This window comes from Parasteatoda tepidariorum, chromosome 6 (genome assembly GCF_982258835.1).
Source record: "Parasteatoda tepidariorum strain Cologne lab strain chromosome 6, Ptep-v5.0, whole genome shotgun sequence".
Classification (NCBI taxonomy): domain Eukaryota; kingdom Metazoa; phylum Arthropoda; class Arachnida; order Araneae; family Theridiidae; genus Parasteatoda; species Parasteatoda tepidariorum.
Window position 1 is genome coordinate 24159460 of NC_141760.1, and position 122893 is coordinate 24282352.

Below are 122893 nucleotides of genomic sequence, written 5' to 3' on the forward strand. Positions count from 1 at the left end.
ATTGGTTGGCTTTAAATCTTGGCTTAGACTGAGAAAAAAAGTATGGTCAAAACTACCAGAATATGATATAAATTAAACATGTTTTTGCCTCGATGTGGATACCAATGAATTTGGTATTTTTACCAAACCACTTTGGTAATGATTTTGATAAAATGAACAATAAAATATGGTTTTATCATGTGTAATAAAATTTGGGAAATGTGGCAAAATTTGATATTTTTATCATGATACCTTAAAACATGGCGTAAAAACCATTTATTCGATAAAATTTACTTTTCAGTTTTGAATTTTTATTAAATGTGTGGTAATAAGAACTATAGTTTTGAAAGCCAGTAATGCTAGTAAACCTTTACTATATGAACAGAAAAATTACCAAATGAATGTTTCAAATACCGTATATTTTGGTTTTCATTGACGTTTCTTTTTTTTTTTTTTTTAACCAGAAATGTCATCACCATACAGTACGGAAATATTACTAGAATTTTTTTCTCCGTGTGAATATAGATTCCCAGCACCTCAATTAACTGTTCATTTCCGCTCGCTTAAGAGAAAATAAAATAAAATTACAAAATCAAATGCCTTTAAATTATTGATAATAGCTTTCTACTCTTTTAATTTTTTTATTTATTTATTTAAATGATTTAGGTAACTAACTCTACAAAAGTAATAAAATTATTAATGCGTAGTTTGGATATTTCACACCCTTCACTATGATTCCTAAAATCTTGTACATTTTACATTTCAAATACTTATAAATCTCGTACATAGTGATGTATCTAATGACACTTGTCTTTTATTTTACTTATCTTCACAAATTTTTCATTCATCTTCAGCTAACACAACGAAATGTTCTAAATAAATATAAAACTGAGATTAATTAACAATATCCTTTGACTTTTATGAACAACAAGCATCAATTTAAACAAATTAAATCTTCAAAAAATTGTTTACCCAGTTTGAAAGTTAAATAAATTTACTCAAGTTAATTTGCATTCGACAAATAAAAATGTTTCTCAGGAGTGAAATTATTGACAAAAAGCAGAAATGACAATAAGTTTAAAAATTTAATTTTTCTTTTTGACTTAAAAATCTATTGTTCGCGTTTATTTGTATTTTTATACTTTTAAAATATTAAGAAGAATGATTTATAAAGTTTCATCACATCAAATAAAAGCAAAAATAAAAATTTCTCATTTCATACCTGAATTTAATTTTAATAACCTAATGCAAATTTGTCTCTTGAGAGTTTTGAGAGTCAGGCAAAAAATGGTGGTCGATAAAAAATTTTACTTTAATTTACTTTGCAATATTTTGAATTTCATTTTTGCTATGAAAACAAAAGCTCAAAACAATATCTTTTAACTTTTTGAAGAAAACAAAAACATTTATTTTACAAAAATTTTAATTTAATCTCAAAATTTAATTTCCAGATACAATGCACTTTCTGTGAAATTTAATAATAAGTGGAAGTAAGTTTATTAAGTATAAAATAATAATTTAATAATAAGTATGAGAAATAGAAAATAATAACTTCGTAATGAGTTTAATTGATGAAAATAATTATAATAAGTAGAAAATAATAATTTAATTGCAAGTTTAATTAATGGAAATAAGTATAATGTATAGAAAATAATAATTTAATAACAGGTTTGATAAGTGGAAATTTCCAATTATTGTTACGTTTAATTGTATGCAATATAAAAGATGTTTTTGAATAAAATCACTTACGAGTTGAAAGTGCAGCAGAATTGGTCTTATGGAACAATTGGCATTACATATTTATTTCCTATATTTTTAAATATCTTTAATTACTTAAGCTTATTTTTATTAATCGAATTATATATTTAAAATAAATTAAAGAGTTAATCTTTTAATGCGAATGTAAAATATTTATTTTTTTTTATCCATCAATGTAACGGATACTTTTTATTTCATTACTAATGCAGATTATTAATTTACTGACAAATCAAAGAGTTAATCTCTTAAAGCGAATATAAAATATTTTTTTTTATCCATCAGTGTAACGGATACTTTTTATTTCATAACTAATGCAGATTATTAATTTACTGACAAATCAAAGAGTTAATCTTTTAAAGCGAATATAAAATATTTATTATTTTTTATCCATCAATGTAACGGATACTTTTTATTTCATTACTAATGCAGAAAATGTCACACTTAAAAATGTCACAGTTGCATGGTTGTAATAACTCCCATAAATTTGTTGGCGACTCGTGATCGCCAAGGTACTTTTAAACTCAATATTTCTTATATTTCTTTCAATATTCTAATTTCAAATACTGCTAAGTAAAAATATAATTAGTTATTATCCGGTTCAACTGTTATTTTCATCATCCTGTTTTCATCGCTATCTTCAATTGGTCAAATGTACAATACAACTTCCTACCACACCGAATATTCCATCTCGACATGCAATATAAGAGATGTTTTTTAATATAGTCACTTAAGAGTTGAAAATTCAGCAGAATTGGTCATAAAATCAGCTCAATCCCTTTTCCAAAAAATAAATTGTAGTAACAAAAATCATATACCTGCACTACATGGCCAAAACTATCCGATCATCCACCCAAAGAAAGGGATTTGACCATTGGCGCATCATGCACTGAGGGAAAAAAATATGGCCAAAACTACCAGAATATGGTAAAGTTGGCCGTGTTTCTGGCTCTATGGGAAAACCAAAAAGCTCAGCAGCTTTTACCAAAGCACTTTGATAGATAACAACTATAACAGTAAAATATTAATTTCTAAATTGTGCAAAAAATTTGGAAAATGTGGTAAAGTTTGATAATTTGGTGATTTTATTATGGTATATTTGAGCATGGCATAAAAATAATTTATTCCGTTAAATATAACTTTGAGTTTTTTACTTTTACTAAATATGTGTTAATAAGAACTATGATTTTGAAAACCAGAATTTCCAGTAAACAGTTACCACATGAACGGAAAAATTACCAAATAAATGGTTTATATACCGGATACTTAGGTTTTATTAACCAGAATTACTTTATTTTTTATCAAAAATGTCCTTACCATACAGTACAGTAATTTTGCCTCAATTTTTTTTTTTTTTTTTTGCCGTATAAAAATGGGGAAGAATTTTGTGACACCAAGTTCTGTGTGTAGTACATTTAGAGGGTAACGAGAAAAAAACTTTTGATTATTTTAATTATTATTAATAATATGTACAGGGAATCCGCGCACCTGGAAAGTCATGATTTTCGGTGTGGAACAAAATTTGTCATGAAATGTCATGATTTTAACTATTTTTTTTAAGAAAATGATTGAAAGTCATGGATTTAGGTCGCTGAAAAATCTAACTTTTAAAATGGAATTTAAAAATACCCCCCCCCATTTCATGGTGTTCCGAACATCTGAATTTGTAATAAAATCCCCACTCACAGTCATATTTTATTAAAATATAAATTGTTTTTATCATCTTTCCAAAAATGAAAGAAAAATCATCATTTCTAAAGCGAATCTTTTAAACTTCTGTGATTTCAGAATTTTTGTTATTATATTATTTTTTTTTCATTTTATCAATTTAAAATTCTAGCTGAAGCAGGCCAGTCATTGGCGAATATTTTTTAATTCCGAAATGAGAACAGAAAAATCAGGAGTATTTCTTTCTTTTCGGGTGAAGAAGAAAAGTATCTTCAGAATATAATTCTGCAGAAAAAAAATTTTTGCTTTCGCATTTTTTTTCCAGCTATTTTATAGCTTCAACACTTTCTTTACTCTGTTTTCTTAAATTTAAAATCTTTAAATATGACGATTCAGAGTATAACAGTTTTGGTTATACCTATCACTTCAATTCATGTTATTATAATGCTTTTTTAAATTTCTTGTTGTGTTTTTGTCGGGAAAATAGTAACTTCATTGGGTCATGAAAAATTCTAGGAATTAGTCATGAAAAGACATGAATTTTAAAATCTAAAATGTAGCAGATGCTCTGTATATATTAATAATATTAATATATATTAATTATATATATCATTAATAATACTTTTTCACAATAATTATGATTAGTAATAAGAAATAATTAATAACAGTTAATATTATTATTAATAGTTATAAATATTATTAATGATAATTAATCATTATTTATTAAATACTAAAAATTATTATTAAAACAACACAATCTAACTTTTAGATAAATGTAAAAACTTTACTACCAGTTGCTTGTTGACAAATTTTCCATATCACGACGTTATGCCTTAATGCAGAGGTATAAACGTGTCACAAAGTTTTCCAATATGAGTCTCCACTCATCTATCTTTATTTGAACCATTTTTTACGCATACATTTTACTGATAATAAGGTTTTATGAAATTTAGAACATACTCTTGTCTTCAAGGTGGACTACACAGAAGTTCCAATGAATTCAAGTTTGATGAATACGATGGTGATTCACTTTCTGTAAGAAAATCAGAAACATGGGTCAATTGGTAGCTCTGTGACACACTGCGAAGTCCTGTTGGAAAGTCCATTTTTAGTTTTCAAACGATTTTTATAACCAAGGAAGAGCATAGCTTCTTTAAAAAAGAATTTCCGATATCTTGCAAAGCTATTGTTGAGCTTTAACATTTGCTTTTTTCTCATTTAGTTTTCAAATGTATTTAAATACAATAACTACACTGATATTTTAAGTATATATTTTAAGAAAGCTGCGGGGGAGCAGAATATATAGGAAGCGCCTCCCATTGAAGTAAACCACCTTCAAATCCCTGCAGGGACTGATTGATACGAATTCTGTTCCAGGCTCACACAGACCACAGTGCTGACGTAAAATATCCTCTGTGTTAGACGAATCAAGGGTTTGATTCCCTTTGCCATCGCGCTAACCTTGGAAGTTTTTCGTGGTTTTTCTCTCCATGCAACGCTAATGAGAGTTAGTACCTTCAAAAAGTGCTCCACGAGTGGTAGTTTGTTCCATTGCTTGATCCAGAGCTCTCTTGTCCTGTGGGGTTCAAAGTTGCAATGCTATGGAGTTGAACATTAATAATTGTGCACTCAGAATCGGGGCAACTGCTCAGCGCCGGTTATGAAATAAAATAAAAATATGAAAATATGAAAATAATATCTTTAATTTTTAGATTCACTGTTTAAAAAAATTATACAAGGACGTTTTTTTCAGAACAAGTAAAAGTTATACCTATTGCACTTAAAAAACTGAATTTGAAAAATGTAATAATTCTGGCTACTTTTTTGATGATATTTTATTTGTTTTCATCTTTTTAGAAAATTAAATAAACTCTTTTACAACAAGCGATCTCAGAAGAAATAAAGGAAAACCCATAAAATATCGGTTTTGCTGGAGGAAAAAAGAAGTTTATTTTGAGTTCATTTGCATAACCAAATAATAGAAACAAAAACTTCTGAGTAAATCAAATAGTGGTAAAAAAACTACCTTAAACCTTTGGTTCGAAACAAAATTCTCAAGAAAAAATGCTTGTAATGCTGACATCGATTTTTTGAATTAAATGTAAAGTTTGATGCTTTTTCCAATTTTATTTCTTTTGGTTATTTAAGGCCCTTTAAGATAGAGAAAAATACGCACTATTGAAAGTACTTGTTTATTTTTTTGTTTGAAGTAGATATTTATTTGTTTGTTTTTTTCAAGAAATATAACATTTGTCATTTTTTTTTTCATAAAAAACAACAATCATATATAAGCGTGAGTTAAATTTGCAAATTTGAAATAAATGTTTAAAGCATGGCTATGCATAATAAAACCGTGTTTAAACATATTTGCACTCCACCAAAAAATATGAAACACGAATGTCTCATACTTTATGAACTTCATATATTTAATATATATATATATATATATATATATATATATATATATTATTTATAACACACACTGGCTATGAAGCTATGAATAAGCTTTATTTATATATTTTTAGGCTCCTTCTAAACTTTTAATGCGGTTTGTAAATAATATCAGATAAACACTTCAAATTTTTAATAACTACAGTTATTTGTTTGGCAATAAGTTCCCGCTAGTTTTTATATTTAATTTTAACATTCATCATGCTATTAAATGCTTTGGCATTATTCGACACTGGCTGTTTCGTTGTACTAAAAGGAATTTATTTATTTTGATATTCACAAATAAAGCGCAGAAAATTCATCACGTAACGCTTCGAGAAAGGAGTAAATCATAGAATAAATAAAATGTTCAAGAACACATCTTCATTATATTAAGGCCTTATAAACGTTTACTTCTAACTTAAAAATAATATTTTTGTTATAATATTATAATATTAAAAATGTATAAAAAATAATATTTTTGTTTAATACGTTTTAGTCTGAGCCACGGTGGCTCAAGCGATAGAGCCTTCAAATAAGGTGAACCGGGTTCGAATCCCAGCGATGGCTGATCGACATCAATTCCGCACCCGGCTAGCACAGACCACAATGCTGACGTAAAATATCCTCAGTGATAGACGGATCACAGATTTGAGTCCCCTTTCCATCAGACTAGCCGCTCGAATAATTTTTCGTGGTTTTCCTCTGAATTTAACGCAAATGAGGGTTAGTTCCATCAAAAAGTCCTGACAAAAGCAAATTTCTCCCATTGCTTGATCCAGGAGTTCCCTTGTCTTCTCTATTGTGTTCAAAACTAGAAGGCTACGGAATTGAACATTAGTAGTCGTAAACCTAAAATTGGGTTGGCTGCTCACCAACTGTTATAAAATTATAAAAATAAAACATTTCAGTCTCAATTTAAATGCAAAATTTCTGTAATTTTATAAATATTTCAAATTCTCCATCAGAAATATTTTATTTTTATCTTCTAGAGGAACAAATCCAATGACTATCATTTTTAACACATTTACTACTTTTGGCATATTTTTAATATCTTTTTTATAACTCTATAATATCAGTTACAATCCAATAATCCTAACTTATTAATATTCAAGCTAAAAACTTAGTTTTCGAAAAAAAACAAACGGTATAATATTTGCGTTCTTTAATGACATTAACATTGACTAAAATAATCTATTCATCTAAAATAATGAAAAAATTTACGGGTAAAACACAAAAAATATATTTTAAAAAAATTAACTATAAGATGTTAGCCTGTCTCAAAGGCATATCGGAAGTATCTTTTCAATTAATTTTTGTGAATTGCATACTCAGTTTTAAATTGCTTGAAAAGTAAATTTAATATTGTTCTAAGTTTATTAATTACTTCACTCTTTCGTCTCATATTTCTCTAAACAAAAATCAAATATACAAATTATTAAATAATAGACAATTGTTGTCGTTATTGTTGTTCATTTACGTTGCCCTAGAGCTGCACAATGAGCTATTGGCGACGGTCTGGGAAACATCCCAATAATAGACAAAGTCAAATCATAGTAAACTTAGTGCAATGGGGTAAGAACGTCCTTTTTAAATTGTAATTTTTTAACAATAAATCTATTTCTTCCGGAAAGAAACAAAATTCAATACATTTGTTAATATTTTATTTATTAAATAATATCTTGAAGCGTTTCAGACCTGTAAACTCAAAAAGTAAGAAAAAAAAATCTTTCATTAAAGTGATTTATAAAGAAATTTTCCCAGCACAAAAAAGAAAATACGTTTTTAGAGTTTTTTTAATTATAAAAAACTAACACGAGCTTCTTTTTATTAAGGTGCAATGCACTTAAACTGCAGTTTAACAAGACCCGTAAGAAATTTTCTATTACCTAACTTCGAAAAAAAAATTTGGAACCTTTAGTAGAGGAAAGTACAACTGAAAATAAAACTATACCACTAAATTTTCTTACAAGAACTCTGGCATTTAGGATTTTTATACCTCGCATTATGAGAAAACTTTAGGCAATTAAAACATTTAAGAGTCGTAAAAATCTCATAATTAATACAGTCTTGTTATATTTATAACATTATTACTCTTTCTCAAGGGAGATAACTTATCATAAAAGGCATTTTTATGAAGGAAGTATTCTAATAATTCACTTGAAATAATTATTTAAAAAAAGGTTTTTATTTTTGTTACTGCATAGATAAATATACAAAAATCAATGTTGGTTTAAGCGTATTACCAAAGGTTTAAAGTAAAGATTTTTTAAACTTTTTCTGTGAATATATTTCATGGGAGAATAAATAAACATTTTTAAAATATTTAGTACAAAATGAATTTCGTCTAGTAATGCCGTATTTTTTTAGATGTATCTAATATTATTTAAGCAATTCAAAAAAGATTAATTGTTTTTTTTAAAAAAACAGCGAATGATTAATAAATTATATAATTTAACATTTAATTTCTTTCTGACGCAAAGAAGTAACAAAATTTGTAGTAAATTATTTGTAGAAATTAGTAATGCCGTATTTTTTTAGATGTATCTAATATTATTTAAGCAATTCAAAAAAGATTAATTGTTTTTTTTAAAAAACAGCGAATGATTAATAAATTATATAATTTAAAATTTAATTTCTTTTTGACGCAAAGAAGTAACAAAATTTGTAGTAAATTATTTGTAGAAATTAGTAATGCCGTATTTTTTTAGATGTATCTAATATTATTTAAGCAATTCAAAAAAGATTAATTGTTTTTTTAAAAAAAACAGCGAATGATTAATAAATTATATAATTTAAAATTTAATTTCTTTTTGACGCAAAGAAGTAACAAAATTTGTAGTAAATTATTTGTAGAAATTAGTAATGCCGTATTTTTTTAGATGTATCTAATATTATTTAAGCAATTCAAAAAAGATTAATTGTTTTTTTTAAAAAAACAGCGAATGATTAATAAATTATATAATTTAAAATTTAATTTCTTTTTGACGCAAAGAAGTAACAAAATTTGTAGTAAATTATTTGTAGAAATTAGTAATGCCGTATTTTTTTAGATGTATCTAATATTATTTAAGCAATTCAAAAAAGATTAATTGTTTTTTTTAAAAAAACAGCGAATGATTAATAAATTATATAATTTAAAATTTAATTTCTTTTTGACGCAAAGAAGTAACAAAATTTGTAGTAAATTATTCTAAAGAGATTACAAATTTTTCTCAAAAGAAAAATTTAGCTACTAATAAATTTTATGCATCTAATAATTTGATTATCATAAACTCTCTGCCTCATAAAATGTTTATCTTGACTGTAAGAACTTATTTATGATATGAACTTATATTATAAAATAATATGAACCATTTATTAATGGACAATATATATCATATGGACATATAATATAGTTCATTAATACAAGTATATAGACTATATACTTGTATTAATGAACTATATGAACTACTAAATAATATGTATTATATTTTTTGAATGGAGCCAGCCGGGTGCGGGATTCGAACCAGGTTCACCTCATCGAAGGTGAATGCTCTATCCCCTGAGCCACAACTGCGCAATTTTTCATATTTGATGCAATTGAACTGCAAAAAAATCTTTATGTCTCTAAAGATTCTAATTATTACTTTTCTTTATGTCTCTAAAGATATTGTTTTAGAAGAATTTCGCTTCTGACGCTCTTAGATAAGCAAAACACCACCTATGCTAAATGTTTAGGAATTTCCAGAAAAATTCAAATTTTCATAATTGCCCTTACATGGTGAAGTAACTTTTAACTAAACCTAAGCAGGAAAAATATATAACAAATGCATAATGTAGAACAGTAAATAAAGTTCAAAAATAGGTCGAATCCGTTAAAAAATTTCAAACCTGTGACAATTCGTTTAGTACCCTCCTCATAGTAACTGGTAAGAAGTTGAATAACCTCGAGCAATGGTTTTTCAAGAGTGGAGGGAAAATTGAAAGGAAAACTTATATATTACCATTTAGGGACATGAGTTATTTTTCGATGATGTTTTATACATTTAATTGAAAGAAACCAATCCCTTGACGCACGTTGTCCAATAACTTTTTACCATTGACTTTGAGTAAGGTACTTAATATTTTACCTCAAGTAAGAGCTTGTTTTCTACGTGCCTATGTAAAACTCTATTTATAATGTACTATAATAAACTTAAGTACTTAGAAAATAAATACTTCCCGAAAAAAATATTCCTTTTAATTCGGGGAATACAATTAAATTATCTTCGAATTTTAATCGATTTAATTAATAATTTTCAGCAAATTAAAAAATATTCAGCTTTTAGCAAAAAAATTTCTTGATTAGAGTAAAATGTATTTTTCAAAGCTTTGAATCACATCCAAAAAACTACGCTTTTATCACGAAGAATAAAAGATAAGAATAAAACAAGATAACTACCGAATGATGCTCAAAGCATAGTGAAAGTGCCAAGACAAGCTCTGAAGTGCATATTTTTGGAATACGCTTAGTTAAGTTTTTCACGAAATCGAAATATTTGCGTTAAACATAAAAAGCAGCATTGACTATAGGTTCACAAAATAAGAAAATAGCAAAAGATATCTTCAGACAAAAGTTTGGTAACAAAGCAAAAAGTGTTTCTCTCTCCGGTAATAGACCAAGGTCATTACGATGGGCGAGAATGGTTTTCCTTTTGTCATCTTCGTTTTATGTACCAAAGATGCAATCTCAATAACTATTCACTGAAAAGATGGAACAAATACAGAAAGTAAGATAACATTGCAGTGGTTTGCAAATATAGTTTATCAGAGATATTTATAAATACTGAGGTTGTTCCGTTTACATAAATAGCTATAATAAAAAAAAAACAATGAAAAGATTCAGCATTTTATCAGGAAATTTATTTCTTCATTTCTGGTAAAAATAACCTTAAAATATTTCCTCACGAAAGCGCAATTGAAGTTAACTAAGCAATTGGTGGGGTTAATCAAGTTTATAAATACAGGATGTAAATGAAATAACGAATTAAAGTATTTATATTTTTAAAACTGTTACACATATTTCAAGATGTAATGCATGAATTTAAAGAAAAAATAAATTTTTTTAGTTTCAAATGTTCAAAACGAGATCCTTTTTGTCGGATGACAAAGGTCTAATCTGTAATAAAGTTCGTCGTATGTTTCACATTATTAATGATTCTTTTTGCCTCAGAAATACATTCCTGTGGTTTTTGTAGTGCTTTTGGTGTCAGAGGTTCGTGAACTAATTATGTAACCCCATAATCAGAAATTACATAGCTTAAGGTCTGGAGATCATGGTGGGTAAATCATTTATCTCTCACTGTCTCAGTACACTGTGAACATCCAGCGTGTATAAAAGGATTTTGCCAGTAAAATCACTGATGCGCTACCGTTATGTACTAATAACGTAAATTTACATGAGGTTATCGTTTTACTTTAAAAATGGGCCTTGTTCATAAACTTATACTGCAAAAGACCGTTAAATTACATATTATTTGGCATTGTAGTATGGGAAAATCCGATCATTTGATCAAACGTTATTCACGATGTCCACTTCCTTTTTTGCACTTTGTACATTCTAGGAATAGGTTTTAATTTAGTTTATTTCAGTTCAACTATTCGGTTACAGTTCATTTCAGTTTGAACTTATTTAGTTTTGTAAAAAATATTACCTATATGATATTTATTTTTTTCTGATGAAAAATACGCTTTACTTAGTTTAAAGTTCTAATATTGTTAAATTGTAATTGTTCTGCTAAATTGTAAAGTCACGTTTTTTTCTTCATGAACCATTTTTATTTTATTTTATATTTTATAACCGTCGTTGAACAGCCGACCCAAGTTCATGAGTTTACGACTACTAACGTTCAACTCCGTAGCCTTGTAATTTTGAACCAATCCAGAAGACAAGGAAACTCCTGGATCAGTACCCCCAGAGGTATTGATTTGTTGTGGGAACATGGAGGACTTTGAGACTCGACAGATTTAACGTGCATCAGTCACCATTTACTACACGGGGAGTCTTAGGCCGGCGAGGATCGAACCCATGACCTCCTGCATATGGGCCCATCATGAACCATTATCTCAACCATATATCAATCCCCACTTTGATTATTTTGATATAGGTAATCTATCCCTGACAGCGAAGCGATATGAAAAGAACTGCGCCAGCATTAACGGGGGGTGATGAGCTATACCGAGCTTATAGCGTTGCTTCTATTATAATTATTATAAAATAAAGTATATGAAGTTTAAAATTTGTGATTTCAAACAAACACCAAGGTGGTAAGAACAAATGAATATAAGTTTAGAGTATAACAGTTCAGGGGCTTGATAAGCGACAGCGATCATGAATGAAAACATATAATGAAGAGCATTTGCGCAATCGCACTAAATTTTTTTGCACTAACTTCTCAACTATTATAAGAATGTTTTTCTATTTAAGGTTAAAATTCCGAGAGAAGATTTGAAGTGACATTATTTTATCTTCTCATATTTAAAATATTTTTTTAAAGTATTAGAATTAGATCAAATTAATTAAATTTGCCTTTTATTTTACTGTGAAATAAGCATTTGAATGTTTAATTTTCTTTTTCTGCTCTAATTTATATCAGACAAATCAGGAAATATCAGACTAAGAGATGTCTTCATTTGCTTGCAAAAAGATATGATATTTTTAAAGCTAAAAACAACTATCATATTTCAGTTTAAAATATATTTATATTGGTTGGTGGTTGTAAATCCATTGTTACTACTCCAAACAAAATAGAAATAAATGAACAATTTATTAATTCATTTATGTGCAAGTCATCTATGTGCAAGTCATTATGTGCAGGTCATTTATGTGCAAGTAAATATCGTAAAGTAAACACGAAAATTGCTAAAAATAACTCTATTCTAAAAAGATTTGTTTAATTTTAAAAAGTCAGAAAGCACTGGAAGTTTTAGGTTGCAATAACGAACATTAAAAATCCAACAAAATCTTAAAAATAAAAAACTACTTCTCGATTAAGACTTGAAAATAAAAAGGTTATATTATCAACCAAATCTAGATCCATGGATAAATAATAAAAAAATAGAACAACTAAAATAAAATGTCGAATTTATGTCGAAAGAATATATTTTTCACTGAGCTCATATTGTATTTTTAACGTCGTTGGTATAAATGAGTTGAGCCGGATTTGTGTAGTAATTTCCAGGGTATAAAAAATCATCTTAATTATCTTTTCCCTTTTAATGCTTTATTTTAATTATAAATTTATATACCAGCAGGTGGAAATTCGTACTCTCTAATTAGAAAAATCGCCAAATTTGTTAAAGAAACATTAGAATATATTTAATAGGAAAAGTTTATCAGTGCCATTCTTAAGAACTAATTGCTTCGCTAGCTTCTCAGGACTCCTGCTGGGGAAATCTTGGCGCCATGCTAAGCAGCAAGAAATAAGATTCCAATTTTTTTTTTTTTAACGTAATGTGTGAAGAAAGATTAAAATAAAAAAAATGATTGAATTAAGGTTCCTCTCACTCTAATTAATTGTCTGCATAATTACAAAAAACGATAAAACATAAAATTTTTATTTAATTCACGTTAAGTATCGATAAGAATTAAGCGTTCTCTCATGACGTCACGACAATCTTATATTTGAAGATATTTGGCAATGAAAATACAGCTTAGTTGCAGATTTGAACATCCTTCGTGTATAAATGGACTCTATCCATAGAAACACACGCTACTGTTATATACTAATAACGTAGATTTACACAATTTTACCGTTTAGTTTGAAAAGCAGGCCTTGTGAGTAAAACTATACGGTAAATGTACACTAAATTGCATATTTGTTTGACAGTATCATTAAATAAAGTTATTCGGGGCGTTCACTTTTTTTGCATACTGTATACTCTAGGAAAATATTTTAAAATAAATGAATGAAATGAGTGAATTAAGGTTCCTGTCGGTCTATTTAATTGTCCACATAATTACAAAAAATAGTGAGACATAGAATGTCGCTTAAAGTATTGTATAGAATAATAAATCATGCGAATTATCAAGATCTTTCAAACTCCGGGGAATTATACTAAACAAATTTAACTATTTCCATGATAAAATGCATAGAGGCAAATAAGATTATTGATAAAACGCGCTTTTTTCCCATTTACAATCAATTTGAATTCCAAGGGAATGAGAAATTCGTGTTTTTCCATTAGCAAAATTTCTTTTTAAAACGTTTTACATGTTTAGTAGTGGTTCTTAAGTAAAAAGAAATGAATATTTTAGCAGCTATTACGTTACTTCTCTAATGTTAAATTATGGGATTCGCAATGCAAATAAGCATTTGAAAAGTCATTAGCCATTATAAAAATATAAAAAAATTACATTATAAACTAATTTGATATCACAATGATTAATGCAAACAAAGAATGAATGATACAAACAATGATAAAATAATTTTACAGATCAATAATTATGTTAGGATTGTATTTTTACCAAGCCAGAAAATGAAAACAGTTGTTTTTAAAAATTAATTTTGTCTGTAATGTCATATTCACGAGCAATCGAAGCAAAATAGCTTTTTTTTTACTTTAATAAACTCATTCCTTTAATTAGTAAAGAAAAAAAACTTGAACACTCAGCTAAAAAATTTTTAATGAAAATTAAGATTGTACTAACCCTTTGCCTACAGCTGGTACAATAGGTGAACCAGAATGGGTTCATCATGCTACGCGCCGTAAGCAAAAGATCAAGACATTTTCAGGACCGGTGGCTAAGTAGTGGTGCTTCGTACTCTCGCCCCTCAGGACCGGGATTCCATCCTAGGACTGAGCAAGGTAGGCTCAGCCTTTCATCTCTGCAGGGGGTCAACTAAATGAGTACCAAGGGAACTAAACAGAGGGGGTTCTGCGTTCGACTGCTCACCCATCCGAAACATCTGCTCCTGTACCCCCAGAGCACAAGGTCAAGAAAACTGTGATGGCCGTAGTAGGCCTTGGCCCTATATGAGCTGTCGCACCCCTGAGTTTAGTTTTATTAAAGTGTTAAGAATTTTTTTCAAAAAATACATATCAACCGCAAATTTTCAATTGGTTTTCTCCTTATCAAAATTCATAAAAATCAGTCCGGTTGGTATCAAAGCTAGTTCATTCCAAAATATATTAAAAACTAAAATATTTTTGAAAACGTTTCATGAGCAGCAGTTTTTGAAGCAAGGTTCAAAAAAATTTTTGAATGCCCAAATGATAGATTGCGTTTAATATCTTTCGCAATAAAAAAGTATAAAAAGGATTTTGCTGTTGGATTTAAACCCCTCGCTGCATCTAGGAATAATTACAATAATCCAAATCGTAAATAAGGAAGTACAATGAACAATTCCAAACTAACTGGCAATATTAATAAAAAAATATGGCTCTTCATATGTTTAAAAAAACAGATTTTATAAATATATCGTTTTACAGTCTCGGAAAACGTTCTCCTGTGTTTTCTCCCAGGGTTAGCAAACATTTCTTTTTTTTTTTCTTTTTTTTCTTCTTTTTTTTTGCAAATAAATTTACGAAAATTATTATATAATATTAAAAACAGGAAATTCCAAATTACGAAGGACTGTTTTCGCAATTTTTCATCTTAAAAAAAACCTTGATGGGTATTTTTTTCTTTTAATTACGTTAAGAGTATCATTAAATTTTGGACTAATTTAATGTCAAGAATTAGTGTTTAGAATAATTTTAGCGAGATTCATAGATCTACTTTCAGTTAAATTTAATAACTCTGTAATATTGCGAAACGAAAAGAAAATGAGTGTACTTCCCTAAAGTCTTGAGGTTAAAATACATTTGTATTTTTTTTCGATTAAAAGTTTAAAAAATTTTATTAACATAACATTATTTTTTTTATAACCCTCGTTGAACAGCCGACCCAAATTTGAGTTTACGACGACATATGTTCAGCTCCATAACCTTGTAATTTTAAAAACCAATTCAGAAGACAAGAAAACTCTCAGATCAAGTATTGGGAGAAATTTTGCCTTCGTGTAGGACATTTTAGTGGATGTAACCCGCATGGTGAGGAAAACCATGAGGACCTCTTAAGGTTAGACTGTTATTAGGACTCTAACCCATGATCCTTCTATCACTGAGACATGTCAGCAAGTGAGGTGCCATATTTTACGTCACCATTGTGGTCGGTGCAAACCGGGTGAGGAATTCCCATCGATCAGCCATCGGTTGGATTCAAACCCGGTTCACCTCATTGGAAGGCAAGCACTCTATCCCCTGAGCCAGCGCAGCTCATATAGTATTATTTGTGAAATGTTTAACGTAGACAAAATATTCTTTGTGAATCGCTATAAGCTATCACCCACTTCCAGAAACTTCTGACTAATATTCTCCTTGCATTAAAACTTGTGAATGTTGATTACGAAGGCTGAGAGGAAAGGACAAAAGCAAACAATGCCAATACAAGCTCTTGACACCATGATACACCTAAACTAATTAGCCCTAGCTTTAAATATGAACAGCTTTAAATATGATGAATATTGCATGTGAATACAATGATATCTACTTGGAGATATCTACTTAATTGCTGGAACCTAATGAATTTCAGTTTTAGCATCAATTAAGAAAACTGTAAGCAATACACAAAAATGTTTTCGTTTTTTTTTTATTTTTTAGCTGCAACACTTGATGTGTATATCATTCGCTGGAGTGTAAAAACACTCCGAACAGACCCATAAGGAATAACAACAAAAACAATTTAAAAACACTTGCCAAAAAAGGAAGGGGGACAAAAATATTTTCCCTCCCTTCTTTTGTTTCTTTTATTTCCTTTTTTTTTTTTTCTGTGAGTATTAGATGTTACTTCCTACATTATCATTTGCTTTTAATCATGTAAAGTTATATCTCTGATTAAAATAAGCAATTGGTATCCAAGCCGATGTCTGAAATTTAATGTTAAGTAGATAACTGTAAATTCATGCACAACTGTCAGACTTTTCCCCTTTTTAAAATACATTTCGTACTCACGAAGGTTCAGTAAAATTATTATCTCTCTCTCTGCAAGTTAGGTCATGAATGATGAGTAAACCTTAAATCATTGCCAAAAGTCCATCAGTGTTAGTCTATTACGACGTAAACGACCAAACCAAACTGTAAGTTTGGTTTACTTTTTTCCTTCTTAAAATGCACTTATTAGTTAAGAAAAGTTCGTATATTCAGGTGAAGCATACTAAGAATAAAATAAATATATTACTCATGTACAAAGTTTGCTTTTTAATGCATTGAAAAAAAGTATGGCCAAAAGTACCAGAATATGGTAAAATTAACCATGTTTCTGGCTCTACACAAACATCAAAAAGCTCATTAATGTTTACCAAAATGGTTTGTCAATTAACACCAAAATATGTTTTTATAATGTGTGATAAAACTTGGCATTGTGATTAAGTTTGGTAATTTTATCATGATGATTTAGAGCATGACATAAAAACAAATTATATTAAACTTATTTTTCAGATTTTTTTTTCTTTTTTTACTTAATGTGTGGTAATAAGAACTAAAATTCTTAAAACCAGAATTTCCAGTGAATTGTTACCATATGAACAGAAAAATTACCTACTAAATGGTTTAAATTTCGTATATTTTAATTTTATGAATCAGAATTATGATTTTTTTTTACTAGAAATGTCTTAACTATACAGTACGGTAATTTTACCAGAATTCTCCGCGTGTTATAGTAACTAAAAGCTAACTTATGCCCCCAATAGCATAAGTTCCTATTCGTATGACCTTCTTTGAAGTTAGAAAAGTGATCATGAAGAATTTATTCACGGAGAAACCTGGCACGTCATTATATGACAGACATTATTGATTGGGATATCAATCTTCTATTTGATAAGGCTATAAATTTCCACAGTTAAGCTCTTAATACTTTTCTATCGAAATTCTGGTAATCTATTTTATTTAGCAAAAATTATTATTAACAAATATCAAATGTTTAAAAATGCATAATTAGTAAGAGTTTTGAAAAATATATTCAACACATATTATTCTTTATGTAAACTAAATTACTATAATCTTAAGGAATCCATCCGTAGTCTATCTTAATAATTTTTTTTTTTTTTTGGAAATATGCTTTGAAGCTATGAAGTCACAAAAGAGAAATATTTCGCGAAGTTGCTTTGGTTTGGTAATATTGTTTTTTGAAACCTAAGATTTAACGAAAAGAAATTGAAAACAGTGACTACGCGAGTGATTAAAAAAACTGTTTTTTTTTTATAATGTTGAAAATATTTAAATGCACGCAATCAACGATGAACAATTTGTTTTTTTAAAGTGGAATATATAATTATATTTTTATCAACTAAAATTACTAGTTACGTAAATAACACGCTTCATATTATTTTAAAAAATCATACATATTTCTTACAGTCAACTGACAGCAAATTCTTTACAGTAACTGAAAAAGTTTCAAACCAAAAGATTATAAAATGATAAGTTCACTCATATATTCATGTGAGAGAGCTTATATAAACCATTTATATAAGCTATCTCTTCTTCGATGAAGTTAAAAATAAAGAAAAGAATATGTTGCCATAATATTGCCAAGTTTTTTTCAATTCTAATTTCTAACAAATTTAACCGAGAAATAAATCATAAACTATACTCCGAACTGATTCAAATATTTTGAGGTTGTTACTAAGTTAGGCTGTTTTTTACAAAATAGAGAAACTGTGCATGAATAACAGTAAAGAAAATACCAAGAATAGAAAATAGTTGCATTCAAGTACGTATCTGAGCTTTTTCCTTTAATTAGAACGGAATTGTGTGCTACCATAAGAAAAAAAACATTTAGCTTGGCTAAACCCATACAGTCCTAAAAACAATTTCCAGTAGTAGTTAAATTGAAGGTTGGAATTCTGTTGCGTTTAAGAAAAGATCCGAGGAAATTTTCATGGTTTACTACTCGTATCAGCGAATTGTCACCGACGAGTCACCGAAGATGAGGTTGTCTAAATACATTGGTGAAATAAATTAAAAGAATTTGCATACTTAATAAAATTTGATGAAAAGAGAACTTAATGTAAAACCACTGCATGACAAAAATTCAAATCTTGTACATCAAATACGTAAGCGTACACGTGTGTGTAGATGGAGCCAGTAGAGAAACAGGCTTCATAAGTTCACGTAAGTTAATATGCATTTTGGTCGATAGCACACCTCTGTGAATTTATTGGTGTTATTTTGCAACAATGGGTTAAATTCAAATTGTAACAGTAAAAATGAGTAACCACCAACGTTTAGATGATGGAATGAGGGGGCGAATTGTGGAGAAGGTAGAAGCAGACCAATCTCCGATCCAGATTTGTAGAAAGTTCAGTTTAACTCCCAGCGAGCGTAGTGTGTAACTTATGGAAGCAGTTGCAGGATACCGGATCCATCGAGAGAAAGCCTGGGAAAGGTCGTCCAAGAGTCACGACGACCAGAGAAGAATACCATTTATCCATTATAGCGAAACGTAACAGAGGTGCTACAGCTTCTCAGTTATCTCGTGACTTCTTTACAGTCACAGGAGCCCGTGTATCAAAGGTGACTGTTTCCAAACGACTTCATGGGAGAGAGTTGTTTGCAAGAAGACCTGCTGTTTCCGGCCGGGATAGCCTGGTCGAGTTCGTGGGTTCCTACCCCGCGGGCCGAAGACTCCCCGTGTAATAAAGTGACTGATGCACGTTAAATCTGTCGAGTCGCAAAAGTCCTCCATGCTCCCATAACAAATCAAAACCTCTGGGGGTACTGGATTGGAGATCGATCGTTCTCTGATTCAGGTCAAAATTACGATCAGTGGATGAATGAATGGATCCGCCCTATAAACGGGTGTGACGTGTGGTGTGGCAGAAATCGATTTCTTGGCCATAGATGGCGCCACTGAAAAGCAAGAACAATCACATCCCTTCTGTCTAAATAGGCATACGTCAACAACAACAACCTGCTGTTTGCGTCCCGCTCACTTCTACGACCGGGAGAGTTGGTTCAGCGTGATGCAGAGATCATAGAGATATGGATCATTGATGACTCCCGGTTAAGCCTAAACACCGATTCTCGCCGGATGCTCATTTGGAGAAAACCAGGGACCCCCTACCTACCCTCCGATGTCCACGAAATCGACCACTATGGAGGATCAGGTTTAATGGTCTGGGGAAGCATCATGTGTTGGACTGCCGCACAACTCTCCGTGTCTTTGAAAGAGGCTCTGTGACTGGTGTGAAATATAAGGATGAAGTCTTGGGGCCTATATTTGCTTTTTCAGGGGTGCAGTTAGCCCATGAGTTCATTTGGATTGACGATAACGAAAGGCCTTTTGGTGGACGAATTTCTTGAGAGTGAGGATATTCACCGGCTGGATTGGCCAGCCTGATCTCCAGATCTCAACCCTATAGAGCATGTCTGTCACGCTCTGGGGAGGGCAATTGTAACTCTCTACCCTACTCCGAGAAACATCCAGCGAATGAAAACAGCGTTGCTGAACTAGTGGGATCAATTGCCACAGCAAATGATAAACTACCTCATTTCAAGTATGAAATCACGCTGCACGTATGCAAGTATGAAATCACGCTTGTATATTTGTAAGAGGGAACCATACCCTATTATTCCATTTTTTTTTTGTTTATTCTGAAACAGCTACTTCATACACACGATCTAGCGTGTATATTACAATTGTTGAATGGTTATTAGTTTTTTATTATACCGATGTATATACATATCCAATTTCATTAAAATCGTTCCCGTAGTTCTATAGATAATCGACCAAGTCCGCCAGTTCTCTTCATTTCTTACATCAGCGTATTTATTTTTGTAATTGTTTTCAAAACTGCATAAAAGATGAGATGTAACAAACAAAAAAGAATTACATTAAATAAACTTGGAATTTGAAGTATATTATGAAGATTTTTATTAACGAAATGATTTTTTCTTGATAAATATATTTTATTATAAGAACTGTTCCCCAGAGCCCAAGGTCAAGAAAACTGAGAGGGGCACAGTAGGCCTTGGCCCTCTATGAGCTGTAGCGCCGCTGAGTTCAGTTTAGCATAAGAGATACGACACTTAAGCAAAAGCAAGGAAAAGAGCTGGCTGACCAGAGTAAAAACATAGCCAACGCGCCAATTACCTGGCCTTGAAAACTAATTCAGCGCCAAACGAAACTTCTTTGTACATTCGCTTTACTGACAAGGTATTTATAAGTTAAATACATTTTAAACATGAAACACTTCTAATACATGTTTCAAGATAAACTTTTCTCATTATACAACATTTATTTATATTTGTAAGCTCATTTAAGCTGCAATTAATTGCAAAATAGCGAAGAACTACTTTTCAAAGGCGGAGTATTACATTTCCTACCTTTCCCTGCAGTGCCAACTTAAGGTGAAACGAAGTATAACAAAATTTTCTTTGCTTAATATTTATTCTGAATTAACAAAAATGTATTCATTTTTCGTAAAAAATATTAACAATTAAGAGAAAAACAATGATGAATGTGAAATAATAATGCACCGAGAAAAAAGTATGACCAAAACTACCAGGATATGGTAAAACTTACCGTGTTTCTGGCTCTATGGGAGCACTAAAAATCACAGTAGTCTTTTGTCGGAGCACTTTGGTTATAATTTTTGGTGAAATTAACAATAAAATGTAGTTTTATAATATGTGATAAAATTTGGTAATTTTATCATGATACATTAGAGCATGGCATAATAACCATTTATTCGGTTAGATTAGCCTTTCAATTTCGTATTTCTTACTAATTGCATGATTATAAGAACTATGATTTTGAAAACCCAGAATTTATGGTAAACCGTTACTATATAAGCATGAAGATTACCAAATGAATGGTTTAATCACTTTAATCACTTTTTTAATTTATTAACCAGAATTTTGTTCACTTGCTTTTTTTACCACAAATGTCATCATAGGGTGGAATTCAACTGCAACATCGACTGTCTTAAGACGGGTGAAATCGTAACTTTCGCAATGCATGATGGGAAATCTCGTAAGTTTCAATTCAACTGAAACACTTACGTTGAAAATGACAAATCGGTCTTAAGACGGGTGGTTCGACTGACTTAAGACGCTCTAATCCAATATGGCGTTTGTGTTGTTTTGTTATGATGATCCGTTGGTGATCATGAAACAAAACTTACTTGTTAATTCTTAAATATTATTGATTTAATCCTTCTCATTTATCAGTCTGCACTTGTTATTAGTAATAATGTCTACAAAATTTGTTTTAAAAAGATAAATAAGTACGAACCTAACACCTTATTTTTACTCTTATTCCTGTAAACAAAAAAGTATGTTTAATTTTATTTTTCCTGAACTGAAGTAAAACGTAAGAGTTCTATTGTTTAATGTGTGCATATTAAACTCTTTTGTATGCAAATTTTATTTGACTATTTTTATATCTTCATCAAAGTTGTTTGCTGTATGTTTTGAACTAAAACTATTATCGAATATAAATTTTTCTTAAAAGTACACGTTTCATACGTAAGTAATTTATTTGGTTACAAAGCGAGTAATCTTACGAAATTTAGTTAAAATTGTATCGATACACATTATGTTATCTTTATTATTGTACAGTTATAAATTATGCTTATTTTTTATTGATATGCTTACGGATAATCTATTTGAGTTCTTAGGTTTATAAAATTTTAAACCCTTTAATGATTCTTGGTTTATAATAATTATTATTCATTTTAATTGTTAATAACTTTTAACTCTTTATCTTTTTAGATTTAACTGTTGCTAACATTTAATACTACAAAATGCACTAAATTTTTACCTTTTGAACTAGGAATAACTTTTTTCATTGTTTTTTTTAAACTATTTATTTTTGTAGAAAAGTTGCTTTTGTATAAAGATATATTTATTGAAATCCTATCATAAAACATGTTTAACAATTTTAGAAATACAATTACTGATTTTTTAAACTTATATGTTCATTAAAAATATGGGATTATTTCTGTATCATGATTTGTCATGCCAACTACAATTGCTGAAGTCCCAAATAGTTTTTAAACTTGCAAATTTTTGTAAGAAAAAAAACGATGTAGATGTTTGCCCGGGGGTGGCTACGAGTTATTCTTTTTGTGATGTTTTTGTTTCTTGTAGGCCGTTGCCCAGAAACTGCTGAGACTTGGCAATAAATTACGATCCGAAAATCTCCCAATGAATATTGGCTGTGTGAACTTATTTTATTACAGACATAACTGCTGTTTATGGATGTAAACTTTACAGAAATTAGGAAGTGAAATGCTTACAAGCTTGGTAATTTATGCTTTTGTGATGGTGTAATAAAAAATTGCCATACACTCTAGCAGAAATTTGTTGGCTTGTTTTAAAACATCCAGGAGTGATTGAAGATCAGGATACAATTATTACCTGTTTCTGAAGTTGAATAGACTGTCTTTTATTGTTAGGTAAGAGTGCTTATAATTGATTCAAACAATTATTTAAATTTTTTAATTAAATCCCAATTAATAAAAACTAATTGCAGATTTGTAATTAGTTTTTATTAGTTAGGATTTATAGGTCTCTTTATTGGGTTATATTAGATGAATAGTATTTAGTTGATGACTTGTTTTATATGTGTATCAAAAATTTTAAAAATACTGTGATCAAATTTTAAATTGCCTTATCACATTTAGTATGCAAAATATATGTATTGTATTCTCTGTTACGAAGAGCATACTAATTTCCATAAATAAGTGCTGTTATGTATGAGTACTTGAAACAAATCTTGGATAATATACCAAAGGCGTTTCTCAACAGATATTTTTTTATACAGATTTCATTATTTATGTTACCTATTGGTAAAATTATAAAATAAAAATAATCTTAATAATTTTTTAATGGTGATTTTTAACTCTAATGCTGAACTCTTAATGTTGAATAATAACACAAAATTTTTAAAAACGAAAAACAACGTTAATATTCTAAACTCAAAATCATGGAAAAATTTAATGAGCACTTTCAAGCACATTTACTGTTTCATGGTATTTAATTTAAAAGATGAGACTTGAAAATTTTTAACAGAATTATTTCCATATTTTGATAGCTATTCCTCTTTGATTTTACTTGAATAAATTTGGGTTAAGAAATTAGCTCTTGTAATTCTGTTGCTTAATGTTTTGTTTTTTCTTTTAAAAAATGACAAGTGGTGAAAACCCTAATTAATATTTAAAATTACTATTAGTATTAATATTTGTAATGAAAATTTCACTAATTGAGAAAAAATTTAAAGTTATATTATGTAAATAAGATTCAGAAGTAGTCTATCCTTTACTGTTAGGTACATGTTAATAGTAAATTGAAATTTATAATTTTTAAAATTTTTCAGTTCTTGCAGATTAGCATAAAGTAGTTATCAAATATGGTTTTTAAGTCAGTTTGTTTAGATACATAAAATAACTTGTATATAGCACTTAGGCTATCGAAATACATTTTTCTCACAAAAAAGATCAATAATATTTAACCGATTTTAAAATCTATTGAGTACTGACCTACTGATTCAAAGTCTATCATAATATGATTAAATCTAAGTTTGACTAACTTCAAAATATCTGTTAAATGCAGTTTTATTCTAAACTAAAAATCAAGTTTAGAAAATAACATAAATTAAGTCAGAGTTAATTAGTTAGAAATTTTACTTTTCTGAATAATGATTAGTAGTATTGAATTATAGTCGTTTTCAATTTTATATTTATTTTCATAGTTATTTTCAATTATTTTTAATTTATTATCTAAAAAGTTAAAGTGGTCTAAAGTTTGTTTTTTATTTAAAAAGAAGCAAGAAGCACTGATAGCAACTTTAGAAATAAACTATAACATGGATTTTACTAAATTAAATTCCAGCTTTTTTGTTCAATTTATAATGGTATTCATTTGAGAATAAAGTGCTTTGAATCATGTTAAAAGATAAGTTTTTTTCTTCCAAAAATTATTCCCCTTGAAGTGCATTTCTGCTAAAAGAGGGACAGGTTAACTTAATGTGATAGAAATCGATATATAAAAGGCACAAGATAAATTAAAGCATACTGATAAGCTTATACTCATGAATGTCATTCTTAATAGTAAGAATTTGTTCAAATAAACAATTTCACACTCAACTAACATATATCTCATATTTACTTTTGGCTAATGTAGGATTCAGTCTTACAATTTAATCTCATTAAAAGTGGCATACAACAATGCATTTATTAAAATATTAATAGTCATTAGCTTCATTGTTTTTCTTTTTTAAAGTGATTAACAACAATTAATTCAAAAGTACACTCAACAACAAACAGCACCGCATAGATAATTAAATTATTATTTGTAATTGAGTTGTTTAAAAATATTGTTTTTATACATATAAAATGTGCTATGAGAAATTATTATTCTCATGTCTAGCAAAATAGTTAAATATTTTATAAAGCCTTTCTACCTTAGAATAAGCATCAGTAATTTTTGAAGTTAATATTAATATTGATAATTATTTGAAATATGTCACTTTTCATTTATAAGACTATGCATTAACCAATAGGAAACTAAAAATTAATTCAATGCACAAAATAAAGGTTCTTTTTAATTTATTTTATAAATAAATGTTTTTTCTTTCTCTTTTACTACCATCATTAAATTTATTTATTAAAATTTTTAAACACCTTAGAACTAAAACTATTAATAATAAAAATAACAATTGTTATTAGATATGTGTATGATTTTATTCAAATCTTAATTATTTTTCTTTCGTTGGATCACATTGAAAATTTCTGCAATCACTATTGTTTTTTGTAAACATTTTTCGAATTTATATTTTTATTTTCAAATAAATTTAAAGCATCAACGATTAATAAACGGAAACTAATCATGGAGCTTTTAAAGAAGCTTTATTACGCGATATGCGATATATGCTTGTAGCTTTCTTTCCTTGTTTATTCACTGTGCAAAAGAATCTGATTGGACAAAAATATTTTGACGTCACTGCTGATCGTAGGGAGAAACAGGTAACAAAATCCCCGTCTTAAGCCAGGGTACATTTAAGATACGACGCAAGTGTTTCACTTGAATAGCTATTTAAGACGATAGGCGTAACTTCCCGAACTTAAGACCGTCGCATACGTCGAGTGGCGTGTCTTAAGACTGTTTCAGTTGAATCCCAGCCATAGTTATTGCCAGAATTTTTTTCTCCATCAGGCGTTTGATAGGCGGAACCTCCTACCTTTTTTTTTATAAAAGAAAATACATAGCTAAATTAATGATCTAATTTCAATTGAAAGCTAAGAAAATAATTTCTGTCAATTTAAAAAAATGTACTAATGGGATTTTTCGCTATAGACTAAAATAAATAAAAAAGGATATAGTTTAAGAAATGGATAGTTATTAATTAACATTGCTCATAAAAACGTCAAAAACGTGGATATTGTCAAATTAAAAAGAGTTAAAACTGTCCACTTATTGTAAAATGTGTTTAAGGGTTCATTATTAAGCACAAAAGATTTAAACACCTTAGCTAATCAAGCTATTACATTTTAATGAGAGAAAAGCAAATATTTATGCATTCTGCATATTTTTGTTCATTGTTTCGTGGATAGTTGCTTGAGGGTAAATTTCTAGTACCACTCTGAATAAATTTTTAACCATATCTCTCATTTTTATGACTGCATATTTAATGATAAAAAATAAAGCACTTTATAATAAATTAGTTCTTTAACTCATATTTTTCAACTAAATAAAAGACAATGGTAAGTTTAAATTTTTACGCGATTATTTATTTAAGAAAACACACAGAAAGAAACACCACTGTCATTAAGAAAACGGAGAAAATTTAAGTATTAATTAGTTTTTAGATAATATCTTATTGTAGAAATGTATCTTATGTTGTATTGTTTCATGTGTAGTATTGTATTGTATATGTTTTTTGTATTACATATGTAGTATGGTATATTATTGTATTATATTATTGCTTGAAGATTTACGAAGAAAACTAAAAGTTAAAATTTAAGCCCATATTATAACAAAAACGTCAACAAACATTAAGTTTCATATCTATTGAAGATGAATGATTTTACAAAATTCTTTAGTTTGAACCTGGCTGCCTTCAGAGACCACATTTTTGGATAACGTCACGCATTATTTTCAGCGTAAATTTTCACCAGAATCCTGTGAAGGACAAATTGAGTTCCTTTTCGAAAATTTTCCCGAAATCAGTCTTTAAGTATTTTAACGTGGCAACACCTCTCTATGTTTACAACACCTCTCAAAACCTCTCTACCGTGGCAACACCTCTCTAAACCTTTCTATGTTTAGGCTATATTTTTGTAATAATTATCATAAATTAAAAATAAGGGCCGGGATGGACTGGTTGGTAAGGCTTTGGACTCATGTTCGTGAGAACGGGAGTTCGAATCGTGCCGGCCAAAGAATCCCCTTGCATTAAATGGTGAGCACTACTGCACGTTAAATTTGTTGGGGTCACAAAGTCTTCCAAGTTCCTATAGCAAATCATTACCACTCGGAGTACTGGTCCAGGAGTTCCATTGTCGTCTGGATTGGGTTTAAAATTACAAAGCTACGGAGTTAAACATAGACAGTCGCAAATTCAAAATTGAGATTAACGACGGTTACAAAATTTAAAAAAATTAAAAATATCTATCATATTAACTTTGAAGAATGAATTTTATATTACGTTTTCATACATTATTTAAACAATGGATATTAAGGTTAGTTCGTTTGTTAATTGTTTTTCTGTATTCTGTGATGAAGACTCATGAAGCCAGTTAGCTCCTTCAAAATGTTAACACACATTGTGTATGGGTCACTTGTGCACATTATTTATATGTCACTTGCATGTGTCGTAAGCAAGTTTGAAAATCAGTCATTTTGCAAATTGCTGACGTCATTTGTTAGCATGATTTCAGTGAGCCTTGTCGGCGTATTGTAAAGTGATTTCAGCAGTTTGTAAGGATCAAGATCTTCCAATCAGTCTGAGACATATACATGAGAAGTTTCTCCTTCATATATTTCTCAATCGATGCACCTGGATTGCAAGAATGTATAACTCCTTCAAGCAGACTTAAATAGCAGTACCTGAGTTCAACTCATTACCATTCGACTTACTGAATGACAAACTCTAACACTATCCATCATTTACGCTAGATAGCACTAGATCAACTGACTAAACCACATTCAACTGTTAAATACAATTTGAATTCACACAGCCCGAATCTCCAAGTTAATTTCTGAAAGATTACTTTTAGTGTTAAGTTTACCGTATTCTTCAGAAAGGTTCCTGATTCAATCCAGGAAAGTTACTAACTTTGCGTTGGAAGGTTCCTGAATTCTGAATTTTTTTTTAACCAGAAATGTTAGCAATATAATTTAGAAACATTAGTTGCCGTTATTTTCCTGGAAACTTTCTTGGATTCATGCCATGTGTATAATAGAAGATATGAAAGGATATTATACCCTTTCATATCATCTGGTAGCTACAAACAGCATTGCTATGACAAGGGCACACTTTGTGGTGATCAGGTGAAATTTTGGCATATAACCCATTTTTCAAAAGAAATTGCGTTTACTTCCTCTCTATTACCGGGCAACTGAAAAGAGTCCATGGTTTCTAAGATACGAACTTCTTGAAATTTACCCTTACACTGCAGAGTGTTCTCATGTGAATACATTGCACATAAATGCCAAAAATGCCTCCCTTGAAAAATGAAAATGCTAGATTATTTATTTAGAAACATCTATCCATTCAAAACGAAATTGAAACATAAAAGCCAGAAATTCAAGAACGCTAATTTGTATATATCCTCTGAAGCATTGGATGCTTCTCCAATTCAAGGAAATTAAGGCGAATAAATTCTTTTACATAATTTTAAACTTCTTAGGGCAGGTTCTCTAAAATTTTATTTAAAATTTTTAAAGTACACTTTTTAAGTTTTATAAAAACTCCCAGAAATGCTTTAAGCTTAAAGAAATTTTGAAAAAATTATATTTATTAAAACTAAAAAGGGAAGAACATACAAATCCCGATGCTATCATCGTAAGTATCCCTTAAAAAATTACAAGCAGAAGATTTAAATTAAACGCATGTCAATATTTTTCAATTCAGATTTTTATATTTAGCTTTTCATCTTTTTTATTTCTTAAACTTAAATAATTCTTCAAATTTTTACTTTTTAAAGCACTTTATATTCGAAAGATGTTTTACTTATGTACCAGTGCACAAAATAAATGGACCACCCTGAATAACTTTTCATCTAATAATCTGATCTTTACCTTTTAGGACTCAGTCTTAATGAATCAAGGGGGTGACTTCAAATATCCTAAAACAAGTACAGGAGATATTTTAAATTACAAAATCAGACACAAAAACATACTTTCTCTGAATAAGCATACCTTTTTTCAATGTATTCAGATATTTGATCCCAAAAATATAGGGGGTAGCCGCTGCGAAATATGGGCCCCATAGTTTGTTCAGGAGAGTTCTCCAAAGTTTGGATCACTTAATGTTAATTTTATTTTTGCGTACTTCGCTATATCTCGAGAACTTTTACAGCGAATTAAAAACAATTTGTCCACAATTGTAAAATTCATTTATCCATAGCTAATTTCATACGAAAAATAAATTTTACTAAATGTTTATTATTTTCTATTATTTTATTTAATAAGTGTGGAAAAAAAATTTGAATTGTAAGGTACACAATTTTTCTCATATTTCAAATATATATAATTTTAAATGGTAAAATACAAAATTTAAGTTAAATCGGTCGAATAGTTCCTGAGAAATTGAATTTTAAAAAAGTCAGATATTTAAAATTTGATTTTTCAAGAGCTATTCAACCGATTTTGCTTGAATTTTGTATTTTGCCATGTAAAGTTATATTCTTTAATACAACGTAAAAAAATTGTGTGCCTTACAATTCAAATTTGTTTCGACCATTATTAAACAAAAAAAATAATAAATATTTACTAAAAGTTATTTTTTTGGATACAAGAAATTTTTGACTGTGAGCAAAAATTTTTAAATTCGCTAAAAAAGTTCTCGAAATATGACGAAGTACGCAAAACGTAATATTAACATAAAGGGGTACAAACTTTGGAGTACTCTCCTGATTAAACTGTTGGGACAATATTTCCCAGATTTCGGCTACCCCCTATACGAGGGTTGCTATTTACATTTCTGGCCTAATAATGAAAAAACAAATATGTAGGATCGAAATTGGTTTTATTGGTTTTCAAAATATTCTCCATAATGATCAATACACTTTTACATGCGTTTGAACCAATTTTCAAAGCACTTTTTCCAGTCCGATTGAGGTAACTTCAAAACATACGTTTTGAATGCATCAACCGCTTCTTCGGGGGTCGAAAATCGTTGTCCACGTAATTTATTTTTGATGTGTGGGAATAAGAAGAAGTCATTGGGTGCCAAATGAGGGCTGTACGGCGGATGACCCATCAGTTCGATCTTTCGCTCCGTCAGAAATGCCTTTGTTTGAGTCGATGTATGAGAGCTCGCATTGTCATGATGAAGAATGATTCGCCTGTTCTTCTGCTTTTTTCGAATTTCTCCGATGACTTCTGGCAAACAAATGGTCGTGTACCATTCAGAATTGACCCGTCCTGCGTTGCTCTAACGCCACTGTTGCCACATGACCGTTAATGCCGAAGAAACAGGCAATCATTTGTTTCGATGTGCTTCTTCCTCGAGCAACTTTTGTTGGTTTTGCCTCGTCTTGGAAGACCCATACAGTTGATTGCTGTTTTGTTTCCGGCTCATCTGCATAGATCCATAATTCGTCACTTGTGTAGATGTTATACACAGCCTTTGATGTACCTTGAACGTATTTTTCCAACATTTCCTTGCACCAATCGACACGAGCTTTTTTTGAGCGTTTGTCAGATTATGCGGGATCCAACGCGAACAAATTTTTTTTACGCTCAAATGTTCATGCAATATTTTATTGATGCTAGTCATACTAATGTCCAAAGACGCCTCTATCTCACGGTATGTCACATGACGATCTTGCTTTATAGTTCACGCACAGCATCGATCTTTTCTGGCACAACAACGGATTTTGGACGACCTGCACGGGATTCGTTCTGGATCGAACATCGACCACGATTAAATTCGTTATACTAATTTTTTACAGTGTTGTAGGATGACGCTTTATCGCTAAATAAAGAATTAAGTTCATCGAAGCACTCTTGTCTTGACAATCCACGTCGAAAGTTATGAAAAATAATGGCACGAAAATGTTCACGATTCAATTCCATTTTTTGAAAGAGAAGAACTTCTCAATTTACTGTCAACAACACAAATGAAGCTATAATGGTAAATCGTTTGCTGAATTTATGTTTGAAAATATCAAACTTTCGATTAAAATCGTCTGCGGTCGCCTAGCAACACTTACTGTTGCCAAGGCCAGAAATATAAATAGCAACCCTCGTATTTTGGGAGTCAGAAATCCATATCTATCGAAAAAAAGTTAATGTTATTCAGACAAAGTGCGTTTTGTGTCTAATTTCGATATAACGATATAAATATTATCTGCACTTATTAATCAGCAAATTTGAGGTCACCCCCTCGAAAAGTAAAGATTGAGTCCTAGAACGTTAAGCTCCGATCATTAGATCGAAAGTTATTCAGGGTGGTCATTTTTTTGGCGCACTGTACTTAAAAAGGATTAAACTGACAAAGTTATTTTGATTAGTTTTAAAATTAAAATTAACATAATTATCACATTAATGCCTGAAAAATTTCTTTTATTCATTTTAAAACTAAACATTTATGCAAAGGTCACATTCTATACTAATATTAAAATTAAATTATATGCTTTAAATTGATTTGCATAGAACTTTTAAAATCGTTGCAAGTTGTAAGGGATAGTTCAGAAATATTGCTATAAATTTATACTGCAATCATAAACTTTTATAACTAACATTTTTAGTTTTGCTAATAAAATTTAGTTATAAATAAAATGATGAATAAAATGATTAATGAGTTCAAAGAAATAAAATATTAAAGGAAAAATAGAAAACATTCAATTTGTGATAAAGGTACTTTTCTTTTCATTATTTTTGGCTTGGTATGTTTTAATTTCACAGTCCGATGAAGTTTTGAAATATAAAATAAAATGTTCTATCGTAAATTACATTTTCATTTTAAAACTTTTGCCTCAAAAAACATAAAATTATTCGTGTTTTCTGATATTTAAATTTTTTTTTTACTTCAGACAAAAGACATATTTTCTACCTTTTAAAAAAATGCTAAGTAAATTTCTTAAAAGTTATGTTTTAAGAAAAAAGTTAACTTTAAGTTTAAACTATTTCCAAATTTAATAAGAAATGCAAACTCTAAAAGTTTAAACATTTAAAGAAAGGACCTAATTTTATTTTATTTTATACAATTAATTTTAATCATTTGCATTTTACCAATTATGTTTTTCTCATACATGTTTTAATCTATAGTTTTTGTTAAATTTAGGACATTGGCAGTTGTTTAATTGTTCTTAAAATATCCAATGCCTTGTCATTAGTAAGTATTACAATTTTCGTACTTTTCAGTATGATTTATTTCTAAAATTAGTATTTAATTCTCGAATTCTTTTCCTAGATTTTTTTTTTCGAGAGGAAGTGGGGAGTAATTGAAAGACAATTATAATTATTAAAAACACCTTTAAGTATCACTCTCCTATTAAACCTGTTTTGATGTTTATTGCATCTGCTTTCCTCTATTGTGATTCGTCAGATTCTGGTTTTTCCTCGGTTAAATAATAATTCACGGCTCCAAATGTGTGTATTTTTTTTCATCACATATTTTCATTTTTTTTCATATATATATATATATATATATATATATATATATATATATATATATATATATATATATATATATATATATATATATATATATATATATATATATATATATATATATATACACTGAAGAGCCAAAAAATTTGGTATACCTGCCTAATATCGTGTAGGGTACCCGCGAGTACGCAGAAGCGCCGCAACACGACGTGGCATGGATTCGATCAATGTGTGAAGTAGTGCTGGAGATAATTGACACCATGAATCCTGCAGGGCTGTCCATAAACCAGTGGAAGCAAGAGGGGGTGGGGATATCTTCTGAACATCACGTTGGAAGGCATCCCAAATATATTCAATAATGTTCATGTCTGGGGATTTTGGTGGCCAGCGGCACTCATCTGAATTTAGACACTTCCGCTGGCCACCAAAATCCCCAGACATGAACTTTATACATAGTTATATATATATACATACTCAAACATAGTTTTCTTAGGTCAAAAAGAAATAAATAATAAAAATTAATAAAAACGACATTTTTAATAAAATTATTAAAGTACAGAAATATTTAAATACATAATTTTAGGCATATTTCAAACTAATTAAATTGTATCGCTTCTGAATTATAAATAATTACAATCAAATCAAGTATGTATTTTATGAATTTTAATTATTATGAATATAGATAGTGTACCTTATTTCCGTTATCAATATATATGTATGTTTAGAATTTTTACCTAATTGTAAGAAATTAATATATAATCAAAAAGAAAAAAAAGAAAAAAACATTATAAAATTTGTATATACCAGCCAGGAAAGCAAGATTGAAGACATCAAACTCTTTCAATTTTACAACAATGCAAAGTAACTGCAGTTTTTCTGCAGATTCATCAGAAAGTTTATTTCTGAAACAATGACTGCATAATTACTTCAAATTTACTGCAGAATGACTACGGATTTAAAGTTTCAGTTTTTTCTAAATTTATGATTTTAAAGTGACCTCACTTAAACTGCAGTAATTTTGTAGACAATTGCTAAAAAATTTTTCTAAGTAAATTACTGAAAAATTACTTCGCATTAGCTGCAAAATAACTGCAATGTTTTTACAGTTAAGATTGCACTACAGAAAATTTGCAGTTAATTCTAGAAAAACCACGAAATTACTTCAGTTCTGTAGAAAAACTACAGTTTATTTTCAGCTGGGATATAGGTATACAAATTCAAATTGAACTATATCTCATAATAAATATTATTTTTAATTTAAATTTAAATTAAATTATTTAAAAAATTTAAATTAATTTAAATTTTTACTATTAATCTATAACAGGGGTTTCCAACTTACATGAGGCCGGGGGCCACAATTCAAAACGCAAATCAAATGGCGGGCCGCAACTTTATCAAAATTTTATATAGGACTCTTTAATGTTTGAAGGAACATAAAATATTACTGTCAGATTTTTACCAAGTTGTACAAAACAAAAGTATTGAATTACAAATTAAAATAAGTAGATTTTTAAATATTATTTAATTGTTAATAATAATATTTTTAAAAATATTAAATAAATAATAAAAATTTGGGCTACAGTAACTTTTAATGTGCACCTATGTATTAAACAATTAATGTGCAACAGATATCTAATTATTAAGATATAAAACTTTAAAAAGGTTGTTATTAAAACTTACAAACAAACTTACACAAAATGTTCAATGAGAGAATTGAGGTTTGTCTGCTGCAACCACCAGAGAATAGATATTTACGTTTTAAATTTACAAATGTGTGTGAAATTATTTTCGTTCAAAATGAGTGGTTTCACAAAGTTAAATAGGAGAATTTCTTCCAGAAAATTTCTGATACGCACATGCTAAATTATATTCACAAAATACAAAAAGAGCAACAAACACGATTATTTTTGTATTTGAATAAATATTTCCTTGGCTGCAAAACATGAGAAATAAATTTTTTTGCACCGTTGGTATGTTAAATTTCACAGAAACGAAGAAATAAGGTCTTTATTAACGAGAAAAGTATTTTAAATCCACGTAGAATTTTTACGAAAATTGTCCGTAAAAAAATGACAACTAACATATTCTAGGTCGCGGGACACAAATAAAGGCTTCGCGGGCCGGATGCGGCCCCCGGGCCGCCAGTTGGAAACCCCTGATCTATAACTATTGTAGAATTCTAATTTATTTGCATTTTCAAATACTTTAATTAGCATTGTACTTTTAATTAAATATTAATTCTGCATTTTCAATTTTGCCTCGAAAATTGAACTTGAAGAAAAGTGGTAAGAAATTTTATGCTAGCAACAAAGGAAAAATAGTTTGTATAATGTGATAAATACTTTATGAAATACGAAGATAATATTAATTCTGAATTCCAATTAAATAAAAGCTAAAAACAGGATAAAAACAGAAAAATTCAAAATACTGCTCAATTTTTTTAAATATAATATTTTCCACTTTTTCTTTGAATGATATATTTATAATAAAATGCATAGAACATCTGAATATACAGATTTGAATGAATGGATCTTGCAAATGTGAGTTTTCATAAATTAAAGACAGTCAACTTTATTAATAGAACGCAATTTAAATAACAGCAATTATAAACTGTATGAACAATAATTTCGTAAATATGTTTTATAAAAGAAGTATAGAATGATATGAAATTAAGTATACAGAAATGTTTTGTACCAAAATTATACATCACAAAAACTAAAACATGGATATAAATTTATTATATTGAAATAAAATGTTAAAACTTTAATATGAAATCTGAAAAAATTCTAAAACTCTTATCAGATATAATATATTCCCACATGCTTTGACAAAGATTCTAGCATGGAATTAGATTTTTTAAATATTCCATAATCATGCACATTTAACACTTTCAATTTTAATAAATTTTTTTGACAAATAATTTAAATGAATAGTATTTTATTGAAAAACGCTGAAAAACAGCTAATTTAATTGGAATGTGCATATAACACATTCAAAATGAAAGTATTTTCAAAATAAAAGCAACAAGGTATATCTACTTACTAAAAAGTAAAACAGCGTCTTCTTCAGAAATACCACTGTGAACTAAAAGTTGTTTTAATTCTTCTTAATTTAAAATATTAAATGACACATTCTCCAGAAAAAAAATTTAACGTAAAATAAAAACGAAGACATAATCTATTTAGATCACAGAACAAAACAATTTTATTTAGATTTATTATCGTTTGCTTTTAAAAATAAAACGATAGAAATTCCCGCTTATAAGCTCGCACACAATTAAATAATAAATAAATCACTCAAGTTTGAGCTAAAAGCACTCAAATATTGCTTAATAAATACCACTCAAGCTTGAGTAAACTTAAAGCAAGAATTTCGCTCAAATAAGAATGTATTTCACTCAAGTTGAGTTAAAAAAATTTAACTCTTTTTTGAGTAGGGGAAATAATTCTTTCATTTTAAGAGAGTATATATATATATATATACATATAGCTGGGGATATTTATCAGAAATTATTGGAATTACTTTAGATAATTAATGATGTGTCTTTATTTCTCTCTGTTAAGTGCTAAAGTTTATTTTTAAGCATTTTTAAAAGTATAGTAAAGAAAAATTTAAAATATAAGCCTAAAATTTATTTCATTAAGAAAAAAAAAGAAAATTGCTATTCCCGAAAGTATTTTTTCAAACGGAATTTATATTCAATCCATGAGCATAAATAACAAACTGAAAAAAATTGTTTTCCATATTTCTATCAAAATCAAATTTTAAAGCACCCAAAATATATTTTTTTTTGAAACTCAATATGAAAAAGTTGCATTTACTGTAAGAGGAAATGAATTTAAGAAACATTGTTTCGATTTCCAGAATGGGTAAGGAAGAAAACACTTGATAACAAATTGCTCTCGCCAACAAAAGAGTTCCCTTTTTTCCTAAAAGATAAAAGTATAAATTTATATTTGTATTTTTACTTGCTAAAGTATTGGTACACTTATTAAAGTGCCAAAATAAACACCATTAACTTGAACAGTTTTAATATGTAATAAAATAAAAACATCACGTTGTCTTTTGAAAGCAATATATTATTTATTAATTTTAGCTATAAAAACAGTTTCAAAATTCATTTTTCTTGAAAAGGCATTCCACAACGTAAAAGATTGTCTTTTTTTAGATTTTTTTTTTTCTTCGCCGAAAGATATGCAGACGTTCTGTAAGTCAAAACGATATAAAATTCGAACAACAGGTTCGACTTATTTAATAAAAAAAGTACGAAAAATCGTCAATATATGGCAATGCAAAGCATTATAGGTCATTGTTTGGATAATTATGACATTGAATTAGGACAGCAGATACTTCTAAATTAATGCTGGAAGCCGGTGTGGCAAAGAGATACCTGATCTGAACTTCTGTTACATCTTGCGATGAGTATTTTAAAAGGACAAAGATTAACCCACAAGCCCTGAGAGCAAAGAACCTTAGTTAACCGACAATCTTACACTGTAACAAATTAAAATTCCGAATTAAATTACGGTAAAAAATACCGGTACTCAGTACTTCCGGTTGCCAGTACTTTTTACCGTAAAATCCATTTATATCAGAACATGCACATATTTATACCAGAACTAAAAATCTGATAAATCATAAAATTATGGTATAATATTTTATGGTAAAAATAGATTTTACTGTAAAATGGTACTTTATATCGCAATTTGATTAGGAATTTTTTACAGAGCAAGAATAAAAATTCAGCATGCTAGTGAAATTTAATACTCTTTATTTGATAAGTGTTTTTATTGAAAAGTGGCCAAAATAACCTCGGAGAAGGCAATTTTACCATTAACAAGATTACTTGCTAAACTTGTATTTTCACTTGTTTAAGTACTGACACTTTTTGAAGTATCAAATAGAAATTTTTTTACCCCTAAAAAATTATAAGGTGAATTTGGAAGCAGAAATAATACGACAATTACGAATGTTTTATGAAACAAAAATTGCAGATCCGAACTGAAATATTGTGTTCTAAGAGATACTTAAATTAACTTCTGTAACATTTTTACCAGAAAATAAAAGGAATTCTAATTGAAAATTAAGTAAACAAATTATGGCGATTAAATCGGGTATTCCAAATTACTGTTCCAATCATAATCACAAATCATCTTGACAAAGAAAGTCCAATTTTCATCCAAAGGTTATTGAACAAAACTTTCTCTCTTTTTTTTAATTAAATTAGAAATACGATTTTTTTTTTAAATTACATTACATTCCAGTCATGAAAAAGTGTTTTTGTTCCCCTTTGAAAATAATTTTTCGATTTAACTTTCACAGAGATTTAACCTTTTGAAAAATAACGCGACAACTTTTATATCATTATTTCTTTTAAAAAAATTTTCAAGCTGGAAGTAGCAACTTTCTTCATTATAGAAATTAAAAAATTTTATGAATATTTCTTTGAATAATAAATATACTTTAAATTTCTTTTACCTTATGTTTTACCCACTAAGATTAAGTGGAAATTGAAATTCAATTTCTCTATTTTAAATTAGTTTGGGTTTTCAATTGAAAGTATATTTCATAACGCAACGTTTTCATAAAGTATATTTACACAGTGTAAAACATTCTGGTTAAATTATCGTGCCATATAGTAACTACATTTCTGGTTAAAAAAATAAATAAATAAGTAAAAAATATAATTCTATCTATAAATTCTCATATTTACTTATATTTCAAGAAATAAATAAGTAAAAAACATAATTCTACCTATAAATTCCCATATTCATTTATATTTTTCAACAGCATAAATTTCGGCTATTTAATTTTCAAAAAAATATTTCTAAAGTATTTTACATTTTTTTTTAAATATTTCCAATATTTTTTGAGATAACAATATTTTTTTAGCGAGAAAGATGCGTAATTTTCCATTAAAAAAACTAAAGTCTTAAATAATTTTAAAAAGAATTTATAAAATAATATGTGAAGCAAAAATACTATATATGTCAAACTTTATGTCGGAAATCAATGTTTCATGTGTCATATTATAATAATACTATATACGTCAAATAATCATACTAATGTCAAGTAATAAACAGTTAAATTTGAAAACATTACACAGATAAAAAAATCTGATAAAATTATTGTACTAATTATTAATTACTAATCATTACAATAATTAAAATTATTGCAATAACATTTCTGGTAAAGAAAAAATTGGCTGTAGTGCCCAAGAAGAAGAATCACTACAAGAATTAAAATTATTGTAATGACATTTCGGGTAAAGAAAAAATAGACTTCTGGTTAATAAAACTAAAATATAAGCTATTTTGACCATTAGTTTGATAATTTTTTCATTCGCATGGTAACGGTTTATTGGAAATACTGGTCTTCAAAATTATAGTTCTTATTACTACAGATTTGGTGAGAAATACAAAAATGAAAAGTAAATTTTACCTAAAAGTTGGTTTTTATGCCATACTCTGAGGTTTCATGATGAAATTACTAAATTTCACAACTTTTAGTAAATTTTATCACACATTATAAAACCATATTTTATTGTTAATCTTACCAAATTCATTTCATAAACGTTCCGGTAAAAATTATCTAGCTTTTTGGTGTTTCCATCGAACCAAAAGCCCCGTAAATTTTCCCATTTTCTGGTAGTTTTGACCATACTTTTTTTTTCAGTATAATTTATTATTTTCATTTATTTAAGTGTAGGGGTGATTAAACCGTTTCAAATAAAATTTAAAAATCAAAGAATTAAATAATAAAAAAACAGAAATTTTGCTACTATCTCTCTGATAATGAAAATACAATCTATTCGAAATTCCATAAAAGCTTACAACTGCGAATAATGTATCTTGCATATGTATGGCTGCCTCAAAAAAATTAGGCTTCTAGTATCAAAGTCAAAATTAATTCATTTTTAAGTTCCATCGTCATCTTTAGTTTTTGATGCATAAATATTGTTTAAATCACTTCTTGACGAATCCTTTATTTTTAATTTAAGCTTTCATGTGTGAGACAATTAACCGCCTTAAAAGATTCTAAACTTGTTTTAATTGTCTGCAAAAGAATTTTTGGACTTTAAATTATCGTGACCTTGTCAATATTTTTTTGCCACCATTGTATGAGCTAGAAAGAATTTTCTCTCCTTAGCATTTATTTTCCTATCTCTTACCAAAAAAATATTTTATTATCATAGTGAGTCAAAAAATATTTTAATCCAAAATATAAATAACAGTTTGTATGGTAAACTGTCAACTTGCATCAAGGAAGTGGCTACAATTTGAGTTAGATACTAGTTTATTTGTCTGAAACAGTATTTTAAATAAAAAAAAAAACTGTTTTACCATAATGAAAAAAGTTACATAGTCTATTATTAATCAATTGTATAAGAATATATAACGGCACCAAGCACATCTTGTCTGGAAAACCTGAGAAAATTCTCGTTCCATTATAAGAACTCACAAAATCTTAACTAATTGAGATAGCTCCACAATATTTTGTATGCATATTTATAGTGCAAATTAAAGCGTAATACTACACTACAAAAAATTAATCATTGAATACATTTGCAAGGCAATTAGGACTCGACGTTTTGTAAGGCAATTAAATTATATAATTTATATTTTGTAAGGCAATTAAAGCTAGATCACACTGTAACTTTTATTTGAGGAAGAGAATCACACTTAGGTTTTTTTTAACAAGCATTTGAAGTTGCCCAACTGAACTTAGATTTTTAAAATGGGCGATTTGTTCTTTAAAATAGACAAAAGTTTTAGATAAAAAATATATATATATTGATATTTCTAAGGTTTTAATGTTTAATACTTCAATAAAATTCATGAACCAAACTTACTATACATCAAATGCATTAGAAAAATGTTCTATGTCGAATTAAAGCAAAAAATTATTTTTGAAAATATAGTAGATACTTTGAGCTGAGTACCCTCAACATATTGCATCCAAATTATATCACCCAATTTCTATATCGCACAAATTGCAGTTCTAATTTCTTTTATGTTCTGGTATTTATGTAGAGACATATGTCCTGGTATTGTCCAAAAGAAAGAATCCCTATGAAATGATTGGTGCATTAGGACTAGACCTCGATATTGAATTATCTATTTAAAGGGGTAGCAGAGCCTTAGAAAGGTTGGACTTCTGCCTGTTGGTCCGTGATAGGTATTTTATTTCCTTCCTACCACCCATCTGAGTAATGGAGGCTTTCCCATTTCCGCCACCTTGGGACACCCAACCTTATGACGCGCCCTCTAGGGATTACAACTAACACTCTAATTACTCTAATTAAATAAATATTACAGTAAAAATTGCGATAGACAAGTTTGCGGTAAAATTTATTTTACGGATAGTGCAAGCAAAAATGCCTGTACTTTAGACCGTAATTTGATCCGGAATTTTCAACAGTGTAGTTACAATTTTTTCCTAAATGTTGAAGGAAAAATTTTTCTATTTTATCACATATCAATATTTCGACCACTTTCCAAGATAAACAAACAAATGCAAATCTATAACGAAAAATAAATAAAGAAAGAAAAAAAATTGGAATTTATATTTTTAAAAGGCACTATAAAAGAGAAAATAATTATATTTTTACCAAAATTGAGGAATAAGGCAAATGAATTTCGTATAAAACTTCTATCACTCCTGAAAATTTTTCTCACCTTATTCAAAATTATGAGCCCTACGATTTTTGCTTTATCTGTGGATACATATTTCAAATGTGAGTGGCAAAAATAAAATTACTTTCTTCCTTTTGGTTCCCTTGAAAAATCTATCTTGAAATTTTTTCTTTGTTTTATTGAATAATTTATGGCTCTTTTTAATTTAACTAATTTTTATAATAATCTAATTCAGGCATTTATTTTATTATTTAATTCATTTGAATACTTTTTAATATTTTAAATGTTTCTTTAAAAATTTCTCGTTATTAACCTTATTTAGATTTTATTTAAGCAAAAAATGAGAAAAAGTATAAGTTAAAGCGATTTTTTTATAGACAACGTTTCTTTTAGCTTTTCAAATGATCTAAGATGACACCACATTTGATGTAAAAATTGTGTAAATGAACCATTCTAGACGTACACAGGCCTAATCCCCGCCCAAACCATAAAAAAGTTTCAGGAATGAATAATATCAAAACGGTACTTCAAACCCATAAATTCATATTAAATTTATATCTTTTACGTCACTCGAACTCAATTTATCACTGGACGTTTTTATACTCTGGTCAGAAAATAGCCTGAAAAGTTTATTTTCTTTAGAGTTCCACTTGGAAAAAACTATTTGTAATTTACTTTCTCAAATAAATACTTACCATTTTATTTTATTGCAATTTCATTCAAAGCATAATTTTTTTTTCTTAATTGTTGATATTTTATGCCCGCAAATGAATATAAATCTTATACTTTCTGCTTTAGTTTCGTCTGAAAAGGTTAGGAACAATGAATTCAATAAAAGCAATGTTGACTTTAACTATTCTACAAAATCCATTAACTTTTTTAAAGAGTGTTTTTTAAGCACAAAAACTTCGTACATTATACATTCTGCTTTGATTTCTAATTCTCTTTTTACCTTCCTACTTAATTTGAAGTCCTTTTTAATTTATTTTTATTTCTTGTTTTTACTTGAAATTTCCTTTCATGTTTAGTTATTTCTTTTTTTTCTCTGAAAAATTGAAGAAAACATTAAGTAATCATTAAGTAATCATCAGCCGTCTTTGAAGTAGTAGTAGTTCTTTAGAAAGTACAATGAATTCAGCACATCAAAATAGCACATAGTGACTTATTTTTAACATAAAATTAAGACATTATTTTGGCTAAGTTTTCTATTGATAAAGGGGACTTGTTAACTTTTTACTCACGCTGCATAAATCATCAAAAAAAAATTTCAAAAGAATTGAAGTTATCTTCATACTGGAAGTAATATAATCAACAAATGTAATATCGACACAACATATAAATTATAGATAAACAAGTTTGAAACTGGATGTTCGTTTCAGTCTTATAAACAAATATAAAACCATCAGTATAGAAAGATAAAATGAGGTCAAGACTTTTGCATTTTATTATGATACGACTTCCATATAGTGCATAAAAAATAAGTCTTAAATTGTGCAGTGCGACAAAAAAAATGGACCATCCTGAATAAATTTTTAACTAATTATTGGATCTTCGCGTTCTCGAGGTAATTCTTAATGGTTTGCAGGGGGTGACCTCAAATATGCTAATTAGTTGTTGCAGCGATAGTTTAGTTGCGAAATCAGACACAAAAACGTACTTTCTCAGAATAAACATACCTTCTTTTCAACGGATTATGATTTCTGACTTCCAAAATATAGGGTATAGCCACAATCTGGGAAATATGGTTACCTTAGTTTCGGCAGAAGAACGATCCTAAGTTTGGAGTTAATGTTAATTTTATCGTTTGCATATTTTGCCATATCTCGAGAACTTTTTAAGCGAATTGAAGCATTTTTGCACACAATTATAAAATTTGTTTATCCAAAGATAATTCCAAGCAAAAAATTAAATTTTAGTAAGTATTTATTATTTTTTATTATTTTATTTATAATAGCCGAAAAATTTTTGAATTGTAATGTATACATTTTTACGTCCTTTTAAATTTTGCAATTTTACATGGCAGAAAAACACAAAATTTGAGCTTAATCGGATGAGTAGTTCCCAAGAAATCGAATTTTAAATGTACAAACTTCTCTAAAATTCGATTTCTTACGAATTATTTAACCGGTTTCGCTCAATTTTTTTTTTATTTTACCATGCAGAAATACATACTTCCAAATGAAGGTAAAAAACATGCCTTACAATTCAAAAATTTTTCGACTATCATTTAATAAAATAATAAAAAATAGTAAATAATTATTAAAATTTATTTTTTGTGTGGAATCATCTTTGGATAAACCAGTTCTATGATTGCGTGTAAAAAATTTTAAATTCGCTTAAAAAGTTCTCAAGATACGGCAAAATGCGCAAAAAAATAAAATTTACATTAAGGGGTTCAAACTTTGGATCGCTCTCTTGAACAAACAATGGAGACCATATTTCCCAGATTGCCTCTACCCCCTATATTTTGGGGGTCAGAAATCCAAATCTGTTGGGGGAAAAAGTATGTTAATTCAAGGAATGGAGGTTTTTATGTCCGATTTCGCTACACTGTAAAAATTCTGGGTAAATGTTTAATCAATACTTGGTGCTAAGTTTCTAATTGCACCATAAATTGGTTAAATGAAAAATTGTTCTATTTAGGTTGCTCCATAAATTGGTAAATATGAAATCGAGAAATACGTTCATGGCGTAATCGATTGCACCAAACTTTCGTACTATGAGAGGCACAAACTTTAACTGTGATCGATAACTTATTTTGTAATTGTTAACTGATGGACTATTTTGTTGTTGAAGCTTGCTATCATCTCGTGCAAGTTGTCTTTGAAATTGTAAGCAGGTAAGTAACAGTTCATTCCTTTTATATCTTCTTTAAAGATTTTGTTGTCTGTTCTGAAAGAGTTAGTTTCATATTTCTTCTAGGAAACTATATTCATTGCATGAATAATTAAGTATTTTAAAAGCTATATTAGCTCTTTTCCAGCAAATAAGGAGATACATCAATTTTATGCTCACAGAAAGTGCAATACCAGTGACAAATAAACGGTAAATACATTAATCTTAAGTAGCATAGCTTTAACCTAAATTTACTGCTGGTGAAAATTTTATAGGTCCGTGTTTTAATTGTTTAATTGCATTCTACCGAACAACAAAAAATCTTATGTACTTTCTGCTAGGATTAAAACTTTTTATTAACATCTATGCTTATGTTTTGATTTTCATGCTTTATATTGCTCATTTTCGTTTGCAATGTCACATAATTACACGAATTTTTGTCTATACATTCTTAAATGCCTTTGATGTAAAATTTTCAAAGCGAATTATACTTCCGTTCAAATTTCAAATTAGCAGTAGAGAGAAAGGCAGCCGTTGTCATGGAAACTGGGTTTCTCTTTGGCGCACGAGGTAGGGGAAAAAAACAACAAAAAAAGGGGTCAATATTGGCGCTAAAGAGAACAATTTTTTACAATTTTAAAGAGAACAGCGCAAATTTTTTTTTTTTTTTTTATTCACCAAGAATCTTACTGAAATTTTGAACAAAATACCGACCAGAACAAGATTTGTTTTAGAGCATTTAGAAATAAGCGGATTTCTTATAATTTTTTTTAAATAGATTTTCTTATTAATTTTTTTTAATTAAACGAAACAAATTTTAAGTGAAACAAAATATCGTATTTAAAAAAATTACAAAAAAATTTTTTTTTATTAAATCTGTATTAAAAATAATATTTAGATGCTCATAGATACTTAAATGCTTATTTTTTCATGAATTATTTTTTTCTTGTAGATTTATGTATATTAATTAATCCCACATTTGCATTTTGTAACATAACCATAAGACAACATAAAATCGGACGTTATAACTGATCATGACAAAGGTCATATGTATTCTATATAATATTTACATTTTTTTAAAGTTCTATTTTAATTATAATAGTAATTTTTTTCATTCTGAAATATATTTGCTTCTATGAAACAAAAGAACTTTAGTTAATAAGACAATCCTCACAAACATGTGGAGTTTTAATACCATCCACATGAATACTGCTTGTGTCTTTATCAACAGCCATATCCCGCCCTCTTAGATTCAACAGGAACTCTTTCATCTAGCCAAGCGATGATCATATTATTCATTTAATATTTTAACAGTTGACAGTTCCTTCTGCAAATTTCTTGCGGGGTCGCCCTGCATGTAATTCAATTCCAAATTTCTCATGAGGGGAAATTCCACTTGGGTGTATTGGCGCATTTTAACAACAACAAAAAAATTATAATATTTTAAAATATCAAAACTTTCCTTTCCAGGATCTTTATGGGTAAAAGGAGTCTTAAGATAAAAATACCCCCCTCCCCTATAAATAGTTGGTCTCGAAAAAATGTTTCAGATGGTGAAATGTTAAAACATTTTTCTACATAAGAACGACAATTTCTCAATGTTTTTTTAATATTGTATTTTAAAAATAGTAATTAAAATATGACTTGCTTTGATTGATCTTTCAATGTTTTAAAAATGTAAGGGTTCAAATTTTGCTTCTTCTGTAAAATTATTTTAATTCCTATACATTTTATTACCATAAATTACATTATTTTTAATCTTCTTTCATCAGGAAAAAGGAACCAACAACTTCAGTGCTTTTAATCAAGAAAGAAGCTCAAGAAAAAATATTGTTATAACCAGTGCAAAGCCTATTAATAAAGATATTTATTCAGCCGAAATTACCAGAATTCTAGAAGGTTATAAGCAGTTTTTTCAAACCTCAAAAGTCCTAGTTTCAAGAACATCTTACAAACAAGGAATGTGGATAGTTTCAAGTTTTGAGAATGAAGAACCTGTGCTTGGAAAAACAATTATTATTTTGTTGAAAGACTCCCAAAGTTTTATTTGTATGTAATCTCTTTAAATCTTGTTATGTTTTTTACAATCAACTGAAAAATGTGATGTACTTAAAGTAATATCACCTGAAAAATCTATAATAATGAATATATAATAGTGAATATTTAAAAAAATTTTAATTTTTCTCAAATACTCACCACCAGTTACTAATTTGTAAAAAAATGACAGTAATTTTTTTCCAAACTGAGTTAAATTTTAATCTTTTTATCAAGGAGTAAACTACGTTCTTAAAAAAGTAACTAAGTTATATAGTAAATTTTAATTCAGATGAGGCAGAATATATCTAGAAATTTAGTACTTTATTAAAATATTGAAAATTATTTTTAGATGATCCCAAATTATAAAACTGTAAACATTGAGGCATATGCTAACATAATTCTCATTTTAAATTACTGAAAATTAGAAATAAGTTTGAATTGAATGCACTCTCTTAGTAACAAAAACATACTATCTATCATATTTTGAGTGAATAACTTGTATTTTTTAATGAATAGTGTGATATGTATAAAAAGTATAATACATTTAAATTTTAAAATTTTGCAAGAAAATTATTATATTCTGTCTATGTATAGAAATATTAAAGTGATTGTAAATGAACAAATTATGTTTGAATATCGATCTGCATCTGTATTTTTTGTTCATATTTCTTAGTTATGTTATTATTTTTACATTTCTTAATTTACTTCAAATATAATATTTACATATGCCAATGTAATTAATATTGGAATATTTCCTTAATTAGAGATTGGGGATTGATCAATTCGATATTTGCCTACTCTTTTATATAAATTTTCATTCGTGAAAGTAATATTTTCACGGTTAAATAATAAGATAATTTCAAAATACATAGTAATAAGAATTTGCTTCAGCCTAAAACTAAAATTCTCCTTAAAACATTAGTGGTACTAACTCTATAGCATCTGTTGGTTCTTTAACGAATGAATAGTAAAAAAAAAATTTATTTCACATACATCAACCTGAAGAAAGAAAAAAAATTCATAAGAAAGAAAATAGTGCCAAAAGGTAGAGAATAGCCAAAATAATTATATAATTAAGTCAATTTCATATAAATCAAATTATAATTTAATAACTTAAATCTATAAAAAATATAAAAAATATTTTTATTTTAGATGTGTTACGTAATATACATATGTATGTATTTTATATACTTAACACATCTAAAAAAAAAATAGTTTTTTCAATTTTTATAGAAATTAAAATATTTTATATGTGTTATGTAATATATATATATATATATATATATATATATATATATATATATATATATATATATATATATATATATATATATATATATATATATATATAACACATCTAAAATAAAAATAGTTTTTTAAATTTTTATAGATTTAAATAATTAAATTATAATTTGATTTATATAAATTTGATTTAAGTTATATTTTCTCTTTTTTATAAATATTTAATAATGATGCTAACTTTCTCTGCTTTTGGGCGCTTTAAAAATACTTAAAAATGCTGCAACCTTACCCTGCTTTTCAGTTTTTTAAAAATACCCCATAAAGGTGCAATCTTCCTCACTTTCAGTTCCCTTAAAAAATAAATGGTGCAACCTTCCTCGGCTTTTAGTTCCCTTTAAAACACTGATTTTTGGTGTAACCTCTTGCTACTTTTAGGTTCTTTCAAAATATCTATTTTTGGTGCAACCTTCTCTCGTTGTTCGGAGCTAGTGAAAGCACCAATATATAGTAAAACTGAACACCAATTTATGTAGCCAGCAACTGAATACCAATGTTTGGCGTAACATAGCTCGAAATTTTTTACAGTGTACTTAAAATATCGCCTGCACTAATTAATTAATATATTTGTGGTCAACCCCTCGAGCAATCAAGATTGGGAGAGCTTGCCGGGATAGCCTGGTCGGTAGGGCGCTGGGCCCATATCCAAGAGGACGTGGGTTCGATCCTCGCCGGCCGAAGACTCCCCGTGTAGTAAATGGTGACTGATGCACGTTAAATCTGTCGAGTCTCGGAGTCCTCCATGTTCCTACAACAAATCAAGACCTCTGGGGGTACTGATCCAGGAGTTTCCTTGTCTTCTGGATTGGTTCAAAATTACAAGACTACGGAGTTGAACGTAAGTAGTCGTAAACCCATGAAATTGGGTCGGCTGTTCAACGACGGTTATAAAATAAAATAAAATCAAGATTGAGACCTAAAACGTGAAGATCCGATCATTAGATCGAAAATTATTCAGGGTGGTTCACTTTTTTGCGCACTGTGCAATGTAATAAAGACAGATAAAAATTTGGAAATTGGGATGCCAGACTTGGGGGGAGGTCAAAATCTATGGCAGAAATAATTAGCGTCCTAATTGCTTTTAAAATTGCTTTATGATGCGTTGTAGCAATGTATTGATATGATATCGTTAAATTAACTAATCTCGAATCATTCTTATTTTCGTAAAACATATTTTCAAATATTTGGGAGCATATTTCAGTTTGTTATGTTTTTTTTTAATTATCCATTTTTTTAATGTAAGATCCAGTGCTATTTTTATTCCTCCCACTCTCTATTTTTATTCCCCCTTGAAATTGAATGGGGATAAAATTTAGTGCTTTGCTTAGGAAACTATAGTTTGTCTAAAGTTAGAACTCTCCCAACCATTCGTCTGGACCCCTGGCGGTGACTATGGTATCGAGGAAGCACTATTTCAAGTAGGTATGTGGGGTCACTGTTTAGGATAGGTTTTGGCTCTGATAGGTAAGAGAAATTAAATCTTTTTCTTCGATCTATTGTGTTCGCCCTAGAGTGAAGAGATGCTACCTTCTCTGAAATGCGCCGTACCGTATACAAACTATAGAAAATTATTATCCCTAGGATTCGTAGTTAGTTACAAAGTCCGTATACAGTCCACACTGCCAACTAAAAGAAATATATAAATTAATGCTTCCAAAATAATCACCATTTGCAGCAACAATGTGGAACAGTCAGAGATCAAACTTAACCGGCATTAATTTGCAAATAATTTAGTGTGAACTGTTTTTTATAGAGCAGAAAGCATTATTTTATAGTTTTTTCAGTCATCAGAACCATGTTTTGACGAACTTGATGACTAATTTAGAAATTCTTGGAGAATAAATTAACTGGTTTACTAAGCAGTAGTTCCATTTTTTTAATATATTATTCAGATCGTCGGTCAGAATTTAATAATACAGATTTTTTACCATCTTCCAATTTAAAAAAAAAAAAAAAAGCTCGAGGTTTCTTCTAAATTGCATAGTTAATCTTTTGTGGGCGCATGTCTACTCTCAACTTACACAGAAAAGAACCATACTAATCTTGCAGTTTTGAAGAACTTTTTTCCAATAAGTGAATGAGCATCGGAATGGGGAGTGACGTAGTGGGGATATCTCAATCCTGATTGGTTATTGAAACGTGACATTTGTTTACATCAGCATCTGTTCTTTCCATTCTATTTCGAGTAAGCCAAGACCGTCAAGTATCAATTCCCTATGGTAACACATTCTATATTCTTTGACAAAGATTTCAATTCTGCCACTATATATTTCTTACTTAACACAAAGGCAGGCAAGAAGCCACGCAGAGCATAAACAAACTAATCATGCATCGAAGTTGCTAGGTACACAAAAAAAAATATATAATTTTTACAATAAAATATATAAGCAAATAATTCGTCAAAGTTAAGTAAAAGACGTCATCGAGAGAGAATTATATTTCATCAAATTCGATGAGTGATACTACGATGTATTTAATTAACTTCACGTTAATTAGCATTCGACCTTATGTGGAGAAGCGTAGCTTAAGTTTAACACGCCATTTTGCTTATCAACGATAAGCTGTCGCTGACGTCGTAGGTCGCATGAGTGGGTATCTGGGATCTTCTTCTTTTTTAAAGTGCAAGTACCCTATTATATAATATTCAAAACAATATATTACAAATTGAGTTTAAGACTTCGAGTTTTACATTCATAGAAAAGAGCTTTTTATTCTTCCTAATCCAGCATATTATATTCGTTCAACAAAAATCGATTCTGATTACACTGTAAAAAATTCCGGATCAAATTACAGTATAAAGTATCGGCACTGCATCATATGCATCATCCGTAAAATCAATTTTTTACCGTGAAATATTATACATTATATTTTACAGTATTGTTTATTTAGCTAAAGTGATACAGGTTCTTTACGGTAATTATTACAGTAAAAATTACGGCATATCGATTTTTTTTCTTAACATATTCCAGTAAAAATGGATTTTACGGTAAAAAGTACCGGCACCCTAAGTGCCTGTACTTTTCACCGTATTTAATCCAGAGTTTTTTACATTGAAGTGTGCCTACTATCTATATAAACTTAATACAATCACTAAAAGTTAGTTTAAAAAATGACAAAAATATATTTAGATTGAAAATTGTAAAGCAAAATTATATTAGGCTTTAATTCAAATATTAGGCTTTAATTCATAAATATTTTTAGCCATGCTAAAATGTCCCTTTCTTCTTATAATCTAAATTTAACATTTTTGGTAAAATAAGATCATTAATATAAATAAGATACATACGTAATTAATAATTTTAAGTAATATGAGATAAAAGAAATGTATCGTTAAATGTTATAAAAGAAACATTTTATAAATAATGTAATAGAAATGTTAAATGCTATAAAAACATTATTCATAAATTTAAAAAAACTACTTTGCAAAAAACTTGAGACTATATGGTAAAAAAGCAATACTTAAAAAATTCTATTGAAATATCAGATAAATAATACAGAAATTCCATTGATGAAAAATGAATTTCATTTCCGTTACTTATTTTCCGTCGTATACCAGAAAATTATTAATAAGGTTAGAAAAAACCAGTTGAAATATAATTACATGATTATGCTTTTTATATATAAATCTTAAATTCATTAAATTATAAGTATATAATTTGAATACTTAATTGAATTAGTTCAATAGAAAAGGACGAGAAATTAAATATTTCATTCGATTTATAAAAAATTCCATGTAAAGATACGAAAATACGATTAATTCAAGTTCATTTTTTATAACAGGATTTTTATGTTATAAATTCGAATGCCAATATAATTCCTTAGGGAATACTGTCTGCAAATAATCATAAAAAACTGAATATAATAAATGTCTAATGTAATATTTTTTCCAATAAAAAATAATAAAATTTGCAGAATCTGAATTATATTTTTTTTATAGTTGAAGTGAAATTAATTACAATGTTATTAAAGACATAATGATATGAAAAAATGTGAAGAAGAGAGAGAAAAATTAAAACAAAAGAAAGAATTTTTTTAATCTAAAAATACACTTAACACAGGAGCAATTGATAAAGTGCATGCTAATGATTTATTTTTTGGGATCCGTTCTTATGTCCAATCAAATACTACTGCATACTATTAAGACCTAAATACATACTATTACGATCATAATTTTGTTTTACATTCACATGATACTGGATTCAGATTTCTTAATTTTTTTAAGCCTCAAGCAAAAGATAAGTAATGAAACAAAAGGCAGTATAACAAAGAAAATGTTTTTAATATTATAATCTGAAGAATAGTAATTTATCTTGAGAATTTTATACTACTAGTGGGCTGCGCCCCCTGCTCTCTAACGCTCGCCAACCCCCAAAAATTGCTACGCAATCTTGTATGGTTTGCTTCGCAAACCAAGCTCACTTCGCTCGCTACTAACTTAGGTACATTGCAAATGCACAAAATTCTAAGAATTCAAATCCATATAACAACTTTTTTTTAAAAAAAAATTACATCTTTTTCGTAAATACTAAGTCATTAAAATAAATTTTAATTCAAATAAATGACATGTAATTCGTTAAACCTATTAGAAATGTGCTATAGTATAAAATCTTAAAGCGTAACAGCACGACTGAGACTCATTTTTCAATGAATAACTAATAGCAATAATAAAACAAATAAATTCATGATATAAATCAAAAATCGTCAAATATATTCGTAATATATAAATTCGTGAAAAAAAGCGCTTTCGACAAAATACTAAAATAGAGATCTATCGACGAAGACTACTCACTTCTACCTAGCTTAATAGTATGAGATTGCCGCAGCTGAATTGTTATTTCAGTTTCCGTTTTTAAAAGCGCTATATGTTGAGCCACCTCAGCTAGATTTGGCATGTGACATTTTTAGCGGCAATCATTGGTCGATTTTCTAGCGTTGCCATTCAGGGAATTGTAATGAGACTTTTTTTGTCGCCGTGTAAGAGAAATATATATATAGATTTCAATATTTCGTCTCTTGAAACTAGCTCTTCTTCAATATTGAATAAAATTTCACAAGATTTATGCATTTGGAGATGCTTCTAAGGTGTTTCGTAATACCCGCCTTTTATAGATAATTCGTGAACCCTCGCCAAGAATCTTATGAACCCTCGCCAAGTTAAAAAAAACTTAAACACTAATTATCAAGAATCAGCATTAATGGAAATATAAAACAAAAACGTAATCGAAATCTGACTAATCGCGAGAAGGTAGATGGGATTAAAAATACCAAGACCTCTTTGTCATCAAGACCCTCCTTGAAAACAGAGAGGAGTGGAAAGTCAATTATTAAAAACACCTTCAATTTTCATAAAACAAGCAAACTTATCTTGAAAAGTTTATAATACCACCTCCCTCACGATCGATTTAACATATTTCGATTTTTAAACCTTTCCTACTTCATTTTTTACTTGGATTCGTAAAATATACATTACGAGTGGCTTTCAAAACATCTTTCTCATACAGAAATATAAAATATTTTACGATTATATTTAGATTTTATTAATTTAATTGTCTAATATGGTAGATTTTCGACCATGCAATTTCATTGTCTTGATAATTTCATGTATATTGTAACACATTAAAACAACTAAAGAATTGTTTAAAATCATATAGTCAACATCATTTTACAATATTTATTCTAAATTGGTGTCATAAAATTATTTATTTCTAACACTATTCTAGACTATGAGCACAGTTACGAACAAAACAATAGCAAAAGTTCGAAAATTTGCTGCAGCCTTAATAACAATCTAAGTTGAACCATAATAATGCTCAAATTCAACCCTATTAAACTTGATCATACCATACTATGGTTCAACAGGGACGAAAAGAATGGTAAAATTTAGCATTATTTTAAGATTGAACCGAATTTACATGATATTATTGTTCCAGGCCCCAATGTTGTGGTTTCATGTTATACACATTTTTCGTGGAATACAGGCTATGAATTAAGTAGATTTTCTTCAAATTTCAATTTTTGAAACTACTTTAGTTGTCATAAAAGTTGCATGCAAAAAATTAACAGAATCAGAACGATAAAAGGTGAAAATAAGGATATAAATCAAAGTTTTAAAAATTATATTCATTCGCTGCCTGAAAAGAAAAAATCATTTTATTTTTGCCTGACATAAAACGTGAATACTAAGATGCATCACTTTCGTGTTGACCTTCTATCACTTCCAAAAATCCCCCACAACATATTTTAGAAAATGATGCATCGAACGTTTTCAGATTTTTTTTTCTTTGACAAATACAAAGATAACTTTTTTTTATTTCATTAAATAACTTCAAATACAAATATTATTAAATTAATCCATCTAAATATTACACAGTATTAAAAAGATTGTACAAAAAATTTAAAATAATTACTATTTGGTCTGATAAATATATCTATATAAAATGTATTTATCTTTATCAAAACTATTTATCTGAAAAAACATAAATATAATTTAAATATAAAAGTCAAATTATGATTTTTAGTTGAAAAGTAATTTGCTTAAAAAGCTGAAAAGCTGTAAATGTTCAGCCCATATAACTAGAAAGTACACATATTAAATTCACTCTTCCCTTTCAAAATTTTTCTAGAATGCAATGATTAATGACTTCTAAGCAGTTTACCCAAAAGAATAATTTGTTCCACCAAAGATAAGAAGTTTTTAGAATGAAAAATCGAATTTAAGGTTGATGCAATGAAATCTTTTCCTTTATTAATTCTTGAAGATTTCTCAAAAAGCGGATCATTTTTAAGAATGTTTCATTTTTTACTGTTTAAATAAATAATTGATAAATATTATTTTCAAAAAATAAAAATATTTTGTGTTTTTTAATATGATTTTGCGTCAATTCGGAAAAAAATTATATCGAGTTACAATATTGCATTACTCATTTTTGTCACATACTTTTCAATAAATAATCTTTATGCTGCTGAAAAGTTGACTTACAGCAACAGCAAAAATTTTCAGCTTTAAAAAACTGTTTGTAAATTCTTTTTATTTCCATTTTTCAAGCTATTGATAGAGTATAAAATAATGTTTTCCAGCAAAACACTATTTAATTCTACTGCAAAATGTATTATAATAGCTCTTCTCTAAATTAAGTAATCATTAATTATTTACAATTTTACCACCGTTATTTTAGATGATCAACTTTATAGTCTTTGCTTAACTGTTTTTTTACACATATTTTGTTTTAATTTCATTAACTTGTAGCCAATGATTAATTGGATACTTGCACTTCATGAAGAAGACGATCACAAATACCCATACATGTTACCTATGACGTCAGTGCCAGCCGATAGTTTTATAACTGTCGTTGAACCACCAACAAAATTTTTGGGTTCACGACTACTAATGTTCAACGCTGTAGCGTAGTCTTGTAATTTTGAAAACGATATAAAAACGGTTTTACGGTAAAAAAATTAATTTATAACCTGAAATTTTATACCGTATCTGTTATAGTAATAATTACTTAACTATAGTGATTGTACAATAAACATTAATGTAAAAATTATGGTATATCATATTTTTTGTTCCATAAAATTTCAACAGTATAAAGTACTGGTGCCGGTGCATTTTACCAGAATTTTTTACAGTGCAGCAGGATTTTATTTCGAGAGTGATCTACATATTTCCGACCATGAAAATGTAAACAAAAGAAAGAGTCGTAAAGTTTAACATTCTTAGAAAAGCATACTTCATGGTATACAAATTTAAGTATTACTACTATTTTTGATAAGGTAGAGTCATATTTTATTACAAGCATTTTAATGTGGTTTTTCTTTGAGAACGCAGGTTCATTATGACATGTTGGTTATGGTTATGAAAATTATCATGTCTTCCTTATTGGTTAAGAAATGAGCAAAGAATAAGTTATCAATTTTGTATTTTATCAAATTACGTAGTAATTTATATGGTAAAAAGGGATTTTACGGTAAGTACCGACATCATGGGTGCCGGTACATTTTACCATAATTTGATCCTGATTTTTTTACAGTGTACATAATGTTCACAGATATTCTTTACGGATAACTTTATCTTTTTATTTTGTCAGTGACAAAAATGTTTTTAGTATGCGTGACATGTAGCCTGTAAAAATTAATTTACTAGGAATAGAATGCTTTTGCAAGGAATAGAATGTGATCATAATTATAGATTTTATAAATCATCACACCACTATTTCAAAAAAAAATTTTTTTTGCTTATTTAAAAGCGATGCATGATATCGTTTCGTCAGCCTTACGTCATATGAAAAGTTACGTCATATTGACCTTATCCTCTCTCATGTATTAGAAATTTCTCAGAAAAAAGGTTAAATAACAATTTATTTAATTGATATCTTACCATATTAAAAATTAGTATTTCAATTGTGAGAATAACCGTTTATTAACTGCTTTAGCTTAATGCGCACCAACTATGCCCACCTAATGAAACCACTTTTCCCTGTAGGTGAAACGTATTATAAATTCTAACAGTGTACTTATTTTTTACTTTGCTCACATTCATCAACATTTTCACAATTCATTGCCTAATAGCTTCGAAATTTAATCTCTTAAAGCGAACATAACTAAAAACTTAATTTGCATCAATTGTACAATAAATCTCCTTGAAATCTTGTAAATAAAATTAAACCTGAAATTTTCTGTTCATGAAATATAACTTCGAATAGAAAATAAAACCTCATCCATATCTTTTATTACTCTACTGAAACTCTTTCTATAAAATCACGCTATAAAATTTAAGAAAACCTAAGCACCAAATAAAACTTTATTTTATCGTAGTTGTGACAGAGGAAAATCATAGAAATATTCTTTAAAGCAGCTAAGTTGAGTGCATTTGAAAGGCAAATTATGAATCTTAAATTTTAATATCTAAAGTTTCTCTCTCAGAACTGAATTTAATCAATAAAGTTTTATAGGAAATGGAGATGTTTGGATTAAGTTCTTTGACAGATGGCGATGAACATTAATTGGCTTCATCGATTAAGCTGTAAGAATCAATTTCATGGCGTTAAAAATATCGCTCCAAGTAATTCATATTTTATAAAGTGTGGCTCCAGAGCAACATAATATTTTTATATTTTATATCCATTTCCACATTTTTAGCATTGTTGGATAAATATATCTTGAAGATCACCCCCAAAAACATATAGTTTAAGAAAGGGATAATTACTACAATCGATTCTTTAAAGCTTTTTCAAAAAATCGATAAACATTTTTCGATTATTCACTGGAAATTGAAAAGTTGTTTCCTGTTGCAAGCTATAATCGAAAAAACTGTATTGATCAAATTCTTTATGACTGTTTGAATACAGAACGACAACATCAAAACAGGAAGAAAAAATCTCATTTTTGTTCAACATTCTAAAACAACAATATAGAATTTTTATAGCGTTCGAAATCTGGTCACAAAACATAGCAATTTATTTTCTTCATCTAATAGTAATTTTGTTAAAACGGGTTTTATTCTACTGACCTAATTTTTCATCTAATAGTTAAGTATTTCTACCATATTACAGTTTCAAAAATGTTTTGATAAATTTTTTATAACATATCACACATCAAAAATCTGGTCACAAAGCATAGTAATTTATTTTCTTTATCTAATAGTAATTTTGTTAAAACGGATTTTATTCTGTTGACCTAATTTTGCATCTAATAGTTAAGTATTTTTACCATATTACAGTTTCAAAAATATTTTGATAAATTTTTTATAACATATCACACACACACAAATCTGGTCACAAAGCATAGCAATTTATTTTCTTTATCTAATAGTAATTTTGTTAAAACGGATTTTATTCTGTTGACCTAATTTTGCATCTAATAGTTAAGTATTTTTACCATATTACAGTTTCAAAAATATTTTGATAAATTTTTTATAACATATCACACACACACAAATCTGGTCACAAAGCATAGCAATTTATTTTCTTTATCTAATAGTGATTTTGTTAAAACGGGTTTTATTCTGCTGACCTAATTTTGCATCTAATAGTTAAGTATTTTTACCATATTACAGTTTCAAAAATGTTTTGATAAATTTTTTATAACATATCACACATACAAAAATCTGGTCACAAAGCATAGCAATTTATTTTCTTTATCTAATAGTAATTTTGTTAAAACGGGTTTTATTCTGCTGACCTAATTTTTCATCTAATAGTTAAGTATTTTTACCATATTACAGTTTCAAAAATGGTTTGATAAATTTTTTATAACATATCACACATACAAAAACACTATCAAAACTGAAAGGGCACTTTTAATTGACATGATGTTTGATTGATGTTTGGCACAACTCGAGTTTGAAACCTAATTCCATAACAGAGTGATTCTTCTTTTCCATCTAATAGTGTATTTTGCCAGAACTAATCTCCATTTGATAGACCTCCACCTATAGCTGGAGATTAGATATTTAATTTTTAAAAACTGTTTGGACAAATTTATAAGAGATCACATACGCAACAACACTATCAAAACTATAAAGAAATTCCTGTTCAACTTTTAAAATAACAAAGCACAAATCGCATAATTTCCACGATCTGATCACATAACATGTTTTTCTTTGTCTTCATCAGGTAATAAGTTTTACATTTTAGCCATCAAATGGCCTGAAGGTAATTTGTTGACGATTTCAAGTCATCTTTGAAGAAAAGAATTACTATCCAATTGTCCATATTTAACTCTCCAGAGGGATGAATACAATTAAATGTATTCCAATTGTTAACAACACTGCTGGACAATTGCCATGGACGGACTGCAAACGGCTGCATAGTGCATGAAAAATTAAGCATGATTAAAGTCCAAGTGAAATAAAAGAATGCCAGCAGAACATTAAAAATCATCAATACATTAGAACAATAAAGACATTAGAACATTAAAAAAAAGGATAATTTATTGTGCTCTGTAATCCAGAAGGTTTGAAATACGTTCAAGGAACAAAATTCAAAATTATTATTTCGTGCTGAAAACGTGAAAATAAAAATAAAAACGCAAATACCAATTGTACTCATCCTGGAGTTAAGATTTAATAAAAGATGTGCCCACCATGGAGGGCGATACAAGTTTGCAGACATCGTGGCATGCTTCAAACAGCAGTATTCAGTAGCTCTGAACTCTGAAAGCAAAGATCGCTATTTAAAGCAATTATTAGCTTAAGTTGATCGCTTTAGTAATGATTCTAATAGTTTTATTTAAACTAAGGTTTTTTTAATATTAATGTTCCCTTTGCATGCCACCTATTTCATCCTACGCACCAATAGTAGTAAGTAAGTATACCTCCTTTTAATTTTTCATTATTATTTTAAGCTTTCACTTAATCTTTAGCTCCACACTAAGACTAAGTCCGAGTCAGAAATAATCCTGTTTCAAACTTAAATTGTTTGATAAATTAACACGTAAATTGACGATTCCAATGAAACACTATTTATAGAGTCATTTTATCGAAATGTTTTGATCCTTTTCGTTTTCTTACTCTAAAGTATAAAATTTTTATGAAATGGTAAGTATCAAAATGGATATTAGGTTGAAAATTATTTTACTGCTGTACTCTCTTAAAATGAAAGAGCGATTTCCCCTACTCAAAAAAGAGTGACATTATTTTAACTCAACTTGAGAGAAATAGGCCTTTATTTGAGCGAGATTCTTGCTTTGCGTTCACTCAAACTTGAGTGGTATTTATTTAAGCAATATTTGAGTGCTTTTCGCTCAAACTTGAGTGATTTATTGATTATTTAATTGTGTGCGAGCTCTAAGCTGGAATTTCTATCGTTTTATTTTGAAAAGCAAACGATAATAAATCTAAATAAAATTGTTATGTTCTGTGATCTAAATATAATTATGTCTTCGCTTTTATTTTTACGTTTAATTTTTTTCTGGAGAATATGACACTTAGTATTTTGAATGAAGAAGAATTAAAACAACTTTCAGTTTACAGCGGTATTTCTGAAGAAGACGCTGTTTTACCTTTTGGTAAGTAGATATAACTTGTTGTTTTTATTTTTTAAATACTTTTAGTTAGAATGTGCTTTATACACATTCCATTTAAATTAGCTGTTTTTCAGCATTTTTAAATAAAATACTATTAATTTAAATTATTTGTCACAAAAATTTGTTAAAATTAAAACTGTTAAATGTGGATGATTATGGAAAATTAAAAAAATCTGATTCCATGCTAGAATCTTTGTCAAAGCATGCGGTGATATATTATATCTGTAAAGAGTCTTAGAATTTTTTCAGATCTCATATTAAAGTTTTAACATTTTATTCATATAAAGTTTTAAATTTATATCCATGTTTCAGTTTTTTTGAAGTATAATTTTGGTGCAAAACATTTGTGGATAACTAATTTCATATCATTCTATGCTTCTTTTTTAAAAGATATTTACGAAATAATTTATTGTTCATACAGTCTATAATTGCTGTTGCTTAAATTGCTTTCTATTAATAAAATTGACTGTCTTTAATTTATGAAAGCTCACATTTGCAAGATCCATTCATTCAAATATGTATATTCAGATGTTCTATCAAGGGCGCCGGCAGAATAATATAAAGGGGGGTGCAACCCTCTAACAAACTACCCTCCCCTCCCCCGAAAAAAAATTAAAATATTCAGCAATTACATTTTGTTTTGTTATTACATATATTTTCATCTGTTCATTTTTTCAAGATACATTTCTTCATTGTTAGCAAGATATTTAAAAAAAATGTACGAATTTCTTGTACTTGCAAATTTCGCCCAGAGGCGATCGCGCTGGCATAGCTACTGACTTTGAAACACAAATAACTACAAACAGTAGTTTCGTATACTAACGTGTTTGTGCACGCTTAACATTGGTATTTATTGTGTTGATGAAGTTTTACAGCTGCGAGAAGTCAGTTTGTGTTATACACCTTTGTTAAACTGAATAACTAATAGAAAATAAAATATTATTTACATTTTATTAAATGAAATTTAAAAATATAGCTTAGATATCTGCCAAGTTTGTGAATGCTCAGTGTACATAAGAAAAGAATCAAAGATGACTCAGAATTCATTGAAAAAGTTATAAACAGATTTGGACAGCAAACGAGACGATTACAATTCTTGTTTGATTAAATAATTTTTTAATTGTTATTTATCAATAATTACTTAATTATTTGCTTCTCCACAAAAATAAGTTTAATAAAAAAAATTTATAACAAAATTTTTCTGCATCTCTTTAATTGTTTTTTTAAAAAAAAGCCAGGGGGGTGCAAGTGCACCCCCTTGCACCCCGCTGCCGGCGCCCTTGTGTTCTATGCATTATATTATAAACATATGATTACAAAAAAAGTAGAAAATATTATTCTTAAATAATTAAATAGTATTTTGAATTTTTCTGGTTTTATCCTGTTTTTAGCTTTTATTTAATTGGAATTCAGAACTAATACTAATGTGGCGTAACTACCACTACAAAAGTTGAACATCATTCACTAGTATATAGAGCATGCTAACTTGATTCGATCACGAGGTACCTTTTGATAGATGAAGGTTGACATAGTCGATTTGTAATTCCCCCCACATTGGCGACCTCCGGACGTGATTTGAACACACAGTAACGCCCACTTTGCAAAATTCCTAACAGTAACGCCTACTTCGATAAATAGTCCACAATGATAGTTGACTAGCTATTTGGGACAGCATCATCACCCTCCTGCGCTGTTGCTACTCAGTCTCGTCTCGAACATACAACGTCATACACTCTCAACTCCTGCATTCACTCGATTGCTACGGAGCGACTACCACTGTGAAGTTAATACACATCTCACATTCAGCACTCAAAATTCCGGTGACCGCTCTCCCGGTCTGTCACAAGTACAGCAACTAGTGGTATCTATACAACGAATTCTATCCCTGATAGATTTCTGGTGGGGGAGTAATATGGCGTAACTACCACTACAAAAGTTGAACATCATTCACTAGTATATAGAGCATGCTAATTCGATTCTATCTCGAGGTACCTTTTGATAGATGAAGGGTGACATAGTCGATTTGTAATTCCCCCCACATTGGCGGCCTCCGGACGTGATTTGAACACACAGTAACGCCCACTTTGCAAAATTCCTAACAGTAACGCCTACTTCGATGAATAGTCCACATTGAAAGTTGACCAGCAATTTGTGACAGCACCATCACCCTCCTGCGCTGTTGCTACTCAGTCTCGTCTCGAACATACACTCTCAACTCCTGCATTCACTCGATTGCTAACGGCAACACAGGAGCGACTACCACTGTGAAGTTAATACACCTCTCACATTCAGCACTCAAAATTCCGGTGACCGCTCTCGTCTGTCACAAGTACAGCAACTAGTGGTATCTATACAACGAATTCTATTCCTGATAGAATTCTGGTGGGGGAGTAATATGGCGTAACTACCACTACAAAAGTTGAGCATCATTCACTAGTATATAAAGCATGCTAACTTGATTTTATCACGAGGTACCTTTTGATAGATGAAGGTTGACATAGTCGATTTGTAATCCCCCCACACTATTTTCGTATTTCATAAAGTATTTATCACATTATACAAACTATTTTTCTTTTGTTGCTATCATAAAATTTCTTACCACTTCTCTTTAAGTTCAATTTTCGAGGCAAAATTGAAATTGCAGAATTAATATTTAATTAAAAGTAGAAAGCTAATTAAAGTATTTTAAAATACAAATAAATTAGAATTTCACAATAGTCATAGATTAATAGTAAAAAAAAGGGGAGCAGTATTAAAAGTAATATTTATTACGAGATGGAGTTCAATTTGAATTTATATATAGGGGAGAGTGGACAATTTTTATTTTCATTTTTTTTAATTTTTTATTCTGATCAATTATTGTCAAAACTTTACCTGGTATTCTTGTAACATTTGAAAAAAATTTTAACTAGGTTTTTATTTTGTATCTGTCACAGAAAAAACTTTAAAAATTTTTTAGTTACCGTGTTGTTTGCCCCAAGGTGTACCTCCTAGTGGGGCACCTTGGGACAGTTAAAAAGATGTGAAAAGTTAAGTAGAAATTTTACAAAATAAGTAAATAAATTTACATTTTTTAATTTTGTTAATAAAGTTTTATTTTGTTGGTTTCAACTTCTTGTATGCAAATCCATTTGTTCAGAATCAAATACCAAACCTAAAGAACGTTCGAAGCTTTACTCTGCTTAAGTTTTAACGAAATGTCATTTGAATCTTTGTATGATTTGTCTTCTTTTTCGGAATAAATGTTGCAGATTGATTCTCTCTTCTCAAAACTGTCTTACTCATCTCCATAAACTCTTTCAACGCAACCTACAAAGGCAAAAACAGATCTTTTACCAGCAAATTTGATACAGTGAAACCTTGCCAAGTTGACCACCCTTGTAAGTTGGGCACCTGCATAAGTTGACCTCAATTATCAAGAACGGAATTTCTCCTATATAATATAAAGAAGCAAAACCTTTGTAACTTGACCACCTGTCTATCTTGTATGTTGACCACTGAAATAAGTCAATTTTGTCTAGGAGTATTATGAAATTCTATTCTAAAAACCTCATAAGTTGACCAGAAAAAAAATTCAGAAAATTTTCTGTCATTTTGGCAATGTATGTTAAAATTTCACTTGTTTGGTGAAATAGTGTAAAAAGCTAATCTAAACCCTTTTGTGAGTTGACCAGCAGGGGAAACTGTAAGGGGTCAACTTTTTACCATTTCTTTCATCCGTTCATTGAAAACAGGTGTGTTAGTTGAAAAGTTGCTCTTCCTGTTACAATAGTGAGCATTTGAATAAATGAATCCTCTGAATCTTTGATCTTTAAGTGTAGTAAATAAATTTTAAAGTGTCCAAATAATTTTATTTTGTGAAAGTTTTCAAATTACATGTTTTCGTGTTCTGATATTTTAAGAAATTATATTTATTAAGCAATTCACATGCATAACTAACCAAATAATTTTTTTAAAAAAAAATTAGTTAAATATTAGAATTATATGTATCAAATTGAAGTTCATTCAGGTTTAAACACATTTCTTAACATATTCATGGGCATATTTTCTGAATAAAATTTTTAAGTCAAGTAAAAAAAAAAAAAATTCTATATATAGCAACATTATATAGGAAAAGAAAAAGTAAACAATGACCCTACCCCTCTATAAGTTGACCACTTGTCTAAGTTGACCACTAAAACAATGCACCGCAAGTGGTCAACTTATACAAGCTTTACTGTATGAGCAAAATCTCCAATATGTAATCTTGTTTCACTACTTTTTTCTAGATGTACTTTCTTCTTATCGTCAAATATTTTGTTGTCACTTTCACTGTTCATTTCATTTAAGCTGCAAGCATCATCATCACTGTTATCATCGCATAAATCACTAATTACTTTACTGTTTTTCTTCTGGGTGTATTTCTCACTAATTCTGAGAGCATTAAATCCTCTTCTTCCAATATTTTTTTTTTATATTCTCCCAGTTTGCAAGAGTGTTCATTTGGTTTGACAAAGCACACTTATGTGTAAGTGCACATGCATCACATATTATTAATCCTTAATGGTACTTGGAGGCTTGAAACATATAGTGTACCAAATTTGCTTCTTCCTAACCTGTGAATATATTGCGTTTTTGCATATTTAAAATATATTTAAAGATAGAATTTGGCTGTTTTCTTTTTTTAAAGGAAATAAAATTGCAGTTCAGAGTGGTCTTATTAATACTGTAGAATTCAGCAGCTTTCTTACAAGTTATTTCCCCAGATAAAATTTGCAGCTGCTTTTTCAACATTGTCAGCACGAATTCCTGCATTATTTTTATACTTTTTGCTTTCAATTCTTGTGATTAGTTAAGTCTAATGAGTTCCTAAAATAAGAAATAATAACTATTAATAGACCCCGAGTACATAAATTAAAAAATACTTTGCAGGGATGTGATTCTTCCGCGGATTCGCGGATTTCCGCTTTTTTTTCAGAATTATCCATTTTTCCCCCTAATTTCCGCGGAATTTTTTTTTCTTTGCTCATGTTAAAATATTTTATGAGGAATTTAATTTTCCGCGGAGCATAAGTATTGAAGTCCTCATTTCCCCCTCTGAAGTTTCTCTAAAAATCATTTCCTTGGGATAAAACTGGTTGACCTTTTACAAGGATGAGATTTTTCCGCTTTTTAGCGGATTTCAGCTTTTTTCGCTTTTGTCTCTCGAATTTCAGCCTTTTTTTTTATCAAAAACTCCGATTCTCTAAAAGTTTCGGTTCTTTTTATAAATATCCCACTTTTTTTAAAAAAAAATCAGTCGTTAAAATAAAATATTTTTATTTATTAACGATTTTCAAAGATAAACAGAAAATTCAAACTACGTCCTAGCCGCGAACCCTTCCGTATGTTTACAACAACAACAGGAAATTGACTTACAAATGGAAGAATTGTTAAAAAATAACATTATAAAAGAAAGTTCATCCCCTTATGCTGCCCCTATCACCTTAGTTTTTAAAAAAGATGAAAATAAAAAAAGTCGTTTATGTGTTGACTTTAGGAAATTCAATCAAATTACAAAAACAGATTCTGAACCTCTACCTTTAATACAGTCTTTAATTGAAAAATTGTCTAACAATAGTTATTATTCTAAAATAGATTTATCACAGGGATATCATCATGTTCGTATTCATTCTGATGACCCTGAGAAATTAGCATTCGCTACTCACAATGGTCTATTTGAATACTTAAGATTACCTTTTGGCTGGAAGAATGCACCAAGCATCTTTCAACGTACAATTCGTTGAATTTTGAATAAACATTAAATTAAATTTGCTACAAACTATTTCGATGATATCATTATATTTTCTAATTCTTATGGGGAACATTTAACCCATCTTAAAAACATTTTTGATATTTGTAAACAGGAAAACGTAAAATTAAAACTTTCAAAATGTTCATTTTTGCAAAAACAAATAGAATTTTTAGGATATGAAATAAACAATGGGATTGTATCACCAGATAACCATAATATTGAAGTGATTAAAAAATTAATGCCCCCTAAAAAAGTGAAATCATTGCCAAGATTTCCTGGATCAATAAATGTTTACAGTAAATTTATTGATAGTTATGCAAATATTCGACTTCCTTTAAATAACTTGTTAAAGAAAGATGTAAAATGGGTGTGGTCAGAAAAGTGTCAACAATCTTTTGAACTCTTAAAAAATGCTATTATTTGTAAACCAATTTTGAAAATTTTTAATCCTTATCATGACTGTCATCTTTTTGTTGATGCATCGTTAGTTGGAATTGGTGCTGTGTTAAAACAGACACATGAATGTGGTGTATTGCATCCTGTAGTTTTTGACTCTCGTTCCTTAAGGGACTATGAAGAAAACTACTATGCAATTATAGAACTTGAATGTCTTGCTATAGTAGATTCTTTAAATAAATTCCATCATTACCTTTTTGGTCAAAAAATCACCATACATACTGACCATGCTGCGTTAGTTTGGCTGGCCAAAAAAAAAATTTTTTTTTTGGGGGGGGGGAGGATGTTATACAAAAATTATAGATACTTTTGTATTAATAAAAGCATTAAAACTCTTTTCATAAAATGTCTTTGGTAAAGAATAGGTGTAGAGATATTCTATTTTGGGACTTCAAGGCTGAAAACACAGCAATGAATAATAATTAGATTTACATTTCAAAGGAGTTATTTTTAGAATCTTTCCCTCTCTCACTTCCATATTAGGAAGCATTAAATGATCTTCCTTAATGCGTAGAGTTACAAAGTATGTACGAATTGAGCCTTTTCACCTCCTTTTCTATTAGTATATAATCCAGGAGAGATTGTTTTTCCATGAAAGATGTGCCCACCCCCTCCCTTGTGGAGAGTGGATGTGAAATGTTATAGCCACCAGCCTACCCGTAAATAAAACTAATGAAGGAATAATTGGTTCACGACTGATTTATTTGAGCTAATTGTAACCATTGATAACAGAGATGTAGTCCTGTTATTACTACATATATATATATATATATATATATATATATATATATATATATATATATATATATATATATATATATATATATATATATATATATATATATATATATATATATATATATATATATATATATATATATATATATATATATATATATATCACATAAATGAGAACATATTTCTCAGATAATATGTTTCGCATTTATGTGAATTTTCGCCTAAATTTTGAGGGATAATGTTCTTACATGTATAAAGCGTATAATATAAGTAAAATCCCTCCGAAGAACTTTTATTTTAAAGATTAGATTTTCACGACCAATCATATTGATACATAGAGGCGAAAAACATGAAACATGACATAAATATTTAAATATTTGTCCAATGGTGATCAATGATTAGGAAATTCAAGTAGTTAGACAATAAATTTCAAAGAAAATTAAGCGTCCCATTACTGTTAAACCGACATGGAAGAGTTTCATAGTTTCCCTCTCTATAAAACGCAAACTCAGTTCTTAAAGGTCTTTCACAAAAAAAATTGTTCCAGGGCTTAAATTAAAGGTTTCCTTGTGTTCTGAGTTGGCTTCTATGATAAAATAGCAATCACGTGGTATATCTTTTCCCTAATCTACATGATTTTCATTACTTTTTAAAGAATGCATTAAACTCTTAGTCACCTGTTTAATATATAATAAATATATAAAAATGTTATATGGATAAAAATGTTAAATATACAAAAAATTGCTAAAATTATTACGCGCATGCATAGAGTGAAAAAACTACTTTAAAGGCTCATATCTTGAGAAATTTTTAACAAATTTTCAATATAAACTTTAAAATAACAGTTTTAATATTGATTGAAAATAGTTCCGAAAATTGGGCTATTGGCGACGGTCTGGGAAACATCCCGGAAACATTTTCACATCTCCATAAGTATGTAAGGGTTTGCAAATAACAACCAAAGTAATCAAGGCAAATTAAAATATTTTATTTCATCTATAAATCCATCATCAATCTCTTTTTTTAAATCTATCATTCAAGTTAATTGCTTTATTTTTTGGCATAGGGTGTTCAAAAATACTTGTTTTCGTTCGTAATTCATTGCTGGTCTTTGAAACCTTCAAAACTCTTTTTAAGTATAAAATAATTCCATGACCTAAACACAACTAAAGTATTTCTTAAGAAATAATCCTAATTGGCTTTAAACTACTTTCTTTTAATTCTGCTACTCAAACTTTTTTCAATGATCTGAATGTCTCCTACCTCAGAAATTATTGGTTTAGTTTTTATTATATTTTTCCTCGCTTCAATGTTACTTTGTGACATCTAATATAACTAATAGTTCAACTTTACTTTTGAAATAATTTTAAAAATGCAATTTACGGGCGTTGTTTATGGAATATTCAAAGTGTAAAAAAAAAGGTTTCTGTGCATTTTTTTTTCTTTTTGTATATAATATAATCTCATAGAAATTTAAAAGATTGTTTGGATGGAGAAAATTGATTTGCATTCCTTCATTCCGTAGGACAAAAACCGAATAACTATATTTAATTTATTTTGTAGTAAAAGTTGATTTTTCTGAAAGCTAATAAATTGTCGAAAAATTTATTTGCGAAAAAGAAAACTAAGTTTTAAAAGTAAAAGTAAGAAAAAAAACTTTCGGTTTGGGAAAAAAAGTGAGTTAATTATAAAACCGCATTTAACAATGTTGTGCTTAATAATAATAAGTAAAAATGACGTGAAAATATTTTGTTAATAATATTAAAGACTATTGAATGATTTCTCAGTTCTGTACTGAACATGACACATGAATTTAATTTAGTTCCTTATTTCGCAAGTCTGTATCACGGTTTAAATATCAATACATAGAAATAGTTTCAATCATAATCACATAAAATCCAGAAAAAATTTTTATTTTCTAATTATGTTTTTACGGTGCAATTACCATATTATGTTAAATTCTTATATGTGTTGCTTTTTCAAACTCATTGATACAGATGATAAATTATATAGTTTAAAATTATTAGTCATAATAATAATAACATTATGATAGATTTCGGTAAATTTAAAATAATTCTACCCACGGATTTGCCCGAAATGGATTTGTACATGGAAAAACTATAAAAATTAACAAAGAAAAAAATTTTTAGTAGATAATTTTAGCCACGGATTGGCCCGAAATGGATTTGCACATGGAAAAATGATATAAATTAGCAAAGGAAATTTTTTAGTATAGGAAACTTACTAAAAAATTCCTTTACTAAAAAATTTCCTTCGCTAGTTTATATAATTTTTCCATGTGCAAATCCATTTCGGGCCAATCCGTGGCTAAAATTTTCTACTAAAAAATTTTTTCTTTGTTAATTTTTATAATTTTTCCATGTACAAATCCATTTCGGGCAAATCCGTGGGTAAAATTATTTACTAAAATTTCTTTATTAATTTATACAATTTTTCCATGTGCAAATCCATTTCGGGCAAATCCGTGGCTAAAATTATCTACTAAAATAATTTTTCTTTGTTCATTTTTATAATTTTTCCATGTGCAAGTCCATTTCGGGCAAATCCGTGTTAAAATTATCTACAAAAAATTTTTTTCTTTGACAATTTACATAATTTTTCCATGTGCAAATCCATTTCGGGCAAATCCGTGGCTAAAATTATTTGCAAAACAGGCAATTTATGTTTCTATTTTCCATTTTATATTTTTTCTTAAATAAATATTTATTTATTTTCTAAAATTATTTATGGTCAACTTTTTAAATTATCCAGTATAATATTACTTTGCGCACATTCATTTCGGGCCCATCCTTGGTAACTAACAAACCAATGCACAGCATAACAAACCACTTCAGCAATGCAGTAAGAACGGCACTTTAAATTCCTCGAGTTACACTCAATTTGCGCTTTTGTTTTCTTATTTTGTAATATGGCAATCTTGTTGCGAAAATATTTTCAAATCATTCTTGAAAAATTTCCCGTTCATGTAAGTACATCTGATTTCACTACTCGCTTTAGAGATTTTGTTTTATACTGTTTTTTCTCTTTATTTTATTTTCTGTTTTTACGTGTTATTTTTACTTATTGTGTTTTATTTTATTTGTTGTAATTTTTGTGAAAAAAAAATTTTGAGGCTCCTCACACTATTGTATTAATATATTTTGCTTTGGCTATATTGATACAATATCAGAAAGCACTCTTTTTTGCGGATATAATCGTGTGGGCTGATGAAAAGATTTTTTTTTTTTAAATTTCATCTTCTTTTTTTTTTTAATTAAATCAGTTGTTTTTTTTTCAGTATTATTCCCCCCCCCCTTTTCATATGTTTATAATTTTCCTTTGTTTTATCCTCATTTTGAACTTATATATATATACACTGCTCAAAACAATTAAAGGATATTGTAAGTCTTGTATAAAATAGCGGTATATGCAATTTTTTTGTTGTTGCATAAAATGGAAAAAGAGAGTCACAAATAAAAAGAAATTTTTAATTTTCAAACATCGCAGTATGCAAATGTTCAGTTTGACGTAGAATACGACGCTTTAGCAGCAGCGAATTTGATTCGACTTTCAACTTAAGGCTTTTAACTTAGGGGGAAAGAATAATAGACATTCAGTAAGTGTGTTGTTTCGATGAGTGCGATGTCTCAGAGAAGTCATTTCACTGAATTAGAAGCTTGTACAGTTGTTGGTCTGTTAGAGGGGGGCCAAACACAAGCCGAAGTAGCAGAAGCCATTGCAGATTCACAAAATGTGATTTTCAGGATCTGGAACCGTTTTTTGGAGACTGGAAATGTAGACCGAAGATCAGGGCAAAGGTGCTAACGGGCACGGAGACATCGAAATATGAATGCCATTCTTCTTCAACTACACCTTCGCTCGTTTACTGGCCACATAGTTTCGACGAAACCACGCTGTAGGTCTGTTTACGCACACACACATAGTTAAAAATATAGAGAAGACATGGAAAACAGAGAAGAAAAATAAAACATTCCTAAAAAATACTTTTAAAAAATGTAAAACAAATTAAATAGCCGAAAAACAAAATAAGGAAAATATATAATTTCTTCAACTGCCTACAAGATTTCTAATATTGTATCATTCTATCCTAAGCAAAATATATCAATACAATAGTGTGAGGAGCTCTTGAAAAAATTGAAAAGAAAATCGAACACATTAAATAAAAAACAAAACATATCAAGCGAAAAACAGAAAATACAGAACAAAACACAAAACGAAATCTATTAAGCGAGTCACGAACTCAAATGAACTTCAGTTACCGGGATCTTTAAAAAATGATTTAAAACCTTTACGTCGCACTAGAGCTGCACAATGGGCTATTGGCGACTGTCTGGGAAACTTCCCTGAGGATGATCCAAAGACATGCCATCACAATTTTGATCCTCTGCAGAGAGGATGGCACCCCCGCTTCGGAAGCCTGAAGACCTGCACGTGAAGTCCAGCACTTTACGGTAGAACAGTTTAACGAGGACCAATACCAAACACGCTCGTTCCCTACGCAGACTGATCCAAGCGGTCACCCAGCCGCATATTGACCGCAGCCAGTGATGCTCGACTTCGGTGATCTGCTAGGAACCGTGTCTTAACGATCAATCCACTGCGGGAGCAGAAGATTGCCAGATTAAAAATTATGAATACGGAAGCACAAATAGAGGGATTTTTTGTGTCACGTTCTTGCTGCAGTACTGAAGCGCACTTGATTTGTTAGTTACCTTGGATTGGCCCGAAAATGGGTGTGCGCAATGTAATATTATGCTGGATGATTTAAAGTTTATAGTTAATAAGGTTATCCAATTATACAATTTTAATGATTTCAGAAAATTAACATTTATTTTTTTTATTTTTTTTTTAAAGAGAAACATGATTTGCTAGTTTTGCACAGACTTAGCCACGGATTCACCCAAATTGGATTTGCATATGGTAAAAATATAAATTAACAAAGCAGTTTTCAGTTCATTTATTAATAGTAACATACAATTAACTCAATGATTTTATATAAAACTTAATTATAATAGTTGAGTATCCATTATATTTTATCAAATTTTGAAAAAGTTCGTAAGTTGTTGTTGTTTTTTTTTTGTTTTTTTTTGATAAATAAACATTACTACAGATTCTTTTAATTTTATTCATTTGATTAAAAAAGGTATTTTTAGAAACATTAGAATTCCACGTATTTAGTTGTGTCGATGATTAGCTTTAAAGCAGTCTAGGGGAGCTACATTTAAAGCTTTTATTGTGAAAACATTACAGGACAACACAAAATTATAGCTGGAACATCTTTTGAAGTTGCCTCCCTGTTGCCGTGAATGAATGTGTAGAGAGTCTCCTTTACCCCAGATGGCGCTGCACGGCTTTGCAACACTTGTTCCATTCTGACGGGTTGGTCCCCGACCAAGCTGAAATTCTAAAAAACAAAATGTTTAAGTTCAAATGTTCTTTTAGCTGCAGAAAGTTGAAAGAGAAAAATATAAAAAGTCAATAGTTCTAGATTTAAAAAAAAATTTAAAAGCTACAATTTTAGTTGAGGAAAAAAAAAGTTTCTATGCAATGCTCTACAGTTTATGCAATAAAAATGCTTTTAGGAATTGTCCCATGGTTAGAGATAACATTTTTTACTGTCTTTCGCATGTTTGGAAAATAAAATTATTGTTTTAGCAAATTTTCCGTTTTATTTATGCCAAAATGTCCTTTAGAATGTTCAAGTTGTACGATTTGTTTTTTGCATGTCAAGTGGAACTACTAAAAGTTCTTGGTCGTTGACTATTTTGTAAAGCACATTGTTTTTTAATGTATAGTCAGGTGCTGAAGAATTATACTTGCTGTAAACTCATCATTGATTTGTGCTTCTCTTATTTTCTGTGTTGTTTTGTTATATTATATTACCATCACTGGATATCGGCTAAGCGTATCTACATGTTGCATTCATTTACCTGACCGATGCAGTATTTCGTAATCATAATCTTACAAGAAGAGTGTCCACCGTGCTATTTTGGGTGATAGATCCTTTTTTGTCATTGTCTTTTGAAACGCCTGGCAATATGTATATATTTGGAATTTTGTGCCTATGAGATAGTGTCTAAATTTTTTTAATGTTGTAACTATCGCTGAAACTTCTAATTCGTAGCTGGAATATTTGGAATGGGGAGAAGTTTTACGACTCATGTATTGTATGGGATGGAAATTGTTATCAGAGTCCTCTTGGAGTCCTTAGCACTGGCATCACAGTGGTGTTGTAATTGAGCACTTTGTTGATAAAGATGTAAAACAGGTTCGGATGATAAAACTTGTTTCAGAGAAATGAAAGCTTGTTTTTGTGCTCGGCCAAAAGCAAATTTAACTTTGTCTCGTAAAAGGACACTTAAAGGTCTTGCAATTAGTGCATAGCCATTAATAAATTTTCTAAAATATCCGGTTAGTCCTAAAATTGATTGAACATGTTGAATTGTTTTGGTTTCTGGAAAGTTCATGACGGCGGTTGTTTTAATTGCTGAAGGGCGAATGGTGTTTTGCTCAATAATATGGCCAAGAAAAGTTATCCCTATTGTAGAAAATTGCACTTCTTGAAATTAAATTTTACACCATAACTAGAAGCTACTTCAAATACTTGTTTGAGTTTTACAATTCCTTCACTTTTATTTTTAGAAGGCTCTTATCATCCATATAAATTATAACAGTACCATCATTTAAAAGATCTTTAAAAATAATTCGAATGTATTTTTGGAATACTGAGGGAGAGTTGCACAAGCCAAAAGGAACTTTGTTAAATTAGTATTGTTCAGTTGGTGTTACGAAGCTGGTAAATTTACGACTGTCAGGTTCAATTGAAACATGGAAAAAACTATTCTTAAGGTCAAGGTTGGAAAATAACACTGCTTTTTGAAGTCTATCAAAAATGTCATCAATGAGTGGTAATGGGAATAAGAGAGCGATAATCTACGCATATTCTTGCTGACTGATCTTTGGTGCGGCGTAATCGGACGAACTTTCAGAAATAATTCCATCGGTAAGTCATTGGTCAATTTGGTTTTCAACGATAATTTTTTCTATTCGGCCTACCCTTCTTGGTCGTAACGTGATAGGTTTATCGTCAGAAAGAATTATTTTCATTTGTAAGTTGGGATCTTAAACTTTGTTTGGCTTATTAGATTTAATAAGTTGTTCAATATCAGTACGCGTATCGGATTCTAAATGAGCTAAATCGATCTCTTTGTAAAATATATTTTGAGTATAGTTAAGTGCGGCGAGCTCTCTGCTTATCGCTTATAGCTCTGCGTTTTAAAATATATTTATATTAGATAAACAATAATCTGTATTTTCCATAAACGCATTTTTAATCTCTTTATTTTCCGGATTTGAAGAATTAAAATCGTTTGTTTCTGTTTCCGCAGACGAGAACATTTTGATTTCGGTTTCGTATTTGTTTACATTGGATGTGACGCAGCGATCACGTGTTTAGGGCAGTATCCGCTTTCCTATTAGACGTAGACGTCATTGAATCAGAATCATTTATTTGTCTTTAAAATAAATTTTGAGCGGAAGTACTTTTGCATTCGCATAACAAATTAACAGTTTCAGTTTGAGGAGGGAGGCGTTCATTATTCTCAAAGAAAGACTGACCTTCACTTAACTGGTGCCGTTGTATTATATTTCCGCCAGATCTATTTTTAGAAACTGGGGGAGAAAAATGTTCGATTTCCGAATTGGAAATGAAGGAATTAGTAATTTGATTTTCTTTTTAAGACATTGAGTTTAAATCGAAAGTTTGTTGTTCATTTTTATGCAAAGGAAATTTAATTTTAGAAAAAGGAGAAATCATTTTTTCTTTTGAAATTCGATCATTTTCTTTTTTTGCTTCGTTTAAATCAGTGGTTCCCAACCTGGGGGCGATTGCCCCAAAGGGGGCGATAGAGCTTCTCAAGGGGGCGATAATCCTTAGGGGGGCGACGAGTACTCAAAAGATAAAAATTGATAATAATGTGAATAATAAAAGCTATTTGAGATTGAAATTGAAAATATGTATGAAACCTATGGTTCTGGTGTAGACAAAGAATTATGATAGTTAAAAATTAAAAAAAAATTCAAGTGCAGGATCGTTTTCGTCATACGTTTTGGTATCGCAGGCGAAAATCTGAGAGTCACTGTAGATAAGTCACTCTGTTCCTCTGAGCAATAATACTGTTTCCAGGCGTATTGATGAGATGGCCGCCGACGTTGAATCAAAACTCATCAAATTTCAGAAAGAAGGTAAATTTGCGTTGCAGATTGATGAATCAACTGTGATAGATAACAAAGCTGTTTTAGCTTACGTGAGATTCATAAATGAGAGTAAGGAGATTAACGAGGAAATGCTGTTTACAAGAACTTTGAACACAGATACAAAAGGATCGTCGATTTTTAAATTGGTCAAAGATTATTTTGAGGTAAAAGAAATTCCCCTCACAAATGTAAGTGCTTGTGCAACAGATGGTGCTCCAACCATGTCTGGTTGTCATACTGGGTTTCTGAGTCACCTTAAAGAAGTACCGGAAGTTATCTCACCATTCATTATGTCATTCATCGTCAACTTTTGGCTGCGAAAAATTAGTTATTTCTGACATCAATAAAATAAAAGCTAATTCTCCTAATAACCGTTTGTTCCGAGAACTTTACCATGAAAATGATGAAGATTTCGAATTCCTGCTCCTACATACAGCTGTGAGATGGCTTTCAAAAGGAAACTGGGCCGTTTCTTCGAATTGCTTGATTCGGTTTACTGAGTTTCTCGACACCACTGATCCTGTTTTAAAGGAGAGTTTGAAGCAACGCAGGTTGGAAACAGCGTACCTCACTGAGAGTTTTGAAAAAATGAAGGAAATCAACGTAAAACTTCAAGGAAATAAAATGAACATTATCAAGGTTAAGGGAATCATATCTTCATTCATAGCCAAGTTTGATATCTACAAGTCAAACATTGGTCGCAAAGAGATAATGCAATTTCCAACTCTTAAAAAGTGTTCAATGGCAGATATCGAGATTCTCGAAAATAAAATCTTAATTTTTGCTGATCACCCTGATCAGTTATGGAATCAAGATTTAAAGATTTGATGAAATTCGAAATTCCGGATTGGATTTTCGATCCTTTCTCTTTTGAAGTTATGGATAAGCTCACTTCCTCTTTGTAGACAGAGTTTTTAGATTTGAAGTATGACTGTGAGGCTTAAGTCGTCTTTAAAAAATACGGTTACGAGTTAGCTTGGGTAAAGCTTATGGACACTTTCACTTATCCAAAATTGTGGAAACAAACTGAGCCGCTTCTCATCTCGTTCCCGTCAACATATTTAGTGGAGAGAGGATTTAATTCTGTCTTCCAGCTGCTCACAAAGCAAGGAGATCGGTTGGACATTTGCTTCATAGGAGACCCGCGTTTAAATCTGACGAGCATAAAACCTGACATTCAAGATTTAACTTGAAATACACCAAGCACAGGGCAGTCATTGAAGTGGTAAAATTGTACTTTCTCCCTCTTCATTTTTTTTCTCAATTTTTAGTTGTTAACGTTTTAACTTTTTCTTGATTACATTAAAATATGAATTTAAAAAAATGTACTTTTGTTTTGATTATTCCGTTTTAAATATAATTTCTTTTTGAAAAAAAAAAAAAGATGCACAATTTTTTTTTAATTAATAAAAACGACAGGATAAATTTGCCTCCCTATTTGCATTACAATTTAAATTAAAATCAAATAACATAGCATATTTTCAGTGTTAGGTTGCTCACAAGCAACAATGAATGGTTTGTTGAGCAAAAAGAGAAAGGGGCGATATGTGTCAGTCAACCCCAAGAGGGGGGCGATGGTCCACAAAAGATTGGGAACCACTGGTTTAAATCATCCAAAATATTAGGGGGAATTATTAAATCACAATAAAGATTTTTACTGTTATGGGATTTCTACAAAATCCTGGAAGCGCTAATTTTATTCTTGAAAGTTCAGCTTGTACTTCATTTCCGAAAACACAAGTTAATTGATCAGTTCCGACACTTTTTGTTTCGGAGGGAATTAAGTGATCTCGGACGCATATAATGTTGGCTCCAGAATCTACTAACGATTCAACTAGTTGATCATTAACGAAAATTTTTTCATATTGTAATTGATGCTTAGATTCATTAAATATTTTAGCTTCGACTTTGCAAACATGGTCTCAATTTGTGTTAAATCTACATTTGAATTAGTTTCGTTTCTGTGAAAGCTTTTACGCGGATTATTTCGTGGTTGGTAATCTGTAGAATTTCTCTCATATGAATTACGATTAAATCTTTGAAATGAGATATTTTTTTATTGTTGTCGAACGGCTGTTGACGGTAGTGTTTTATTTCGGCAAAAGATTTCCGTTTCGAAACAAAATATACATCGCATTCCTTCGCAAGTTCAATTGGTTTAAACCAAGTTTCGTTTTAGCGTATCGCAATATGTTGTTGCGTTTCACTATCGAGGGTAGGGTAGAAAACAATTTATCGGCTATCATTAATTCGCACAAGCTTTTAAAATCATTAACGTTACGAAGGTTGCAATAGTATTCAAAAGCGTTTGTCAATCTTGATGAAAATTGTACGTGTGATTCATTAAGTAATCGTTGAGCTCTTCGGAAATTGATCAAGCATTCCTGGGCCGTTGGCTGAAATTCTCGTAATATAATATTTTTAACTTTTTCGTAATCTTGGAGTTCGGTCTCCGAAATGTAAAGTAAAATACTATTCGTTTTTTCACCTAGAATATTAATTAATATTTCCGATTTGAATTCTGGCGGAACATTTTTGGTTGTAAACGCGCGTTCTAAAGAATGAAAGAATAAGTTAAAATTTCGGGTTTAGTAGGAATCTGCATACTAAGTGTTTTAACTGATTTAATTTAGACTTTCGAGGTATAAAGATGATGTTCTAATTATCGCGTTTGTGTTTTCAGAATTATTTTGATTTGAGCCGGAGTTAATTGATGCTAATTCGATTTCTTTTTCGATTTGGGCTAACTTTAGTTTTTCTTTTACGCATTGTTGTTCTGCTACTTTTCTTTCTTCGACGATTAAATAAATCATGTCTTTACAAAAAAAATTTATATATATATATATATATATATATATATATATATATATATATATATATATATATATATATATATATATATATATATATATATATATATATATATATATATATATATATATATATATATTTGGATCTCATTTTACACAATTTCTTATCTAAGAAAAAGGAAATTTTACGAATAATTATTTTATATACCCACTTGTCAATACGAAATAATAAGAAATAATTATATATTTTTATTTATACTTTTTTTGTTCTGACACGCGTATATTGTCGAAATATGTAAAAGTTGCATTTTTGAAACCTTTAATGAATAGTTTTTCGTTAAAAAAATTCTAAATAATAATTGATCGCGAATAGACTTAATTATAACACTAAATTAAAATGAAATTTTATTCGATTGTACTTCAAATTAATTCTACCCTTACCTATTACTTAATTTCATATAACTAAGAGAGCTTTTTACTCCCTTTTTGGTATATTTTTTCCATGACATCATATTCTCTTGCGTCTTCAACTGATTGACCAGTGACCACTCTATAGGACATATGAAGGATAAGCTGAAAATGTAAAAAAAATGTATAAAACAATAGCAAGCTTAAAGGAAACAGCATATAAAACATGATAAAAAAATATTTTAACATCTTTTTTTAACAAATTATTGTCCTAGAGTTCTTATAATTATTGTTTATACATATAAGCGTAAACTCTTTGACATATATGAGACACAGGTGTCCATTTTATATATTTTTTTGGACTCTCTAATTCTAAGTAAAAATATATTTTGGTACTTTTTAACTATAAAAAACGGTCAAATAGTCACTAAAAATTTTTTAGATTATCGGAAATAGATTTGTACTAAAATATAAAATCCAAAAAAAATAGTTCGATTTTTTTTTACTCGATTCATCGATCACTCGATTTTATCGATTCATAATTTTCATATTTTTTCATCAATATATCAATAATTGATTTTGTAAATTAAAGAAATTTCAGGATGACTTAATGTTTCTCTCATATACAAATAAGTGCAAATTTGAAAAATTTTCTTTTAGAAGTAAGCCGTCAGCTCATATTAGCAAAGGGACATATGTGTATTTATCTGCTAAAATCAATCCTTATTTCGTAACCATAAATTAATAAAATTCCAACTACTATATTTTGATCTAAATTAATACTAAAAAATGGAGAAAAATATAAAAAATTATTTAATGAAAATTCTTTGTAAAAGGATTAACAAAGACACTTAAAAATTATGCCAGCTAATAGTTTGAACTCTATATTACGTATTAACTTGTGGTATAGAATGAAAAAAAATTAAAGCAGGAGAATCTATTAGACAGTGTGTTTATTATTACGGTTCTATGACTGTAATTAATGACCAAAATCACACAGAAGAAATGACATAGAACACAGAGAGAGAGGGAAAGAAACATCCATGCCCTGAGCGGGATTCGAACCCGCAGTCAGGCACGCTAACCACTCGGCCACCTGGTCGGCAAGAGTATAGATATTAGGTGTTGAAAAATGAAAATTTAAGTGAGGAAAAAACGAGAACAGACTTGAAATTTGACGAAGCATCAAGGTGGAAAGCAAAATCGAAAGCAACTAACCAAATTGAGTACTAAATTAAACTAAACTTCAGATGAAACTCATGTACAAGCAAGATTCAATCTTACTAAGATTAAAATATGTTTCAGATCAGGTTGAATCATGCGATTGTTCAGTAATTTTCAAGGAGAATTAATTAACAGGAAAATAAAGTTTGGTATTAAGTTTACTTAAACGATAATATGGGCCAAAGCAGGTCAGTCTTTCTAATAGCATAACTCTTCAAAAGTAGAACACTGTATAACGAATTGGAAGAGTTTTCCTTCCTTTTGATCAAACTGAGTAAATCTGTGTAAACAAAAAATGCTTGATCTATATATCAAAAACGAAAAGTTCCACCAAGTACGGGTTTTGTAAGAGAAAAGTCGCTTAGCTTTAAGTGGATTAGGTATTTGCAACTCGAGAAGAAGTGAAGTAATTATGCCGAAATATTTTATTCAAGTCACATTCCTGAAAGCGAATACCAAGAATATATATATATATCTAATATATATAATTCTCTTACGTGGCTCCCAAATTTTGGTTGTATTTCTTTTCCACGGTGGCAACGTTTGCTTTGTTTTGTTTACGTTACTATTTCTCTTACACGGCGACAAAAAAGCCTCATTACAACTCCCCGAATGGCAACGCTAGGAAATCGACCAAAGATTGCAGCTAAAAATGTCACATTCCAAATCTAGCTGAGGTGTCTCAACATATACCGCTTTTAAAAACGGAAACTGAAATAACCAGAGAGCATCAGCTCAACACTTCCTAGATGAGAGCAGGCCTCAGCACGGGTTACCATAAATATCCTGTAGTAGTCCAAACGTAATGACATATTTCGTATTTTCAACCACTGCGCAGCTTAGTACCCTTAACGAAATGACATCTTTATAATTTTTCATCTACTGCGCAGTTAACTTCGTTAGATCGGACTACTAAATTGATCCGTGCTAAGGCCTTCCTTCTTCTAGGAGGTGTTGATCAGCTGCGACAATCTCATACTATTAAGCTAGGCAGAAGTGAGTAGTCTTTTTCGATAGATCTCTATTTTAGTATTTTGTCGAAAGCGCCTTTTTTCACGAATTTATATATTACGAATTTATTTGACGATTTTTGATTTATATCACGAATTATACTACAGCACATTTCTAATAGGTTTAACGAATTACACGTCATTTATTTGAATTCAAATTTATTTTAATGACTTAGTACTTACTAAAAAGAAGTAATTTTTTTAAAAAAAAAAGTTTTTATATGGATTTGAATTATTGTTTTGAATTTTTAGAATTTTGTGCATTTCCAATGTAAGTTCCTTTGCGAAGTTAGTAGCGAGAGAAGCGAGCTTGGTTTACGAAGCAAACCATATAAGATTGCGTAGCAATTTTCGGGGGTTGGCGAGTTACATTTTTGTTCGCTTCGCGAACAATATTAAAGTCGTTCCTGGAGATTAGGTGGCAATTTTTCTGCACCAACATCACATAGAGAGAATATAATAGGATTGTAAAATGTCAGAGATCCTTATTATCAGTATTATAAACTTATATAAAGCAATTTTAATACAGACAATATTATAAACTTATATAAAGCGAGGAAGAAATATTATTTAACACATTACTATAGGGTATTAGTCGGAGATTAATCTCCGTATCCGAAGCACGCGTGGCAGAGCCTAACTCGGGTAGACTATATTTGAGGGTGCCCCTTGATTCTCGCCAAGTTGTGATCGCCAAGCTGGGCGATGTTGAAACCCAATCGTGAATCTGATTGGATTAGATTTTAGCGTTATTTTTTGTAAATGCTCAACAGTATATGTAATTTCAGAGGTTCATTAGTTCTACGTTGGATACCGGCTTTTAAGATTACTTTTGCTTATGGTCAATAAGATCGAAGGTATGTTCGCAATCATAAAAAGGAACTTTAGATAAAAATGTCATCGGCAGTCCGGTACCACAGAAGACATTTTCGATTCGTATTTCGCCGAATTTATGTGGCGATGGAGGTACATAGATTCAATTCATGATAAATTTAAACAGTATCTAACTACTACTAGAGAATTAGGTGCGCCTAAATCTGAAGATATTCAAGCTTAACGAAGAAGTGAGTTGTTTTTTTTTCCTTTTCTTTCTATACTTACTCCATTAATTTTTGTTTCGATTCAAAATGTATTTTATTGGGTTTATTAATTTTGCTCATATCGGGTTCATTGTCATTATAATGTCTTGGCCGATGTTTTGTTGAAATTTTCCAATGTTTTATTGAAATATCATCATATTTTGGCAGCTATTCCTGTTACAACGGTGTTCCTCGCAAACAGGAATGGCGCCAAACATAAGTCGCCAATTTCGCCAAGTATATTTTCACCCCTATTTCAAATCATTGTTGATCTTATAGGATGGCGGAAGTTCCCTATATGGTGCTTCATCTCCCCCCCCCAAGTAATTTAAATTTTAAACTGAAAACAATTAAAACCTAATGAAAAAAACTTTAAAATATGGCAAGCAAACTAAAACATGTAATATTAATAAGTTGTTGCTGAGTAATATTTCAAAAGCAAAAACCATTTAAAGTAATTGCCCTATTAACTTCAATACTGTCAACTGACAAAATATTTTAGTTTCAATCAGACAAAAAGCAAATTATATAATAAAAACATATTTAACTGAAATTCGACAAATTAAATTAAGCTATTTAATTTTTTGTCAGATTGAATACTAATAAAAAAAATGTAAAATTAAATAATTATGTTATCAATGATCAATAAACATTTTTGTCTGAATTGTTATAAAAAAATAAGGTGAAAGCAATAAAATTAAAAATTATTTACAATAGATCTCCGAATATTCACAAAACCTAGCTATGTAAATTTTTCATTGATTTTTCTTTTCACATCATTTTGTGTACCAATGATTTGCACTTTTAAGCATTATTTAAGAAATATCTCAAACAAATATGAACTGTTAATTAATATTTCTGGTTGAACGATTTTTTGAAAGTAAGTAAAAAACAGTTGAAAGTAAGGAAAAACAGTGATAAAACTAAAAATTATTTACAAAACCTCCTTATATACAACATTTTTTATCAATTTCTTTTCCATATGATTCGTTTTTATTTAAACTTCTTCGCAGAGCGTTCCGCTGTCGCGTATATTTGCGCTCTCAATTTTGATTGGCTGTTTTGTGCGTTACTAACCAGAAGTCTTTTGTGATTGGCTACGTGTTATCATTCCATTCTCTGCTTATATATATGTGTGTGTAGGGGGGTGGGTGCGTGACAGCAAAAAAAAAATTTTATTAACCAAGGACAATTTAATATATTATGCTATATACGTTCCTTCATTTTAAATTTAAAAATCAATTATACCCTTTCATAAAAAGTACGTACAGAATGTTTTAATTTACAAATAAAATAATGAAGCTGTTCAAATTATTATTCCTAAAAGCATCTTTAAAAACAAATATATTATTACAGACAACCACCCACCAACTAAAACCCATGTTAGTGAATATCACTAATAGTGAGAATGGATTATATGAAATCTTTCAAAGTTTTTTTTTTTGATAAAATATTTTAATACTTTTAGCCTGGATATGTTTGTTAGGTTTAAAAATTTCTTTTAACAAATAACATTTTTGTAGCATTATGTATTTTTTATCTATTCAATTTTCTTTTTAAAAAAATAACTGTATAAAGACATCAAAATCAAGGTTTAAATTAAATCACTTGTATTGTTAGCTGAACATTTGGTAATCGATCAAAATGCTGTTCTCTAAATAACACCTTTATCAGATTGTGACAGTCACAAAGACTATCAGTTTTGATGTCAACATGAGACCTAATTGAGACATTTAGTTTTCGCAGTGGCCTCACCATGTGACGAAACTGACATATTCTCTTCTCAACTGGGTCACCATGCGACAAAAATGTGACGAAATTGTGACATTTACGTTTCAATTGTGTGATCGTGAGGCAAAACTGAGACAAAAATATGTCACATTCTTGTCCCACTGTGACGTTACTGCAACAGTTATAGGTCTTATTATGGTCTAATCGCTTATAAGATAAGGTATAGAAGTTATGGTTATTCCCTATCTATATATATAAAAATGAATGTCTGTGTGTGTGCTTAGACTCCTAAACCATCCAACCGAAAGCAATAGAATTTGGCATACAAATTGTTCAAAGCATGAGAAAGATCACTGTCGGCATTAGAAGATTCTACGACAAGCAGTTAGAGCGGGATTAGTAAAAAACGAAATGAAATTTTTTGATCAGTTAAGCTTAGCCACTGTTTTAAATTTAGATATAGACTATTTAATAAGTCACTTATTTTAAAGATAACATCAGTGATATTTGTAGCTTATAGCTTTATTTGAAAACGAGTGTTTTAGCACGCGTTGACTACGTCAATAAATTTATACTTTTAAAGTTATCTGATAAGGTTTTTTATATATATATATTTTATTTCCAATGGCAGGGAATACAAACAAGAGGAACAATAAAAATAGAAAATAACAAAAGATCGAAGTCATCTTCCCAAAAGCTCTCTCGCACGCCAATATCTTGCGATCTCCAAGTCAAGTCCGTGGAGCCTCCTACAGCAAATGGAGGTGGGTTTTTTTTTTATATTTATTCTTTTAAAACGTGTTTCAAAAATTTTTTTTAAAATTAATAGTAATGGAAATGGAAAAAAATTAGTTAGGCATTGAAAGGCAAAATTGATTTTAAAGTGGTATTAATTCACTGAGAAGAAATGTAAAAAATCGTCATATTATTATTAACTCCTATTAAGCTTAGTTAATTTAGGTAATGTGTGCATAACACATTTTATTTTATAAATGTCGTTAAACAGCCGATCCAAATTTTGAGTTTACGACCACTAATGCTCATCTCCGCAGCCCTGTAATTTTGAACCCAATGTAGAAGACAAAGGAATTTCTAGGTTAAGTATTGAGTGAAATTTGCCGTAGTGGAGGGCTTTTTGATTGAACTAACCCGCAATTTCGTCACATAGCGAGGAAAAATACGAAAACTTCCCACGGTTAGTCGTCTACCGGTAAATGTACTAAACCATGATCCGTCTACCACTGAGGAAATTTTTACGTTAGCAATGCGGTCGGTGCGAGCCGGACGGGGAATTTGCATCATCCAGACATCGCTGGAATTCGAACCTCCACCTGATTGGCCGGCGAGTACTCTATTCTCCGAGACACTACGGCTTGATCGATGCATTTTGAAATTAAAGAAATAAGCTATGTACTAAAAACTAAAGTAGTGGAGTAATTGTATTTATTCGTGTAGAAGAACCTTAAAAACTCGCCATGCTCTTTTAATGACGACAATGATGCTTAATTAATGTTGGTAATATGCATTAGTTGAAATAAAAAAAGCTATATGCTATAATAAAAAAATAAGCTATGTATATTCGAAATTCGTACAGGGATGGCGAACCAATGGCACGCGACACAACGCGCATGTCACGCACTATGAAGCATATGTAACAATTAAATTAAAATTCACAAAAAAACAAATATTAATAAAAAAATTAACAATTAATACTAAAAAACAATTAATAACCAAAAAAACAAGCTAATAATAAATAACTAGCAAAAAAATCAACAGTCCTGCTTAAACTAACATCTTACAACCTATAAGGTATTTGTCATTTAATCTGCAATAACAGAAGTCCCACTGATGCTATTTTAGTTGAATTACGCGTATAACTAAGACATTGCAAAATGTATTTTCTTTTCAATGTAACTAAAGAGTTTTGAGTTGATAGTATTTAGTATTATTATTTTCCCAATAATAATGAAGTCAAAATTATTTGACGGCACGTCTGTGATTTCATTAAACAATTTTTTAGAAAAAATGGCACGTTGGTGCATAAAGGTTCGCCACCTTCGTTATAGGAGAATCATAAAAAATCTTGCTACAAGGAATGACGCTTAATTATTATGGCACTATGTACTATTAGTGTTATGGTAAATGGTGCAGTTTTGATAAGAATTTTACAACGAGTTTTCCATTGTTTTAAAAAATATTTCTTCCAGTGTTAGCAAAGATATTGCATTAATATTTTGAGAAATTAGAATTAAAAGAAATTTTTTACACCACTACTTACAAATATTTTAAACTGTAAATAAAGCTCAGATAGAGAAATGGTCATGCTTCGAAGACCTTCCAAGTTTTTACAAAAATTCTGCTTATTTTATTTTTACTTTTTTAAATTCGAATGTTTTCTGCTACAGTTTTTCGCACAAAACTCAAATGCTGAAGGATTATGTCATAAGTACCAAATATACTAATAAAGGTATAAAGTATTATATAGATAATATTGCCCCTCGAAAGGAATATGTACGGGAGTAAATTGATAGAGGTAAATCTTGACTATCGTGAGCAATAGCATCATGCCAAGTGATGCTAAATGCTGTAAATCTCTAATCTAACTGGATGAACTATGATAAACGAGTTATGCTTAGTTTTATAACGTAAAGTCATCGGAAAGGGGGACAAATAATAATACATAAAATAATTATTTTACCTTTATTAATTGAAAAACTTTGTAAAGGAACCAGGTAAGTGACATTTTCAGAAAGGACCAAAAAATATGAAAAAAGTGGTACCCGATTTATGTTATTACCAATTTATTAGAAGGCGGAATTAATAATATTCCGCCTTATTTTATTTACCACTGCCTAATTTGAAATAAAAATCATGCAAGCGTACTAAAAACTAATGCGGCTCAGTTTAAGACTAAAGTAAAGGCAAAAGCTACTATGTTGCATTAAATTTACCCATAGTGATGCAACTGATTCATGTTATTTTCTCTGAATCATTAATTCCCATATATATATCACTTGCCTGGTTCTTCCACTAAGCTCTTCAATTGTGTCGGTATATCTCTCCGTTTTGAGCATGATTTCGTAGTGTTTCTCAGTACTGAATTATTATTTCTTTCTTTCTTTCCTTTTATTCACCCAGTGTGAAGAACGGGTATTCAGCTTGTATGTATATATATATATATATATATATAACATAAAAAGCTTCAATTGATCTTTTTATGTTATCCTAATTAATTATTCTAATCGAAATACTTTCTCACACTTTTAAAAGCCACATCCTGTTCTTTAATCTATTTTTGGCTCAAGCATGCATTTAATTATAAGCAGGACATTTTTCCCTTTGCTCTCTGTGGGAAACGCTCGATCTATTTCATAAACCAATAACAACTACTAATATTTCCCTCTTTCCCTAAATTAAAACATTTTACGGATTTTTCTTTGCAAGATTTTCCAAATCATATAACCAAGGAGCGCAACTTTTCGTGTTCACTTTTACACTCTCATGACTGCTCTGTCCTAATAATTAATAAATAAATTTTGTACCCTCCTTCCCGACCTAAGACCTGTTTTAATCCTTCCACTCGGCAACGACGTTATAAGACGCCAGGATTGAACTGTCGGGAAGGGGGTACTTACGGTACATCAAAAATATGGAATATCTCTCATTTGAAATTAAATAAATCAACTTCGGAAGAGGGTACATCAAAAATATCGAATAGATATTCGCATGGATAGTTGAAAATTTATCAAGTCAAATTCTTCTGCAACTCATGGTAATTAATTATTCATCCAGTATCTTCAACAAAAAATAAACTCTTCAATCATCAAACTTTTTTTTATTATAAATGATACCTTCGCCCAGAGGAACTTAACGATCATCCATTTCCATTTGTGAATGTTGTATGTTATGTCTACATTCTGAAGATGATAAACACTACAAGAAAGCTGAGCTTCGATATTTTGGACTAAAAAGATAAACTGCATCAGATTCCTGATCGACATTAAAATGTTTTTATTGAAATCCCATCCCTTTCCTTTACAAGTGACTTACAGAAAATTTTGTTTTGCCGCGCTCCCAATGCTGCTCTGAATTTTATCGTCTACAAATTGTTCTCACCCCACCTCATTCAAGGAGAAATATGATTCCTCTTAACAAAGAAACTAGAACAACTTTCATCTGATGTTGGGATTTTCAAAATGTGTTTTGGAATCGAAGAAACACATTTTTTTTCCTATCAACTTTCATCTGATGTTGCTGTTTCCAAAATATCTTCTTGGACTAATTCGATCTTTTTCACGTATCCCTTGAGTTAATTTTTTTTTACAATTCTCTTACTACAATTTCTTGAATTTTTATTGATTGAAAAAAGAAACACTCATGTAAATGAACAAAAATTCGACGGGTCTTCGAAATTCTTCGATATTCGATGGGTAAGGAAGAGGGAATGAAATTCTCCTCGAAGGAAAAACGGATTAATACCCCAAGGAACCGTTTTTTTTTTTACTGTTTTTTCAGGTGTAAATGAAAATGACCAATGTATTGACAATAGATTAACCTCATTTATCATTTTTATTACAAAATTTATACCGACAGATTATTAAATGAAGAGATATTTTCAAAACTATTGTTTACCATGTTACCAGCTGCATAAATACTTGAAACTCTGAAAATAATCTTTTTTTAATATAACAATTAATGTCTGATGGCCCATTGATTTGAAAAAATATTCTATACATATGAAATTGACAGTGGGCGGGGGTACCCGACACTCCCCTACTCATTATGGGTTAGAACTTTCAAATTATCCGGCTCTACCAGTTGAATGAAATTGTGTTCCATCAGTACTTAAAATATTGATTCGAGCTTATTTATAATGATTTTAAAAATAAATTGCTGACTTAATTGCTTAAAAATAATTACCCACCTTTTAATTTGACAGTACGTTCAGATTTATGAAGAACATTAAAGAAAAAATTTATTTTAAGTAAAACTGCAAAATATTGATTTTCTGTAATATTATGCGTATAAGAACATCTAGAATTTCGGGCAAAATTTTTTAATAAAATAGTAATACAAACTATGAAATATACTTAAATTCTAAATTATTCCAATTGAAAACAGTTGATAGAAACATTTGTTTAAAAATATCAACTTCCTCATGTTTGAAATGCCTGGTTACAAACAAAATAAAATTTAAAATAAAAAATAAATCATAAATTTTAAAAAAATATATTAAAAAAATTTTTAAAAATCAATAAACATATGTATTAAAATTTCAACTTAAAAGTTTAAGAAATAAAAGTAAGCTAAATTAAAGTCATGTAAATTTACACTAGTACTAGGTTTCTTTTTTGTGAACTTTTATTTTGAACGCTCATGCTGATTTTGTTATAGTATCTTTATTAGCTAAAATTGTTACACAGTTTTGTAATAGACAAATGCTCAATGAAAGATTTATTTTAAATAAGAATTATCATAATAAACTATACAATTTGTTTCTAATAGATATAAGTAACTGAAATTCTACTTACATAAAACCAATAAACATTTAAAATTTGCAAAATCCACAATAAGCCATTCATAAGCAATGAACAAGGTAATACTGATTGCAATCCGTTAATATCGGATATCCCGGTATAAAGAACTCTGAGTGGATACCAATATAACCGAGAAATGTACCTGCAATATACAGATTTATATTAATTTTAAGTATTTTTAAATAAATTTAAACATTGTTTCAACGTATATAATCAAATTCTGTTTATAAATGGTGAACATTGTCTGTTTTAAACTTTTTACCTATCTTTTATTCTTCACTAAATTTTTAATTAATAAATAGTGTAGAAAAAACACCGATCGTCCCAAAAGCGTCCAATGATTTGATTCCCAAGTCTGAATTAAGAAAAACGTAAGTGTGATAGAAATGTATGGTTTCTTGCGTTCTGCTTGGCAAACTAGAGAATGCATTCTCACCGATTTATGAAATTAATTACAAAGTTTATCAACTGGTAGTGACCCAAGCTGGAGTTTCAAAATAATTTCTGAATCATATCATGATCTCCAGACTAAAATATTTGCACAGGCATCGATTATTGATTTGTTTGCACAGGCATCGATTATTGATTAAAATTGTTGATTGTTTATCTCAGTTAGCAACGTCATCTGTTGGTGAACTTTGTTTCTAACTTAAAAACCTAGGGAGAAAAAAGTCCTACTTTTCCAAACAGAATGCAGTAAGCCATACGTTTCTATCTACTTAAAAAAATTTCAATTGATTTTTACAAATCAACGATTATTTTTAGACAACCATAAAAAGAAATTGATTTTTGTTCTCCCATAAAATAAAGCAGTGATTTTTTTTTTACTATTCTAATTCATTTCTGGATGGCAGTTTTGAGATGTTTAAAAAAATAAAATTGAAAACAGTTAATTAAAATAAAGATTTCTACAACTTTTTTCTCTTTGGCACAATAACTAAAAGATAAAAACAATGAGTAAGCAGTTATTAATTATTCGAGTTAATTCTTTCTGAACCAGAAAATGAACTAGGCTATTAAATTTGAAAAGATCAAAATTTAACATTTCTTGCATTTAACATTTGTTACGAAACTAATTACTTTCGAATTGACAAACGAATTGTTACTTTTAGAAACATTTATTGGGACGTAACACAAACACATACATATTAACACAGACACTCAAGACATAATCATTTACATTAATCCCGGTTACATAGGGGGCGCTGCTGGAGCGCTTCTGGATACGAATATTCTTAACACACCCCACCTGTACTCTGTTAAGAGTACATTACTACAAACTATTAAATGCAAATACAAATTAAATTATATTAAATCATATGCAAATACAAAATATAAAGAAAGAAAAAACATTATGACACAAGGATAATATAGGCAATGATACATGAAACCTTTTAGTATTAATTTATTTCAAGGGGGTAAATTAACTGAATTGGTCGTTTATACTGACCTTTAGATGTTTTAATAATGCATGATCTAATATGACCATCTCGGCCAATAATTACTTTTTCAATGATGCCAAGGGGCCACAAAAATTTAGATTTCGTTATTCCTTCGAGCAATACTACGTCCCCTACCTTCAGATCCTTTTCTGGTAAGGGATTAACGAATTTGTGTGCATTTCTTAATTGCATTAAATAATTAGCTTTCCATTTCAGCCAAATTTGACGTACAAGTCTAGTTTGGTAAATTTTACGTCTAGTTAAATTTTCTTTATTCGAGGGTTCATTGTTCAAAATTTCTGTAAAATGAATTGGATAGCTAAGAATTTCCTGTCCAGGAAATAAAAATTGGGATGGTGTGAGAGGTAGTGGTTCATTTAACTCATTGCTTACATAAGTAAGTGGTCGATTGTTCAATACAAATTCAATTTCTGCTAGAATGGTCGTCATTTCTTCAAAGCTAAGAAAAGATTTACCGAGAATTTTTCTTAAAGGTTCTTTAATACTCTTCATGAGTCTTTCATAAATCCTCCCCACCAAGGAGCATGAGGGGGGATAAATTGCCATGTTATTTCATGCAAAGCCACAAAATTGTTTAACTCTGAATCATCCAAAATTTTAGGAAAACTTTTCAAAATGTTTTCTGCATTTTTAAAACTCTTAGCGTTATCCGAAATGATGACCTTACAATTTCCCTTTCTCGCCAAAAATCGTCTTAAAGACAAAATAAAGTTTTTTGTTGTCATATCCGTGACTAATTCAATATGAACAGCCCTTGTAACAGCACATGTAAACAATGTTATATAAGATTTTTGATTAATATCTTTACCTGAACGAACAGTGACTGGACCAGTAAAATCAATTCCAGTAACAGTAAAAGGGGGGTTTTCAAGAACTCTAGTCTTTGGTAATTGTGCAGTAATTTGTTCTGCAGGTTTCAAAGAGTACCTTTTACAAATGAGACAAGTTTTTAAAACCTTTTTCACTATTTGTCTACCCTTCGGAATCCAAAATTTTTGCGAGGGTAGCCGACACCCCACCGTGACAAACCTTTTTATGTTCTCTAGAAATTAGTAATTCAGTAAATTTTGACTTTTTAGGTAAAAGAATTGGATGAATCTCGCTATCTGAAAATTCACTTTCTTCTAACCTTCCCCTTACCCGCAAAACATTATTTTTATCTAAAAATGGGGCGAAATAATAAAGAGACGACTTTTTAGATACCTGTTTACCATTTTTAATGCATTCCAATTCAGAAGAGTAGACAAGACTTTGCTCATACCTTATCCAGTCCATCTCAGCTTCTGAGAGCTCAGTTGCAGTGTAAGATCCCAACTCAACTGGTAATTTTTTGAGCTTGTTGACGAATCTTTTAACCAGTACTGTAATTTTTAACACTCTATCTAAGTTACTATATTTATTTAAATCTAATACAAATTCTGAATCAAACACTGTACATTTACATTGGGAGATTATTTCACATTCTTTTCTAACTTCTAAATCTCCAATGGGTTTCTCATTTTCAATTTTACAAGGCCAAAACTCACTAGGTTGACTCAACCAAGGTGGTCCATACCACCACAACGAATTTTTGACTAAGTCCGAAGCAGAAATACCCCTTGAAAGGATATCTGCAGGATTTTCTTTTCCAGGACAATGAGACCATTCTGTTTGTTCAGTTAAATTTTGAATTTCATTGACTCTATTTTTTAACAAAGGTTTTGTAGTTATTGGCCTCTCCCTTAATCCAATACATGCATATGGTTGAGTCTGTCCAATAGTGATGAGTAGTTTCAAATTTTAAACATTTACTAACTTGTTTAACTAACCTAGCGGACAATAAACATCCTAACAATTCTAAACGTGGTAATGTGATAGACTTAATAGGAGCAACCCTACTCTTGGAACATACAAAGCTAGTAATCACTCGATTTTCTCGAGTAATTCCTCTTAAATAGATCACACAGCCATAGGCATTCATGGAAGCATCTGAAAAAGAATGAATATCAAATGAAATAAAATCACATAAAGTTAATCCTAAAAAATAATGTCTAGGAATGAATATCTCGTTCAAAAGTTCGATTTCACTGCACCACAACTGCCACTTGTAGTCCAGTAAAGGTGGAAGTTCAATATCCCAGTCAATATTAGCAGCCCACAATTCTTGGATAAGAATTTTCAGTTTCATAATGAAAGGACCAACGTAGCCAATGGGATCGAAGATACGACTCAGAAGGTGTAATACAAATCGCTTGGTACCAGTGGCGAATATAAGTTAAAATTTTGGAGGGGGCCCAACATTTAATTTTATTTTTAGTTTAAAAAAAACTAAGTGTTGGAACTAAACAATCTCGTTATCATTTTTTTTATGCTTTCAGTTTATAAACTATGAGTAAACAAAATTGAACGTAACAATTGATTTTATTTGGATTGACGACTGTACATACATATATATATATTTATATATAAGAAGTTTGTCTTTTTAAGTAAAATTTACAAAACAAAGCTCAGATTTCTTGGTACACTTGCAAACTTATCAAGTACTTCTTCATCGCTTATTTTAACGTCTCTATGGATGGAAAGTAATGCAAGTCCATTAAGTCTATTTTCCGAAGTGGTGTTTCTTAAGTAAGACTTCAGTCTTCTTAAACTTGAGAAGCTTCTTTCCACAGTCGCAACAGAAACAGGTAGAACTGCTAGTAATTTTAAAAGAATATAAATGTTAGGGAAGAAAGTCTTGTCACATTTTTCTAAACAACAAATTGCTGTTTCGGGAAGATCTTCAGATTTATCCCGACTCCACTTTTCTCTCCATAACATGAATTCACTTTTCACGATCTCTTTATGGGACAAATCGTCTTCGTAGAAACTGAAAGCAGCTTCCAGAGAACTGAAATCTGTTTTTATACAAAATTCTGGAAGTATGTGTTGTAAGGATGCAACTGTTTCCTTGTGAGATTGAAAGCGTTCCTTTAGGGAATTACAAAAATCGTCAAGGTAAGGTACATAAACAATTCGTCGATAGTACTCTTCCTTTGAGCTGTAAGGGACGTTGTTGCGGGCTGTTTGAAGACGACAAATTCTTGGAATCTCTTCTTTAATGTCGAGTTTTTCAGCAAATTCCTTTACTTCAACATACAGGGTTTTAAAGTTGTCTTCATTTGCCCTTTGCTTCGATAGCAGATCTAAGACGCTTGTAACATTTGATATGGCTTGAGAAAGATCTATGTTTCTTTTTTGAAGCGTCTCGGATAAGTTATGTGTAGTTTACAGCATGCGGCTCAAAAGAAAAAGATTGACAAGAAATTGAAATTGACTGATAGAACTACCTAGAGCATGTGCCTTAGGTGCTGAGTCACTTGATTCTTCTTCTATTTTCAAAAGAGAGAGAATGATTGGTTCTAAAATATCTTTAAACAAAAACACAGAGTCGTGCCTATCCACCCATCGTGTTTCACAGAGTGAAATAAGTTTCTTTTTTTTCTGTTCAGGACAGCAGTCAGATATCGTCGATTTCAGTATTTCAGTTCTTTTGGCTGACTTGTGGAAAAATCCGCAGACTTCTTTGATAACGCCCATGCAATTTCTTATAGAAGGGATGTTACTTGCATCTGACAAACACAAATTTAGACTATGTGATGAACAACGTGTATACAAGGCCAGTGGAAGTTTTTCTCTGATAAAAGCTTGTACCCCTCTGAATTGCCCTCTCATCGCGGAAGCACCGTCGTATCCTTGACCTCTCATTTTCTTTAAGTCAAATCCTAAACTTGACAAGGTCTCCAACACTGTGTTAGCTAAGCCTGCACCAGTAACGTCATGAACGGGGACGAAAGTTAAAAAATCTTCTCTAATTTCGTATGATTGGTCTTCAACATACCGTACGTAAAGAGAAAACTGCTCTACTTGGCTAATGTCAGTGGTTTCATCTGCTAAAATGGAATAAAAAATAGACTTCCTGACATTTGTCACAATTTGAGATTGGATTAAATGACCAAACGTGTCAATGATTTCGTTTTGTATAAAAGAACTGGTGTACATACTCTTCCCACCACTGTTCATTAATTGATCTTTAAGGTCTTTATCTCCACTGTTAGCTCGATATCTCAGCAATGATCGAAAATTTCCGTCATTTTTTTCGGGTTCTTCTAGGCCTATTCGTCCACCATCACGATGACCTCTCACTGCTATTTGTTGCCTTCCACAAAATCTTATAGTTTGTATAATAGGAATCAATCTTTTTCTGTTTTTTTCAACATCCAATTTTCTTTGAGAATTGACTTGATTGATAACACTGTCAGCTTTTTTTTTTACAATGGATTTTGTGTCTTCAGCAATCAAAACTGATGTTTTATGATAAGTGAAATTTTCATGTTTACGAAATATTTCCTTGGCTTTTTTCAAATTATTAAATGCCCGTGTTACTAATGCCCCTGTTACTTGATGATCTCCTTTTCCTACAGTATTGGAAGGTGAAAATATTACGCAATATTTACAAAAAGATCCGGATTTTTCTTCAGAATAAGCTAACCACTCAAATTCTTCTAACCATTTCATTTGAAAAGTTCTAGTATGGGTTGAAGTAGAACAACTGGAATTAGAAGGAAATTTGTATGCAGGTTGTGGTTTCCAAACATTTTCTACAAGCGAAATTTTTTCTTCATTTGTTAACGAACGAACGGAATCGTTTTGACAATAGTTTCCAATATCATAGATATTTCTTTTTACCTGGTTGAAGTCCTCTGTAAGTGGGGCTGGATGTGGATCAACCGTACCAATACCTTCGAAAACAGAAGAAACATTCTTAGTAGCACAGCCAACTTCAGTACTGTCGCTAATAGACTTATTTACAATCTGTTTTTTTGCAAAAAAATTTATAATAGAAGCTTGCCTCTTCATTATGAATGCAATTGACTTAACAACAAACGTTTCCCGCTTATATAGGTTGAGTTAGAGCGCATAAATTCGAGAAGCTTTGATTTCTGGAACAGTCTAAAATCTTCGAAAAGGAACCTATTCAAAATCTCGATTGGGTCTTCAAAATAGGCCACGCCTTCATTGCACGCCTTCATTTTAGATTTACGATACTCTTAGCGCCATCTATACTTTTTTTCGGAAACTATTTGCTAGCAAAGCCATCCGAATATTAACTAACTATACGTGTATATATATAATTTTTTTCCTTCGGATTTCGGGAGGGGCCCTGGCCCCCTCGGCACCCCCCATATATACGCCCCTGCTTGGTACTGCTACCATTGACAGCAATGTCTTTCAACTTGCTGACGTCAAAAAAGATTATATCTTCATCAGGATTCCAAGCTAGTCCTAGAACTTTACTTGGTACACCATTTCCACTTATGCCATTTGAGTCATCAGTTTCTATGCCAGATCTTCTGTACATCTCACGGAGTGGTATCGAGTTAGTTTGCCATTTTCTAAGCACCATTCCAGCTTTCTTCATTATCTCTACACTTTCAGTGCTGATTTTATGAGCAGTTTCTAAATTATCAGTTCCTCCAACGAGATCATCGACCCAGAACGAATTTCTTAACACTTCACAAGTTTCTGGGAATAAATTTTGGCACCTTTCAAAATGGTGCTTAAGAGTTGCTGCAAGCAAGTAAGGACTTGGTTTAAGTCCAAATAGCACTCTAGTGAAGTTTAGTACACAAAGCTTGTCTGAATTGAGGTCTTCAATCCAGAAAAATTTGGTAAATCGTCGATCATCTGAGTCTATCAAAATTTGTAAATATGCCTGTTTAACATCAGCTGTATATGCTATAGCATTTTGTCTAAATTGCAACAAAAGCTCGAACAAGTTTGGATATAAGTTCATTCCAGTATGAAGACAATCATTGAGTGAGTATTCTCCCTCTGCATGAGCTGTACCATCAAACACTATTCTGAGGCGACTACTTGTTTTATCTTCGCGAATGACAGCATGGTGGGGCAAATAAAACGTAGATTCATCAATTAAATTATCTGACAATTCAACTATTCCCTCTTTAAGATAACCGTCTACAACCTCCCGATACTCCTTATACAAAGATGAATCTCTCTTAAACCTCTTGACCAAACTATTAAAACGTTTTAATGCCACCTCCCTATTGCTCGCCAACTTTTCTTGCATCCTTTCTATCCAAGGCAACTTAACACAATATATATTGTCAACAAACTGAATCGAATCATTAAATTCCCTCAAAAGATCTTGTTCTTTGCTACCTAAAGTCTCTATTTCGTCACCTCTAATTCCCAAACTTTCCAATTCCCAAAATCGTCTAAGCTCCGAAGAGATTGAATCATTCTCACTAAAAACGAAATTAACCGATGCGGACTCAATTGAACCTTCACATCTACCTTGAAGGGACCATCCAAAAACTGTTTCAAGAGCAACTAATGATGAATTTAACCTTTGAAATCTCTTAGTCAAATCCCAATAATAATCCGATCCAACTAACAATGAGATCCTACAATCATTGGACAACTCATTAGTATTAAACGTCAACTCAAGTCTCCTGGCCTTCATCTCAGCGCAAACCCTTTGATCAGGAACATGAATTGGCGCTCTCGAAATTTCATCTATCTCCAATGCCTCAATCACGACTTCGTTACCTTCGAAAATATTTCGCAACTTAACCTCCACTTTGCGACAAACCTGCAACTTAGGATTCTTGGAGCTAAACTATAAATTTTCAATTTTTCAAACCCTACAACCTTTAATCATAACCTTTCGGAAACACATTTTTTAACAAAAGTCCGTTCAGAGCCATTATCAAACAACGAAAATATTAAATCCGAAGAATTAGTGCCAACAATTTCTACCTTTACACATTGCAACAAAATCCCTCCATTTTTATTCCCTATATGATTCGAAGAAGTGGATACAATTTCATTTAATTTTTTCTCTTCATTTTGGTTTTTCTTCGAATCGCCCTCATCCTTATCCTTTTTAGAGTTTTCTAGTTTAAAACATATTGCACGCGCATGTCTACCATTACAAAAAGAACAAGCGGGGCCTTTACAATTTTTAACAAAACAATTAACATTACAACATAATAAGCATCTTCTTTCGCGTAATAATTTCTCTCTTTTATTTTGAGCTTTCAAATTCTCACATAAAGAACTCAAATGATTTTGATTACAAAATATACAACCATTTGAAGCTGCATTAGTCAGCAATTCATTCGCGGAGGGTATAAATTTATTCCGATTCCAAGAGCCTCCGTTATATTTACGAGAAATTTGTTTTGAATGGAAATTCGACGCCTGGCGAGGCGAAGGGGGGGAAATCGCAGACTGCTGCAAGTGAAAAGCCCTCTCTCTGGCGATAATAGCGTTATGCAAAAAACTCATTAATTCATTTAGATCATGATTAGTACTTGAAATTTGCTCTTTACTAAATTCTAAAATAAGATCACTGGGAAATAGTTTCAAAATAATTGCGCTAAGCATTACACTATACGTTTCCGATTTTACACCTAAACTTTCAAGAGAACGAATTTGAGTTTGACATTTAAAATAAAGATTCTTTAATTCCTGTAAATTAGACGAAATTTTTAAAGGGGTCATATTTAACAGTTTAGACATATGGGCGTTAATTAAAACATCTTTTTGACCGAATGTATCTTGAATTAATTTAAGAGCTGGTTTATAGTTGTTTTCTGTTATCGCAAAACCTTTAATGCAAGAAAGTGCCTCACCACCAAGACAACTAAATAAATATGAAAATTTTTCTACAACTGAGAGAGAAGGATTTTTGTCAATTGAATTTTCATATTGATTCCAGAAATTCAAATACTCTGATGGATCGCCATAATAAGTTTGAATTTTTAATTTAGGCAATTTTGCGCTTATATTTCCGCTACGATTCGCTGGGTTTTCTTGCACATTATTATATTTATTTTCAATTACGCTATCAGATTGCAACGATTTTATTTTGTTTTTTAATTTAACAGTAGTAAAAACTATTTCTTCGTTATATTCATCAATTTTTTCTATTTCTGATTCAATATCATCATTATCTAAAAGATTTTCGATTTTAACATCTAAAGATTTGATTTGATCGTCTTTGGTTTGCAATTGGATCAACAGACTTTCGAACTCATCGATTTCAATTCCCTGCTCATCTAAACAAGTTTTAATTTTTGTAATTAGTTTAGTAACCTGTCCTCTATGCGAAGTGCGTTGTTTTTTTAACTTATCCAACTCTTTCTTTTCAGCCATTACTAAATTTATATTCCTATTCAGATATTAATAAGCACTACCAAATCAAACAATTTTTAAAGCATATGTGGTTCAGTAAATACAAACACTACTTATTCAAACTAGTACTTATTCAAAACGAAAGTATATATATCAAACATAAACAACAAAATTTTACCATTTCAACAATTTCCTACTCATAAACCCTAATTCGACACAATATGAAACAATTAAATGTCCAAATCGAAACTATTTCAATGCAATGACTTTTAACTACTTTCAACACAATACGAAATGGATAAGTATCAAATCAAAACAACATACCCCACATGCCGTCATTCTTTATTTCTTGCAAACGAATTTTTTATTCGAACAAACCATGGGCTTCCACGGACGATGCATCAATTTTCTGTTACGAAACTAATTACTTTCGAATTGACAAACGAATTGTTACTTTTAGAAACATTTATTGGGACGTAACACAAACACATACATATTAACACAGACACTCAAGACATAATCATTTACATTAATCCCGGTTACATAGGGGGCGCTGCTGGAGCGCTTCTGGATACGAATATTCTTAACAACATTTAAGGTAAAGATATCATAGTGAATACATTACCATACTGCAGTGAAACTCAGAAATGCGATATTGGCGAGCCATTCATGCATCTTGACAATTTTGTCACCTTGAATTTTGAAATATATATTCAATTTGGAAAATTCAAGAAAAATATCACAAATATCATGAAGAAAAAGAACAAAGCAACCAATGTTATGACACCTGAAGAAACGAAAAAAAAATGGTAAGTAATAATATTGTTTCAAAGAAATATCCTTTAAAAATATATACTTTAAAAAAAAAAGAAAAAAAGAACTTTTCAAAACAGTTTTTACCAAAGAAATATTTTAGTTTAGTTTCTTTTAAAGTTCAAATCAATTAACAAATTTTTGACGATGTAAAAAAAAAATTTAGTTTAGCTCATGGCTTAATATTCCAAACATGATGGATTCAAAAACTATAATGGATTTCACGAAAATACGCGATAAAGTTGTACGCACTTTAAAAAGTAAGAACTAAAAATCGATTTGTAATTAACTGGGTATTAAATTATTAGAAAAAAAACTTTAATTGGCAAAAATTATAAGGTTTGCGAAATTCGAATTATTTAAATAGAACATTTAGAAAGGTAAATTTGATTGCAAAATATATTAATTGAAAATATTATAAGACAATATAAATATATAGTTGGGTTGATCGAAATTACCAAGTTGAATAGGAATATTATTTCGTGATCTTAAGAATTCTTGACTAAATAGAGATTTTTTTTTTAACCGATTGAAAATTTTATTAAAAACATACACTTAGCTTAAATATGATCAGCAATTCAAATAAACAAAATTAATTAAATTACGAACTTTACACAACCATACAATTTTTTTAAAGGCATGACTTATAGTAGAACTAATGGAATGATTAAATGAGAATAAATAACAAAAGTTTAAAGGCGGAACGTATTCTTAAAAATTTCGGCGGATCACTCTACTTTTTTGTTAAGTTTACACGATGTTTGAACACGCTCGATATTCTAGGAAGTTTTATTATTGAAATTGTACCTAAATTTTCTCGCAAATTTATTATACATAAGTTCTTTTTTCTTTTCTTTTTTTTATACATTTTATACATACATTTACATTACATTACATTATACATTACATTTTATACATTTACATAGCCAAAACAAAGCCAACTAGCATATCAATATGGATTTAAAAGAATACCATGGCGATCACGAGTCGCCAACAAATTTATGAGAATTATTGCAACCATGCAACCGAAACATTTAGCAATTGGAAATTTAGACTAAAAAGTTATAAATAGATTTTTTTTTTTCGATTAGAGGCGACAGTGAATTAATAAGTCTGCATAATAATGAAATAAAAAGTATCCGTTACATTAATTTAGAACAGAAGAAAAAAATATTTTATGTTCGTTTTAAAAGATTAAGTCTTTGATTTATTTTAAATATAATTCTCCTATTAATAAAAATAAGCTTAAGTAATGAAAGATATTTTTAAAAGATAGGAAATAAATATGTAATGCCAATTGTGGCATCACAATCCATCTTTCTTGTTTTCTGCCCTGGGAAGGGTTTATTCGATTAACAAAACAATAATGAAGATAAACAAATTTGTGAAGGGTCCGTTTTTAAGTTACAATATTTTGTGAAGGCTCCGTTTTTATGAAAAGATATTTTGTGAAGGGTCCGCTAACGGACCCAAATTTCTTCTAAACAGACCCCTGGTTAAATTATTAAACATACAGGGTGTTCGGTGAAGACCACCCTTTATTTTTAAAATCCTTATTAAACATGAATTCGAAGCCGTTGATAGCTTCACCTATTTGGGGTCTAAGATTAACAACAAAAACGACACTACACAAGAAATACACACGAGAATCACGATGGCCAATAAGTGTTTTTATGGTCTAAGAAAGTATCTTAAGTCAAGCCTAATAAAAAGAAAAAAAACAAAAGTGTTACTCTATAAATGTCTTATAAGATCAGTGCTTACATACGCATGTGAGACCTGGACAATGACACGTGGAGATGAAAATATGGTAGCTAGATTTGAGAGAAAATTAATGCGAAGCATTTTTGGTGGAATAAGTAAAAACGGTACCTGGTTTAGAAGATCAAACACGGAACTTTACAAAGCATATAAAGAACCTTATGTCATTAAATTTATCAAAATTCAAAGGATTAAATGAGCAGGCCACATTATAAGAATGGAGGATAGAAAAGTTTTCTGTGCCAGGCCAACAGGTACAAGAAAAAGAGGACGACCAAACCTAAGATTTTTAGACTTCTTTGAAACCTACACATATAGAGACTATACCTTTGGACCTACAAATTATAGAGATATTAAACTATACTACACTATACCTTTGGACCTACAAATTATAGAGATATTAAACTGGAGAACCTTGGCTAAGGGAAGAATGTCTTGGCATAGGCTTGTTGAGAAGGCCAAGGCCCATCCTGGGCTGTCGTGCCAATGAGAAGAAGTATTAAACATGAAAGCGAAAGGAGCATACATATTCGGGGTCAAAAATTACTTTTTTAACCAGAAAGAACAAAAATTGTGAATCTGATAAATAACAGCAGGCACGGATAAAAAAAATTCTAGTAAAATTACTTCATGGTTTTTACATTTTTGGTAATAAAAAAAACTAATAATGGTTAATAAAACCAAAATATACGCTATCTAAAACAATCATTTGCTAATTTTTCTGCACATACGGTAACGGTTCACCGGAAAATTTGGTTTTTGAAATTATAGATCTTATTATCATACATTTAATGAAATATACACTGGTCGACAAAATTAAGAGATGGCAGACATTTTCCCAAATATCTCAAAAAATACTGAATATAAATAAATGAAATTTGGTATGGATATAACTTATTCCATGGTAATTGTTACACTAGTAACATTGCATTTTTTTCAATGCATTTACAACATTTTGTTTGTGTAGTGTCATTCTTCAACTTAATGAACTTTGAACTTAATGATCTTTCACCACTTGCCACGAAATACATGGTAGAGATAAAATCTGCTGAAGGTGCTGAATCCCAGCCGAGAAGAGACTGGACGACGAGTTTTAGAGAGCGCCACCTACAGAATTTCTAATGGGAGAGGACAGGCCTGTACTTTACGTTTGTGAGTGAAGATGGCAACGATGGTTGTAGCGTCCCGACAAGTAATTTGAGAAGCAGATGTGGGTCTGATAACGAGAGAGGTGGTGACCGGGGCTTAGGCCTCCGGTGTGTGTGTGGAAGAGTACGTTGTTCTGTTGATAGAAAAATTTGCCGGAATGGCAATCTCACTTAATCTTTTAATGTTCCCCTTTAATGAAATATCAGTTTTACAGATATTATTATAATTGTATTTTTTTATACCGTCCTTTTAAATTTTTTATTTTTGGATCACCTATTGAACCTTCATGTGTTTTCACGAAATAAAAGATTGTGTAAGTTACTTATATTTTTGTCGTTTCTCTTTTGCTGAATATATTGTTTTTTGATTTTTATTCTAGCTTCCTTATTCAAAATCTTAATTGTTCTTTTCCAGAGATAAAATGAACTAACCACTAATACGTCTTTAACACTGACCACCACGTGTGGAGGTGCATTTTATTCAGGGTTAACTTTAGTTTGATCAAGGGATCGTAAGATCTACTAATTTTATTTCAATTTATTTAGTATGGTTAAATTTAATTAAATCAGTATTATTTTTTATATACTTGTTGTACCATAATTTTAATTTTAACATTAATATTTAAGCATTATTAATTGATGTACCTTAATAAATTCATTTTCCTAAATGTTATTTTTGGTACCTTAATATAATAGTTGAACCATATACCTTCAAACCCCAACATTTAATAGATGGTGCCGTCGCGTGGTTTCGAATCTGGTGTTAATAAATATTTTTTTAAGAGAATCTCTGGAAACTTTGGCTTTTAAATTAATTTATGGCTGGAATATTATTAAATTTTAAATACTAAGTGCCTTGTGCACAAAAAATATGATCAAATAATTGATTTGTTTTAAACATTTATCTCGCTCTCTCTCACAAATAAAAAATTTATTGTTGACATTTAAACAATAAGTAATAATGTATCAAATTGGAATTTAATATTGATATATATGTTGTCACAAGAAATATACTTTTGATTTATATGTGAATCGCTATTTCATAATATACTTTTGTATATGAAGTATTTGAATATAAATATTACATTTTGAACATTTAAAATTTTATATGTAATTCAATATATAATTTGGTGATATATTTAGAACAATTTGATTAATAATAGGTGTTTTTAAAAATTTAAATAATTTGGTTGATATTTTAATTAAGTTATAATGATTGTTAATTAGCATTTTAATTCAGATCATGATATATTTTTTGAATATATTAATTATTTCTATGTGTATGATATTAAATTTAAATAAGTACACAGAAAATTTATTTAGTAATTTTGGTAAATACATTGATTGATTTCAGTATTTATGATGTTTTAATAGGGCAAGATTTCAGTGATGAAACTAATTTCTGTAGTATTTCAATAAGATTATTGATTTTTATTAATATAAAAATATATTTGACAACATTTTTTTTGATAATATTTTTTAAACTACATTTTATATATTATTTTGATATGGAGTATTGTATGTATTGTATGAATATTGTTTTTGGGGGTTTGAATGCTATTTATTGATTGTTAATATACATTTTAGTGATATTTTAAGGTAGATATTAATTAGGTAAATTTTTCTGTGATTTAATAATACACTATGGCTAAATCTTCACATTCTTTAGCGAGTTCGCTACAAGCTTTCAATGGCAGCAAAGATGCAAATTTAAATTTTTTTCTGAATAATTTAGAGCAAATCGCTCAGTTAGAAAAATGGGACAACAAAAAAAAAAGTCTGATATTAAAGTTAAATCTTGCAGGAGAAGCATTAAACGTAGTTAGTGAGGCCAAAACAAATGTTGACATGGAATACGAATGCATAGTTAAATTATTAAAAGATAAATTTTCCAGGAAATTAAGTTATACAGAGTTACAAAGTAAATTTAACTCATTGATTCAAAAACCAAATCAAAGCATAAGAAATTTAATTGAAGAAGTAGAAAAGGCTACTGATGAGTATCTAGAAATCAATGGAGATAGTAATGAGCAAACCTTAAGTCTAGCTAGGAAAATGAAATCACAAAAGCTGCTTGACAGCATGCGTCCGGATATTAGAATCGAGGTTATGAAAAGGGGAGCATCAAATTTCAATGAAATAGGCAAAATTGCTATAGATATTGAAAATGCGATTTCAATGAATGAAGCCCATCTGAATAATGTAACAAAATCATCAGAAATTGAAATCTTATTAAGAAGCCAGATAGAAAGCAACAAAAAAATTGAGGAATTGACTCAAAAAATAAATGATTTAACTAAAACTAAATCGGTCAACAACATCTCACAATCGAACAAATTGAATCAACCAAAGATAACTTGTCATATATGTAGTAGAAATCATATCACCACAGAATGTTGGTATTATCCTAAAAACTACAATGTAAACAACAAATTTAAGCCTTATGAAAGAAGCCGCAGCTCTTTCAGAAGAGGATTCAATAGAAATTTTAGAAAGAGGGGTAACAACAGTACGGACAGAAGACAAAATAATTTAAACTAGTTAATGGTTCTTGTGACAAGTGGAAAAATACAAAGCTTACAAGAACCAGTAGAAATTCAAATGATCAAAAATTAACTGGTAACTTAAGGTTAAAAAAGAGAAATATTGGCAAAAAAGATAGATTTCCGAATGATAAGAACAAAATATATAAAACTAAAATTTATGTCAATAGTAATCTTAAAGATAAAAATTTTAATTCAGATTATGATAAGGTTAAGGAATATAATTCAAAAATTTCTAATAACAATAAGAATAGTAATTGGGTAACTGAAGAGGATATAACTAAAAAAAATAGTAAAATAAAAGATACAAATGAAGGAGTAGAAAAAGTAAATAAACATGTAATGACCTGTAATAACAGTAACGATTCAGAATCTCTACCTATTATTTTGTTAAGATTTGGTAACTTAACCATTCCGGCTTTACTAGATACTGGTGCAAATCTTAGTTTAATTGATCCCATCACTCTTAATGAAATTAAAGAAAACACTAAAATAAGTTATTTATCTAGATCTGTAAGAATTCATACTATCGACAACAATACTGTTCCTTATATGTCTGCAATTTCTTCTAAATTCAAAATTGACACTAAATGGTTTCAAGGGATATTTTTTGTAACTAAGAATTCTTGGGCTTATAAATATAAAATAATTTTAGGGTATGATTTCATTCAACAGAATAAAATTGTTTTAGATATACCCAACAAAAAACTTATAGTGAACCATGATTCTTTTGATTTTCTCGAGGATACTCCTCGTATTGTAAATAATGTTTTAAGTGATGTAAAAATTGTAAATAATTTTGCTTTTGCACCAAAAAAGATTGTGATAGAACCCCATTCTCAAATATTAATTCAATTAGGTATATCTGAGGATATAAAAGATAGTAAACAAATGCTTTTTTCTCCAAACAAAAACAAACTAAATTATAATATCTATGAATCTGTTAATGAATTTAAGGATAAAAAATTCTGTACTTTAATCGAAAATAATACAGATAATAAGATTGTGATTAATAAAGGTACAAAATTAGGAAATATTATTGATATTAAAGATGATGATATAATCAAACCTAAAGAAAAAGCTAATTATCAAATTAATAATTTAAATCTAAATGAAATTCATCAACTAAGACTAAAAGAACTTAATGCTTCTGATTTTGATTTAAGTCATTTGAATAAGGTAGATGCTGATGAAATACTTAAAGTTTTGTTAAAAAATTATGAAGTTTTTTCTCAATCTTATACAACTTTAGGATCTACGGATGCAGTAGTACCTGAATTTAATTTATTGCATAACTTTTCTATCCAAACCAAGCCTTATCCTATTCCTAATATTGCAAAAAACTTTGCCAAAAAAGAGATTAAAGATCTATTAAATGCAGGAATAATTGAACCATCTTCTTCCAATTATTGTTTTCCTGTAATTTTTGTCAAAAAAAAGCCTTATGTTGATGATCCTGAATTGCAAAAATTCAGAATGGTTATAGATTATAGGTTACTTAACTCAGTTACTGAGACTTTCAAAATTTGTCTTCCAAAAATTAATGATATCTTGCATAACATTTCTGGAAAGTCATATTATAGTGTTTTAGATCTCAAAAGTGCATTTTTTCAAATAAAATTAAAAGAAAAGGGACAAATCCAAATTAGCATTTTGTTGTGAGATAGGCAATTTCCAACCTACTCGTCTTCCTTTTGGTTCTCGCAACAGTACTTCTTTTTTCCATAACTTAATTTCTAAATGTTTAGATGACATTAAAGGTCCTAATGTGCAGTATTTTCTTGATGACATTGTTGTTGCTGCAGATTCCATTGAGGAAATGTCACAATTACTTGTTAAGGTTTTTGATAGATTAAAGAAATTTAATTTAACTCTAGATCCAGCTAAGATACAAATCTGTAAATCTAACATTAAATACTTAGGTTTTGATGTAAATTCTAATGGTTTCTCACCCGCTTCTGATAATATAGACAAAATTTTAAAATTTCCTGTTCCAAAAGATGTTAAACAAATTCAAACTTTTTTAGGTATGATTGGTTATTTTAGACATTTAATCTACAACTTTGCAGAAATTATCAAACCTATTGTAAACTTAACAAAAAAAAATGTATTTTTTAATTGGAATAAAGATTGTCAGGATGCTTTTGAAAATATATCTGAACAACTACTACTTAAACCAACTTTAAAGAATATAAATGAGGAACAAAAATTTTATTTGGTAACTGATGCTTCTAGCAGTGCTCTTTGTGGAATATTAATGCAAAAGAATAAGGACAATTTTGACCCTATAGAATTTTATTCTAGGCAGTTAACCTATTCTGAATCTAAATACCCATCTATCCGTAGGGAACTTTTAGCAATTGTAGATTCAATTAAACATTTCCATCAACATCTTTATGGAAAAAATTTTGTTATTTTTACGGATGCTAAGGCTTTAACTTTTCACATCAACTTACAAAAACAACCTGAGATAGTAGGCAGATGGTTAATGTATATGCAGGAATTTAATTATACAATTCAACATATTCCTGGTTTTAAAAATCCAGCCGATTACCTATCTAGAGTAACTAATGATAATGCTGTTGTAAATAATACAAATATTTTTGAAGTTAATGATAAGCTTAAAATAGAGAATATAAAAAATTCTCAACAAAATTGTACACAAACTAAGGAAATCTTTAAAAAACTAAATGATAATGATAAACTAATTTCTAAAAAATTTTTTGTAAACAATGATGGTATTTTGATGATGAGGGTGAGACCACCTAAACATCCATATAAAACTTTAAATAGAATTTTTATACCCATCTCATTAAGAGGTGAAATTTTAAAGGCAGCACATGCTGCACATTTTGGCATTTTTAAGACCTACAATTTGTTAAAAAGAAATTATGCATGGTATGGGATGTTGGCAGACACCCAAAATTTTGTTGAATCTTGTGATGCATGTTTGGCAAATAAGCCCAAATCTAAAGTAACTGAGACTAAATTCATTGAAAAAGGTGATTTAAGTGTAGGACAAATTTTATCTATAGATATTGTTGGGAAACTACCCAGATCAATTGATAATAAATTTTTTATTTTAACTATTATTGACAATTATTCAAGGTATTTAGAGGCGATACCTTTAACTAACATTAAATCTTCAACAATTATAAATAATTTAAATGAACATTTTTCAAAATTTGGTTTGCCTCAATCCATTATTTCTGACAATGGTACCAACTTTACCTCTGAGGAGTTTCAAGATTTTATTAGGGCTTTAAACATTGAACATCGTAAAACTTCATTTTACTATCCTTTATCTAATGGTTTAATTGAGAGATCTCACAGAATTCTAAAAGAATCTATAGCTTCAATGTGTAACAATAGTTGGGAATGGACTAAAAAGCTTTTATTTTTCAAATTACACTATAATTCTTCTATCAACGTGGTAACAGGTTATACTCCTGCTGAACTATTTTTTGGTCGAAATTTAAATCTCCCTTTAAATACAAGTGTTAATACCAACAGTGAAGAAAACCCATCTGACTATATCAAAAAATTAAGACAACAAATTGCAGAGACTAGAGAAATAGTAAGTCGAAATGAAAACAAATATTTTGAAATGCATAGAAAATATATAAAAGGTAGACCAACTCCTAATTATGATTGTAAAGATCTTGTTTACTTAAAGATAAATACTGATGTAAATTCTCTAAATCCCAAATATGAAGGTCCATTTGAAATAACAAAAAAATTTAGGAATAATAATTACTTAATACACATTAAAGATAAGCAAAGAGACCTATACAAAAAATTTCATGTTAGTAAACTTTTTAAGAAAAGAATTTTAAGAAAGGAATTAGAGAATGAGATGGTCAAGGAACATGATTTGAGTATAGAATACTAATGAGTAAGATTATACTAAATCTAATTAAAGATTTGAATTGTTGTGTTTGAAAATAATGATAATGAGTTTAATTTTCTGGTGAAAATACAAATGGTTTAAGTTGATGAATATTATTTTGTTTTTACATTTCTATTTTTTGAATTGCATTTTTCCAAATTTAGGCCAAAATTTTGATTCAATGTGTTATGGCTGGTCCAGATTTCATTGAATAGGAAAAATCCTGTTCAAAGTTAGCAAATTATTTGTATTACCATATATATATTTTTGACCATTTATTTAAAATTTTTACTTTTGATGTTGAACTCATCATATTGTCAGACAAATACATAAATTCGATTTAGAAATCACATAATGTGAGAGGAGGAGAATATATATAAATTAAGCTAAATCACATTGGTAAATAAAAGTTATAAAATGAAATAAAGTAACATAAGAATAAAATGATTTGAAAGAGAATTGAGAAAATAAAATTTTTTTTTGTAAAATTAGTACCAGAGTAGGATTATAAAAAAAATGTAGCTACATAGATGTTAAAAAAAATATGCAAACTCTGGTTATAAACATATGTAGTATATATTTATGTATTCAAACTTATCATTTATACTAAAGACAGTAGTGTTACGATATGTAAGTTTGAATTGTATATAGTATGATAATTCCTTACTCTACGCTAGTAGAGAATCTGTTTGTGTTTTTTGAGAGAGAGTGGGATAAATTTTCTTCTTAAGGAAACGACAAATAATGTTGGTGATTATGTATATGTTATTCGGAAAAAATTTGTTATATGTTTGTTTGTTTATTAATTTTTTTTAACTTTCCTCAGAAGGTCTTTTCACAATGGGCACATCCATATTTTTTTTATTTCATTTTTTTTTCCTTTAAAGGAAGGGAGATGTTACACTAGTAACATTGCATTTTTTTCAATGCATTTACAACATTTTGTTTGTGTAGTGTCATTCTTCAACTTAATGAACTTTGAACTTAATGATCTTTCACCACTTGCCACGAAATACATGGTAGAGATAAAATCTGCTGAAGGTGCTGAATCCCAGCCGAGAAGAGACTGGACGACGAGTTTTAGAGAGCGCCACCTACAGAATTTCTAATGGGAGAGGACAGGCCTGTACTTTACGTTTGTGAGTGAAGATGGCAACGATGGTTGTAGCGTCCCGACAAGTAATTTGAGAAGCAGATGTGGGTCTGTTAACGAGAGAGGTGGTGACCGGGGCTTAGGCCTCCGGTGTGTGTGTGGAAGAGTACGTTGTTCTGTTGATAGAAAAATTTGCCGGAATGGCAATCTCACTTAATCTTTTAATGTTCCCCTTTAATGAAATATCAGTTTTACAGATATTATTATAATTGTATTTTTTTATACCGTCCTTTTAAATTTTTTATTTTTGGATCACCTATTGAACCTTCATGTGTTTTCACGAAATAAAAGATTGTGTAAGTTACTTATATTTTTGTCGTTTCTCTTTTGCTGAATATATTGTTTTTTGATTTTTATTCTAGCTTCCTTATTCAAAATCTTAATTGTTCTTTTCCAGAGATAAAATGAACTAACCACTAATACGTCTTTAACACTGACCACCACGTGTGGAGGTGCATTTTATTCAGGGTTAACTTTAGTTTGATCAAGGGATCGTAAGATCTACTAATTTTATTTCAATTTATTTAGTATGGTTAAATTTAATTAAATCAGTATTATTTTTTATATACTTGTTGTACCATAATTTTAATTTTAACATTAATATTTAAGCATCATTAATTGATGTACCTTAATAAATTCATTTTCCTAAATGTTATTTTTGGTACCTTAATATAATAGTTGAACCATATACCTTCAAACCCCAACATTTAATAGTAATAAAGTATGCAAAACAAAAATGAAAGCGCCCTTCACTGGCAAGACCTATTGTCAATAAATCCAATGTAATCTGAACTTAAGGATAAAAGATGACAATAAAAGTGAGGCTTGTACAGTGTGTGTTGCCTCTAGTACAGTGTATGGTCACCCCTGACAGACAAACAGCATGCACAACGAGTATGCATGCTGTTAAGAAGGGAGTTAAGGAGGCCTTGTGGAAGACCCTCCCATTCTTCCACCAGAGCAATTTTTAACTCCAGAATGGTTCTGGGGGGGGGGGGAGGTTGGCGCATCGCAATCTTTAGAGACTGGCTCTCTAGAGAGAGCCAGTCTATTGTTTGGGCTCCGAAAACTTGTTCCAAGATGGGGGTTTCCTTTTTGGCGAAAAATTCATAGCTGGCGGTCGCATCGTACAGGAATATTTTCAAGAGTACCTAAAGATTTTTTCTCTCTTTTATTTTATTTTGAATGCTTTCCCAATTTTATTCGTGGATTGTAAAAGATAAGCTTTCAAATAAAAATACATTATAGTATGTGTGCTACATTTAATTATTTACTTTTAATTGCTTAATCATAAAAAGCTAATAACATATTATTTAAGTATGACTTTGCCAGACAATGAAATAAAAATAATGATTTTTTGAATCGAACATACATTTGAAAGCATTTAAAATATCAAGAACTAATTGCAAATGATTATAGGTATTAATTATTTTTGTCAAAACGTCATAAGAGATAAATAAAAAAAATAACTACTTACTTCAATAGAATTTAAAGAACAGCAAGAAAATAATTAGATATCAATATTTTATTTTAAATAGTTAAAAAAAAACATTATCATTCTGTTTTATATTACATTACGGCTTGAACTAAGAAATATATTTTCATTGTCAATCTTTGTTTAAAGAAAATCATTTTATCCATTTGATACAACATTCTGGCTTGATACGCAAAATATTTTCTAAGTCATTACTTTATAATCGGTAAACTTTAATAAGGAAAAAGAAATAAAATGTAATTTGCAAAGTTAAGAAATACATCTAATTTTTAAAAATACATCATGTCTTTTTTATATTACATTCTGACATGAATTATAAAATATGTTATCAGTGTTATCAGCGATAATAATTTATTTCAACCAATGCATACAATTAAAATTTTAGTGAGTTAACATAACATGATGAAAGTATTTAAATTAAAATAGCAAATTTTTGTCTTGTTATTTGTCCCTTTATCTTATTTTAAAAAAAAGTATTGCGAAATTCCATATAAGAACATACTGTTTACCAGTTGTTTGAAACATTGATAGCTCTCGACAGCTACTTGTAATTTTATATTTAAAAAATTCATTGATATTCAAAAAAAAGAATTATTTCCTTTTCATTTCTCGAAATCAAAATTAAATACATATAACGATAATAATAAATAGCCACACCTTTTATAATCCTATAACAATTATTTAATAATAGGACCTATTGTTAATAATAGGACCTATAATAACCTAGTTAATATTTTCCTCAATAATAAATGTACAGTAATAAATATAAAGCTTCCTAAGTAAATATGAATATCCAAACAATTTTTCCTATATAATAAAATAATAAGAAATATATTCTTCGGCTTATAAATTTTATTTAATAACGGAATTTTTAAAAGATAATTTTAGTTTTGATCCAAAAAATTATTTTTTGCATGAAATGTATTAAATATATAATTAAATAATTTAATATATGTATAATTAAATTCGCTTGAAATTATTACAAAAAATTATTTTAATGCATCAATAAAAGTTACAGAGCGAAAATTAAAGCGATCTGTTTGCTAACATTGGCGTGAAAGAAATGCGCCAAATCCGATGCACGCGCTTTATCAGAAAAGGAGTAAAAATATCAGAATATTTGTATCAATATGAAATTTAATTGTAATGAAAATGCCTATCAATGTTAACTACATTATAATATATTAATTTAAATAAAAATATAAAAAAATAATTGCTATTTTGCTAGTTAAAAACCAATTAAATTCATTCCATAACTTGACGTGCTAACATATAAGTAGAAAATAAATGTTTATAAGTGAATATAAAAGAATAAAAATCTTTCTTGTGAAATGTAAAAGGTCCTCCTTTAATGAATTTTTTGTTGCATCCAAATGCACAGCAGTATACCACCATTTTTTTAAAATTTTATAGTTAAAAACACAGCTCATCAATTCACCTCCATAGGAAAAGAATGGGGAGAGGGTTTACTGGAGGGAAAATCGTCCAGGAATCACGTGACGATGTTCTTTGCAACGAGGGATGGGGGACTGGTTCTCTCTACCTAAATTACTCCTCTAAGATCGCAATAGCTCTCCCAAGAGCATCCCAAGAATGTTCAATAGGATTCAGGTCAGGGGATTTGGCTGGCCAATCCATTCGTTGAATATCCTCGCTTTCCAGATACTCATCAACCATGAGAGCCCTATGTGGTCGCCCATTGTCGTCCATAAAAATGAACTCGGAGCCAATAGCGCCCCTGAAAAGACGCACATAGGGCTCTAGGACCTCCTGCCTGTACCTCTGGACATTCACTGAACCATTGTCAAACACGTGGAGAGGTGTGCGGGTATCTTGCATGATCCCTGCCCAAACCATGAGTCCTCCACCAGCATAATGGTCCTTTTCGATAATGTTGCTGGGAAGGTATCGGGTTCCAGGTTCCCTCCATTTCAATAACCGTCCAGAAATAGCGTCATAGAAGAATATAGCGTCATAGAAATGTGCGAGAATGCTTTCCATCTCTTAATTTTGTCCACCAGTGTACAAAACTGAAAAGTAACTTTTACGGAATAAAAGCCGTTTATGTCACGCTCTAAGTTATCATGATTAAAATTATATTAAATTATTGATGTTACCATATTTACCAATGTTTAACATATTTTGTAAAATCATATTTGGTTGTTAATTTTAGCAAAAAATTGATAAAGCGCTTCGGTCAAAATTACCGAGCTCTTTCATGTTCTCGTAAATCCAGAAACATGGTAAAATTTACCATATTCTGGCACTTTTGATTATACTTTTTTTTTCAGTGTAGGAAGGCGTATATAAATAATGAGCAACAAGACAGGATTGTTTGCGGGAGGAAACAGAAAGTAGTTGAAAGAAATATCTTCAAGTTTCAGCCTCCAATTAAACCTGTTTTGATGTTAATTAAATCCTGTTCTATGATTTGTCAGAATTCGATAGCTTTTTCCTTGCTAGCAACACCCCCCCTTTCTTTTCTACTTGGATAAGCATTCTACGAATACATATTAAGTGTCTTCTTCACAACACAGAACAACTCCGAAATTTATAAAAACAAAAAAAAAACAGTTCAAACTTAAAAAATAAGAATAAAATGTTTTACTCTGTTTCGTAAATTAAAAAGAGCATGTTAGTTTTTAAATTGTTTCAAAAATATTTATCTTGTCTTTGTGCAGTGCGCAAAAGGGGAAAAAAACAACCATCCTAAATAACTTTTGATCTAATGATCGGCTCTTCACGTTCTGGGACTTAATGGCTCAAGGGGATAACCTCAAATATGCTAATTTATAAGTGCAGACGATGTTTGAAGTTACGAAATTAGACATAAATACGTACTTTCTCAGAATCAACATACCTTTTTTTCGACTGATTCGAATTTCCGACCCCTAAAATATAGAGGGTAGCCGCAATCTGGGAAATATGGTCCCAATAGTTTGGTCAGGAAAGAGCTCCAAAGTTTGGACAATTTAAGGTTAATATTATTTTTTGGGTAATTCGCTATATCTCGAGAACTTTTTAAGCGAACTAAAAAAATTTCACACTCGTTAAATAACGTTCGTTTATCCAGAAATAATTTTTCATGCAAAAAAATAACTTTTAATAAATAAATATTATTTTTTATTATTTCATTTAATAATGGTCGGAAAAATATTTAATTGTTAGGTATGCAATTTCTTGCATCATATTAAAGAATATAACTTTACATGGTAAAATATGAATAGTTCCTGAGTAATTGAATTTCAAAAAAAGTCAGATATTTAAAATTCGATTTCACAAGGACAATTCGTCCGATTTCTCTCAACATTTTTGATTTACACAAAAAACAAAATTAGCATTGAGGGGTCCAAACTTTGGAGAGCTCTCCTGATCAAACTGTTGAGACGATATTTCTCAAATTGCTGCTGCCTCGATCCTATATTATGGAAGTCAGAAATCCGTATCCGCCGAAAATTTGGTATGTTTATTCAGAGAAAGTATGATTTGTGTCTGACTTTGTAACTTAAAATATCGTCTGCACTTATTAATCAGCATATTTGAGGTCACCCTTTGAGCCATTAAGATTCAGTTCTAGAATGTGAAGATCCTATCATTAGATTAAACGTTATTCAGGGTGGTCCGTTTTTTTGGCACACTGTGCATTTTGTACTTAGTTATACTAGAAATACTTGCCTCAGTGCAAATGAAAAGACTATAAGTGTTAGAGTAGATGCATGATGGATCATCATAATAATGGAGTCTTTTCTCCACGTATCCATAAATATTGTTGCATATATGGAATGCAGATAAAATCCACCCTGAGCCATATAAAACAGGTACATTTTAGTCGGTAGAGATTCAGTTAAATTCCAACCTAAAAACAAGTCAACCAACTATAAATAAATCAGAAATTGAATAAAATTGAATTAAAATATATAAATAAATATAACAAATTAATTTAGCACATAAAATGTATTCATTTCATCCATCGTATCCGTAAGGGTTATTTGAAATAGATTAGAAGTGTTAGAGAAACATTCTTTACTTACACATGTGAGTACCCGTCACCTCCTGGTGGTTGATACAGAAACTGGCTTGCAAGCTAATTCTTAAATAGTCTATCCAGGGCCGGATTAACCTATAGACACACTAGGCACGTGCCTAGGGCCTACGAAATTTAAGGGCCTGCGAAAAACTTGGGAGAAAAAAAATTTTTGACACAAATAATTTAACTTTAAAAACAACAAGTGTATTTTGCACAAACCAGACCAGGTGACCAGACTCATGTTTTCTTAAATAACCGTCAGCCATTTTAGATTTAATATCACCAAACAATGAATGCAAATCCAATTGTTGACTATAATTTATTATCCTGAAAAATATATATAAAAAACATTGGTCAATTGCTAAAATGACTCATTTGAAAAAACGTGACTAACATTTTATTAAAATAGTATTAAATCATTTTTTTTCTATTAGTAAACATTTAACCTACCTTGCAAATTTATTTATAAATAATTTCAAAAGATTTACTTTTGACAATGTTTTTCACTTAGTCATCATAGTAGTATCATGAAAACTATGAAGCTATTTATAGTATAAATATTTCTTGTAATTAATCTCACTATCAATTTCACTGTTTTCTTTGCTGGTTTGTTGTTGTATTGTTGACGTGAATTGTTTACATAGTTATCGATCGAACTAATCATAATGGTATTATCGATATCAACTGCAATATCGGCAGTTGCAGATAAAGTTCGATAAACAAATTTGTAAATTAAAATCCATATTAATAAAAATTTTAAAAAAAAAAATATGCAAGAAAATTTTAGCATATAATTTGAAAAGAGGGGAGGAGTGGGGGAAGGAGGGGAGGGCCCAAAAACGGCTATGCCTAGGGCCTACGAAAGGTATAATCCGGCTCTGGTTTATGCAGAAAAAATAAGTACGAAAAATGTGTGCTGCCAGAAACAGAGAGACAGGCACCGACTCATACTTGTTTGAGTCGACAAAAAGCAGGTCTTAAGTCCAAGTGTTTTTATATACTGCATATTTCTGCTGGGCACACACTGAAGAGGCAAACGATAAGTAAGGAGACATGCGATAGGCAGATTCCGTACTTTAGCATTTGCATGCGCACATCACCTCTGCGCATCCTAAAGCAAAAGTATAGGGATTCGCATTCTGATGCTTCATTTTTACCACTTGCCTTCTCAGTGTGTAGCCTACTGCGCCTGCCTTAGAGTTGTGGAGGGTCTCCAATTAGGAATATTAAGTCCGTCCTCGGTCCCTACGTAGGCTGATCCAAGTGGTCACCCACCCGCTTAGTGACCGCAGCCAGTGATGCTTGACTTCGGTGTTCTACTGGGAATCGTGTCTTTACGATCAGGACGTAATACATTTATAAATGCGTATCTAGGTATTTTCAGGATACATTTCGGGTTTTTATTGCCATTGAAAAACGAGTCTCTACAGAAATAAATTTAAAATTCTTAAGTTTGAACTATGAAGAGAATTGGGATTAGTAATTAAATATTAATTTAGAGAACATGGATAAAATACTGTATATATTTCAAGATAGCGTGCGTAAAAACATTTACTTATCGCGCATTATATGCCTAACAACCAAGCACTGTTACTTTTGTATATCTTTCAAAATTGATTTTCATTTTCTTTTTCTTTCCTTCCCGCATTTAAGGTTGGTTTTCGAAGGCTTCGTCGTCATATGAAATGATGCTTTTTTGCGAATAATATGCTATTTTAATAACTGCTGCAAGTTTGTGACAGTTACTCATGATTGTTAGGACAAGTTTAACCTATCTAATACTAGCGTTGTCAATGCTTATTCTGAAAATGACGCAAAACGTTCATATGTAGAAAACGTTTATTGCCTAATTTTTTAATATTTAAAAACTTACCCCAATGCTGCATTATCTGGGCTCATAAATATTTGTAAAAACTTAGAATGAGGCAGTGATTTTGTGAAGTGAAAGAATGTGAATTCTGTGAAGTGAAAATTAATATTACTAAATTTTAAAAAAAAGATGATTTAAGGGCAATTGCCGAGGAGTTAAAATTACCAATATCTGATAATGCTAAAATTTTAGAGTTAAGAAAGTTAATGCAAGAAACTGAGATTTATAAAACTGATAAAGAATCGTATCAGACTATAGTTGATTGTGCATTAGAGGAAATAAAAGAAAACGAAAATAAGCTTACGCGGGGTAGATTAGAAAACGAAAATAAACTAGAAATCGAGAAAATAAAATTGTTACAGTTAGAAAAAGAATTAGAAATAGCTAAATTACGTGAAATCGAAAGCGAATCTAGACTTTCAAGTTATGAAATTCAAACCATTTCAACCGAGTGTAATGTCGAAAGTGTATCGAAACCTCAACTATTCCAATACCTCTAAGAGCAGAGTCCTTTAATTTGTTTTCCCCGTCAATTGGAAAGGCGTTTAAAACCAAAAATGTTCCCGAAAAATTAAAACGCGAAATTTTTTTGAATATTCTTGGAGAAAAAGCGTGTAATTTAATGGTCTATCTTAGAGAAGAAGATCTGAGTGACTATCTGGTTTATCATAAACTAAAAGCTATTGTGTTGAAAAGATTTCAACCAACACCCTACGAATGTTTAAGTCACTTTAAAAGAGCACACAGATTACCTAATGAAAGTTATGTACAGTTTGCGTCTAGATTGAGTGCTAATTTCGAATATTATTGCTAATTGCGAAGTAAAATACTTTAAATCAGTTTGCGAATTAATCGTGTCAGATAAAATCATTGAGTAAATAGATATAGAATTAACTACGCATATCGGCATTAAGCAAGGAGAAACATGGTATAAAGCACATGAAATAGGCCGCGAGTGCGATATTTTCGTATCATCAAAAGGAAAAATTAAAGGGGAACAAGGTTTATTTCCTAAATCTAAATATGAACCACAACGTCATGATGGCAATAATCGAAAAAATTTTCATGTGTCAAAAAATACTTCTAATGTTTATCTGTCTTACGTCAAAAATGTTTTTGTTGTAATCCAAATGAACCCCACCCGTTGTATTTGGGCCCTGTTTTTTTAATCTCTAAATGTTAACGAAAGAGTAGATACAGTAAAGGCTAATACATAATTTCTGTTATAAGTGTTAGCGCTCAAACTAGAACTCTTTCACCCAGGCACCAACTGTCAAAGGAACGAGCGATTAATCCTCACTTCGGCCGGATCACGCTATTGGTCGAAAATGACATCACTGCTTGTGGGAAGGGAGATGGTATTGGCTGGTGTTTGTATGATTTTGGCGATAAATTTCGTATTCACACGTGCTCGCTTGGAATTTATTTCTTCCTTGTAAATGTTTACGTAATATTATGTCGTCGTTACGGTGGGGGAGTTAAGGTAAATGTCCTTTTCAGTATTTCAGACAATATTTATGTTTTAATTGATTTAAATTCATCAAAGCTAAAAACAAGAAAAATAATGAATGTTTTTGCAAATATAAGATGGTATTGTAATATTACAAATATGTTTCTTTGGTGTTGTTTTTCCTTAAGAATTATCTTTTACAGTTATAAAGTAGCAAAAATTGAAATAAATATAAGCTCCAATTTACTAATGCATCATAATTTAGTTGTGTTATGAATAATTTTAAAAACTTCATAATCAAACAACATGTAAATTTAGTTTAAAGTAATGACCAAAATTCTGTGCTTAGCCCCCACCCCCCAGCATTTCTAAATCTGTTTAAATATTTTTTCGCAATATTCGCAAATCACCTGATTCATAATTAATAATAACAAAAAGCATTAATAAATAAAAACAAGAAAACATTAATAGATAAAAGCAAGAAACATTAATACAACGTGTAAACAGAGCGCGTTTGAAAACTAAATTTAAAATCTGTCGCCAAATCAAGATCTGTCGCCAAAATACTAAGAAATACACAGCATGTCACTTCCCCCCAAACAGTGATGTCATTTTCGACCAATAGCGTGATCCGGCCGAATTGAGAATTAATCGCTCGTGTCAAACGAACAGCTGACTCATCCTCGAATTCTCAAGCGCAGGTGTTCGTTAGGCAGGGAGAATCGGAAAATGCTGCTTTCCCCCAAAATTGAGAATGAAAGAAATTCGTCAATTGTGGCTACGAGCTTTTTACAAAAAAAAACTAAAACAATTCTATTGAGTACCGCGCCATGCATGAAATTAGATGGGGGGGGGAGTGAGTCGCATTTCATAACAAAAGATTATGCGGATAGATTACAGTTGAAAAATGAGAAAATAAATTTACTTGTATTTTTTTTAAATGATTCGTCAATGACGATTAATGGGTGTGTTTACGATTACAATAAATAACAAGAATATGAGTTTTAAAAATGAGCTAAATTTGTTAGTCGTAAAGAAAATAACTGATTTAATTCCATCGAGAAAAATTAATATTTCAATTGATTTACCTAACGAAATAAAGCTAGCTGATCACACATTTAATATTCCAGGTAAAATTGATATTTTATTAGGCGCGGAAATATTTTATGAATTACTTAGACTAGGTCAAAATTATATTGGAAATTCTCGAATACTTTTGCAAAATACAGTGTTCGGATATGTCGCTAGCAAAAATGTAAATGAAATGAGGGATAGCAGAATTCATTGTGGGTTAATACGAGATAGTGATTTAAATACTACATTAAAGAGTTTTCTTGAGTTAGAATTTATTGGTGTCGTGAATGAGTGTATTAGCAGTGAGGAGGATATAAATTTGAAAATGTTTAAGGAAAGAGTATGTTTTAAAAATGGTAGGTATGAGGTGGAACTTCGGTAGTGAGTTGAGTGATAATCTCAATTTAGCGAAAAAATGACTCGGAAGTCTTATGAGGAAAATGCAAGAGTGATCAAGTGTTATATTCTGAGTATCGTAAGGTTTTAAAGGATTACCTAGATGAGGGAATAATTGAGAAGGCAACAAGTCCCTTTATTTCCGCAAATAACGCAGTGTTTTATCTTCCTCACCAAGTGATAATAAAAAATGAATCTCTTGCAACTAAACTACGAATAATGTTCGACGCTAGTGCACACGAAGTAGGACAGTTGTCATTGAATGACTGTTTATATCAAGGAGTCAATTTGAGTCCGAACATTTTTGACTTGCTAATATCTTTTCATCAGTACAAAATAGCTGTTTTAGCTGACATTGAAAAAACCTTTTTTTGCAACTTTCTTTGGCTCTAAAAGATAAAGACGTTGTTAGATTCCTTGTGGCTGGTGATGGAAACGATGTGCAAGTATTCAGATTCAATAGAGTTCTGTTTGGAGTAAACACATCTTCGTTTCTATTAGCGGCAACTATAAAGATTCATATAGAGAAATATGCAGAACAATATTCCAAAACTGTACTGACAAACTCAATGAAATTTTCTGTTTGAACGATCTCATTTCTGGTGAAGATACCGTAGAATCATCTTTTGACCTGTCAAAGACTGCTGCAAAAATTATGAGTGATGCAGGAATGAACTTGCGAAAATGGATTACAAATGACTGGGATTTACCATAAGATTTAAAATTTTGTTTCAAGAAATTTGGCAACGAAAATTAGACTGGGACGAAGAGTTATTGCCAGATGTTACTGAGAAATTTGAACAAGGGTGTACAGAAGTGTATTATTGTTTGGAAATAAGCCCCTGTCTGAAAGTTTTTGCCTTTAACACGGAATTTCACAACCATAAACTATTAAAATACTGCTTTTCGCTTATTTCGATCTAAATTGATGCACATAAAAATAGGAAAATATGTTCAATAAAAATTACACGTCAAAGTGTTTGCGTAGAAAGTAATCAAATCATTTTTTTTTTCTGATCACATTATGTAATGGACATCAAAGAGCAGTTAGACTCAAGAAAAATTCTTTTTAAAATTTTTTCTGCTTTTTTTTAATTCAGATTGCAGTGTGAAAAACAGAAAGAGAGAGAAAGAGCAATGCAGTTTAGGCAGCATTAGAGAACTGCATTTAATTTCTATCTATAAAGGTAATTAAATATTTAAAATATAATTAATTATATGTCCAAAACTGAAATATTTAAAAATACATTGAAGTAAGTTTAGGACTATAGTGTGGAAATTCAATAAAATGTGTAAAAAAATTCTTTATCTTACCAGTCCAGACGGAACTTGGTTTTTGAAAAAAATCATAATCACCGCTAAATATAAGAATGTAGCAGTTGACGCTCCAAGCAGTCAAGCAGTAAAAAAATTTCCAGACGCTTTCTGGCATTTTTGATTGGTTGGACGGAGTGAGGACATATTGTCGTCCAAGCGGCTAAAATAAAAGATTTTGAACAAAATTTCAATAAAACATAGTTGGTTATAAATTATTCTGCAAAAATCTAAATGTAAGTACTGAATTTCAATTTTACATTGTTCGCTTTCAGCTATTTTAATAAATCTTCTTTAATTTCTATTCTTAATATCAAAAACTTTCATTTACAGAGCTGTGTAGATATTTAACAATGTAATACTTTTTTTTTCATTTAAAAAGAAAAAAATTAATAAAAAATAAATGTTTGGGATAAAAAAATAAGAGCACATGAGTTATCATTTTATTTTAAATCAAAGTAACATGAATGCAGCACACCTTTTAAAATTATATTATGAAATGTATTCATAATATCGAAAAATATCATTTTATTTTTGAGTAACATGAGTATTACACGCCTTTCGAAATAATAGTATTAAATGTATTCATAATAATTAATAAATTAATCGTATCTAAAACTATAATTTTATTTTAAATCAAAGTAACGTGTGCGTTACACCCCTTTCAAAACAATAGTATGAAATGCATTCATAATAATTAATAAAAAATAGTATCTTAAACTATCATTCTATTTTAAAGTAGCATGAGTATTACAAGCCTTTCAAAATAATAGTATGAAATGTATTCATAATACTTCATAAAAAAAACTAATAGTATCTAAACTATGATTTTCTTTTTACATTAAAAATCGTAAGGGCCACTGCCGCTGTTTTGGGTGCATAATTGAACTTTAACAAATGTGTCTGTGGGCTTCTGTGCAAAATATATTAACTTAAAAACTTGAAAATACTAAGGTGTGTAGGAAAATACAAAGGAGCTATGATTAAATAAAAAATTTAAACATTAAATCAATAGTTTGATAATTATCAACTGTTAAACTTGTTGGAAAAAAGTACAATGCGAACAGCTCTACAGAAGATACCTTATTTCAACTCTGTACTATGAAATGAAACTACAGAGTTGAAATGCGGTATGCTGAAAATGCCATCTTTGTATACGAACGTAAAACAGAGTTTTATTCCAAATTTTAAATTCTTAAAAAAAAATATTACTATTTTAATTTCTTTCTTAGCGAATTTTTTCTTACAATTTCTTATTTTGCATTACGTTAAATTTTATTTTGCACTCAAACACAAACACTATGACCCTTAAAAACTTGAATATGCCACAGTACGTAGAAAAATGGACAAAATATTTGATCGAATGAAAAATTGTTTGTTTCAATTATTAGTTCGAGAATTACTAATTATTAAACTTGTAGTAAAAAGAAAAAAAAATACAATGCTGGTCGATTGACTGCCTGCACTGAAATGCAATTGGATACCTGCAAGTGACGTAGTGTGGGACGGGAATCTCAAACCAGATTGGCTGTTGAAACGTGGCATTTGTTTATGTTTGCAATGGTTCTTTCCATTCTATTTCGAGTAAGACAAGCCTGTCAAGTAACAATCCTCTTAAGTTACACATTCTATATTCTTACACAAAGATTCTTTCACAAAAATTTCAATTCTTTCACTATATATTTCTTTCTTAACACAAAGACAGGTATGAAGCCATGTAGAGCGCAAACAAACTAATTATATTTCGAAGTTGCCACGGTACA

At 29.7% G+C, this 122893-nt stretch overlaps 1 protein-coding gene across 1 annotated transcript; it reads right to left on the reverse strand.

The window, feature by feature from the left end:
* Positions 1-71611: 71611 nt before the first annotated feature.
* LOC107457454 (ceramide synthase 1) lies at positions 71612-121316 on the reverse strand. Its single transcript, XM_087165551.1, has 6 exons — positions 121131-121316; positions 114675-114855; positions 98823-98984; positions 88548-88695; positions 78006-78137; positions 71612-71902 (listed from the first exon to the last, which is right to left on the reverse strand). The coding sequence occupies exons 1-5, from the start codon at positions 121246-121248 to the stop codon at positions 78027-78029; spliced, it is 720 nt and encodes a 239-aa protein (XP_087021677.1). The 5' UTR covers positions 121249-121316; the 3' UTR covers positions 71612-71902; positions 78006-78026.
* Between the last annotated feature and the right edge of the window lie 1577 nt (positions 121317-122893).

Coding starts and splice junctions, on each gene's coding strand:
- LOC107457454 (XM_087165551.1), bottom strand. CDS start 121,248: ATGCCAGAAAGCGTCTGGAAATTTTTTTACTGCTTGACTGCTTGGAGC. Junction 114,856..121,130: donor ACCAAGTTCCGTCTGGACTG/GTAAGATAAAGA, acceptor ACTTGTTTTTAG/GTTGGAATTTAACTGAATCT. Junction 98,985..114,674: donor GTCTTTTCATTTGCACTGAG/GCAAGTATTTCT, acceptor TCGTTTCTTCAG/GTGTCATAACATTGGTTGCT.